We start from the raw sequence: 142,799 nt of genomic DNA, 5'->3' as shown, positions 1-142,799 counted from the left end.
GGTTTGCTCGGGCCCTGTCGGGCTCCGTCGAGCCATGTCGGGTTTCCTCGGGCCCTGTCGGGTTCCATCGAGCCCTGTCAGGCTCCGTCGGGCCTTTTTGGGTTTGCTCAGGCCCTGTCGGGCTCCGTCGGGCCCTGTCAGGCTTTGTCAGGTCCTGTCAGGTTTGTTCTGGCCCTGTCGGGCCTAGTCGGGCCCTGTCGGGTTTGCTCGGGCTCTGTCGGGCTCCGTTGGGCCCTGTCGGGTTTGCTCGGGCACTGTCGGGTTTGCTCAGGCCCTGTCAGGCTCCGTCGACCCCTGTCAGGTTTGCTCGGGCCCTGTCGGGCTCCTTTGAGCCATGTCGGGTTTGCTCGGGCCCTGTCGGGCTCCATCAAACCCTGTCAGGCTTTGTCGGGTCCTGTCGGGTTTGCTCAGGCCCTGTCAGGCTCCGTCGACCCCTGTCAGGTATGCTCGGGCCCTGTCGGGTTTGCTCAGGCCCTGTCAGGCTCCGTCGAGCCCTGTCGGGTTTGCTCAGGCCCTGTCAGGCTCCGTCGGGCCCTATCAGGTTTGCTCGGGCCCTGTCGGGTTTGCTCAGGCCCTGTCAGGCTCCGTCGAGCCCTGTCGGGTTTGCTCAGGCCCTGTCAGGCTCCGTCAGGCCCTGTCGGGTTTGCTCGGGCCCTGTCGGGTTTGCTGGGGCCCTGTCGGGCTCCGTCGGGCCCTGTCGGGTTTGCTCGGGCCCTGTCGGGCTCCGTCTAGCCCTGTCGGGTTTCCTCGGGCCCTGTCGGGCTCCATCGAGCCCTGTCAGGCTCTGTGAGGCTTTGTCAGGTTTGCTCGGGCCCTGTCGGGCTCCGTCGGGCCCTGTCAGGCTTTGTCGGGCCCTGTCGGTTTTGCTCGGGCCCTGTCGGGCCTTGTCGGGCCCTGTCGGGATTGCTCGGGCCCTGTCGGGCTCCGTCGAGCTTTGTCGGGTTTGTTCGGGCCCTTTCGGTTTTACTCAGGCCCTGTCAGGCTCCGACAAGCCCTGTCGGGTTTGCTCGCGCCCTGTCGGGTTTGCTCGGGCCCTCTCGGGCTCCGTCGGGCTCTGTCGGGTTTCCTCGGGCCCTGTCAGGCTCCGTCAGGCCCTGTCGGGTTTGCTCGGGCCCTATTGGGCTCCGTGGGGCCCTGTCGGGTTTCCTCGGGCCCTGTCGGGCTCCATCGAGCCCTGTCAGGCTCCGTCGGGCCCTTTCGGGTTTGCTCGGGCCCTGTCGGGCTCCGTCAGGCCCTGTCGGACTTGCTCAGGTCCTGTCGGGTTTCCTCGAGCCCTGTCGGGCTCCATTGGGCCCTGTCGGGTTTGCTCGGGCCCTATCGGGCTCCGTCGGGCCCTGTCGGGTTTCCTCGGGCCCTGTCATGCTCCATCGAGCCCTGTCAGGCTTCGTCGGGCCCTTTCGGGTTTGCTCGGGCCCTGTCAGGCTCCGTCAGGCCCTGTCGGGTTTGCTCGGGCCCTATCGGGCTCCGTCGGGCCCTGTCGGGTTTCCTCGGGCTCTGTCGGTCTCCATCGAGCCCTGTCAGGCTCCGTCAGGCCCTGACGGGTTTGCTCGGGCCCTATCGAGCTCCGTCGGGCCCTGTCGGGTTTCCTCGGGCTCTGTCGGTCTCCATCGAGCCCTGTCAGGCTCCGTCGGGCCCTGTCGGGTTTGCTCGGGCCCTGTCGGGTTTGCTCAGGCACTGTCGGGTTTGCTCAGGCCCTGTCGGGTTTGCTTGGGCCCTGTCGGGCTCCGTCGGGCCCTGTCGGGTTTCCTTGGGCCCTGTCGGGCTCCATCGAGCCCTGTCAGGCTCCGTCGGGCCCTTTCGGGTTTGCTCGGGCCCTGTCGGGCTCCGTCGAGCCATGTCGGGTTTCCTCGGGCCCTGTCGGGTTCCATCGAGCCCTGTCAGGCTCCGTCGGGCCTTTTTGGGTTTGCTCGGGCCCTGTCGGGCTCCGTCGGGCCCTGTCAGGCTTTGTCAGGTCCTGTCAGGTTTGTTCTGGCCCTGTCGGGCCTTGTCGGGCCCTGTCGGGTTTGCTCGGGCTCTGTCGGGCTCCGTTGGGCCCTGTCGGGTTTGCTCGGGCACTGTCGGGTTTGCTCAGGCCCTGTCAGGCTCCGTCGACCCCTGTCAGGTTTGCTCGGGCCCTGTCGGGCTCCGTTGAGCCATGTCGGGTTTGCTCGGGCCCTGTCGGGCTCCATCGAACCCTGTCAGGCTTTGTCGGGTCCTGTCGGGTTTGCTCGGGCCCTGTCAGGCTCCGTCGACCCCTGTCAGGTATGCTCGGGCCCTGTCGGGTTTGCTCAGGCCCTGTCAGGCTCCGTCGACCCCTGTCAGGTTTGCTCAGACCCTGTCAGGCTCCGTCAGGCCCTGTCGGGTTTGCTCGGGCTCTGTCGGGTTTGCTGGGGCCCTGTCGGGCTCCGTGGGGCCCTGTCGGGTTTCCTCGGGCCCTGTCGGGCTCCATCGAGCCCTGTCAGGCTCCGTCGGGCCCTTTCGGGTTTGCTCGGGCCCTGTCAGGCTCCGTCAGGCCCTGTCGGACTTGCTCAGGTCCTGTCGGGTTTGCTCGAGCCCTGTCGGGCTCCATCGGGCCCTGTCGGGTTTGCTCGGGCCCTATCGGCCTCCGTCGGGCCCTGTCGGGTTTCCTCGGGCCCTGTCATGCTCCATCGAGCCCTGTCAGGCTTCGTCGGGCCCTTTCGGGTTTGCTCGGGCCCTGTCAGGCTCCGTCAGGCCCTGTCGGGTTTGCTCGGGCCCTATCGGGCTCCGTCGGGCCCTGTCGGGTTTCCTCGGGCTCTGTCGGTCTCCATCGAGCCCTGTCAGGCTCCGTCAGGCCCTGACGGGTTTGCTCGGGCCCTATCGAGCTCCGTCGGGCCCTGTCGGGTTTCCTCGGGCTCTGTCGGTCTCCATCGAGCCCTGTCAGGCTCCGTCGGGCCCTGTCGGGTTTGCTCGGGCCCTGTCGGGTTTGCTCAGGCACTGTCGGGTTTGCTCAGGCCCTGTCGGGTTTGCTTGGGCCCTGTCGGGCTCCGTCGGGCCCTGTCGGGTTTCCTTGGGCCCTGTCGGGCTCCATTGAGCCCTGTCAGGCTCCGTCGGGCCCTTTCGGGTTTGCTCGGGCCCTGTCGGGCTCCGTCGAGCCATGTCGGGTTTCCTCGGGCCCTGTCGGGTTCCATCGAGCCCTGTCAGGCTCCGTCGGGCCTTTTTGGGTTTGCTCGGGCCCTGTCGGGCTCCGTCGGGCCCTGTCAGGCTTTGTCAGGTCCTGTCAGGTTTGTTCTGGCCCTGTCGGGCCTTGTCGGGCCCTGTCGGGTTTGCTCGGGCTCTGTCGGGCTCCGTTGGGCCCTGTCGGGTTTGCTCGGGCACTGTCGGGTTTGCTCAGGCCCTGTCAGGCTCCGTCGACCCCTGTCAGGTTTGCTCGGGCCCTGTCGGGCTCCGTTGAGCCATGTCGGGTTTGCTCGGGCCCTGTCGGGCTCCATCGAACCCTGTCAGGCTTTGTCGGGTCCTGTCGGGTTTGCTCAGGCCCTGTCAGGCTCCGTCGACCCCTGTCAGGTATGCTCGGGCCCTGTCGGGTTTGCTCAGGCCCTGTCAGGCTCCGTCGACCCCTGTCAGGTTTGCTCGGGCCCTGTCGGGCTCCGTCGGGCCCTATCAGGTTTGCTCGGGCCCTGTCGGGTTTGCTCAGACCCTGTCAGGCTCCGTCAGGCCCTGTCGGGTTTGCTCGGGCTCTGTCGGGTTTGCTGGGGCCCTGTCGGGCTCCGTCGGGCCCTGTCGGACTTGCTCAGGCCCTGTCGGGTTTGCTCGAGCCCTGTCGGGCTCCATCGGGCCCTGTCGGGTTTGCTCGGGCCCTATCGGGCTCCGTCGGGCCCTGTCGGGTTTCCTCGGGCCCTGTCAGGCTCCATCGAGCCCTGTCAGGCTTCGTCGGGCCCTTTCGGGTTTGCTCGGGCCCTGTCGGGCTCCGTCAGGCCCTGTCGGGTTTGCTCGGGCCCTATCGGGCTCCGTCGGGCCCTGTCGGGTTTCCTCGGGCTCTGTCGGTCTCCATCGAGCCCTGTCAGGCTCCGTCAGGCCCTGTCGGGTTTGCTCGGGCCCTATCGAGCTCTGTCGGGCCCTGTCGGGTTTCCTCGGGCTCTGTCGGTCTCCATCGAGCCCTGTCAGGCTCTGTCGGGCCCTGTCGGGTTTGCTCGGGCCCTGTCGGGTTTGCTCAGGCACTGTCGGGTTTGCTCAGGCCCTGTCGGGTTTGCTTGGGCCCTGTCGGGTTTGCTCGGGCCCTTTCGGGCTTCCTCGGGCCCTGTCGGGCTCCATCGAGCCCTGTCAGGCTCCGTCGGACCCTATCAGGCTTTGCTCGGGCCCTGTCGGGCTCCGTCAGGCCCTGTCGGGTTTGCTCGGGCCCTATCGGGCTCCGTCGGGCCCTGTCGGGTTTCCTCGGGCTCTGTCGGTCTCCATCGAGCCCTGTCAGGCTCCGTCGGGCCCTGTCGGGTTTGCTCGGGCCCTGTCGGGTTTGCTCAGGCACTGTCGGGTTTGCTCAGGCCCTGTCGGGTTTGCTTGGGCCCTGTCGGGCTCCGTCGGGCCCTGTCGGGTTTCCTCGGGCCCTGTCGGGCTCCATCGAGCCCTGACAGGCTCCGTCGGGCCCTTTCGGGTTTGCTCGGGCCCTGTCGGGCTCCGTCGAGCCATGTCGGGTTTCCTCGGGCCCTGTCGGGTTCCATCGAGCCCTGTCAGGCTCCGTCGGGCCTTTTTGGGTTTGCTCGGGCCCTGTCGGGCTCCGTCGGGCCCTGTCAGGCTTTGTCAGGTCCTGTCAGGTTTGTTCTGGCCCTGTCGGGCCTTGTCGGGCCCTGTCGGGTTTGCTCGGGCTCTGTCGGGCTCCGTTGGGCCCTGTCGGGTTTGCTCGGGCACTGTCGGGTTTGCTCAGGCCCTGTCAGGCTCCGTCGACCCCTGTCAGGTTTGCTCGGGCCCTGTCGGGCTCCGTTGAGCCATGTCGGGTTTGCTCGGGCCCTGTCGGGCTCCATCGAACCCTGTCAGGCTTTGTCGGGTCCTGTCGGGTTTGCTCAGGCCCTGTCAGGCTCCGTCGACCCCTGTCAGGTATGCTCGGGCCCTGTCGGGTTTGCTCAGGCCCTGTCAGGCTCCGTCGACCCCTGTCAGGTTTGCTCGGGCCCTGTCGGGCTCCGTCGGGCCCTATCAGGTTTGCTCGGGCCCTGTCGGGTTTGCTCAGGCCCTGTCAGGCTCCGTCGAGCCCTGTCGGGTTTGCTCAGGCCCTGTCAGGCTCCGTCAGGCCCTGTCGGGTTTGCTCAGGCTCTGTCGGGTTTGCTGGGGCCCTGTCGGGCTCCGTCGGGCCCTGTCGGACTTGCTCAGGCCCTGTCGGGTTTGCTCGAGCCCTGTCGGGCTCCATCGGGCCCTGTCGGGTTTGCTCGGGCCCTATCGGGCTCCGTCGGGCCCTGTCGGGTTTCCTCGGGCCCTGTCAGGCTCCGTCGCGCCCTGTCGGGTTTCCTCGGGCCCTGTCGGGCTCCATCGAGCCCTGTCAGGTTTGCTCGGGCCCTGTCCGGTTTGCTCGGGCCCTGTCAGGCTCCATCGGACCCTGTCAGGCTTTGTTGGGTTCTGTCAGGTTTGCTCGGGCCCTGTCGGGTTTGCCCGCGTCCTGTCGGGCTTTGTCAAGTCCAGTCAGGTTCGCTCGGGCCCTGTCGGGTTTGCTTGGGCCCTGTCAGGCTCCGTCAGGCCCTGTCGGGTATGCTCGTGCCCTGTCGGGCTCCGTCGCGCCCTGTCGGGTTTGCTCGGGCTCTGTCGGGCTCCAGCGTGCCCTGTCGGGTTTGCCCGGGCCCTGTCGGGCTCCATCGAGCCCTGTCAGGCTTCGTCGGGCCCTTGCGGGTTTGCTCGGGCCCTGTCGGGCTCCGTCGGGCCCTGTCGGGCTCCGTCAGGCCCTGTCGGGTTTGCTCGGGCCCTATCGGGCTCCGTCGGGCCCTGTCGGGTTTCCTCGGGCCCTGTCGGGCTCCATCGAGCCCTGTCAGGCCCCTTCTGGCCCTTTCAGGTTTGCTTGGGCCCTGTCGGGCTCCGTCGGGCCCTGTCGGGTTTGCTCGGGCCCTGTCGGGTTTGCTCGGGCCCTGTCAGGCTTTGTCAAGCCCTGTCGGGTTTGCTAGGGCCCTGTCGGGCTCCGTCGGGCCCTGTCTGGTTTCCTCAGGCCCTGTCGGACTCCGTCGATCCCTGTCGGGTTTGCTCGGGCCTTGTCAGGCTCCGTCGCGCCCTGTCGGGTTTCCTCAGGCCCTGTCGGGCTCCATCGAGCCCTGTCGGGTTTGCTCGGGCCCTGTCGGGCTCCATCGGACCCTGTCAGGCTTTGTCGGGTCCTGTCGGGTTTGCTCAGGCCCTGTCGGGCCTTGTCAGGCCCTGTCGGGTTTGCTCAGGCCCTGTCGGGCTCCGTCGGGCCCTGTCAGATTCGCTCGGGCCCTGTCAGGTTTGCTCGGGCCCTGTCAGGCTCTGTCAGGCCCTGTCGGGTTTGCTCGGGCCCTGTCAGGCTCCGTCGGGCCCTGTCAGGTTTGCTCAGGCCCTGTCGGGATCCGTTGGGCCCTGTCGGGTTTGCTCGGGCCCTGTCGGGTTTGCTCGGGCCCTGTCGGACTCCTTCGTGCCCTGTCAGGTTTGCTCGGGCCCTGTCGGGTTTGCTCGGGCCCTGTCAGGCTCCGTCGAGCCCTGTCAGGTTTGCTCGGGCCCTGTCGGGTTTGCTCGGGCCCTGTCAGGCTCCGTCGGGCCCTGTCGGGTTTCCTCGGGCCCTGTCGGGCTCTATCGAGCCCTGTCAGGCTTTGTCGAACCCTGTCGGGTTTGCTCGGGCCCTGTTGGGTTTGCTCGGGTCCTGTCGGGCTCTGTCGGGCCCTGTCGAGTTTGCTCGGGCCCTGTCAGGCTCCGTCGGGCCCTGTCGGATTTCCTCGGGCCCTCTCGGGTTCCGTCGGGCCCTGTCGGGTTTCCTCGGGCCCTGTCGGACTCTATCGAGCCCTGTCAGGCTCCGTCGGTCTCTTTCGGGTTTGCTCAGGCCCTGTCGGGCTCCGTCGGGCCCTGTCAGGCTTTGTCAGGTCCTGTCAGGTTTGCTCGGGCCCTGTCGGGCCTTGTCGGGCCCTGTCGGGTTTGCTCGGGCTCTGTCGGGCTCCAGCGTGCCCTTTCGGGTTTGCCCGGGCCCTGTCGGGCTCCATCGAGCCCTGTCAGGCTTCGTCGGGCCCTTGCGGGTTTGCTCGGGCCCTGTCGGGCTTCGTCAGGCCCTGTCGGGTTCGCTCGGGCCCTATCGGGCTCCGTCGGGCCCTATCGGGCTCCGTCGGGCCCTGTCGGGTTTGCTCGGGCCCTGTCGGGTTTACTCGGGCCCTGTCAGGCTTTGTCAAGCCCTGTCGGGTTTGCTAGGGCCCTGTCGGGCTCCGTCGGGCCCTGTCTGGTTTCCTCAGGCCCTGTCGGGCTCCGTCGGGCCCTGTCGGGTTTGCTCAGGCCCTGTCGGGTTTGCTAGGGCCCTGTCGGGCTCCGTCGGGCCCTGTCTGGTTTCCTCAGGCCCTGTCGGGCTCCGTCGAGCCCTGTCGGGTTTGCTCGGGCCCTGTCAGGCTCCGTCGCGCCCTGTCGGGTTTCCTCGGGCCCTGTCGGGCTCCATCGAGCCCTGTCGGGTTTGCTCGGGCCCTGTCGGGCTCCATCGGACCCTGTCAGGCTTTGTCGGGTCCTGTCAGGTTTGCTCAGGCCCTGTCGGGCCTTGTCAGGCCCTGTCGGGTTTGCTCAGGCCCTGTCGGGCTCCGTCGGGCCCTGTCGGGTTCGCTCGGGCCCTGTCGGGTTTGCTCGGGCCCTGTCAGGCTCCGTCAGGCCCTGTCGGGTTTGCTCGGGCCCTGTCAGGCTCCCCTTGTCCTCAGGGCTCATTCTCACATCCTGGGCACCCCCCATTGTCCCCAGAGTGCAACTTGTGGGGGTCAGGATTTGGGGTACAGGGTTTGGGGGTGCAGGGTTTAGTGGTGTAGGGTTTGGGGGTGCAGGTCTTGGGGAGGCAGAATTGGGGGTTCAGGTTTTTAGAGTTCAGGGATTTGGGGGTGCAGATTTTGGGTGTTCAGGACCTGGGGGTGCAGGATTTGGGGATGTAGGTTTGGGGTGCAGGGCTTAGGGTTTCAGTACCTTGGGTTGAAGAGGTTTGGGGGGAAGGGTTGTGTACGGCAGGATTTGGGGGTGCAGGGCTTTGGGCTGAATGTTTGGGGGTGCAGGGTTCGCATGTTTAGGAACTGGGGGTGCAGAATTTGGGTTTGCAGGTTTGGGGAATTTTGCGGTAAAGGATTTGGGGTGCAGGGTTGGGGGACGCAGGATCTGAGGGTGCAGCGTTTGGGGTGCAGAGTTAGGGGCTGCAGGATGTGGGGTGCAGGGTTTGGGGGGCACTGTTTTGGGGGGAAGGATTTGCGAGATGCAGGGTTTAAGGGTTTAGAATTGGAGGTGTCGAATTTTGGGGTGCAGGAGGTGTGGGGTTTGGGGTTGCAGGATTTCGGGGAGAATGGTTTGGGGGTGCAAGACTTGAGGGTGCAGGGTTTGGGGGTTTGGGACATGGGGCTGGAGGATTTGGGGATGCAGGATTTGGGGTGCAGTGTGTGGGGGTGCAAGATCTTGGGGTGTACGAGCTTTGTGTGTGGGATTTGAAGGACAATGATTTGGGGGTGCAGGGATTGGGGGTGTAGGGTTTTGGGGTTGCTGCGTTTGGAGATTCGGGATGTGGAGGTCAAGGATTTAGGGGTACAAGGGCTGGTTGCAGGATTTGGGGTGCAGGGTTTGGTTGCAGGATTTGGGGTGCAGGGTTTGAAGTGCAGGGCTAAAGGGGGCAGGATTTGGAGGTGCAAGATTTGGTGGTCTGGGGTACTGGGCTGCAGGGTTTTGGGGTGCGGGATTTGGGGGTGCAGGTTCCATGTCTTTAGGAACTGGGCGGGGAGGGTTTCTTGGTGCGGACTTTTGAGTGCGAGTTTGAGGGGCCTTGATTTTGGGGTGCATGGTTTGGGGGGCAGGATTCCGGGTGTAAGGTTTTGAGGTGCAAGACTTGGGGGTGCAATTTCACGCGTTAAGGAACTGGGGCTGCAGAGGTTGGGGGTGCAGCGTTGTGGGCTGCAGGGTTGAAGGGTGCAGGATTTAGGGGTACAGGTTTTGGGGGTGCAGGAGCTGGGGGTGCAGGCTGTAGGGATCAGAATATGGGGGTGCAGGGTTCTGGGGTGCAGGATCTGGGTGAGCAGGCTGTTAGGGTACAGAACCTTGTAGTTCAGCGTTTAGAGGCAGGATTTGGGGGTGCAGGGCTTTGGGGTGAGGGGTCTGGGGTGAGGGGTTCAGGTGTTCAGCACCTGGGGGTGCAGGACCTGAGGGTTGGAGGATTTGGGGGTGCAGGGATTTGGGGGTGCAGGGATATGGGGTGCAACTTGTGGGGTGCAGGGTTTTGGGTATAGGGTTTTGGGGTGCAGAGTTTTGGGGGGGGTATTGGGGGAGCAGGGTTTCAGGGTGCAAGGTTCAGTGGTGCAGGGTTCTGGGGGTGCAGGGTTTAGCGCCAGAATTGGGGGTGCAGGGTTTGGGATTGCAGGGTGTTGGGGGAAGGATCTGGGGGTACAAGATGTAGGGTAGCAGGGTTTTGGGGTGCAACTTGTCGGGGCAGGATTTGGGGTCCAGGAGGTTGGGGGTGCAGGGTTTGGGGTGTAGGATTTAGTGGAGCAGGGACTGGGGGTGAAGGTCTTGGGGAGGCAGAATTGGGGGTGCAGGTCTTGGGGAGGCAGAATTGGGGGTGCAGATTTTGGCTGTTCAGGACCTGGGGGTGCAGGATTTGGGGATGTAGGTTTTGGGGGGTAGATTTTGGGGTGCTGGGTTCGGCACATGGGTCTGGAGGATTTGGGGGTGCAGGGTTAAGGGGTTTAGGATTTTGGGGTGCACAGTTTAGGGTGCACGTTCTGGGCATGTATGATTTGAGAGTGCAGGGCTTTGGGGTACAGGATTTGGGGTGCAGGGTTTTGGGGTCAGGATCTGGGGGTGCAGGGTGTTGGGGAGAAGGATTTGGGGGTGCAGCATTTTGAAGTGCAGGGTTTGGAGGAGGGAGGTTTTGGGGGTGAAAGATTTGGTGGTTCAGGTTTTGGGGGTGCAGTGTTAAAAGGGTGGAGGATTAGGGGTGCAGGATTTGGGGGTGCACTGTTTGGGGGTGCAGGGTTTAGAAGTCAGGTCTAAGAGTGCAGCGTTTGGGGTGCAGGGGCTTGGGGGGAAATTTAAGGTTGCAGAGTGTGGGGTGCATAGGACTGGGGCACAGGATTTGGGGGTGCAGGGTTTCAGGGTTCAAGATTTGGAGGTGTGGAGTTTTGGGGTGCAGGGACTGGGGGTGAAGGATTTGAGGCTGCAGGGTGGTGGGGGGAGGATTTGGGGGTGAGAGATTTGGGGTGCAGGATGTGGGGGTGCAGAGTTTTGGGAGGCAAGGATCTGGGGCTGCAGGATTTGGGGGTTCAGTGTTTAGGGCAGCACAACCTCGGGGTGCAGGGGTTTGCAGTGAAAGGTTTGGTAGGCAGGATTTGGGGTGCAGGATTCTGGGGTGCTGGGTTTGGGGTACAGGATTTGGTGTTGCAGGGATGGGGTTGAAGGGCTTGGGTTTCCAGGCCTTTGAGGTGCAAGGTTTGGGAGGGAATTCTTTGGGGTGCAGGGTTTGGGGTTCCAGGAGGTGGGGGAAGGACCTTGGGGTGTAGGGTTTGGGGGGGCAGGGTTTTGGGGGAAGGATTTAGGGGTGCAGGGTTTTGAAGTGCAGCGTTTCAGGGGGGCATGGTTTTGGGGGTGCACATGTGGGGGTCCAGGTTTGGGGGATGCAGAGTTTGTGAATGGAGGATTTTGGGGTGCTGGGTTTGGGGCTGCCTAATTTGGGGGTGCAGTGTTTGGGTGTTCAGGACCTGGGGTTGCTGCGTTTGGGAATGCAGGCTTTGGGGGTGCAGGGCTCAGGATTTGGGAGGGCAGGATCAGGGGGTGTAAGATTTCAGGGTTTAGGGGTGCAAAGTATGGTAGGGCTGAATTATAGGGGTGCAAAGTATGGTAGGGCTGAATTTAGGGGTGCAGGATTTGGTATTACAGGTTTTGGGGAATCATGGCTTGGGAGGAAGGATTTAGGGGTGCAGGGTTTCAAGATGCAGGATTTGGGGTGCAGTATTTGGGGTTGCAGGTTTGGGGGTGCAAGTTGTGGGGCAGCAGGATATCGGGTACAGGGTTCTGGGCTGCAGGGTTTGGGGGTGCAGGATTTCAACGTGCAGGGTTCTGGGGTGCAGTATCTGGGGGTCCAGGGTTTGGCAGTGCATTGGCTTTGGGGGTTGAAGGATTTGGGGGTGCAGGGTTTAGGGATGCAGGATTTGGGGGTGCAGGATTTGGAAGTGCAGAGTTAGGGGGCAGGATTTTCAGTGCAGGGTTTCAGGGTACAGAACTTGGTGGTGCAGGATCTGGGGGTGCAGGTTTTCGGTGGGGAATTTGGGGGTGCAGGGTGTTGAGGAAGGATCTGAGGGTACAATATTTGGGCTTTAAGGGTTTAGGGGGGCAGGATCTGGCAGTGCAGAGTTTGGGGACAGGACCTGGGGGTGCAGCGTTTGGGGTTACAGGTTCTGGGGGTGCAGGGTCGAGGGAATTATTTGAGGTGCAGGGTTATGAGAGTGCAGGATTTCTGGGTGCAGAGTTTGGGGTGCGGGGTATGGGGCAGCAGCATCTGGGGGTGTAGGTTTTGGGGGTTCATTCATTTGGGGGGAGGATCTGGGGGTGCAGGGTTTAAGGGTTCAGGATTTGGAGGTGTAGGGTTTTGGGGTAAAGGGTTCTGGGTTGAGGTTTTGGGGTGAAAGATTTGGGGATGCAGTGTTAAGGGGTGGAGGCTTAGAGGTGCAAGATTTGGGGGTGCAGAGTTTTCGTGTGTCTGATTTGGGGGTGCAGGGTCTGGGGGTGCAAGATCCTGGAATTCAGGATCTGGGGGTTCAGGATTTGGGGGTGCACAGTATGGGAGGGAAGGATCTGGGGCTTCAGGATTTGGGGGTGCACTGTTTGGGGGTGCGGGGTTTAGAAGTCAGGTCTAAGAGTGCAGCGTTTGGGGTGCAGGGGCTTGGGGGGAAATTTAAGGTTGCAGAGTGTGGGGTGCACAGGACTGGGGCACAGGATTTGGGGGTGCGGGGTTTCAGGGTTCAGGATTTGGAGGTGTGGAGTTTTGGGGTGCAGGGGTTGGGAGTGCAGGGTGGTGGGGGTGAGAGATTTGGGGTGCAGGATTTGGGGGTGCAGAGTTTTGGGAGGCAAGGATCTGGGTCTGCAGGATTTGGGGGTTCAGTGTTTAGGGCAGCACAATCTTGGGGTGCAGGGGTTTGCAGTGAAAGGTTTGGCAGGCAGGATTTGGGGTGCAGGATTCTGGGGTGCTGGGTTTGGGGTACAGGATTTGGTGTTGCAGGGATGGGGTTGAAGGGCTTGGGTTGCCAGGCCTTTGAGGTGCAGGATTTGGAGGTGCAAGGTTTGGGAGGGAATTCTTTGGGGTGCAGGGTTTGGGGGCAGGGTTTAGGGGTGGAGGGTATAGGACGGAAAGATTTGGGAATGCAGGGTTTGGGGTGCAGGTTTCGGGGTTCAGGAAGGTAGGGAGGGCAGGATTAGGGGGTGCAAGGTTTCAGTTGTAGGGTTTAGGGGTGCAGAGTTTGGTAGGGCCGAATTTGGGGGTGCAGGGTTTGGGGTGCAGGGTTTGGGAAGACAGGATCGGGGTGGAGGATTTGGGGGTGCAGGATTGAGGGGCAGGGTTTTGGTGCAGGGCTTGGGGTCAGGATCTGGGGTGCAGGTTTGGGAAGAGTATTTTGGGGTGCAGGATTTTGGGTGCCGTGTCTGCGGGGCAGGTTTGGGGTGATCACTGCTGATCCGCACACACTCGCTCTCTCTGGTATTCACCTCCACTCCTGCTCCTCCACCTCCCCACTGTTCTCTCCACCTCCTCTCTTCTCATTCCCACCACACTCTGCACACAGACGCAAGCACTGAGAATGTTCCAGAACACGCTGATCCAAACCCCGCTGGGACCTCCAGGCTCCATGGCAATGTGAAAATGGAGTGTGCCACAGAATCCCTTTGGGTGTCAAACACCTTGAAGGTGCTGGAGTCCAAGCACAACCCCCCGGCGCTGCCCACGGCCCTCAGGAGCTCCTGTGGAAACCCCTCCAGGGATGGCGGCTCCAGCCCTGCCCTGGGCAGCCCGTTCAGTGCCCGACAGCCCTCGCTGGGAGGAACAGCTCCCAGGCTCCAGCCAGAAGCTCACCCGGTACCGCTGGGGCCATCTCCTCTCCTCCTGCCGCTCGTTCCCGGGCAGAGTCCCCGAAGCTCGCTCTCCGGGCGCTCTGCGGGCGGCTCCTGGCCCAGCCGCCCCCCGCACTCCCGCTCTGGCTCCGCCCCAAGGCTCAGGCGGGAACGGCCGCTGCGGCCCGGCCGGTCAATCGCAGCTCGCCGCCTCAGCCCCGCCCCCTCAAACCAGCCCTTGGCCCCGCCCCCTCCCCCCAGCCCCTCAGGAGGAGCCGCACCCGCTGGTGCTGAGTGCGGAGCTCAGCGCACAAAGAGCTGCACAGGGTGAGAGGGGCAGGGGGATTCGAGCTGGGATGGGCGCTGTTTGCAGACGGAACCAAGTGAGGCACGGGCTCTGCACCTGGAGAAAGGAAAAGGTGCAGTGATCACCCCAAACCTGCCCCGCAGACACGGCACCCAAAATCCTGCACCCCAAAATACTCTTCCCAAACCCTGCACCCCAGATCCTGACCCCAAGCCCTGCACCAAAACCCTGCCCCTCAATCCTGCACCCCCAAATCCTCCACCCCGATCCTGTCTTCCCAAACCCTGCACCCCAAACCCTGCACCCCCAAATTCGGCCCTACCAAACTTTGCACCCCTAAACCCTACAACTGAAACCTTGCACCCCCTAATCCTGCCCTCCCTACCTTCCTGAACCCCGAAACCTGCACCCCAAACCCTGCATTCCCAAATCCTTCCGTCCTATACCCTCCACCCCTAAACCTGCCCCCAAACCCTGCACCCCAAAGAATTCCCTCCCAAACCTTGCACCTCCAAATCCTGCACCTCAAAGGCCTGGAAACCCAAGCCCTTCAACCCCATCCCTGCAACACCAAATCCTGTACCCCAAACCCAGCACCCCAGAATCCTGCACCCCAAATCCTGCCTGCCAAACCTTTCACTGCAAACCCCTGCACCCCAAGATTGTGCTGCCCTAAACACTGAACCCCCAAATCCTGCAGACCCGGATCCTTGCCTCCCAAAACTCTGCACCCCCAAATCCTGCACCCCAAATCTCTCACCCCCACCACCCTGCACTCCCAACCCCTGCACCCCAAAACTCCACACCTCCAAATCCTGAACCCTGAAACCTCGCACCCCCAAATCCTGAGCCCCAGTCCTGTGCACCCCACACTCTGCAACCTTAAATTTCCCCCCAAGCCCCTGCACCCCAAACGCTGCACTCTGAGACCTGACTTCTAAACCCTGCACCCCCAGACAGTGCACCCCCAAATCCTGAAGCCCCAGATCCTTCCCTCCCATACTGTGCACCCCCAAATCCTGAACCCTCAGATCCTGAATTCCAGGATCTTGCACCCCCAGACCCTGCACCCCCAAATCAGACACACGAAAACTCTCCACCCCCAAATCTTGCACCTCTAAGCCTCCACCCCTTAACACTGCACCCCCAAATCTTTCACCCCAAAACCTCAACCCAGAACCCTTTACCCCAAAACCCTACACCTCCAAATCCTGAACCCTTAAACCCTGCACCCCCAGATCCTCCCCCCAAATGAATGAACCCCCAAAACCTACACCCCCAGATCCTGCTGCCCCATACCCAGCACCCCAAACTCTGCACCCAGAAATCCTGCACTCTCATAACCCTGCACCTCAAACAATTCCCTCGACCCTGCACCCCCAGAACCTGTAACCCCAATCGCTGCACCCCCAGGTCCTGTCCCCAAACTCTGCACTGCCAGATCCTGCCCCCCTAAACCCTTAAAGCCCAAATATTGTACCCTCAGATCCTTCCTCAACACCCTGCACCCCCAAATTCCCCACCGAAAACCTGCACCCCCAGATCCTGCACCACCAAGTTCTGTGCCCTGAAACCCTGCACTGAAAATCCTGCCCCCTAACTCTGCACCCCCGAATCCTGCACCCCCAAATCCTGCATCCCTAAACCCTACACCCCCAAATCCTTCAACCCCCAAAGCCAATGCACTGCCAAACCCTGGACCCCCAGATACTGCACCCCAGAACCCTGCACGTTGAAATCCTGCACCCCCAAACCCTGCAGCCCAGAACCCTGTACCCGATATCCTGCCGCCCCACAACTTGCACCCCCCAAACCTGCAACCCCAAATACTGCACCCCAAATCCTGCATCTTGAAACCCTGCACCCCTAAATCCTTCCTCCCAAGCCATGATTCCCCAAAACCTGTAATACCAAATCCTGCACCCCTAAATTCAGCCCTACCATACTTTGCACCCCTGTAATTCAGCCCTACCATACTTTGCACCCCTAAACCCTGAAAACTTACACCCCCTGATCCTGCCCTCCCAAATCCTGAGCCCTGCACCCCCAAAGCCTGCATTCCCAAACGCAGCAACCCCAGGTCCTGAACACCCAAACACTGCACCCCCAAATTAGGCAGCCCCAAACCCAGCACCCCAAAATCCTCCATTCACAAACTCTGCATCCCCCAAACCTGGACCCCCACATGTGCACCCCCAAAACCATGCCCCCCTGAAACGCTGCACTTCAAAACCCTGCACCCCTAAATCCTTCCCCCAAAACCCTGCCCCCCCAAACCCTACACCCCAAGGTCCTTCCCCCACCTCCTGGAACCCCAAACCCTGCACCCCAAAGAATTCCCTCCCAAACCTTGCACCTCAAAGGCCTGGAAACCCAAGCCCTTCAACCCCATCCCTGCAACACCAAATCCTGTACCCCAAACCCAGCACCCCAGAATCCTGCACCCCAAATCCTGCCCTACCAAACCTTTCACTGCAAACCCCTGCACCCCGAGGTTGTGCTGCCCTAAACACTGAACCCCCAAATCCTGCAGCCCCAGATCCTTGCCTCCCAAAACTCTGCACCCCCACATCCTGCACCCCAAATCTCTCACCCCCAAATCCTCCCCCCACCACCCTGCAGCCTCAAATCCTTCACCCCCAGTCCCTGCACCCCAAAACTCCACACCTCCAAATCTTGAACCCTGAAACCCCGCACCCCCAAATCCTGTGCCCCAGTCCTGTGCACCCCACACTCTGCAACCTTAAATTTCCCCCCAAGCCCCTGCACCCCAAACGCTGCACTCTTAGACCTGACTTCTAAACCCTGCACCCCCAAACAGTGCACCCCCAAATCCTGCACCCCTAATCCTCCACCCTTTTAACACTGCACCCCCAAAACCTGAACCACCAAATCTTTCACCCCCAAAACCTCCCTCCTCCAAACCCTGCACTTCAAAATGCTGCACCCCCAAATCCTTCTCCCCAACACCCTGCACCCCCAGATCCTGACCCCAAAACCCTGCACCCCAAATCCTGTACCCCAAAGCCCTGCACTCTCAAATCATACATGCCCAGAACGTGCACCCTAAACTGTGCACCCCAAAATCCTAAACCCCTTAACCCTGCACCCCCAAATCCTCCAGACCCATGTGCCGAACCCCGCACCCCAAAATCTGCCCCCCAAAACCTACATCCCCAAATCCTGCACCCCCAGGTCCTGAACAGCCAAAATCTGCACCCCCAATTCTGCCTCCCCAAGACCTGCACCCCCAATTCTGCCTCCACAAGACCTTCACCCCCAGTCCCTGCTCCACTAAATCCTACACCCCAAACCCTGCACCCCCAACCTCCTGTACCCCAAATCCTGCCCACACAAGTTGCACCCCAAAACCCTGCTACCCCAAATCTTGTACCCCCAGATCCTTCCCCCAACACCCTGCAATCCCAAACCCTGCACCCCCAATTCTGGCGCTAAACCCTGCACCCCCAGAACGCTGCACCACTGAACCTTGCACCCCAAAACCCTGCTCCCCCAATCCTCCCCCCCAAAACTCTGCACCCCAAAACCCTATACCCAAAACCCTGCACCCCACAAGTTGCACCCCATATCCCTGCACCCCCAAATCCCTGCACCCCCAAATCCTCCAACCCCCAAGTCCTGCACCCCTAGGTGCTGAACACCTGAACCCCTCACCCCAGACCCCTCACCCCAAAGCCCTGCACCCCCAAATCCTGCCTCTAAACGCTGAACTACAAGGTTCTGTACCCTAACAGCCTGCTCACCCAGATCCTGCACCCCAGAACCCTGCACCCCCATATTCTGATCCCTACAGCCTGCACCCCCAGCTCCTGCACCCCCAAAACCTGTACCCCTAAATCCTGCACCCTTCAACCCTGCAGCCCACAACGCTGCACCCCCAACCTCTGCAGCCCCATTTCCTTAACGTGTGAAACCTGCACCCCCAAGTCCTGCACCCCAAAACCTTACACCCGGAATCCTGCCCCCCAAACCATGCACCCCAAAATCAAGGCCCCTCAAACTTGCACTCAAAAGTCCGCACCACAAAATCCTGCCCCTCCAGTTCCTAAAGACATGGAACCTGCACCCCCAAGGCCTCACCCTAAAGCCCTGCACCCCAAATCTGGCCCTACCAAACCCTTCAGCCCCGCACCCCACGATCCTCCTACCCTAAACCCCAAAAGCCTGCACCCATAAATCCTGGAGCCCCAGATCCTGCACCCGACACCCTGCACCCCAGAACTCTGCACCTCCAGATCTAAACCCTTCAACCCTGCACCCCAAATCCTCCCCAAAACACTCCACCCGCAACGCCTACAGCCCTGAATCCTGCCCCACAAACCCTGCACCCCCAGATCTGTCCCCGAAACTCTGTGCCCCAACAGCATGCACGCTCAAATCCTCCACCCCACATCCTGTCCCCCAAATCCCTCACCCCAAAACCCTGCACCCCAATACCCCAGACCACCAAATCTTGCACCTCCAAATCCTGCCCCCTTTAGACCTGCACTTCAAACCCTGCACCCCCAAATCCTGCAACCAAACATTGTACCCCCAAATCCTTGACCTCCACATCCCGAATCTCCAAACGCAGCAACCCCAATACCCTACACCCCCAATCCCTGCACCCCCAAATCATTGTCCTTCAAATCCCACACCCAACGCTCGTACACCCCCAGATCTTGCACCCCCACACACTGCACCCCAAATCCTGCACCCCCAAATCCTCCAGCCCCACGTCCCAAACCCCCAAACCCTGCACCCCCAGTTCCTGAACATGCGAACCCTGCACCCCCAAACCCGAAGCACGAAGTCCTGCACCCCCAAATCCTGTCCTACCCAACCCTTCACCCCAAACCACTTCACCCCAAGATCCTGCTGCCCTAAACCCTGCACCCCAAAATCATCCCTCCCAACCCTGCCCCCCAAACCCTGTCCCCGTAAAGCCTGACCCCAAAACCCTGCTCCCCAAAACCCTGCTACCCCCAATCTTGCACCCCCCAACTCTGCACCCCCAGATCCTGCTGCTCCAAACCCTGCACCCCAAATCCTCCAGCCCCACGTACCAATCTCCCAAACCCTGCACCCCAGAACCCTGCACCCAACAACCCCTTCACCCCCAAATCCTGCACCCCCAGCCCTACCCCCTAAACTTTCCACCCGCAAATCCTGCCCTACCAAGCCCTCCACCCCAAACCCCTGCACCCCAAGATCCTGCACCCTAAACCCTGCACCTCCATATCCTCCTTCCCCAAATCCTGCACCCCAAAACACTGCACTCCAAACCACTGCACCCCTAAACCCTGAACCCCCAAATCCTGGCCCCCAAACCCGGCACCCCAAACTCCTGCACCCAAAGATCCTACTGCCCTAAACCCTGAACCCCCAAATCCTGCACCCCTGGAACCTGCAACCCCAGACCCTGTAGCCCCAAATCAGGCCCCGCAAAATCCTGCTCCCCCAGCCTTGCACCCCCAAATCCTGCACCACCTAATCCTCCAACCCCCTAACACAACCCCCTAACCCCTTGTCCCCAGGGTCCATTGTGACACCCTGGGGATCCCCCTTGTCCCCAGGGCCCATTGTGACACCATGGCGGACCCCCTTCTCACTGAGGACCCATTGTGACACCATGGGGTCCTCCCCTTGTCCTCAGGGCCCATTGTGACATCCTGGGGACTCCCCTTTGTCCCCAGGGCCCATTGTGGCACCATGGGGACCCCCTTTGTCCCCAGGGCCCATTGTGACAGGGTGGAGATCCCCCTTGTCCCCAGGCCTGTTGTGATGTCCCAGGACCCCCCATTGTCCCCAGGGCCCATTGTGACACCTTGGGGACCCCCCTTGTCACTGGGGACCCATTGTGACACCATGGGGACCACCCGTTGTCCTAAGGGCCCATTGTGACATCCTGGGGACTCCCTTGTCCCCAGGGCCCATAGTGAAGTCCCAGGACCCCCTTTGTCCCCAGGGCCCATTGTGACATCCTGGGGACCCCCTTGTCCCCAGGACCCATTGTGACATCTTGGGACCCCCCCCTTGTCCCCAGGGCCCATAGTGAAGTCCCAGGACCCCCTTTGTCCCCAGGGCCCATTGTGACATCCTGGGGACCCCCCTTGTCACTGGGGACCCATTGTAAGACTATGGGGACCTCTTCTTGTCCCCAGAGCCCATTGTGACATCCTGGGGACCCCCTTTTTCCCCAGGACCCATTGTGGCACCATTGGGACCCCCTTTGTCACTGGGGCCCATTGTGACGTCCTGTGGACCCCCTTTGTCCCCAGGGCCCATTGTGACGTCCCCGGATCCCCCATTGTCCCCAGAGCCCATTGTGACATCCTGGGGACCCCCATTGTCCACAGGGCCCATTGTGACATTCAGGGGACAGCCTTTGTCCCTAGGGCCCATTGTGACACCGTCGGGACCCCCGTTGTCCCCAGGGGGCCCATTGTGACATCCCAGGACCCCGCATTGTCCCCAGGGCCCATTGTGACATACTGGGGACTCCCCTTTGTCCCCAGAGCCCATTGTGACACCGTGGGGACCCCCTTTGTCCCCAGGGCCCATTGTGGCATCTAAGGACCCCCCAATTGTGCCCAGGGTTCATTGTAACATATCAGGACGCCCCATTGTCCCCAGGGCCCATTGTGACGCCCCAGGACCCCCCTTGTCCCCAGGGCCCATTGTGTCATCCTGGGGACCTCCTTTGTCCCCAGAGCCCATTGTGACATCCTGGGGAACCCTTTGTCCCCAGGGTCCATTGTGAAATCCTGGGGACCCCTCTTTGTCCCCACGGCCCACTGTGAGATCCTGGGGACCCCCTTGTCCCCAGGGCCCATTTTGAAACCGTGGGTATCCCCCTAGTCCCCAGGGCCCACTGTGACATCCTGAGGACCCCCTTTGTCCCCAGGGCCTATTGTGACACCGTGGGGACCCCCTTTGTCCCCAGGGCCCATTGTGACAACCTGGGGACCCCCTTTGTCCCCAGGACCCATTGTGACATCCCAGGACCCCCTTTGTCCCCAGCCCCATTGTGACATCCAAGGGACCCCCCTTTGTCCCTAGGGCTCATTGTGACATTCCAGGACCCCCCATTGTCCCCAGAGCCCATTGTAACATCCAGGGCACCATCCTTGATCCGCAGGGCCCATTGTGACGTCCCAGGACCCCCCTTTGTCCCCAGGGCCCATTGTGACATCCCAGGACTCCACTTTATACTGAAGGCCCATTGTGACATCCTGGGGACCCCCTTTGCCCCAGGGCCCATTGTGACGTCCCCGGACCCCCCATTGTCCCCAGGGCCCATTGTGACATTCAGGGGAGAGCCTTTGTCCCAAGGGCCCATTGTGACACCGTCGGGACCCCTGTTGTCCCCAGAGCCCATTGTGACATCCTGGGTACTCCTTTTATCCCCGGGGCCCATTGTGACATCCTGGGGACTCCCCTTGTCACTGGTGACCCATTGTGACACCATGGGGACCACCCCTTTCTCCCCAGTGCCCATTGTGACATCCTGGGGACCTCTTTGTCCCCAGAGCCCATTGTGACATTCTGGTGAGCCCCCTTTGTCCCCAGGGCCCATTGTGACATCCCAGGACCCCCTTTGTCACCAGGGCCCATTGTGACGTCCCAGGACCCCTCTTTGTCCCCAGGGCCCATTGTGACATCCCCGGACCCCCCATTGTCCCCAGAGCCCATTGTGACATCCTTGGGACCCCCATTGTCCCCAGGGCCCATTGTGACATTCAGGGGACAGCCTTTTTCCCAAGGGCCCATTGTGACACCATTGGGACCCCCGTTGTCCCCAGGGCCAATTGTGACACCATGGGGACCCTCCTCGTCACTGCGGACCCATTGTGACACCATGGGGACCTGCCCTTGTCCTCAGGGCCCATTGTGACATCCTGGGGACCCTCTTGTCCCCAGGGCCCATAGTTGCACCCTGGGGACCCCCTCTTTATTCCCAGTGCCCATTGTGACATCCCAGGACCCCCCTATGTCCCCAGGGCCCATTGTGACACCATGGGGACACCCCTTTGACTCCAGGGCCCATTGTCACATCCCAGGACCCCCCAATTGTCCCTAGGGCCCATTGTGACATCCTGGGGACCCGCCCTTGTCCGCAGGGCCCATTGTGAAGTCCCAGGACCCCCTTTGTCCCCAGGGCCCATTGTGACATCCTGGGGACCCCCCTTGTCACTGGGGACCCATTGTATACACCATGGGGACCCCTCTTTGTCCCCAGGGCCCATTGTGACATCCTGGGGACCCCCGTTTGTCCCCAGGGCTCATTGTGACATCCCAGGACCTCCCATTGTCCCCAGGGCCCATTGTGACATCATGGGGACCGCCTTGTCCCTCTGGCCCGTTGTGGCACCGTGGGGACCTCCTTTGTCCCCAGGGCCCGTTGTGACACCATGGGGACCCCTTTTGTCACTGTGGCCCAATGTGACATCCCAGGACCCCACTTTGTACCCAAGGCCCATTGTGACACCGTGGGGACCCCCCTTGTCCCCAGAGCCCATTGTGACATCCTGGGGACCCCCCTTGTCTCCAGGGCCCACCGTGGCACCGTGGGGACCACCCTTGTCACTGGGCCCCATTGTAACACTATGGGGATCCCCCCTTGTCCCCAGAGCCCATTGTGACATCCTGGGGACCCCCTTGTTCCCCAGGGCCCACTGTGATGTCCCAGGACCCCCCCTTGTCCCCAGAGCCCATTGTGACATCCTGGGGACGCCCTTTTTCCCCAGGACCCATTGTGGCACCATTGGGACCCCCTTTGTCACTGGGGCCCATTGTGACTTCCCAGGACCTCACTTTGTCCCCAGGGCCCATTGTGACTTCCGGGGGACCCCCTTTGTCACCAGGGCCCATTGTGACGTCCCAGGACCCCCCTTTGTCCCCAGGGCCCATTTTGACGTCCCCGGACCTCCCATTGTCCCCAGAGCCCATTGTGACATCCTGGGGACCCCCTTTGTCCCCAGGGCCCATTGTGACATTCAGGGGACAGGCTTTGTCCCAAGGGCCCATTGTGACACCGTTGGAATCCCCGTTGTCCCCAGAGCCCATTGTGACATCCTGGAGACGCCCTTTGTCCCCAGAGCCCGTTGTGACATCTAAGGACCCCCCAATTGTGCCCAGGGCTCATTGTGACATCCCAGGACCCCCCATTGTCCCCAGGGCCAATTGTGACGTCCCAGGCCCCCCCTTTGTCCCCAGGGTCCATTTTGAGATCCTGGGGACCCCCTTGTCTCCAGGGCCCATTGTGACATCCTGGGGACCCCGTTTGTCACTAGGGTCCATTGTGGCACCATGGGGATGCCCTTTGTCCCCAGGACCCATTGTGACATCCTGGGCACCCCCTTTGTCCCCAGGGCCTATTGTGACAGGGTGGGGACTCCCTTTGTCCCTAGGGCCCATTGTGACATCCTGGGGACCTCGTTTGTCCCCAGGGTCCATTGTGGCACCATGGGGACCCCCTTTGTCCCCAGGGCCCATTGTGACATCACAGGACCCCCTTTGTCCCCAGGACCCATTGTGACATCCTGGGCACCCCCTGTGTCCCCAGGGCCTATTGTGACAGTGTGGGGACTCCCTTTGTCCCCAAGGCCCATTGTGAAATCCTGGGGACCCCCTTTGTCCCCAGGGCCCATTGTGACATCTCAGGACCCCCCAATTGTTTCCAGGGTTATTGTGACATCCTGGGGACCCCCCTTTGTCCCCAGGGCCCATTGTGACATTCAGGGGACCCTTCTTTGTCCCCAGGGCCTATTGTGACATCCTGGGGACCCCACTTTGTTCCCAGGACCCATTGTGATGTCCACAATGGCCCCGTTGTCCCAAGGGGTCATTGTGACATCCTGGGGACCTCCTTTGTCCCCAGGGCCCATTGTGACGTCCCAGGACCCTCCATTTTTCCAAGAGCCCATTGTGACATCCTGGCGACCCCGCTTTTTCCTCAGGGCCCATTGTGGCACCATGGGGAGCCCCTCTGTCTCCAGGGCCCATTGTGACATTTAGGGGACTCATCTTTGTCCCCAGGGCCCATTGTGACATCCCAGGATCCCCCAATTGTCCCCAGGGCCCATTGTGACATCCTCGGGACCCCCCTTTGTCCCCAGGGCCCATTGTGACACCGTGGGTACCCTGCTTGTCCCCAGGGCTCATTGTGGCATCCTGGGGACCCCCCGTTGTCCCAGGTCCCATTGTGATATCCCAGGACCCCCCTTTGTTCCCAGGGCCCATTGTGACATTCAGGGGACCCCCTTTGTCCCCAGGGCCCATTTTGGCACCATAGGGACGCCCTTTGTCACTGGGGCCCATTGTGACATCCCAGGACACCCCTTGTCTCCAGGGCCCATTGTGATATTCAGGGAACTGCTATTTGTCCCCAGGGTCCATTGTGACATCCCAGGACACCCCCTTGTCCCCAGGGCCCTTTGTGACATTCAGGGGACCCCTCTTTGTCCCTAGGGCCCGTTGTTGCATCCTGGGGTCCCCCCTTGTCCCCAGGGCCCATTTTGACATTCAGGAGAGCCCTCTTTGTCCCCAGGGCCTGTTGTGACATCCTGGGGACCCCCTTTGTCACTGGGGCCCATTGTGGCATCCCAGGACCCCCCTTTGTCTGCTGGTCCCAATGTGACATTCAGGGGAGCCCACTTTGTCCCCAGGGCCCACTGTGACGTCCTAGGACCTCCCTTTGTCCCCAGGGCCCATTGTGACACCATGGGGACCCCCTGTTTTCCCCAGGGCCCATTGTGACATCTGGTGGACCCCCTTGTCCCCAGGGCCCATCGTGGAACCGTGGGGACCCTCTTTGTCACTAGGGCCCATTGTGACACCATGGGGACCACCCCTTTCTCCCCAGTGCCCATTGTGACATCCTGGGGACCCCACTTGTCCCCAGAGCCCATTATCACATCCTTGGGACCCCTGTGTCCCCAGGGCCCATTGTGACGTCCCAGGACCCCCCATTGTCCCCAGGGTGCATTGTGACACCGTGGGGACCCCCTTTGTCCCCAGAGCCCATTGTGACATCCTGGGGAGCCCCCTTTGTCCTCAGGGCCCATTGTGACATTTCTGGACCCCCCACTGTCTCCAGGGCCCATTGTGAACATCCTGGGGACCCCTCTTTGTCCCCAGGGCCCATTGTGACATCCTGGGCTGCCCCGTATGTCACCAGGGCCCATTTTGACACCGTGGGGACCCCCTGTTGTCCTCAGGGCCCATTGTGACATCCCAGGACCCCCAATTGTCCCCAGGGCCCATTGTGACACCATGGGGAACCCTCTTGTCACTGGGGACGCATTGTGACACAATGGGGACCCCACCTTTGTCTCAAGTGCCCATTGTGACATCCTGGGGACCCCCTTTATCCCCAGGACCCATTGTGACGTCCCAGGACCCCGTTTGTCCCCAGGGCCCATTGTGACATCCCAGGGCCCCACTTTGTCCCCAGGGCCCATTGTTACAGGGTGGGACCCCCCTTGTCCCCAGGGCCCATTGTGACATCCTGGTGACTCCCTTTGTCCCCAGGGCCCATTGTGGCACCATGGGGACCCTCTTTGTCACTGGGGCCCATTGTGACATCCCAGGACCCCACTTTGTCTTAGAAGGTCACTGATCGGACTACTGGTACATCCTGACTCTGCTTTCTCAATAAACATTGAAGAACACCTGGGGTTTGTTTGCTCCAAGGGAAAACTTCCCTGCCACGGTTCCTGGTTCCCGGTCCTGTTTCCCGGTCCGGTTTGGCTTCGCTATCAGAACAGCTGCTGCCTCCACAGCCGCGCTCAAAGTCCCCGTTGTGACACCGGGATGGCGGGAGAAGGGGGGTGGCGGGGGCGGCAGCGGCGGCGATTGGGGGGGGGCAGTCGGGGCTGGGCGGACAAGCGGCGGCTGCTGCGGCTCCTCAGGCAGCGACAGCAGCAGCGATCGGGGGGACGTGGGGGGCGGACAAGCGGCGGCTGCTGCGGCTCCTCAGGCAGCGACAGCAGCAGCGATCGGGGGGACGTGGGGGGCGGACAAGCGGCGGCTGCTGCGGCTCCTCAGGCAGCGACAGCAGCAGCGATCGGGGGGACGTGGGGGGCGGACAAGCGGCGGCTGCTGCGGCTCCTCAGGCAGCGACAGCAGCAGCGATCGGGGGGACGTGGGAGGGCGGACAAGCGGCGGCTGCTGCGGCTCCTCAGGCAGCGACAGCAGCAGCGATCGGGGGGACGTGGGGGGCGGACAAGCGGCGGCTGCTGCGGCTCCTCAGGCAGCGACAGCAGCAGCGATCGGGGGGACGTGGGGGGCGGACAAGCGGCGGCTGCTGCGGCTCCTCAGGCAGCGACAGCAGCAGCGATCGGGGGGACGTGGGGGGCGGACAAGCGGCGGCTCCTCCGGCCGCGGCCAGGACGTGGCTTCGCCAGCACCGGGGCCCGAGACCGCGCGCTGTGGGGCTGCGGGGCGGCTGTGGGGCCGGGGGTCTCCGGGGGTCCCGCAGCGGCCGCTGTGGGGCGGGATGGGTCGGCTGTGGAATTACCTGTGGGGCACTCATGGGGCTGCTGTAGGGGTCTTAAGAGGCATGTCTGGAGCACTTACGGGGCGACTATGGGGCAGGTGCTGGGCTGCTACAGCGGGACCTGTGGGGCACCCAGGTATGTGCACCCAGCACCGCGTGCACGCACACGCAGCTACACACTGATGTGTAAGCAAACACGTGGCCACACACACGCACACTTCCACAAGCGTGCCCAGTCCCATCTATTGACAGAAAGACGTACGTGAAATGTACTGACATGCTTGAGGGTAAACACGTGCGTGGATGTTTGGCACACTGCACACACGCACACGTCTGAACGATGATGCTCCAGCTTTAGCATAAATGGAGCTGACATCAAGGCACTCGCATGTGGACAGACCAACGTTTATAGGCACTAAGGCTTTCGCGCACAGGTTCGTCCAAGAACAGGCACATACCTGCAGGCACCCTCCGAATGTGTGTTCTGTGCATTCTCTTAAGGGACGCTAGATGGCAGCAAAGACCATGAAATTATTAACCTCAGTCTAACCCTAGGTTTATGACATTTTTTCTTACTATAGATGCGTTTGATGCTAAAAATTCCCCCAAATTGTAATGAATATGCGATAATTGTGTGAATACAAGCATCGCAAGAGCATCCAGTTTTTGGAGCACTTATGGAACATGATAAAGCCAGGCAGAGCCTGACAAAGCGCGACAGAGCCCAACAGGGCTTGACAGAGCCTGATAGAACTCAACAGGGGCCGACAAATCCCGACAGCGCCTGACAGCGAACAGTGGAGTCTGGCAGGGCCTGACAGAGGCTGTCAAAGCACGACAGAGCCAGAGGAGCCTGACAGAGCCCAGCAAACCCGACAGGAATAGACAAGGCCTGGGTGCACAGACCTGGGTGCGTGTGGAAAGGTTTCTGCCTGTTTTCCAGTGAGGAATGGTGTGTGTGCACGTGGACAAACAGAAGGCGAAGCAACTCGGTTCCAACACTGAAGAAGGCTGTACAGTCACGTAGACACGGGGGCTGCTCCGCTCCTGCTCTCCTGCTCTCTTGCAGGACACAGAGGCCTCAGAGCCCTGTTCAGTTCAGTTCAGTTCCATACAATGTTCACTGACTGCAAGAAAATCCCTCAAATCCCCCACAATGTGGGGCTCAAAAGGGAGTCCCCCTGAAAAGAGGGGGTCACAGTCCAAAAATGCCTGAAAATTCCTGGGGGAGGATAAAACTTATTAAACCCTGTAAATATGAGCGTGAGAATTTCAAACAGAGAGAAGTCTGTCGTTTGTATTTATATATTGCAGAATGGTATTCATGTAGATATAAAATGATTTTAAAATAAAACCCCTTTTCTACTCTGTTATATAAAGGATTTTAGAATGTAAAAAATTTCTGTTGATGGTTTTAAGAATACAAACATCTTATCTATTTGTAGATTAAAAAGTGAAGGACTTGAAAAAGAAAAAAAAATCTAGATAGGAACTTAAAATAGAAAAAAGTGTGAGTAGGCAGAGCTCTGTATAATTACTACGTGTTACATAGTCTAAATAGGTAATAAATATCATCTATATATATCCACTCACACCCGTATACATACCTTTAATTTATTAATAAATGTAAATCGATATCCCAGTCTAAATATATATAATTGTAAATATGTCAAAATCTGTAAATTTGAAAAGATACCTGAGTGTTAAAATGGAAGTTTAAATGTATTTAAGTGTAAATAGACACTGGATCAGAGCGCAGCGCGGGAGAAACGGGGACGGGTGATGATAGGCGGAGAGAATGGAAATTGACGTGCTTAGCTGGCCAATCAGATTGCGGAGAGGGAAGAGAAGGGGCGGGCCGCGGGGGAAGGGTTGTCTCGAGGGCTTCCCAATGCGCATGCGCAGAAATGGGCGCTGCGAGGTGCACGGGGCGCTCTCGGCGGCCACGTGCGCGCACCGTTGGAGCCCGGAGCGGACTCGCTGCGCCGCTGTTTCTGCGAGGCCCCGGGGAGTGCCCGGCCCGGCCCCGCCCGGCCCGCTCCGCTCCGTCTCAGAGCCGCCTGGAGAGCCGGGTCGGGCAGCCCCTTCTCGGCTCCACCTCTTCCCGAGCTAAGCCACGCCCCCTTGGGGCCGTGCCATGTTGACCGCACCCTCTCCCTACCCCAAGAGGCTCCTCCCATGGGGGCGTGCCCCAGAGAATGCCCGCCCCCAGACCACCTCCCATGGGGCGTGACACAGAGGCTCCGCCCCCCCGAGGGGCTCCCCGTGGGCGTGCCCTCTCAGTACCCGCCCCTCGGCACTGACCCCACCCCATGTAGGCGGGGCCACACCCAGGTGCCCCCTTCCATCTGTGACCCATAACCAACCCCATAGCAGCCCTATGGCTGCCCCACAGGTCCCGCTGTAGCAGCCCAGCACCTGCCCCATAGTCGCCCCATAAGTGCTCCAGACATGCCTCTTAAGAGCCCCTACAGCAGCCCCATGAGTGCCCCACAGGTAATTCCACAGCCGCCCCATCCCGCCCCACAGCGGCCGCTGCGGGACCCCCGGAGACCCCCGGCCCCACAGCCGCCCCGCAGCCCCACAGCGCGCGGTCTCGGGCCCCGGTGCCGGCGAAGCCACGTCCTGGCCGCGGCCGGAGGAGCCGCCGCTTGTCCGCCCCCCACGTCCCCCCGATCGCTGCTGCTGTCGCTGCCTGAGGAGCCGCAGCAGCCGCCGCTTGTCCGCCCCCCACGTCCCCCCGATCGCTGCTGCTGTCGCTGCCTGAGGAGCCGCAGCAGCCGCCGCTTGTCCGCCCAGCCCCGACTGCCCCCCCCCAATCGCCGCCGCTGCCGCCCCCGCCACCCCCCTTCTCCCGCCATCCCGGTGTCACAACGGGGACTTTGAGCGCGGCTGTGGAGGCAGCAGCTGTTCTGATAGCGAAGCCAAACCGGACCGGGAAACAGGACCGGGAACCAGGAACCGTGGCAGGGAAGTTTTCCCTTGGAGCAAACCAACCCCAGGTGTTCTTCAATGTTTATTGAGAAAGCAGAGTCAGGATGTACCAGTAGTCCGATCAGTGACCTTCTAAGACAAAGTGGGGTCCTGGGATGTCACAATGGGCCCCAGTGACAAAGAGGGTCCCCATGGTGCCACAATGGGCCCTGGGGACAAAGGGAGTCACCAGGATGTCACAATGGGCCCTGGGGACAAGGGGGGTCCCACCCTGTAACAATGGGCCCTGGGGACAAAGTGGGGCCCTGGGATGTCACAATGGGCCCTGGGGACAAATGGGGTCCTGGGACGTCACAATGGGTCCTGGGGATAAAGGGGGTCCCCAGGATGTCACAATGGGCACTTGAGACAAAGGTGGGGTCCCCATTGTGTCACAATGCGTCCCCAGTGACAAGAGGGTTCCCCATGGTGTCACAATGGGCCCTGGGGACAATTGGGGGTCCTGGGATGTCACAATGGGCCCTGAGGACAACAGGGGGTCCCCACGGTGTCAAAATGGGCCCTGGTGACATACGGGGCAGCCCAGGATGTCACAATGGGCCCTGGGGACAAAGAGGGGTCCCCAGGATGTTCACAATGGGCCCTGGAGACAGTGGGGGGTCCAGAAATGTCACAATGGGCCCTGGGGACAAAGGGGGCTCCCCAGGATGTCACAATGGGCTCTGGGGACACAGGGGGTCCCCACGGTGTCACAATGCACCCTGGGGACAATGGGGGGTCCTGGGACGTCACAATGGGCCCTGGGGACAAAGTGAGGTCCTGGGAAGTCACAATGGGCTCTGGTGACAAAGGGGGTCCCAATGGTGCCACAATGGGTCCTGGGGAAAAAGGGCGTCCCCAGGATGTCACAATGGGCCCTGGGGACAAGGGGGGGTCCTGGGACATCACAGTGGGCCCTGGGGAACAAGGGGGTCCCCAGGATGTCACAATGGGCTCTGGGGACAAGGGGGGATCCCCATAGTGTTACAATGGGTCCCAGTGACAACGGTGGTCCCCACGGTGCCACGGTGGGCCCTGGAGACAAGGGGGGTCCCCACGGTGTCACAATGGGCCTTGGGTACAAAGTGGGGTCCTGGGATGTCACATTGGACCACAGTGACAAAAGGGGTCCCCATGGTGTCACAATGGGCCCTGGGGACAAAGGAGGTCCCCACGGTGCCACAACGGGCCAGAGGGACAAGGCGGTCCCCATGATGTCACAATGGGCCCTGGGGACAATGGGAGGTCCTGGGATGTCACAATGAGCACTGGGGACAAACGGGGGTCCCTATGGTGTCACAATGAGTCCCCAGTGACAAGTGGGGTCCTGAGATGTCACAATGGGTCCTTGGGACAATGGGGGGTCCTGGGATGTCACAATGAGCCCTGGGGACAAACGGGGGTCCCCATGGTGTCACAATGGGTCACCAGTGACAAGGAGGGGTCCCCAGGATGTCACAATGGGCCCTGGGGACAATGGGGGTCCCCATGGTGTATACAATGGGTCCCCAGTGACAAGGGGGATCCCCAGGATGTCACAATGGGCCCTGGGGACAAAGGGGGTCCTGGGACTTCACAATGGGCCCTGCGGACAAGGGCGGGTCCCCAGGATGTCACAATGGGCCCTGGGGACAATTGGGAGGTCCTGGGATGTGACAATGGGCCCTGGAGTCAAAGGGGTGTCCCCATGGTGTCACAATGGGCCCTGGGGACATAGGGGGGTCCTGGGATGTCACAATGGGCACTGGGAATAAAGAGTAGGTCCCCAGGGTGCAACTATGGGCCCTGGGGACAAGAGGGTCCCCAGGATGTCACAATGGGCCCTGGGGACAAGGGCAGGTCCCCAGGATGTCACAATTGGCCCTGAGGACAAGGGCAGGTCCCCATGGTGTCACAATGGGTCCGCAGTGACGAGGAGGGTCCCCATGGTGTCACAATTGGCCCTGGGGACAACGGGGGTCCCGATGGTGTCACAATGGGCCCTTGGGAAAAAGGCTGTCCCCTGAATGTCACAATGGGCCCTGGGGACAATGGGGGTCCCAAGGATGTCACAATGGGCTCTGGGGACAATGGGGGGTCCTGGGACGTCACAATGGGCCCTGGTGACAAAGGGGGGTCCTGGGATGTCACAATGGGCCCTGGGGACAAAGGGGGCTCACCAGGATGTCACAATGGGCTCTGGGGACAAAGGGGTCCCCAGGATGTCACAATGGGCACTGGGGAGAAAGGGGTGGTCCCCATGGTGTCACAATGGGTCCCCAGTGACAAGGGGAGTCCCCAGGATGTCACAATGGGCCCCGGGGATAAAAGGGGTACCCAGGATGCCACAATGGGCCCTGGGGACAACTGGGCGGTCCCCAGGATGTCACAATGGGCCCTGGAAACAATTGGGGTGTCCTGAGATGTCGCAATGGGCCCTGGGGACAAAGGGGGATCCTGGGACATCACAATGGCCCCTGGGGACAAAGGGAGTCCCCACCCTGTCACAATGGGCCCTGGGGACAAAGAGGGTCCCCACCCTGTCACAATGGGCCCTGGGGACAAAGGGGGGTCCTGGGACGTCACAATGGGCCCTGGGGACAAAGGAGGTCCCCAGGATTTCACAATGGGCCATGGGGACAAGGGGTGTCCTGGAATGTCACAATGGGCACTGGGGACAAGGGGGTCCCCAGGATGTCACAATGGGCCCTGGGGATGACGGGGGGTCCTGGGACGTCACAATGGGCCCTGGGGACAATGGGGGGTCTTGGGATGTCACAATGAGCCCTGGGCACAACTGGGAGGTCCCTAAATGTCACAATGGGCCCTGGGGACAAAGGGGGTCCCCACGGTGTCACAATGGGCCCAGGGGACAGAGGGGAGTCCCCAGGATGTCACAACGGGCTCTGGGGACCAGGGGCGTCCCGAGGATGTCACAATGGGCCCTGGGGACAAAGTGGGGTCCTGGGAGGTCACAATGTGCCCTGGGCACAAAGGGGGTTTCCAGGATGTCACAATGGGCTCTGGGGACAACAGGGGTCCCGACGGTGTCACAATGGGCCCTTGGGACAAAGGCTGTCCCCTGAATGTCACAATGGGCCCTGGGGACAATGGGGGTCCCCAGGATGTCACAATGGACCCTGGGGACAATGGGGGGTCCGGGGACGTCACAATGGGCCCTGGGGACAAAGGGGGTCCCCAGGATGTCACAATGGGCCTTCAGTATAAAGTGGGGTCCTGGGATGTCACAATGGGCCCTGGGGACAAAGGGGGGTCCTGGGACGTCACAATGGGCCCTGCGGATCAAGGATGGTGCCCTGGATATCACAATGGGCTCTGGGGACAATTGGGGGTCCTGGAATGTCACAATGGTCCCTAGGGACAAAGGGGGGTCCCTTGGATGTCACAATGGGGCTGGGGACAAAGGGGGTCCTCAGGATGTCACAATGGGCCCTGGGGACAAAGGGGGTCCCCAGGTTGTCACAATGGGCCCTGGGGACAAAGGGGGTCCCCACGGTGTCACAATGGGCCCTGAGGACAAAGGGGGTCCCCAGGTTGTCACAATGGGCCCTGGGGACAAGGGGGTCCTCAGGATGTCACATTGGGCCGTGGGGACAAAGAGGGGTCCCCAGGATTTCACAATGGACCCTGGGGACAAAGGGGGGTCCTGGGACGTCACAATGGGCCCTGGGGACAAAGGGTTCCCCAGGATGTCACAATGGGCTCTGGGGACAAAGGAGGTCCCCAGGATGACACAATGGGCCCTGGGGATGACGGGGGGTCCTGGGACGTCACAATGGGCCCTGGGGACAATGGGACGTCCTGATATGTTACAATGAACCCTGGGCACAATTGGGGGGTCCTTAGATACCACAATGGGCCCTGTGGACAAAGGGGGTCCCCACGGTGTCACAATGGGCTCTGGGGACAAAGGGGAGTCCCCAGTATGTCACAATGGGCCCTGGAGACAATGAGGGGTCCTGGGATGTCACAATGGGCCCTGGGGACAACGGGGGTCCCGACGGTGTCACAATGGGCCCTAGGGACAAAGGCTGTCCCCTGAATGTCACAATGGGCCCTGTGGACAATGGGGGTCCCCAGGATGTCACAATGGGCTCTGGGGACAATGGGGGATCCGGGGACGTCACAATGGGCCCTGGGGACAAAGGGGGTCCCCAGGACGTCACAATGGGCCCCAGTGACAAAGGGGGTCCCAATGGTGCCACAATGGGTCCTGGGGAAAAAGGGGGTCCCCAGGATGTCACAATGGGCTCTGGGGACAAGGGGGGGTCCCCAGGATGTCACAATGGGCTCTGGGGACAAGGGGGGGTCCCCATAGTGTTACAATGGGTCCCCAGTGACAAGGGTGGTCCCCAGGATGTCACAATGGGCCCTGGGGACAAAGGGGGTCCTGGGACTTCACTATGGGCCCTGGGGACAAGGGGGTCCCCAGGATGTCACAATGGGCCCTTAGGACAAGGGGGGTCCCCAAGGTGTCACAATGGGCCCTGGGGACAATGGGGAGTCCTGGGACATCACAACAGGCCTGGGGACAAGGGGGATCTCCACCCTGTCACAATGGGCCCTGGGGACAAAGGGGGGTCCTGGGATGTCACAATTGGCCCTGGGGACAAAGGGGGTCCCCATGGTGCCACAATGGGCCCTGGGGACAAAGGGGAGTCCCCAGGATGTCACAATGGGCCCTGAGGACAAGGGGAGGTCCCCATGGTGTCACAATGGGTCCTCAGTGAGAAGGGGGTCCGCCATGGTGTCACAATGGACCCTGGGGAGAAGGGTTTAGGGGGTTGTGTTAGGGGGTTGGAGGATTAGGTGGTGCAGGATTTGGGGGTGCAAGGATTTTGCGGGGCCTGATTTGTGGCTGCAGAGTCTGGGGTTGCAGGTTCCAGGGGTGCAGGATTTGGGGGTTCAGGGTTTAGGGCAGTAGGATCTTTGGGTGCAGGAGTTTGGGGTGCCGGGTTTGGGGGCCAGGATTTGGGGTTGCAGGATTTAGGGGTGCAGTGGTTTGGAGTGCAGTGTTTTGGGGTGCAGGGTTTGGGGAAGGAGGATATGGGGGTGCAGGGTATAGGAGAGCAGGATCTTGGGGTGCAGGGGTTTGGGGTGGGGGGCTTGGTAGGGCAGGGTTTGGGGGTGGAAATTTTATTGGGTAGGGCTGGGGGTGCAGGATTTGGGGGTGAAGGGGTTGTGGGGTGCAGGGTTTGGGAGATCGGTACGTGGGGCTGGAGGATTTGGGGGTGCAGGGTTTGGAGCAGCAGAATCTGGGGGTGCAGAGTTGGGGGGTGCAAGATTGGGGGTAGCAGGGTTTTGGGGAGCAGGGTTTCGGGGTCAGGCTTTAGGGGGACAGGGTTTGGGGGGCAGGGTTGGGAGGGATGATTTTGGGGTGCAGGGTTTAGGGCAGCAGGATCTTGGGGTGAAGGGGTTTGGGGTGAAGGGTTTGGTAGGACAGGATTTGGGGTGCAGGTTTTTAGGGTGCAACTTGTGGGGGTCAGGATTTGGGGTACAGGGTTTGGGGGTGCAGGGTTTAGTGGTGCAGGGTTTGGGGGTGCAGGGTTTAGTGGTGCAGGGTTTGGGGGTGCAGGTCTTGGGGAGGCAGAATTAGGGTGCAAGACTTGAGGGTGCAGGGTTTGGGGGTTTGGGACATGGGGCTGGAGGATTTGGGGGTGCAGGATTTGGGGTGCAGTGTGTGGGGGTGTGTCCTGGTTTTGTTAAAAACAAGTTTCTCTTTTAGTGAATTTGCCTGTCAGCCAAAGCCCTCATGTCAGCTGCATTTTCCTGGAGAACCCAACACATGTTTTGGTTAAACCCAGCAAGGGAATGCAAACTTATTGATAAGCACGGATGGACATCTCGCGAGAGGGGCAACGAGAAAACTGATGACTGAGAGACTGACCAACGGTGAATAACATTCCATTCACGTGAATACTTCATATAAAAGCGGGAGATCGCGAGGATCTCGGCCCTTTTCTCCTCATGGCCGACATCAGGAGAGGACCTTGCTGGTCGTCCCTGCGAACGGAGGCCAGTGAGAGACTGAATCCAGCTCCGGTTGGCTGCAGAGTCTGATCCAGGACTTTGGGTGCTGGCTCTGCAGTTGCTCAGACTTACAAGATGGGTTTTGTATATTTGTATTATTTTCTCTGTTCTTATCAGTAGCATCAGTAAAACATCTTGAACTTTTCCAGCTCTCTCCCCTCTGTGCTTCTTCCCCTCCCGATCGCCTGTGCTGAGTGGGAAGGGGGGAGAGGGAGGGGCAAAAGGGGGAAGTGGGGGGGAGAGGAGGTTGACAACACATCTGCCAGGGTTTGATTGTCACCCCGCAATCCTAACCCTCGACAGATAATTGGCGCCCAACGTGGGGCCAGAGAACGGGGTAAATTTGGAGATTTTTGGCTTTTCTACTGCTCTGACGTACCTTTCAATTTTCTTGGCACGGTGCTAGCTCATAGAGTTGTGATACTCGCGCGTCTGTTTGATTCGGATATTATTTAGTCGTGATGATGATCCTGTGTGGTTTGGCACTGGTTTATTTCATTATACTGCAGCCGCTAATGTATTTTTACTCGTTTTTGCTTTACCTTGAAAAACCTCCAGGAGAGATTAAAGAGCAGAATGGCTCTATATTTGCTAATTGGTCAAGCGAATCTTTAGAAAGGCTGACTAACAATACTTTTGTGATTTCGCTGGGACAGTTTGCAAATGTGTTAGAGAACTTTGAATATCCTTGGAGCTTTGATAGAACTGTGATGGTGTTATCTGGTTTGCTGAATGTGTGTCAGTTTGTGTTACTGTTAAGAGAAATGAGGTTCAATAGGAGGTTTGCGTCTCTTTTTAGTCCTGAGATTTGCGGTGCGCCTTCGGAAGCTTTAGCAAAAAGCACTCCTGGCCGCTCGAGAAAAGGCAAAACAGCCAAAGCTGCTGCTGCAGCCACTGCCCCCCAACCGCGGCTTCGCAGGCTGAAGCTCCAGCTCCTCCGCATTGCTCCTCTGCCAAGGGCGCTGCAGATAACGTTACTTCTCCAGCCTCAAAGGCTGACAAGGCAACCCCCCCGCCTTCACACACTGGGCACTGTTGCTGCTGTAACCACAGCAATCACTGTGACAGTCATTCAGACTCTGGAAATGAATCAGATGATGGTGAACCCATATCAGCATCAGTTGCTGGTTGTAAGAAAGTCACCAGAAAGACCACCCGTGCAGCAGGTGATGGCACAGGGCCAACATCAACCCAAGGGGCATCATCAGGATAGGGAGGAGATGAAGTGACCACCACTCGGTCCTTTTCTCCAGGTGAGCTGAGAGACCTGCGAAAAGACTTCAGTCGTCGTGAAGGCGAGAATATTTTAACCTGGCTGCTGCGATGCTGGGACAACGGGGCAGAAACAACTGAATTAGAAGGTGGTGAAGCCAGGCAGCTGGGATCTCTGTCAAAAGATTCCACCATTGATAGGGCAATTTCAAGAGAGTCTAATGCCGCTACTCTCTGGACCCGACTCCTGCAGCTATGAAAGTCAGATTTCCCTACAAGGAAGATTGTATATCCAAGTTGGGGAAATGGAATACTATGGAGAGAGGTATCCAGTTCCTGAGAGAATGAGCTGTGCGAGAGATCATCTATCTAGGACCAAACAGCCAAGAGGGGACAGACCCAGACAGAATCAATTGTACACGATCTATGTGGCGCAGATTTGTACAAAGTGCACCACCTGCATACGCTAAGTCATTGGCAGGAATGGTCTGGTCGGCTAGAGGTGCACAAGAAATTAATGAAGTGATTGAGCAGCTCCGGTACTTTGAGGACAGCCTTGCTGGTTCTCTACGGGCTTGTGTCTCCGCTGTGGAGAAACTGTGTGAAAAATCTGATGACCGGTTTGAAAAGCTGTTGCAAGAAATCCAAGAGCTCAGAGCAGACTCGTACCGTTCACGACCTGCACAAACCTATGTTTCAGCTGTTAGGAGAAGGCGTTTCCAATCTCGAGAGAGAGGGCAGAGGCAGCCCACAAAAAGAGGTTCACTGTGGTTCTTCCTACATGAGCAGGGAGAAAACATGAATAAGTGGCATGGAAGGCCGACCTCAGAACTTCAGGAACGAGTACGTGAGATAAAAGGAAAAACTCCTAGGAAGGTGGCTGCTCCAGTTTACAAAAGGAGCAGAAGAGATTGTGATGCTCTTGAAGGAACCTCTAATTCACACCCAGAGACTGTGCAAAACAGGAATTAGAGGTGCCCTGCCTCCAACCAGGTGGAGGAAAGGGATAACAGAGTTTATTGGACTGTACAAATACAATGGCCTGGTACAACACACCCCCAGGAGTACAAAGCTTTAGTGGACACTGGTGCTCAGTGCACAATAATTCCTTCTGATTATAAAGGAACGCAATCCATCAATATTGTTGGAGTGACTGGGGGATCCCAGGAGCTGACTGTTGTAGAGGCTGAAATGAGCCTAACTGGAAAGAACTGGCAAAAGCATCCCATTGTGACTGGTCCAGATGCTCCGTGCATCCTTGGCACAGACCACCTCAGGAGAGGGTATTTTAAGGACCCAAAAGGGTATAGGTGGGCATTTGGTATAGCAGCTGTGGACACTGAGAAAATTGAACAGCTGTCTGATTTGCCTGGTCTTTCAGATGACCCCTCTGTTGTAGGACTGCTGAGGGTTGACGATCAGCAGGTGCCAATTGCTACCACGACGGTGCATCGCCGGCAATATCGCACCAATCGAGACTCTTTGATTCCTATCCAGAAGCTGATCCGTCAATTGGAAAGCCAGGGTGTGATCAGTAAGACCCGCTCACCTTTTAACAGCCCAATCTGGCCAGTGCGTTAGTCTGGTGATGAGTGGAGACCAACTGTAGGCTATCGTGGCCTGAATGAAGTTACAGCACACTGAGTGCTGCTGTGCCTGACGTGCTAGAACTGCAATTTGAACTGGAGTCAAAGGCAGTGAAGTGCGATGCTACAATTGACATTGCTCATGCATTTTCTCTATTCCTGCAGCAGCAGAGTGCAGGCCGCAGTTTGCTTTCACCTGGAGGGGCATCCAGTATACATGGAATCGCTTGCCCCAGGGGTGGAAACACAGTGCTACCATCTGCCATGGGCTGATCCAGACCACGCTGGAGCAAGGTGAAGCTCCAGAACACTTGCAATATATTGATGACATCATCGTATGGGGCGACACAGCGAAAGAAGTCTTCGAGAAAGGTGAGAGAATAATTCATATTCTTTTGGATGCTGGTTTTGCCATAAAACGAAGCAAGGTCAAGGGACCTGCACGAGAGATCCAGTTTTTAGGAATAAAATGGCAAGATGGCCGTCGTCAGATCCCAATGGATGTGATTAACAAAATTGCAGCAATGTCTCCACCTACTAATAAAAAGGAGACACAGACTTTCTTGGTCATTGTAGGTTTTTGGAGAATGCACATTCCTGACTACAGGCACATTGTGAGCCTCTCTATCGAGTGACTCGTAAAAAGAACCAATTTGAGTGGGGCCCTGAACGCCAAGCCTTTGAACAAATGAAGCGTGAGATAACTCATGCGGTGGCCCTTGGACCAGTCCGAACTGGACCAGATGTTAAAAATGTGCTCTACACCGCAGCCGGAGATAATGGACTTACCTGGAGCCTCTGGCACAAAGCACCAGGAGAAACCCGAGGTTGACCCTTAGGTTTTTGGAGTCGAGGATACAAAGGATCTGAGGCCAACTGTACTCCAACTGAAAAGGAGATACTGGCAGCATATGAAGGAGTTGGAGCTGCTTCAGAAGTGATCGGCACTGAAGCACAGCTCCTCCTGCACCTCGACTGCCGGTGCTGAGCTGGGTGTTCAAAGGGACGGTTCCCTCTCCACATCATGGCACCGAAGTTACATGGAGTAAATGGATTGCACTGATCACGCAATGAGCTCGGATTGGAAGTCCCAACCGTCCAGGGATCTTGGAAGTGATTACAGACTGGCCAGAAAGCAAAGACTTTGGGATGTCTCCAGATGAGGAGGAAGTAAAACGTGCCGAAGAAGCACCACCATATAATCCGCTTTCAGAGACTGATAAGCAGTGTGCACTGTTCACAGATGGATCCTGTCGTCTGTAGGAAAACATCGAAGGTGAAAGCTGCTGTGTGGAGTCCCACACGACAAGTTACAGAAGCCACTGAAGGACAAGGTGAATCCAGTCAGTTTGCAGCAGTGAAAGCCATCCAGCTGGCTTTGGACATTGCCGAACGAGAGAAGTGGCCAATACTTTGTCTCTATACTGACTCATGGATGGGAGCAAATGCCTTGTGGGGGTGGCTACGGCAATGGAAGAAAAGCAACTGGCAGCGCAGAGGTGAAACCATTGGGAACCACGCTGTGGCAAGACATTGCTGCTTGGCTGGAGAGCCTGCCTGGGGAAGTTGGTCATGTAGATGCTCATGTGCCTAAAAGTCGAGCCACCGAGGAACATCGAAACAACCAACAAGCAGATCAAGCTGCTAAGATTAAAGTAGCTGAGGTGGACTTGGACTGGCAACATAAAGGTGAACTTTTCCTAGCTCGGTGGGCCCATGGTGCTTCAGGGCATCAAGGTAGAGATGCAACATACAAATGGGCTCGTGATCGAGGGGTGCATTTAACTATGGACACTGTTTCACAGGTTATTCATGAATGTGAAACTTGCGCCGAAATCAAACAAGCAAAACGGTTAAAACCTGTATGGTATGGGGGGCGATGGTTAAAGTATAAGTATGGAGAAGCTTGGCAGATTGATTATATTACACTTCCACAAACACGCCAAGGTAAGCGTTATGTACTTACAATGGTGGAAGCAACCACTGGATGGTTGGAAACATCTGCCGTACCTCATGCTACAGCCCGAAATACTGTCTTGGGCCTTGAGAAGCAAGTCCTTTGGAGGCACGGTACGCCAGAAAGAATTGAATCAGACAATGGTACTCATTTCAAAAACAGTATTACAGACAATTGGGCCAAAGAACATGGTATTGAGTGGGTGTATCATATTCCATATCATGCACCAGCCTCTGGGAAAACTGAAAGGTACAATGGTTTGTTAAAAACTACACTAAAGGCACTTGGTGGTGGAACCTTTAAAAACTGGGATTCACATTTAGCAAAAGCCACTTGGTTGGTCAACACCAGGGGATCAACCAATCGAGCCGGGCCTGCCCAATCAGAAATTCTACGGACTGTAGAAGGAGATAAAGTCCCTGTAGTACACATGGAAAATATCTTAGGAAAGGCAGTCTGGGTTCCTCCTGCCTCAGGCACAGGCAAACCTATTCGTGGGATTGTTTTTGCCCAGGGACCTGGCAGCACCTGGTGGGTGATGCTTAAGGATGGAGAAGTTCGGTGTGCACCTCAAGGGGATTGGATTTTAGGTGAAAATATGCAATGCTGAACTGTACGATGTGAATTGCCGCACTAACAATGTTTAATAAGTGTCTTTCAGATCAAGACAATGGTGATGAAACCAGCGCTGGCTTCTTCGAGTGGCGCCCGACACCTTCTTGGAAGTTGGTGTCCTTAACCCACCAACAGGGGTCATGAGATGCACTTGGACCATTTTCCCTGCCCTGGGAGACTGTGGTGACAAAATGAACTTAATGAACTTTTCAAAGGATGGTCCACTGATTAATTACTCCTGTGTATATATGTACATATATATAGTAGTAGTGATTAATTAGATTGTATTGATAGATTGTATTGATAAGGTTTAAGTATTCAGTGAATGTCATATGATAAGGGGTGGAATGTCCTGGTTTTGTTAAAAACAAGTTTCTCTTTTAGTGAATTTGCCTGTCAGCTAAAGCCTTCATGTCAGCTGCATTTTCCTGGAGAACCAGACACATGTTTTGGTTAAACCCAGCAAGGGAATGCAAACTTATTGACAAGCACAGATGGACATCTCGCGAGAGGGGCAACGAGAAACTGGTGATCGAGAGACTGACCAACGGTGAATAACATTCCATTCACGTGAATACTTCATATAAAAGTGGGAGATCACGAGGATCTCGCCCCTTTTCCCCTTTTTTCCTCATGGCCGACATTAGGAGAGGACCTTGCTGGTCGTCCCTGCGAACGGAGGCCAGTGAGAGACTGAATCCAGCTCCGGTTGGCTACAGAGTCTGATCCAGGACTTTGGGTGCTGGCTCTGCAGTTGCTGAGACTTAGAAGATTGGTTTTGTATATTTTGTATTATTTTCTCTGTTCTTATCAGTAGCATTAGTAAAACATCTTTAACTTTTCCAACTCCCTTCTCTCTGTCCTTCTTTCCCTCCTGATCGCCTGTGCTGAGTGGGAAGGGGGGAGAGGGAGGGGCAAAAGGGGGAAGTGGGGGGGAGAAGAGGTTAACAATACATCTGCCAGGGTTTGATTGTCACCCCGCAATCCTAACCCTCGACACTCTGTCTACAACTACCTAATAGGGAGTTATAGAGAAGACTGAGCCAATTTTTTTTGGAGGTGTATAGCAAAAGGACAAGAGGTAACAAACTGCAGGAAGGGAAATTCCAACTGAAATAAAAATACATCAGCTTCACCGTGGAGTGGGTTTAGTGGTGTGACAAGGGTCGGAGAGGTTATGGGAACTCCAGTCATGGAAACATTCAAAACTTGGCTGATCAGCCTGACCTGACTTTGAAGCCAGCACTGCACAAGAAGGGTTTGGACAAGAGAGTGTGAGCTAAATTATGAGTTTATGAAGATTGAATGAAAGTAACACATGGAAATGCATTCCCGGAGTCCAGAGCTTCTTTCACACTCAATTTCAGGAAGAAAATTGTGTTCCCGTAGGGACAAACAGGATATCAGGAGATCTCAAAAACTCAAGAATATTTAATGTGAAGGAATAATCAAGAATGAATCCAAAAGGTAAGGAAGGATTTCAAGAAAAATTGGACCACTATTTAAATAAACATTATGAAGCCCAGGAGCCAGACTCCCCCACTCCTGAAGCCACGTGATAAACAAAACAACACCTGAGCTCGGTCGCTGCTCCTGCCCCAGCATCCAGACCTGGCAGGACATTTCCTAATATCCCACAACCTGAGCACCTTTCAAGCAGGTTACAGTTAAAATTAAAGCTTCCCATGGAAATGCTGCTTTTCTCTCTCTGCCTTTCAAAGCACAGATTAACTAGAAGCCAGGAGTTAACACGACCCACATCTAACATCAAAAGCTGCTGATGTTTAGCTGAGCATAAGTGACAGGTCTGATTCTTTCTTGGCACAAAAGAGTTATTAACTTTTTCAAGGCCCTGTTTTTGCATTTCCCACTACGTCATTACTTCAGTTCTTGTGTGATGGACCAGACCACAAGGCACCAAACTTTCAGTACGTACTTAGGAGAACAGGTGTTAAGAAGGACAGCAACAAGTTACAAACCGGGGTTCTACAAGAGTTTATGGTGTTCCAAACCTCTCGATTCGGCTGCTGAGAACCTTCTCAAATTTTACTAATCAGCCTTAAACTCTGAAAGGCTCTTTGAGCAGTAATATCTACTGCTTCAAAGTATGAGATTTCAGGGAAAAAAAAGTCTCTCCGTTGTTGGAAGAAAATATTTCTAAATCTGAACAACTTCCCCTTGGTACAGAACTGGCTCTGGTGGAAATTCAGTTTTAGCAATTAAGTCAAAGCTGGGTTTGATTCAATTATCACCTTTTTAAATGCCACCCTTCATGCACATACTGAGCATCTGACCATCAAGAAGCTAAGAGGACATGCCAGTACAGGCCAACAAGCTAAGCTGGATCTAACTTCAGGGCCAGTAACCCACTAACTATCCACCACCTGCTTCAGTACAATAAAATAATTTGCCTGTGTGGTGGAACAGTGCCATTAATCCCCACATTTACACGTGTGGAACTGAGGCTCCCAAAGATGAGCGCAGCTCCATCGCACTCACCATCAGTCATTTAAGTGCTGAAGTCGGAAGCCCAAAGCTCCCTTCAGCTGGTCCCTTCTACAGCCAGAGGGCGTTTCAACCCACCCCAAACCTGCACATCCATCTGGAACTACTCATCCCTCCCCGCTGACCACAAGAGGCTGGAAAGCAACTAAGCTTCTCAAAGCCATGGGCAATGGTTCTGGAATCCATCCAAAACTAACAAGGAATTAAGGAATGGCCTAAGGTCACCCACTTTACTCAGGGCACACATGTGCTGTGTCATTTTTAGGTAGGAGACTGCATTCTGCCCACCAGAGCTAGAGGAACACAGCTCCGCAGCCTCTTGTAGCATCGGGACAAGCTTCAAGTCCCACAGGACAGCAACTGCACTTACTTGGAAGATATTGGAGAAGTCTCTCAAGTTGAAAATGTAGTGGAACTTGATGGCTGTTGGAAGGAATGTAGCGGCTACTTTCTGGTGCAGTCCCAGGGCAAGGGCAATCAGCTGCTGAGCTGATTTTTGCACAGCCCCCGAGAAATTTCCACTTGTCAGGTGCTGCGTTAAAATGGTGCTATAGATCCTGGACAAGGCATCCTGCCCAGGGATGGACAGCGCGAAGACACAGAAGTGACGCTGAGGGAGAGAAAGGAAGGCATGGAAAGGTCAGAGAGGTAGAAAAACACCTTTCAAGCAAAATGCCCTTGGGGATTTGCTGTGATAATCTCATCTAGGCTCCCTTTCCCATGAAATGCTGGACCAGATGATCTTTTGAGGTCCCTTCCAACCTGGGTTGTTCTAGGATTCTCTGATTTGCAGTCCACCTGAACAAGGTTATTTCCCTCTCCCAGTTTGCCAGCAGAGCTCAGGTGGGAAGTGACATCACTCTGCTCACTAAACCAGGGATTTTCAACTGCATCTCACCAATGCTACACTGGAAGTGCAGTCCATTGAAGAGCCAAAGGGCTCTGAAGGTCCCACCGACCTCTGACAAAGCCCAGTCACTGTCTCTATTAAGAGCAGCCCCTGGAAGGTGCCATCTCCCAGAGGACCTCTTTACTAATTTGGAACTTGCAAAGTTGCCCATGGGACACTTCATTTTAACTCCACACCTTGCTGAAGAGGAGCCAGGGTCCAAGCTGACTCTGGTCATTACGTTTCTCCATGATGAAATGAATTTTGCTCACTGCTACCCAGTCCCTCCATCGGTTGGCAGCTCCCAAAAATCAAAGTCTAATGTTTAAGATCTCTTCCCAAATCTTCTGTTATCAGCAGCGCTTGAACTGCTTTTTGTTTGGCTTGGGGTTTTTTTGTTCGGTTAGGTTTTTGGGGGGATTTGGTTGGTTGGTTGGTTTTGGTGTTGTTTTGTTGGTTTTGTTTGGTTGCTTGGTTTGGGGTTTGTTGGGGTTTTTGTTGTTGTTGTGTTTTGGTGTGGCTTGGGTTTTTTTTTAGTTTTGTCTGTTTTCTTCGTTTGGGTTTCTCCCCCACACCTCTTTTTACTGACAGCTGCATCAGACAGTTCTGGAAAGCAGGCGGCGTTAATGCACCATGCTTCAGAGCTAAATACGAGCTAAATGAAGGCAAAATCTGCCTGTATGGACCAGAAGGTTGTCCTGAAAGTAGGTGTTAAGCTGGCTGGCAACTTTTGACTTCCTCCTCTGACGGAGCTGCAGAATGCGAGGAAAAACAAACAAGGGAATAAGGGACCCAGTTCGGTGCTTCACTATTAGGAATCACAGTCACTCGACAGATTCGTGCCATTTGTACTGATAAAACAACAGCAGGATCTGCCAGTGGTTGTCCTCTAACCTCACGTTTAAATGATCCACCCCAAAATAAACCCAGCGATGCACCTGCCGTTGTGCAGGGCTTTACCTGCAGCCGAGGGTTGATGGTGAAGCTCCCCGCCGTCGGGTTCACGCACGACACATACTGCACGTTCGTGATCTCCTTCAGCGACAGCTTGGTCCGGTCGTACCTTCGGGCAAAACACAAGCAGCAGCACAGTGACCACGGCCACTGCCTCTCTCAGTACGTGTCCCTGGGCTGCCAGAGGCCGCTTGTCTTCAGGGGGTCAAATTCTGCGTCTTGCCAAGATGAGGCCCAGGCCCAGGTTGCCGGCCTATCTGTACACGGCCTGGCACACGCGAGTCCTGCTCCTGGTGGAAATCCTTCAGCTTCAACAACCTGTAGCTAATATTTCTATCAGTAATAAGCACTGAGCAAAGCCCCTGGGCCATACTCTTCACTTGCATGGAAATGGCAGAAAACAGCAGGAGTGTCTCTGGTTTGATCCCAACCCGGGACAGGGTGTGAGAGACTACAAGGGTGACTCTCAAACACTGTGGCAAACCCAGCCCTGCAACACCCAGTCATGGGAGACGGGCCATCGTGAGCAGGTGAATGGTGATTTACATGTCAAGGCCGAGGTGACAGCCACAGACAAAGGCTGGGTGACACAGGCAGTGCTGTGTTGAAGGACACGCAGCCTGTGCGCTGACAGGCCCGACACGGTGTCAAGGCCCAGGCTGAGAGACCCTCCGGGCCTCCCCCATCTTCCACAATCACCCCAGTGACGCCTGCACAAAAGCCCAGGTGATCCCGAGGGCTATAAACCCTATAAAACCTGTGCCAGCACGGGCAGGGTGCCACCCTGGGGACCCTTCCACCCACCGGGCTGACCACGGGAACCGAACCACACACCACAGGGTGCTGAACCCTGACTACAGACCCAAGCATTCCTGCATAGGAACTGGACCTGAGACTACAAACCCCTCAAACACACCACGGAGCCCTAAGGGTGGTGAGACCTTTCCTTTCCCTTTCCTTTTCCTTCCCTTCCCATTTCCTTCCCCCTTCCTTTCCCCTTCTTTTCTTCCTCTCTCTTTCCTTCCTATATTCCTATTTCTTTGCCTTCCTTTTTGTGAGTAATACAGTAACATAAGGTTTAGAGCCCCACTTGTGCCACAAAACTCTTTCATGCGAATCTTTTCGCTGCTAAACTGTTTATCGATTGAGCTTAAGTAACATAAATCCTTCTGCCACTGAGTCATTTGCCAATTGGACCAAGCTACAAAAAATAAAGGTCTTTTGTTTGTGGACCTTCAGGATTGTATGTACTTTTTTCCAACCCAGGGGACTGACAAATCTCAGTCACACTTCCCCCAACCATAGCGCCAGGTGGGACATGACAAGGGTCAGCAGGCTGCTGCTGCCGGGGGAGGACAGGGAGTCCTGGGCTCCCTGGTTTAAGAAGGACAAGGAATTACTGGAGAGAGTCCAGCGGTGGCTACAAAGATGCTAAGGGATCTGGAGCACCTTTCTTGTGACAAGAAACTGAGAGAGCTGGGGCTGTTGAGCTGGAGAAGAGAAGCTGAGAGGGATCTGATCAATGGGATCAATATCTCAGGGTGGGTGTCAGAGGATGGACCAGACTCTGTTCAGTGGTGCCCAACGCCAGGGTGAGGGGCAGCGGGCACAGACTGAAACACAGGAGGCTCCATCTGAACATGAGCAGAAACTTGTTTGCTGGGAGGTGCCAGAGCCTGGCCCAGGCTGCCCAGAGCGGGTGTGGAGGAATTGAAAACCATTCCAGTGGTTAAAATTCAGACAGTCAAGAAAACACACCTTCAATGAAAATAAAGAAATAATGGGAAGGGTTATTAGAATGGAGTCGTGAGACAGGTAAACTGAGCCTTGGCAGCTAGGAAGTGTCAGGTGGTCTGTAAACCCTGCCGTACCCAACCAACGGGGAACTGGGGAGGGAATTTGCAGTTGGGATTAGGGGTGGATATAAGCAGTGGCTTTTTGCCCTGTTTTGTGTGCCTACCTTTAGGTGGAACACCCGACCTTGCAAAATCGTTAATAAAATATGCTTTGCTGAGAGATCCTACCTGAGCCTATTATATTGGTGAGATGATAACTTCCTGCATGCAATACAGTGCCCAGTGGGCACTGCTGAGCACATGGGCAGAAGGCCTCGATGTGTCTGGGAGGGGACCCATGGCATGCTGCATCCGCCCGCACCTCGCTGCATCCCCTGTACGTTGCTGCATCCCCCCGCACCTCGCTGCATCCCCTGTACGTTGCTGCATCCCCCCGCACCTCGCTGCATCCCCTGTACGTTGCTGCATCCGCCCGCACCTCGCTGCATCCCCTGTACGTTGCTGCATCCGCCCGCACCTCGCTGCATCCCCTGTACGTTGCTGCATCCGCCCGCACCTCGCTGCATCCCCTGTACGTTGCTGCATCCGCCCGCACCTCGCTGCATCCCCTGTACGTTGCTGCATCCGCCCGCACCTCGCTGCATCCCCTGTACGTTGCTGCATCCGCCCGCACCTCGCTGCATCCCCTGTACGTTGCTGCATCCGCCCGCACCTCGCTGCATCCCCTGTACGTTGCTGCATCCCCCCGCACCTCGCTGCATCCCCTGTACGTTGCTGCATCCCCCCGCACCTCGCTGCATCCCCTGTACGTTGCTGCATCCCCCCGCACCTCGCTGCATCCCCTGTACGTTGCTGCATCCCCCCGCACCTCGCTGCATCCCCTGTACGTTGCTGCATCCCCCCGCACCTCGCTGCATCCCCTGTACGTTGCTGCATCCCACCGCACCTCGCTGCATCCCCTGTACGTTGCTGCATCCCCCCACACCTCGCTGCATCCCCTGTACGTTGCTGCATCCGCCCGCACCTCGCTGCATCCCCTGTACGTTGCTGCATCCCCCCGCACCTCGCTGCATCCCCTGTACGTTGCTGCATCCGCCCGCACCTCGCTGCATCCCCTGTACGTTGCTGCATCCCCCCGCACCTCGCTGCATCCCCTGTACGTTGCTGCATCCGCCCGCACCTCGCTGCATCCCCTGTACGTTGCTGCATCCGCCCGCACCTCGCTGCATCCCCTGTACGTTGCTGCATCCCCCCGCACCTCGCTGCATCCCCTGTACGTTGCTGCATCCGCCCGCACCTCGCTGCATCCCCTGTACGTTGCTGCATCCCCCCGCACCTCGCTGCATCCCCTGTACGTTGCTGCATCCCACCACACCTCGCTGCATCCCCTGTACGTTGCTGCATCCGCCCGCACCTCGCTGCATCCCCTGTACGTTGCTGCATCCCACCGCACCTCGCTGCATCCCCTGTACGTTGCTGCATCCCCCCGCACCTCGCTGCATCCCCTGTACGTTGCTGCATCCCCCCGCACCTCGCTGCATCCCCTGTACGTTGCTGCATCCCACCGCACCTCGCTGCATCCCCCTATGCCTCACTCCATACCCCACACCTCGTTGCATCCCTCTGCGCCTCACTGCGTCCCCCTACTCCTCGCTGCAGCCCCTTGTGCCTCCAACGCTCCCTCGCAGCTCCCTCACCCTCTATCTGCCTGACTTCCCTGACTCCCACAGCCCAAGATTTCTGCCTCCGCTCCACTGTCTCTGTTCCTCGGAAGCTTTTGGCAGAGCTCAGGCATGCACACAGCTGAGGAGAGTGGAAATTGCAATGCGTCCCTGCCCTGTATTCCCTGTGGAGAGATGCAAATATTCATGTCCCACACAGAGCTGCTGGCTAAAGTGTAAAACACACCAATCTCCTTCCAAAACAGTCACTGCTTTTCCTTCAAATCACCTCTGCCTAGATAATGGTTGTTTGCTGCTGCCTGACAGAAGACAATGTTAGGTGCTCACAGCAGGGGGGTTCACCCCAGCTGAGGCCAAATCCACAGCCGCCTCTGCTCTCAGCGTCGCGGGGCAGCAAGGCCGAGCATCGCGCTCCCCTCGCAGGCTTTGCACTGGGACCACAGTCACAAGCCACAGCAAGAGCAGAGCAAAGCTCCTCTCAACCCAGCTGTGAGTAAGCAATCAAGCGGTATTAAAGAAGCGATGGACAACGTCCTCGGACACACGGTGTGAACTGTGGGGTTGTCCTGTGCAGGGACAGGAGCTGGACTCGATGATCCTTGCGGGTCCCTTCCAGCTCAGGACGTTTTGTGATTCTAAGTGAATTTGTTTGCTGGGGACAGGGGAAGCCCTGAGGGTGCTCAACTCTCAGTTCACCCAGAGCCTCCCAACCAGCTCTAGCCCAGCAGTATGCAATGGGAAGAGGGACCCACGCTTTGAGATTCTCTCAAACCCACTCCCCAGCACTGGAGCTGAACAAAAAGGTCTCCGACAACCAAGCCCAAGCAGGCTCCTACCAGTGGCCGTAGTCCAGGTGCTGCCGGATCAGCGTATGGGGCTGCACTGACCCGTAAGCGTCCACCTCGGGCATGTTGAGATCATCAATGAAGTACACGAGCTTCTTGGTACCTGGAGGGCCATAATTCCTACCAGCCTTTTTCTCCAGAGGTTTCTCAAGCATACCTGTAGGGAGGCAGAGGTGCAAAGCTCATCTACTGGGAGAGCAACTGCTGCAAAATAAAAATGACTTCTCAGCCCAGCTCAATGCTGTGCTGTGTGTAGCTACAGCGGCCCCTCAAGGAGCTGAGATGTCCCCCAGCTGCAGCTGTATGAGGAGCAGCTGAGGGGCCTGGGGGTTCAGCTGGAGAACAGGAGCTGAGGGGAGACCTTCTGATCTCTGAACTGCCTGAAAGGAGCTTGGAGCCAGGGGGGTCGGGCTCTGCTCCCCAGGAACAAGCGCCAGGAGCAGAGGAAATGGTCTCAAGTTGCGCCAGGGGAGGCTGAGGCTGGATCTGGGGAACAATTTCTTCCCCAAAGGGCTGTGGGGCATTGGAACAGGCTGCCCAGGGCAGTGCTGGAGTCACCAGCCCTGGAGGGTTGGACAGACGTGGAGATGAGGTTCTCAGGGACTAGAGTGCTAGAGCTGGGTTACGGTTGGACTCGATGATCCTGAAGGTCTCTTCCAACCAAACTGATTCTATGATTCTACAGTGCAGCTGGGAGCCCTGCAGGGACCCTTGGTCAGCACTTTGGTTTGACTTAAATCAGAAAGCTCTCAACTCTTCCTTCCAAACAAAAATACAACAAACTTCGTCTGCTACAAAACATGTCTACCTCAGAGCAAACAAGAGCTTTTCATGCAAGATAAAGCCTTTTGAATCTCTTCTGCATAATTTTTTAAACGGAATCTTGCTTGCAGAGGTGGCTGTGCCAGAGCAGTGAGCGTCCCCTGCTGCCTGCCCCGGCGATGCGGCAACTGCAGCGTGGCCAGGGCAGCAGGCACTGGGCGCTGCGATGGAGAAAGGGAGATGGATGCTGTGGGCGCAGAAGCCCACGAGCAAAGCTGCTGGTTTTGTGAATATATGCATCTTTTACCCTGTTAGACAAAAATAGGCGATCTCAGGGCCAAATTCCTGGACATCTTCAGAACAACCAACATGACACTTTTATTTAAATGCATCAAATAATCATAAGTTCCCTGATCTTCTCACCAGCGTTACCCAACCCTCCAGATAATGTGACAAGACTTAATTCCAACACGAGCTGTCAAATTACCACCTAGTTTCAAGTAGGGTCACGCACACGCAAAGGAAAGCACGGAGAGAACAGTTTCGCATTTCAAAGCCTTGGAAGACTTTAATTTGTTTTAGCAGAAGGCTGGGGTCATATGTTGCTCTAGCTCATAAAACGTGGGGAATATTTATAATCCTGGGCTGATATTTAATAAAAATCACCCCACGTCGCTGCACATCATGTTCTATAGGTTATTGATTCCTCTGATTGCAGCCCAGGCAACCTTTACTGTCTCAGTAAGTGGAAAAGCAAACGGAAGCAACGCTCCTCTGCCCAGACCCCGGGTGGGTTTTCTGCCCTGTGCTTACTCGAAGAATTTGTTTCATTAGCAGTTTTGGGTTGGCAACAGACCTATAAGGTGCTATAAAGCAGCACACGGTAAGTAGCAATTCTTTGTAATTAGGGAAGACTGGCAAATGTAAACGGGACTGGGAGTTTTTTTAAGCCATTTATTATCACGTGCAAAAGTTGTTAAGGAAGATTTCTATTCCGTTGGTTTGTTTCAGATCACAGACCTTTCAAAACGCTGGGTTTTCCTGCTTGGGTGCACTGCAGACAGCTCGCCTTGCTCACCACTCAAAACGCAGCTGATTTCTTGTCACAGACAGTTGCTGCACAAAGGAATGGATTGTGCTACGAAAAATGATGAATCTTTCCTCAGCGGAGCCTCTCTCCCCGTTCAATAAAACCACAATATTTGAAATTTCTGGTAGCAAGTTAAATTAAGTGTTTCAAATAAGCATTTAATTTAAATTTAATTAGTCCCTAATTAACATATAAAATCAGCCCTTTTTGAGGTTAAACAAGTATGCAAGAGATTCATCACACTGAAATGCAATTACTGGGGATCAAGTGACATGTTCGTGGAAGTGGTATTTTAATTCAAAGCCGTATCTCACAATAATAATAAGGGGCGGTGTGTCTGTGTGAGATCCTGACACATACTCAAACCAGCACCTCAAAGAAACAGTCTGGACACCTCGTACCTTCTGGTTGGTGAGCAAGGGAGAGGGAAAAAAAGAACCCAAACAAAAAAAACCACAAGATTTATTGCAATTTCTCTGAATGACAGAAGTCAGGGCTACATCTGATGGAGGGGCAGAGGCCCAAGAGGGCACGAAGCAGAGCGAGGCCCAGGGCAAATGCCACAGAATGTGGTATTTAGTCACAATAAACTACAGAAAATCCCCAAACTGGCCCCAGGTTCAGGCAGAGAGAGTGTTGGGCTCCTTTTAACCCCTGTGCACATGGCGCTTCTGGAAGCCACAGGATGCAGGGATGGGTTGAACAACAACTCTGCTTCCCCTAAGGGCTGCATCTTATACATCTCTGCAGCAACAGGCACCTTGTCTAAGGAACTACTGGAACTCAGGTTAGGATCTTTTTTAAGTAAGAAAAAATCCAAAATTACTTTGTGCCCATGTTTTACAAATTTAAAGATGTGCCTGCTGGGGAAAAGAATAAAGCAGCCAAGTGACAAACTACACAAAAAGGGACAAATTAACTCTAAAAAATGAGCAGCAGGGATCCAGGCCAAGCAGTATAAATCATGCTTCTCAATGCAAATCTCACCACCACATCTTCATCCACACACAAGACAACTTGCTCCTCTGTGCAGGGGAAGAAAATCACTGACTCAGCCCACAGCTCATGACCAGGGACACGGTGCCAGGTCTGCCTGTACAAATAACACCTGCACACACTCGCCCATCCAGCTGGAGACAAACGGCTGCACATTCACAGAATCACAGGATCCCAGGCTGGTTGGGCTGAAGGGACCTCTGCAGATCCCCCAGTCCAAGCCCTGCTCACGCAGGGTCACAGAGCAGATCACACAGGTGGGTCCAGGCGGGTTTCAATGTCTCAGAGAAGGAGACTCCACACCCGCTCTGGGCAGCCTGGGCCAGGCTCTGGCACCTCCCAGCAAACAAGTTTCTGCTCATGTTCAGATGGAGCCTCCTGTGTTTCAGTCTGTGCCCGCTGCCCCTCACCCTGGCGTTGGGCACCACTGAACAGACTCTGGTCCATCCTCTGACACCCACCCTGAGATATTGATCCCATTGATCAGATCCCTCTCAGCTTCTCTTCTCCAGCTCAACAGCCCCAGAGCTCTCAGTCTCTCCCCATAAGAAAGAATCTCTAGGTCCCTCAGCATCTTTGTCCCCCACCCAGGCAGCTGGACAGAGAGACAGACAGACAGACAGACAGACAGACAGACAGACAGCTCAGCCCATTTAGCAGCTCAAGGGCATTTTGCAGAGACCCCAACACAGGGAAAAAAGCAAAGGGGCACCTGGGAGGGAGGAGGGAGACTGCAGCCATCACACACTAGCAAGACCCAAAACCCTTCAGACCTGCCCCAGAAAGCTGCCGTGACTCCACGACACAGCCCCAGGTGACACAGCGTGGGCTGAGCCTGTGCTGTCACCTCTGCGAGTGGATCAGTCCCACAGGGCAACTTTAAACTCTGACACCTTCCTTAAAACATCTGCAGTGTCGGGAGCCCAGCAGAGCACAGACAGGGGCTGTGATGCTCATGGCCGTGAGCGTGTTCGCCCCAGGGCCACCTGGCCAGGAAAAACCCACATGGTGAAGGTTAAAACCTTGGTCTCACTGGTGCTGGTCCTGTAGAGGGAGTAAAGGGATTTCAGGACACTTGGGTCAGACCAAACTCCATAAAGGAAGTTATTTTGGTTTACAGTGACCCACAGCTGTTGTTCAACTCAAAACAAGCAAGGTTGTTTCATTCCTGATTAATAAATACATGTAGAAAATTATCCTCTCTCTTTAGGTCAACTGAAAGTGAAAATACCATTCCAAAATGAGTCACTTTTCAACAATTCCCTCTTTCTCTTCATCTGTGAAAAGACTACACAGCAGAACTGACCTTATCCTGGTCTCAAACTTCATCTTTCACTGATGTGCCAAAATCCTCATCAAAGATATTCTCATGGGCTTCCCCAGGTCAGAGCCTCCCAGGGTCAGCAGCCGTGTCCCCTGGGGCGGTGGGATGTGGCACCCGCTCCGTGGGAGCACACGGGGCTGCATCAGGATGCGGGGGACAGCCCAGGAACCAGCAGCACCTGCACATCCCCATTAGCACTGTCCTCACTGACAACTGGGATGCAATTCCCATCATTGCACTCTGAGGACAGCTTAGATCCCAGCCAAGCAACCCATTCTATTCAGCACGGGCTTAAATTCAAGCGTATTAAAGACACACCTCAAGTCAAGTACGAGCTGTGTGCTGTAGAGAACAGCAGCAGATTTAAGTGTGTGCTTTGCACAGCCCTGAACCAGAGTCGTGGTGTTCAGAATTCAATCCCTCATGTTGGGAAATGCCATTTTCCATAAAACCAGGAGTCTGCGGACCAGTGAGTTTCACAGTGGGATTTAAGAGTCAGTGGGTGCCAGTGCAGTGCCCACAGTGCACACCCAGCTCCAAACCCCGACGGACACCCCAGGAATTTGGTGACCTGCCAGGCAGAAGCCCCACATCTCAGCCATTGTCTTACCTTGCAGCATGGCAGAGGTGGTGTAGTAGTTAAACGGGACCTTCTTCACCACATAGGCGTCTGTATCCAGTGAGCAGAGCTTGTCCCCCACCAGCACAGACTTCCCCGTGCCGGCGTTGCCCACCAGCATCACGGGGCGCCGGCGCTCCAGGAGCCTGTCCATGAAGTACCGCACACGGACCGTCTCGGTGGTGGGCACCAGGCAAGCCTGAGAGGGGCAAAACGAGCAGGTAAGTGTACCCATCTGTGGCACCACCCCACTGCCATGTTCTGAGGAGACATCAAACTGGGAGAGCCAGGAATGAGTGCGGTGACCTGAGTTTCTAGATGGCGCTAGGAAGGGAACAATACACTGCTACCAACCATTCAAGTCAAACTATCTGTACAGACGAAACAATGACAGCGGGATGCTGAGAGCAACATCTGGATCTCCCCGCAAACACACATTTTGCTAAAATGGTAACAATTTTTACAAGTCATCTGCTCACTGTGGCACCTCTAAAAGGAAAGAAAGGCATAGCTGGCAAACGCAATTCACTACCTGCAGCAACTCTCATTTTTCGTCCAAATCATATAAACAACCCTATTTTCAGCCACGCAGAATGACGAGATGGTGTCTCAGGGACTTTGTCACTACGTTGTCCCACATCCTGCTTCTCTCTGCAGGCCAAACGCACCTCCATCCCGCACCCTGGGCACACCAGCCCTGGCTCATAGGTGTCTCTGAGCCTGCGCCTCATGTACATCACTCAGCTCTGGAAGATGGATGGAGGATGAGTCTTCACAGTCAAAGTACAGTAAAGAAAGATGGGTAATTGAGTTGTACTTCATAAAGAATGTGTCAAGGGTTTTGATTGTGGGGTGACAATACAACCATGGCAGATGTGGTGTTAGCCCCCTCTCCCCCACCTTCAGCCCCTCTCTCTCCCCCATTCCCACTCAGGACAGGTGATTGGGAGGGAAAGAAGGATAGATAGAAGAGAATTGGAAAAATTAAAGATGTTTTACTAATGCTACTAATAAGAATAGAGAAAATAATACAAAATATACAAAACCAATCTTGAAAGCCCCAGCAACTGCAGAGCTGGCACCTGAAGTCCTGGACTGGACTGTGCAGCCAACCGGAGCTGGATTCAGTCTGTCATGAGGCCTCAGTTCGCAGGGACGACCAGCAAGGTCCTCTCCTAATCTCGGCCATAAGCAAAATGGACGAGATCCTCGTGATCTCCCACTTTTATATGAAGCATTCACGTGAATGGGATGTTATACTCTGTTTGTCAGTTTCTTGGTCACCTGTTTCTCATTGCCCCTCTCGCGAGATGCGAATCTGTCCTTATCAATAACCTCACATTCCATTGCTATGTTTACCAAAACATGGATCTGGTTCTCCAGGAAAACGCAGCTGATATGAAGGTTTTACCTGACAGGCAAATTCACTAAAAGAGAAACTTGTTTTTAACAAAACCAGGACGGAACGCCATTCTTATTATGAAGTGCTTGACCTCGAATGAGACTTCAATTGAAATGCCTGCATACAGTCACTAAAATGCATGTGCTCTGACCAGACAAAACACGTGCAAGGTTCACATACCTGTAAGGGCATTTCTGGATCAAATTCAAACTGAGGAATAAGTTTAGACCAAGGTTCAAACTTCTTCGTTTCTGGATCAGTGTAGAAGTCAAAGACTGTGCCCTGAGAGGGAAACTTGATAGTCTTGAATTCTGCCACCCACCACTTGCTGAACTCCACTCTGTAGTCCACAAGCTATAAGACAAAAAGTGGAGAAAATACACTAATCTGGATCAATTCATTAGTAATGGAGAATGTTATCTATCCCAGTCCACCAGAGCGGGATTAGTCCTTAAAATATATTCCACAGCATAAAGTTCTTATCATTTTTCCTGCTATTAAGCCTAATTTTTCATTTTCTTCATTTCTGCTCATCAGTCCTATTTATTCATCTAAATAATTCATCCTCTGTGTTGATCACTCTTGGTATGTCTGAGACTAGATAGATGGATCAATTTGAAAAAGAGAAATACGTGCCTATGACTAAACAGACCGCTTGATTGATTCTTGGTGCCTACTTCTTCCAACAGACAAGGACACAACATCCGTCTACATCTGTGCTCATGGTCAGTCACAGCATGCATACCAAAGCCTTTCCTCATCAATCACACCACTCTATTCAGAGTGAGTTGTTGTCTTCTGGCTTCTTTTCAAGCCACAACGTTTCAGCCAAGCAGGACTGCAGACCCCAGCGTACCAAAGCAGCAGCGAGGGTCTGCCCCTTTGACCCCGCCGTGATTCTGCGCTGCCACATTCCCCTCAAAGCACCCGTTTCCTTGCTTTTCCCCATTGTATCTTTCTACACATGGAGATTTTGGAGCATCTGAATTTTTTCAACTGGGGTGACAGTTTTGCTTTAGATGCTGGGTCAGGACTCACCAAATGTGCTTAGTCCCCTCCTCTGCCCTAGGTCTCCTGTATGACATTGGGCCAGCCATTCTGCCCAAACACCTTCCCATGTGGACAATGGGAACTGGAGAGAGGTGGAGGGGAGGAGGAGAGGAAAATTGCTGTGAGAAAGATGTTTGTGAAATACCGGACGCATCATTTAGCCCGTTTTAACAGCACAGTTTGTTCCTGGGGTGTCTGCGGGTCTCTCCTCCCCATAGCCATACAATGTGGGGTCACCAACACATTGTCCATAGGCTGCTCGGCCTCCATAAGGAAACCTGGGTTTGTTGCTGAACTGAACCAAGTGTCCTCCATAAAGCCTCCTGAGCCACAGTCCCTCAAAAGACCAGTGGATTTGAAAAACACATTAATAGTATCCACGATTTTGCAGACTCATGCTATTCAGAGAGGCAGAATCCCTGTAATTCTCCGTTCTCCTGTTGTTCTAACTCCTCAGCAGCGGCAGCAGAGTAGCCCGCAGTGGAGCGGGACGTGCGTGGCTGCTAAAAGCTTTCCCACAAGGGTGCCCTTACCCCGCACAGCCAAACCGCCTGCAAGCGCGCTGTGCCGCGCTGCCCGCCCTCCCTGACCCCGCGGTTAAATGGAGCCACTCCAGCCCCAGCTCTATTGCCAGAACGGTGTGGAATTCAAACCACTTCCTTAATAAAAACCCCATATGGATTACCGCTAATTTCAGAGCCAGGAAATGGCAAATCTATCATCTGTTTTTATACAGGGGCCCCGCTACCCACCAACAAGCACCGAGTAGTGGGAAGCCTCCCAGACTGTTTCTCCTGACATTTCGGCCGCGAAAGGTCAGCGCGAAGGGCACCTTCGGTGGAAAGCAATAAACAGATTTTATATTGGATCATTTTTCATCAGGCTCCCCATTGCTCGGACTGCTGTATCCTCGCACTCTCAGCTCTGACATTTACAGAGCATCGCGGGCAGTAACGCACAGCCAGGCTCCCGGCGGAGCCTCCCGGAGGGTCGCTGTGCCTGCAGCTGCTCCTGCAGCCCACCCAGAGCCACTACCGCAGGCAGGAGCCCGGCCTGATGCACCCGAGACTGACTGTGCGGCATGGGGAACACAGCGGCCAGCTGCCACAGCACCGCACACCAGCATACTTGCGCTTGTACTGCTGAAGCAAAGACAAGTAGTGCTTCCCAGGCTTTACTGTGTTTTGGTTTGTTTCTTTAAGTCATCCTAGACTGGCAACACTAAGGCTGAGTATTTCCCAGCTGGCACATGGGAAATGGAGGCTCCACAAGGACCAAGGAAGCTGGTCTCGCACAGGTCATTCAATGGTCACAAGGTGTGATGGCACCAAGTGAGCACCCAGCTGAGCTTGAGCTGTGTTGTTCAGCACTTCCTGAAGCATCTGATCCTTGGCATGGAGCAAATCTGAAGAGACCAGCAGACACTCTAGGTCTGGCGTTAAGGTACATGAAAACACACAAAGAGACCCCTGGGAGCACTTGAGCAGCCATCAAGAACGGCAGTGCCTCCACCCGAGCTGGGGAGGGGTGTCTGGTGTTACATTCATGGAGAGACCTCCCGCATAGTCCAGACAACACAGAGTTTGACACAAGCCCAGCGGAGATCAGACGTGGATCTCCAAGCCCTTGACAGCAGTGCAGTGTGGGCAGACCCAGACATCAGGACTACACACTTTAGATCTGAGGATAAGGCGTCCTCTGACTAGGGGATGCAACCACCCAAGAGTAGGTGTGCCCCTGTGGCCACGAAAGTCAATGGCACCTGGGGTGCCTTAGGAAAAGTATGACCAGCAGGTCAAGGGAGGTTGTTCCTCCGGCTCTGCTCTGCCCTGGTGACAAAACACCGGCTGGTTTGTGTTATGTAGCACGGCTACCTGTGCAGTCAGAAGGCTGAAAGACTGCTCCACTGATACATCCATCTGATAAATCAGTCTTAATTTGATCACATTATGCACATCCACAGGCTTCTATAAGTTAACCTTATGTTTCTCCCCAGTGAAATGCATCTGCATAAGCAAACATCCCTCCACCTCTACCACTGACCCCTCAGCTGTTCTCCGGTGGTGTTACACCCTGGATAACGAGGCCTTTCGTAAAAGGAATTGTTGTGTTTCTAGTTTATTATCACCTATATGAGAGCCCCAGGAAAACAGCATTACTGGCATAGCACTATGTTTCAGAAAGCATGAAGAAATCAAAACAACACAAAACCACACAAACAAACTGTGTGAAAGATGCTGAAGAGGCATCTTCCGTCTTACCTGATCTCGAAACATTGATCCACCAAAGGCCCAGACGGCAGCAAAGACAAAGTAAAGTTCATAAAGCTCCTTGGGACAGTCAGGAGGTGTGTTCTCCTCTGCCAGGAGACATTCAAGGAGGTAGCACAACATCTGAACCACACTCTGTTCAGGAATGGGAATAATCTTCTTAAATCTAAGGGATGGAAATTAGAAAGCAATACGTCCATCACAACCCAGGAAGACTAGAAATGCTCTTTCAGAACACTGGCATTCTGCTTGTCAGCGGTACGTGTCCTATTCCCAGGTACAATAAAGAGAACACCCATTCTCACACTCAGACCCGCTGGCACCGGCACATATACAAGTAATAACAATAATCAGAAGTTTCAAGCATTTTAAAACTTTGATCTTCTTGAAAGAAGCAGAATGGAAGACTTGCTAAAGGCAATGATTTCCTGCGAGCACGATGAGTTCAAAAGCGGTCAAATAGAGGAGTAATAAAATAAACCCTTTCATCTTGCCATTTTACATTCATTTAAGCTACACTTACAGAATTCCAAACTAATATTGTAGCTGCACTGAAGTCCTCCATAAAGTAATTATAGCTATTTGAAAGGTTGGTTCTACGATTTCTGAATTGAGCAAGCTACCAAAACACTCAGCTCAGGGTTGCCTGCAGCTAATCCCGTGGATTTCACGCTCTGAGACAATGTTCAGCAAACAGAATGGGAAACGTCCGATTGACTTTGCTACCAACAGTCAAAACCAACTTGGTCCCACAGAGAGAAGTTCCCTAGCACAATGTTTAAGTCCTGATTCCAGACCCTTCTGACACATCCCCCTTTTGGCTGACATCTCCCATGCTCACTGATTTTTCTTCTGTTTTTGAAGGAAAGTGCAACTATAGGAAGCAAGTAGAGGATGGGAGATGCTCCCTTAAGTTTTCTGGGACTCTCCTTTGGCCAGTCCTCACCACAGTATGAGAAAGAGAATGGTTTCACATGATGATAAGCAAGAACCACATGACTTCCCTGTGGACACTGCTTTAAAGCCAAATCAAGCCAAGAAGCACTAGGACCCTTCCAAATACCCAAGTTCTTAATGAAAAATAACTTGTGGAGTGGGCTCAGGTCTAGCCTGACACATCAGGAGGCTGAAAAGCTTTCTCTTTGGGATCTGCCGGAATTATTTTCCAAGAGATAGAGAGTTGATACAGGAAATACAATAAAAATCAAATCAAAATCAGATGAAAACCAGATCTGACCAACACGATACAGGCAGGAGCGTCACTCTGCCCACCTCGCCCTGCTGGTTCTCTGAGCTTAAGCCAATGATGCTCAGGGCTTCCAGGGGCAAGAAGGATCATGTGCAGCACAACCCAGCGCAGCACAGCTGGGCTGGACAGTGGCAGGTGTCCCCATGCCCTCACCACGGGTGACACAATCACTCATCAGATGGTACCTTGTTCTGAGGGTGTCCAGGCAAATGGGCAGGTACTTATCAAACAAAACGGCCAGGTTGGCTCTTTCGGACTGGATCTCTCGCCTGTCGATCCAGCTGCTCACTGGAGGATTCCAGCCCAGATCCGACGGGTTGATGTACAGGATCCCTTTAGGCCCAGGGTAGGAGAGAACATATAGTAAAGACATAGCAGAAACTGTTCCTTTCTTCCAGCAGAGTTTACCAGGTACTTCCACACAACTAAAACCCTATCAAATATGACGGGACGTCCCATTACCTGCCCCCTTTTCCTGCCCCACTGCAGAGTAGAAACATGAACAGTGAAGAAACTTCACCCTTGAAACCACGGCGCTTTTCATGACCTTGCCCTAAATTCAGAACATTGTCTTGTCTGAGCAGTTTCATTGCTCTGGGCCCCATTTCCCCATGTGTAAAACTAGGGGACACCTCCATTCCCTTCTCCCATACTTCATGCACTTCTTCAGAAGATCAAGAACTCTTTGAGACAGATACTGTCCTTCTCCTCATAAAGTCCATCCAAAGGGCTTTGCACAACAGGAGCACTCAGCAACGCTGAAGCCATGATCACCCACCAACAGTCAGAGTGCTCTGGGTAAATCTCCAGGATGATGACAGCTCCACATGTGCATTTGGGGTCAGGATCCTCAGTTTGTCTGTCAGAAACCTGCCCTGTCCACCCACGGCCGCTGTGATCTCAGGTTGGGTACTTGCAACAGGAGTCAAGTTGGCCAACAGAAGACTGGTTAATGGCACGAGATCCTCCTGGGTTCACGGCAAATCCCAGTGCGGAGCTCAGGCCAGGACTCACCCGCTCGGGACACGGTTGCTGGGGTGGCTGTGCGCAGGTGGCTGATCTCAAACACCAACCGCATCGTTGGGTTCAGAGGGATTCTCTCATTGCTCGCCAGGGTCAGCACCTGCATTGGGCAGACAGACAGACAGACAGAATGACATCTTCCCCAGGAACAGGAATGAAAAGCATTCAGCACTTTGCACTAAAAAGCTTGGTTGCTGCCAGCACAGTTCCTTGAGGGAATGCAGCTGATTTCCAGCAGGTAGTAGAACTGTCTTCCATGACTCAAAGGAACAGCACTCCCTTCGAGCGGCGGAAAAAGGTGTGGAATTATGACCCCACCCTATTTTTGAAGGGCCTGGAGTTACAATCAGGACATCTGTGATTATCCACGAGCCCAGTTCCAGGAAGGGAAATTACAATGAAACCATGATTTGAGCTATTTCCCCTCATGCACCATTTTCTATATGTGATATTGTTTGGTGTATCTGAAGAAACACAACCGCATTATTCTAGGAGGTGTTATTTCAGCATCTGCATTTTTAGGCTGAACCATGCCATGCAGTCAAAGAATATCTCCTTCTTTAACTTATATTCATTACCTTATTATCATCCATCACAGTATTAAGAGACTCAATCCACATTGGATCAATATCTCCATCTAGTGCCATCCACTTGGGACCGTCATGCGTGATGTTGGCCAGCTCTCGCATGACTGATGAAAACAGGCCTGGGAGGGTGACAGGAAGATGGTGATGAACACTGAACTTGACACCTGCTCTAACGGTTTTCTCCAGCAACACAGTAAAAATTACTCTAATTAATGCTTTCCTCTCAAACATGCAAAACTCTATGTGCCTATACGTAAATATTACTATATCACAATACGGTTCTAGTTTGCTTTAAAGTGAAAAAAGGGTTATCAGTTATCACTACTGAAAATGATTGCAGACCTACGCACGAGCTTCATTCCCACCGAGAATCATAAGGGATAAGAAAAATGTAGAGTAGCTACTCAAAGGCAAAAGGCGGCATGAGTTATACAATGCAGAGAAAACCACCTGAATATGCCTAGGAAATCCTTATAAATATTTTTTTGTGGCTCAAAGTATATCAGGGCAATCAAGATGCATTCAACGCTGGGTCATGGCTTTAGTGAGACTGAGGGGAGAACAAGCACAGAATGACATTGAATGACAGAACAAAATGTTGGTAAAATCAAGGAGAGAGAGGATACAGAGTCTCAAGGGGAGTAAATAATGAATGTTAAGAAGACCACGAAGGCTGGGAATAGAGCAGCAGCACTGCAGAGCAAATGAAAACTCCACAAAACTATTGCTCTCCTCTACATGTGAAAATACCTCGGGAGATGCTGGTCTTCATGAAAAAACATCAGGCAAACATTAAAAAAAAGCCTCTCTTCCAGTGAATTGTGACAAGGACTCTTTTTTTTTTCTTTTTTTCTCCAGGACAAGCTATTTCTTTGTGATCCAGATCAGGAACAGCTAGTGGCACCATCTGACTGAAGACAAAGCTTGTGCTCAGCAAATGCAGAACGGCTCACCTGGAACAGGTGTGTGATCCCGAGACTGGGTCAACAAAAATAACGCTTCAGCGCCTCTGCCTCCAGCCAGTTCCTTACGTGTTGGACACGCGCCTTGGGAACCACTCCGACATTATTAGCATCAGAAACAGTTGCTGTCTCAGGGCATCAGGGCTTCCCTCGGATACACCGCGGCAGCGGGGAGAGGAAAGCGCCTCTGTCCTGACCCTGTGCATCCACAGCACACGGCTCTCTTGGGGTTTAAAAGAAGAGTTTTGTTCTGCAAAGAACACTTTTGGGATTCCCATATGGGACCTTTTACCACCTAACATGTAGGACCTTCTCAACTTCTGATAATGTGACAGGATAAAACTGGGGAGCGGAAAAGCAGGGGCTGATCTGTAAGGGAACAGGTCACCTCTTGCTAGGCTGTGGTGAAGATTGCCTTGCTGGTCTTTGACAACATGAAACAACATTTTCAGGAATGGTTACTGCAGAAAATATCTGCCTTGAAAGCTCAGGGAGGAGTGCCACTATTTCATTTAAACCATCGCAGGCCAGAAACCACCGGACAGTCACCTGTAAAATGTCCCTCCTGCTGTTCGGTGTCACCGCTGCCCTCGATCTGCAGCCACTGCTGCAGCCAGTCTGCACAGTTCAGGCTGTACCCTGCACGTCCCTCTGCCACTTTGATTTAGGCTCCCTAATTACAATTAGAAAGAAATTAACCTGGCATTGGAGCAAAGCAGGGGGTCGGGAAGGGTCCATGGCGGGGCCAGGGGAGGTGGGTGGCAGCTCATCTGCTGCTGTGGATGATTCATGGTAATGTCTTCCCTCACCTCCCCCACACCTCCCCAACCCGCCGCACACGTAAATCGAAGCTGCCTTTATGTATCAGTCACAACCCAACATTTCCACTCCAGATTTTCTGTAATCTTCCAGCAAGTTTGAAATGTTCCTCAGGAGTAAGCAGGATCAACAGCTTGGCAAACGCTGGTGTGCTACAGAGATCGGGCAGCCATACTGAGTGGAAAAACTGACGTTAAGGCTGCTGTGCGTGCTATCAGCAATGAAAACCTGGGGATGGGACATTTTTTGGGGTCCCAGTGCACACCACAGTGCAGGAGGGACATCTCTTCCATCACTGGTCCAGCCAACTCCCAAAAACTGCCTGCCCCACTTAGGAACTGGTAAGCGTTGGTATTAATGGGCATTAAAATTATTCTTAGGGCAATATGATCAAGTAGGCTTATGCTATATTTCCCATTTGAAGATCAAAGAGCTAAAACATCCTGTGTATCCTTTCAACAACAAACTGTCATGTGGCTGTAGGCAGCAGACAAGCACCTGGGCTCTCAGACCTGCACATGAAGAACCAGTCACCCTGCTGCTGCTCGGGAAATTCATTAAAAATACCCGTCTTTATCTACATATTTCAGACATGAAATGACATTTACCGTCTTTCCATTCTCTTGTTGCTGGGTTAATGATGCCAAAGAGCTCATCATTGGTGACTGCCTTGGGGTTGAGGTCTGTCCAGACAGGACGTCGCTTCATTATCTGGTAAGTCCTGTTCAGGGATCTCATCACCTGAGACTTGCCCGTGCCCGCGTTACCCACCACGCAGACAGAGTGCCGGACCGTCAGCAACTCCTCCAGCTGCACCACCTGAGAAAAACACTCCCAAATTTTAGACAAAGATGCCAAACTGAAGTTCAGGTCTATAAAATAGGTCCCACTGGGCCACCTCTTTAGAAAGACGTGACCCTGAGACACAAGCAGATTTGACAATTGAGTTTGGTCCAGCCACTCTAATCACAATGGGTGAAATCCTCAGCCTGCAGATAAACTTTCAGCGCTGTTTATACTTGACAACCACCACCTGATGAGGCCCTGCTCTCCAGGGGCTACACTTTCATGAGCCTACAAAAGTTGGCCCCTTTGGAAGCCCAGAGACTGATCCAGTGCTGACTTCAGGAGCAGGTGCAACTGCCTCAGACCCAGCACAGCTGACTGCCCTCCAGCGAGATCTGCCTGCAAGGACAATGCTGTGCAGAGCTCTCTTTGTAGAAGCAAAGCTGTTTGAGAAAACCCAAATGATTTGATAGCGATGTGGGTGTAGCAGAAGATCTCTTGGTCTTACTTTGAGCACAAAGTTGTCCTCAGCCTGCAGCCGGAGGTCCAGCACAGCCTGCCTCACAAACGACTCAAAATTCAGGTCACGCTTCCGAGGCACATCCAGTGCAGGGAATAGATCCCCAATCAGCCCCATAACCACCGGCACATCATCCGTCACAATCTTGGGGATGTTGAAGTCACGAAGAGAGCGCATCAGAACCTGGTCTTCGGGTCGCTCTGGGTCATCTCGCTTGAGGGAGCCAGCAACAACTAGCACTGACTTAATGGCACGCAAGCCCCAGTCGTAGTGATCCTACACCAGAGGAAGAAAAAAAAAGAGGCATGAGTTTATGCTTAGACAGTACCATGTAGGGTGAAGAACCACCATTCCCAAACTGCCAGACTAGTAAGCAATGAAAATACATCTAAATCTGTTATTTGCATTGTGGCCAGAGACCTTCTCCAGCCTGAGTGACCTGGTTTCCATCTCAGTAGGTGAGATTCCCGTCAGGGACAGTATTAAAGAGTCAAATAATTCAGCTGTTCAGACCATCACATGGGCTCACAGTTGGCAGTAAGACAGCAGCAGGATTTGCACTCCAGAGACCAAAGCAATTTGTTTCACCTAAATCATAAAGCACCTATAGCAAGGCCAGCCAGCCCCCTGCATCTGCAGGAGCCACCAAGGTGAAAGGCTTGTGAGTCCATTATGAGGCCCCAAAGACCCAAGTTTCTCCACCCTGCCCATCACAAGATGACAAGCCTGTTTGGTCTCAGAGGAGGTCCAGGAATAAGGGGTCAGTAAAGACATTGCTGAAAAAGTACCACAAAACGGCATGAGAAGAACTCTCAAGCCAACAAACAACTGTTCATATTTCTGTCCTGTTAACACCCTCCAGAGCACAGCTCGACAGCTGACTGCTCTGTGTGGGAGGCCATGGCTTCCACCAGGCCCCTCAAGGCACAGCACCAAGTTTCTGCGACAGAGCATATCCCACCCAGCCTCATGCTGGCACAGCCAAGATCAGGTTTGTATCATCAGGAATCCTGATTCAGGTCTCCTCTGGACCCAGCTTCGATCTACACAAATAATGACAAGGAAAAATCTGATTTGCTTTGCACTGACAGTAACTCTAACAAGACCTGGAACCAGCCTAAGGCTGAACTCAGAGAGGGACACCATAAACCCTTTGCAGGCAGGAGAATCAATAGGAAGAGACTGGAAAGCAAAAGGTCACTGAATACTACCCCAAACATGGTGTCATTTAAACTCACTGAAAGGTCTCCCATTAATGCAGCTGGTCAAATGCTTTTGTCCCTGCAGATGCTCCAGTAAAGCAGTCTGAAAATTTTATTGCTCCGATGATCACCAACCCTCTCCTCCCCCAGCAGCCAGTGCAAATGCAGTCATTAAATAAAAGCTGTGAAACGTTAGCCATGGAGCTGAGCAGCACAGTGCCATGTTTCTGCTGATTTTGGAGATTCATCATACCACTCAGCCACAGAATCAGGCTCACCTGCTTGGACAGGAGCTCTTTGCAGAGTTGGTAGAGAGTAATGAACTTCCTGGCTAACACCCGGGCCTCGATGAATCCCTCAGCCACCAACATCATTTCACAGATCAGCTCAAAGTCTGGCACAACCATCGCACACGGCCTAAAATGACAGGTGAGGAGGCATTGCAGAACAAGTATTTCTTGACCACAGGTCTTACAGGCAGCGCATTTGCAGCTTCATCTTCTAGGCCTTCTTTTACGAGCCAGGTCACCCTCTGCCTTCCCCACGACAAGGGACAGAGCTCCTTTGCCCTGCCTGTGCGTGCCCAGACCCAGGCCTGTTGTGCAAGGCTTAAACTACCTGCGAATGCCCTGTGCAAGTGAATTCCCCAAGGACATGAGGTCGAGCCTGGATGTTCCAAAAGACAGTTTCTGCCAGGTCACAAACCCTGACCTGGACTCACCTGAAGAGAGCTTTTAAATTCTCAGGTATCTCTGTTCGCCCTGCGTAACCAGGGTTCATGGTGATGAAAATGCCTACTGATGGTACTAAGTTGATGTCTTCTCCAAGAAAATGGAAGGATTTCTTCTTCTCCCGTATTGCATCCTGCACGCTCTTCACCTAGAAATCAAGACAGTACTATAGTATCAGCGTTCACTTATGAAAAACACATCAGACAACGGTGCTTCCTTCGTTACTCTTGGCCTCGTGACAAATGGGGCTAATCACTGTTTTATTTTTTACCGGCAGCATAAAGCTTTATACACTGTTTGGAGTACATCAGCATGGCAATATCAATTTCCCATCTCAGTCAAACTCTGGCAAAGCAGAAAAAAGAGCTGAAGAGAGTGGAAAGTCAAAATGCAAAGGAGTTGCAAGACTTCACACCTTTGCTCCATGAGACAATGATGAACGTGGGTCAGGAAGAGCAACTCAGGAGCGGGAAATGTCCCCAGCACTGCCTGCATTCACCTTGGCTTTTGACATCACCTGTGGGACACTGCTCAGCACATCTCACAGCAAAAACACCACCAAAGGCTCCACCATCTCTGAACCAGCCAGCCCAGCAGAGGTCTGATGTGTGAGAGAGACACAGGGCAGTACAGGTATCCACAACACAGCCAACACCCAAACGCACTCCCCAAAGTCTATCACAATATGGGCCCATTATTCCCTTTACCCATCTCACCTCTCCCCACACAGCGTTGCTCTTCAGGACATCCCAAAACCCTCCTGTGCCTGCTCCGTTCCCTGACCAGGCCCAGAGAAGGGGTAGCACCTCCCAATAAGCTTGGCCTCAGCTCAGTTGTAAACTGACCACTTGATATCACTTTTAAAGATTTTGGGACATCAGATGTTTGATTTAAAACCAAAACCAGAAGGCAGAAGCTGTAAAACCTCTCCTAACACCTTCACTCACTAATATTATATTGTTTTTTATATTTGCCTGATTGCAGCTTTGTTCTGCTCATTCCTCTCCTTCCGAAGAGTTCACCTCTCTGCAAACAGCACCTCAGCGAGGGGCAAATCTCTCTCTATTCACCGCTCTAACCTCACTACTGTTTGCCATCTCAAAGTAAAGCAATTAATCGAATTTTTCCCTGTAAGGAACCATATCGACATCAGCTGCATGAGTAAGACAGCCAATTAAACATCGCCATGGTAACACTCCTAACAGCAGCCAGGAGACACCATGACGGAATGACGGCCGTGCCGCTTTCTTCAGCTGCCACGCTCCAGCCAGGAGCGAGGGAACCATCAGCAGTTGAGTCATTCCTGGGCTTCTTTTGTTCAGCTTCCCTTTTTATTTCAAGATCCTCAAAGACTTTTTTTCAATGACAACTTTAAACTAGGACCTGACGGAAGAGAAATTGAGAGGGAATGATACATAAACTCTTGTACCTGCCTGGGGCTTCTCTGGGATGCCACATAAGGTACCAATTATGAGTGAAACAGATGAGAAGAATGAGGAGTTCATGGAGGGGTTAAGAACAATGTCTTTGACCGAAACATTTACAGAAGTGTAGAAACTTCTGAGCTTTATATCTTTCTATAACACTGAGCCCAAAAGGGAGTCCAGGAACAATTCAGCACCTCAATCAGATATTAGGATCCTAAAACACGCACTCAGCTGACAGTTGGATCCTGAAGAACTTGGGCACTTTGGCACCTCAGTTTTCTGCACTGAAGCCCCCCAAGGCTTCCCCTGTATAAAATAATGCCAGGTTTCCTCATGGGCTGGTAAGAGGAGGGGAAGGAGGACGCGAAGTGACAGATTATATATATAAGCACGAGAGCACAGGACTTTCTGGCACGATGGGGAGGCCAGTCTCCCTTCCAGCCCTTCTCCAGGGATGCTGCTGCGCTTCACACGAGACTCACCAACACAATGCACTGAGCAGCTGAACTACAGAGGAGATGAGAAACCATTCGCCAGGGGAAACACCCATGCCCAGCTGGGCACCGCTCCAATAGCTCTGTCCCAGGTTTAATCCCACGGTGTCAGGGTACCCTGGGCAAGCGCGTCAGCAAGGGCCGCAGATCTGCCCCAGATTCCAGCTCCCGAGTGTCACCAGCTGACACTGGCTTTTGGGAGCACCACGGGGCTGCACACATTCCTCCAAGGAATGGTGCCAGTTGGCCAGGAATACCTTCCAAAGCCACTTGGCAGAGCTGTCGTTACAGACACCAGAACTAAATCCACAGCCATACAGTTTTGGAGACAGGTTAAGAAAATTAATCCTGAATGTATTCCCATTTCCTGAGTATGACACACAACCTGTGCCTGACCAGGGGTGATAAGGAACCCCCAGAAGTCCAGCGGATCTGCCCCAAACACCCCTCTTCCCCTCTGTGAAAATTATTCCCTACATTGCAGACTGAGCAGCCGCAAGTCAAGGCAGCTTCTCTGTCTTGAAACGATGTGCTGCAATTATCTCACAGCAGATTAATGACACGAGTGCTTTCCTGAGGAGGAACAGGTACAGAGCCATGGTGCGTAGTGGTCTGGGAAAAGATGCTACAAAGAATTGTCTTGGCACAAATGCTGTAACTGGGGCAAGAAAAGTGACAAATATCTTTGCAGCACGTAACTGCGACATCTTGGCAGTGCTGTGATATTCATGTGATTAATCTTGAGATCTAATCCCACACCTGCCTATACACAGAACTGAAACCGGCAATATGCAATTGCCATTTTTACCCTTGCTCCAAAGACTGCAGAATGGCTCTGCTCTGTTTGTATTTATTTATGAGGGTTTCTCCACTCACCTGTACAGCAACCACAGAAAGGACCTCAACTGAGATCCTGTTAAATTCATCAAAACAGCCCCAGGCTCCCGTCTGGGAAAGGCCTTTGTAAATATTCCCACAAGACTGGAAAAACAGAACAAAAACAAAGATTACAGGAGTGAAATCATAAATGGAATCAACTCCAGCAAAAAATTGATTTTATTTCCCAGCCTGTTTATTTATAGCAATTTACAGTCTATTGTGGGTATTTAGAAAAGTGCATGGAAACAGCAGGCACAACTCAATTATAATATTTATAGCTCTGCGCAGCTTGCCACTTTATCTGCTAATTGCACTTTCTCGATATATCTGTGCACCAGTTTCATTTAAAGGTCACTTGTGCTGAATTACTGATGGTCCCGTTTCCTGGGAGAGCCCATAAGCTAAATGAAATATGATCCGAGGCTACCAAAATCACTGTACCGTGCCAGACTGGCAGAGAGCAAGACTCAGCCTAATGATTCAGTGCTCTGTAGCGGCTGAAGGTTCACTATGTTTTGGGTTTATTCTGGGAGAGGATCCTGAGAAAACCAGGACAGGTCCCTCCCCGTGCCAGGGGCTGCCAGGTCGCGAGCACGCCGAGAAGAAACGACCAGGGTCCAACTATCAGCACAGCCTTGGTCTCAACTGAACAGACCAACATTTTTGAAGAATTACACATGAAATCTAACTCCAGAAAGGAAGGGAAATGCATAATGAGGCAGAGAAGATAGTTCGGGTCTCTGCCTCCTGAAGAACCTTGTGCAAATCTTAGAGAAGGAACGGGAGGAGAAGGAAAAGGCATTCAGCTTAAAGGAGTGTAGCAGGGATTTGGAGAGAGGTGATCACAGAATCCCAGCCTGGTGGGGCTGAAGGGACCTCTGCAGATCCCCCAGTCCAAGCCCTGCTCACGCAGGGTCACAGAGCAGATCACACAGGTGGGTCCAGGCGGGTTTCAATGTCTCAGAGAAGGAGACTCCACACCCGCTCTGGGCAGCCTGGGCCAGGCTCTGGCACCTCCCAGCAAACAAGTTTCTGCTCATGTTCAGATGGAGCCTCCTGTGTTTCAGTCTGTGCCCGTTGCCCCTCACCCTGGCGTTGGGCACCACTGAACAGAGTCTGGTCCATCCTCTGACACCCACCCTGAGATATTGATCCATTGATCAGATCCCTCTCAGCTTCTCTTCTCCAGCTCAACAGCCCCAGAGCTCTCAGTCTCTCCTCACAAGAAAGAAGCTCCAGACCCCTCAGCATCTTTGTAGCCCACTGCTGGACTCTGTGCAGTTATTCCTTCTTAAACTGGGGAGCCCAGAACTGGACACAACTCCAGATGTGGCATCACCAGGGCAGAGCAGAGCGGAAGGAACAACCTCCCTTGACCTGCTGGTCATACCTCTCCTAATGCACCCCAGGTACCATTGGATTACTCTCATCCTTCAGGTTTGCTCGGGCCCTGAGCATCCCCAGCCCCATGTGACCGCACTGCAGCCGAGGTGGGAGCCGTACCTTGTAGTCCATCTGCTCGGAGCAGTTAAACACGTACACCATGATGCCCAGGGCTCGCCCCAAATCTTTCGTAGTCTCCGTCTTGCCAGTGCCCGCAGGGCCTGCAGGTGCTCCGCTCATGGTCAGGTGCAGTGACTGGGTCAGGGTGATGTAACATCTTTCACAGTGAATGATGAATGAAAAAAGGAAATATGTCCAATAGGTCAACTGTGGGCTGCAGGGCAATAGCACTAGAGCATTGCACTCAGCAGAGCCTCTCCTCTGAAAAGCTGTACGTGAGCAGGGGTCATGTCTGAGCTGAAAGCCTTCTTGGCATTAATTACCACCTCTGCTCAGCTCTGTTTTCTCCAAGAGATACTCATCTTCCACCAAGGTCTGCCCAAACCTCTTCATGTCCAGCTTGTGTTCTCTCTGGATCCTCATACAACTCATGGATATTGGGCACATCTCAGGCAGTATGAGAAAAGGACAGCTTTTCTGGAAGACCTGTCACTGACAGAAACCTGCTCAGGTGGCCTATGAGTGAACCCAACTCAAAGCTGCAGCAAGTCCCAAAGTTTCTCCATCATGTTGATGATGGACACTGGGGTGGTGTCCACATGTGAGTATCTATACTACCTGTATAAGCCACAGAGGTGTAGTCAATATAGCCAACAAAACCTGATGATACCTGGGGGCTTGACGCAGCTGACTAACACAGGTGACTAGAGCCACCTGAGATGCTCTTGGTTGCTGAAATGTCACATAGGGTGGAGAGATATGACAAGGGGTCCATAGGAGACTTTTACACTTCTGGATTGGCAGCTGGAAGCCAGGTGGGACAACACAGAGTATCTCAAGTAACCCTAGGTGTCCCCACTGAGGCAACCAGGTAGATGTCTGCTTCAAGATGGGATGAAAGCTCTCTAGACTCACCAGCTTTATGGACTGTGGACATCTTGTGCACAGGAAGACACCCACAAGTGTTTTAATGTGTGAGCTGAATCCCACCCAGGGATCTGATGTACAAATTCCCCAGAGGGTACCACCAAAAACCAGATAAGAGTTAGAGCTCGACCACTGGAGTGCTGGGACATGGAGACAGAACAAGAGGGATACAGGTGTCTGAACTAAATCCATCTTTGGTTGGCATCTCTCTCTCTACCTGTGTGGCAAAGCCCAGCTATGACATTGTGTCCCAGGGACTTACCTGTCGGTCAGCGGAGTGATCACAAGCCGAGGGGTATTGCCAAGGTATTCATAGGAGTACAGGAACTGGGCGTCACAGATGTTGGCAAAGCAGTGCCGTTCCTCATCTGACCATCTGTGCCGGAGCTGTGACAGCCAAATGAAGGCCTGGGCATTGCCCACCTGCAACACACCCACAAACACCATCACAGGAAGGCCGGGGATGCCAGACACATGCAGCTCGGGGGCCAAAATAGCGACTGCTATAAAATTTTCATGGGGGACGACTGGTCCTCACTGCAAGGCAGGTGTGGTGAGGAAGGCCGCCTCCTTGCAATGCGGTGAGAAATGTCACCTCCCCATCTCCCATCAGTAAAGGGGAGGAACCAAATTAGTGACCACATTGGTGGGAGAGGAAAAAATTAATGGCCAAGAGAAAGAGCCTTACAAAAAGACTCCTGAATAGATTTAAGAAGCAGCAAGTCATGAAGAAGGTCTCATAACGCAACCAGAGTGAGAGAAGGAGCAGAGGCCATCTAGACAAGGAAGAGGTTGCAGACAGCACCAAGGAAACAGACTGGGGACAGGTGGACAAAGACAGGCATGGCCAGCGCTCTCTGCACAACCAGCAGGCAGGTCCAGATGCATCACTTCACCCCAGGCTGGACCGAGGCACCACTGAGCCCAGCTGAGCCTTGAAGACAGAAACCCTGTGAGCAGCCTGGCTGCCTCTGAGATGACACAGATGAGGGAAGAGCCACAACCCAATACATTCAGGGCATCTTCCCACCCACCTGCAAGGCTAAACACTTGGCATGGTGTCAGGGACAGGGGAGTAGTGTGGGAGAGGTGTTGCAGGAGAAGGGAGTCCCACATAAGTCCCTGTGGCCCCACACCAGACAAAGGACGCTACAAAGAACAAAGCTTGAATGCTTTTTCTTACTTTCTAAAGTCAAAACTGAGACTGAGTCCAGCAGCCTCCCAACACACCACCATCATCCACCAGCACATGTCTTGGCACCAGGACGCAGGGCCGCGCTCTCACTCCTGGTGTGAATCTGCAGCAACTACAAGTTGGTGTTGCAGGGCCATGACACAGCACAGCTCTGCAGGCTTACAGGGGCTTTCTGCACACTTACTACAAACATTGTAGAAATAAATTTAGTCATACGTCTCCCACTGAGACCGGCAGTGATCTGAATGGCCAGTGGTTGGGCCCCCTGAAGCCCCCTCTCCAGCACCCACAGAACTGTGCTGAACTGCCAACACCAACCTTCTGTGCTATCATCTTTGCCACCACGTCCCGAGCATGCACGTCGATGGTGCAAATGGTCATGATTTTCTGTCTGTCGCCCTTGGAGAGCTGCCCGATCAGCATGGTAACGAGGGTGTTCAGCTGGGTCACTTGCTTCTTGTGCTATTCCTTCATCGCATTCTCGTAGCCTTCCTCCACCCTGGCAAAGGCAATCCCAACCTCGGTTGTCCACCAGATCTGGGTGCAGCAAAGCGCCACCTAGGGAAATAGGCTGGTTCAGTATCAGGGAAAATACCAAAGCTTCCTTATGTTCAAGAGTGTCGGATCCACAGGGAGATCAAGGATGAAACATCCGTGACATGAAATTAAGTATTTTTTCATACAGCAGTCACAGCAGACAGTACAACAAGGATCTGCTCCATGACATTCATTTAAAACACCATATCAGTGATAGACACATTTAGCAGCTAGTTATAAGTAAATCAGCACCTTTCACATGCCTGACACAGCAGAGGAGGAAGAGTTGGAGACCACGAGGTTGTCAGAGGTGCATCTGAGGGGCTCTTCACTCTTATCAGGCCTCACCACTTTGCCTTCCTGCTGCACCTCTCACTGCTCTGGCTGTACAGACTGCACTGCCCAAGCCCCTGGGCTCTGTCACCCAACCAAGAGCCCCAACCAGAGCATGGAGCTCAGCCTGAAAACTCCATCAGGAGACCGCCAGGATAAAGGACAACTCATCCTCCCTCTCTCCTGGACAGCAAGGTGGAGGCCAGAAACATGCCTGTCCACAGCTGCTGAAAGAAGGGAAGGGCAGGACTGATGGGGAACCCAAGAGCTACCTTTCCACGAGCCAGCCTGAGTGGTGATAAGAAGCAGTGGCAGATACCTGGGCAGGATAGTCAAAGAGCCATTGTTCCCTTGGTTTTTCCTCATAAGCCATGACGGCTTCTGTCATCTCATCTCTCACAGTAGCCCTCATGCTGTCTAGTACATGACTGAGCCAGACTTCAACCTGGAAAAGAGATTAAATCCCAGTAACACATTTGCTCTTCTTAAGTGCCTTTGGTAATTAGTGAAGATAGGAAATGAGGCAAGCATCTCAGTTCTCTTTAGACTGGACATGAGGGAAAGGTTCTTCACCCAGAGGTGCTGGACACTGAGCAGGCTCCCAGGGAGGTGTCACAGCCCCAACCTGACAGTGTTCAAGGAGTGACTGGGCAACGTCCTCAGACACACGGGGTGACCTGTGGGGTTGTCACTGCAGGGACAGGACTTGGACTCCATGATCCTGGTGGGTCCCTTCCAGCTCAGGACATTCTATGAGTTAACCAAACCTCACAGCCTCCTTCAGACTGGGTAGATTTGGCTAATTCTGGTACTGTAGGATTAGCATCTACTTCCGGACACCAAGAACAGAAGACAGATTTTTTCCTTGAACTCTAGCTACAGGAGGAACCAAAATGAACTCCGTCAATGAATAATTTGGTCAGGTGTGTTCCACCTCCAGGCCATGACAGAATCCCTGGTGGGATGTGGGCAGTCTGCCAGCAGCAGAAGAAAGATGCTGCCAAACTTGGGAACACAATTCCTGCTGAATTTCATATTTCACAGGCAAAGCCCTCAACAAGAAGACAGACTGAACGCAGCAAGCTCCATTGCTGGGGAGCTCAGTAGCCGGTATTACGTACTTTAGCTTCCTGTAATAGACCGTGCAGAAAGGAGAGACTACCAGGATAGATAAGCTGAGCAGTAGCTTGATTCTTACATTTCATACTTTCACTCGTGGTATGAAATAATGAAGACTTGAGAAACAGGTAAAAGGCCTTCTCCTGCCAAACACACCCGTGCAGAGGTACTATGGAATAGCTTAGTCTCTTTTCAGTCTGCATCCCCTCCCTCACCGAGGATATTTGTAGCAAGCTTTAAGACCAACCTTCAAAAGGTCTTAGAAAAAATCAAATTAAAAACCTAGTCAGAAAAACGGCACAGCTCTTTCTCTCACAGTGGACTGCGACATCCACGTCCCCCCTTAGTGAGGACCTATCCAGAGTGACACGAAAGGTTGTGGTGTAAGGAGGTACTAAATCACCACCTCTTCCAGCTTTTCTCATGCACCAGGGGAGAGCAGTGAAGCTCTGTGACGTCTTGGCAAGGGATCTCACACGAGGGGCAGGGGAGCAGACTCCACCGGACAGTTTTGATAGACAAGGACTTCCCTCTCACCTGCCCACTGCAGTCACAGGGCTCGCTGAAGCTGACGTACTCCTCCTCTCTACTGTACATTCCCAGGCCAACCCTGGTTGGCTTTTGCTCAGAGTCCAGCTGGAATTTCATCCTGGCCAAGCTGTCAAAGAGTTTGGAAAGATGACGTTGCACCTGCAAAACGGGTTGTGTAAATAAAGCAACCGAGATAGGACGAGCGGAATGAAGATCACTATACATGTCACAAGCAAAATCATGTTAACAAAATATCTTGGATATTTAGGTAGCACCGCATCTTCTCAAATGTGGCCAACATACTGCCAACAAAAGCCTCTTGCTGTCTCTTGTAATACTTCCACCTATTTCTACGTAATTTAGAAAACAGACATGCCTTAATAAATCATGTTTCTCCATTGGGAAATCTTCCATACAGAGCAAAAGCATAGAAAACATTGAAACACCTCATGACTCCTACCCCAAATTTCCCTACATGTAGTGATGAGAAGTCTGTAGCCATTTCTCCACCTCATCCTATTCTCAGCACAACGTGGAGTTTTCTTCACTATGAACTTTCCTGTTTTTCCACTACTAGAAACTGATTTTGTGCTAGTGAAATATCCTAAATTCTCTTTCATGGAGAAGAAAGATCTTTATTTCTGCCTAAGACCTATGATAAACAGCCCAGACCTCCTATAGAACAACCATGTTCACCAAAAGCACTCTTCCAGAAGGAAAAGAATAATTCAGTTCTTTCCTGTTCACCTCCATCTGAGTCTGCAAAGCCAACAGGGAGATGCTGTGGGCTCTCAACATCAGCATCTGCCTGCTGGGAGCTGAGCAGGTCACCAGCACTTCTTCCAGACCACTGCGTAACACACAACTGCATCACTGCGCGCCCCACGCCAATGAAGGTGAGATTCTCCTAGGAGTGACGTCCCCACAGAAAGGGGAAGCTCCCAAAGCAGTCCCAGACAGGAGCTGCCTCTCTCAATTACAGCAGAGAGGTAGAAAAACTCCCATAGGGGAGATGAGAAATGAGGGAAAGGGACCTGGGGGTCCTGGGGACAGCAGGGTGACCACGAGCCAGCACTGGGCCCTTGTGGCCAGGAAGGCCAATGGTACCTGGGGTGGGTTAGAAGGGGGTGGTCAGTAGGTCAGAGAGGTTCTCCTGCCCCTCTGCTCTGCCCTGGGGAGACCACACCTGGAATATTGTGTCCAGTTGTGGCCCCTCAGCTCCAGAAGGACAGGGAACTGCTGGAGAGAGTCCAGCGCAGCCACCAAGATGCTGAAGGGAGTGGAGCATCTCCCGTGTGAGGAAAGGCTGAGGGAGCTGGGGCTCTGGAGCTGGACAAGAGGAGACTGAGGGGGGACTCATTCATGTTTACAGATATCTAAAGGGGGAGTGTCAGGAGAATGGAGCCAGGCTCTCCTCGGTGACAACCAGTGATAGGACAAGGGGGAATGGGTTCAAACTGGAACACAGGAGGTTTCACTTAAATTTGAGAAGAAACTTGTTCCTGGTGAGGGTGTCAGAGCCTGGCCCAGGCTGCCCATGGGGGTTGTGGAGTCTCCTTCTGTGCAGACATTCAAACCCGCCTGGACACCTTCCTGTGGAACCTCAGCTGGGTGTTCCTGCTCCATGGGGGATTGCACTGGATGAGCTTTCCAGGTCCCTTCCAACCCTGACATTCTGGGATTCTGCGTGAGATGCCCAATGCTCTGATGCTTTCAGAGAAGGAAGGGTGGAGGTGGATTTGTCCATCTAATTCTGACTCACTGACTCACAAAGAACTACAACCCTCCCTCTCATGAGCTGTGCTGCAAGTGGACGCAGCTTCTCACACACATACAAGCAGGGCCAAACCCTGGGAGGTGCTAAGTGACTCTGAGAAGCACAGGGCACTCAGCATCCCCCCAGATCACAGAATCATTTTGGGTGGAAGAAACCCTCAGGATCAAGTCCAGCCATACCCTAGCTCTGGCACTAATCCATGTCCCTAAGAACCTCGTCTAAATGTCTTTTAAACCCCTCCAGGGATGGTGACTCCAGCACTGCCCTGGGCAGCCTGTTCCCATGCCCCACAGCCCTTTCTGGGAAGAATTTTTTTACAATATCCAATCTGAACCTCCCCTGGCACAACTTGAGGCCATTAAGCGTATCTTGAGGCCATAAGCTTATCTCTTTTCAAACCGTAAGTAAACCGTAGAAACTTTTTCTTACATGTAGAAGCTTCTGGTCACAAATCCCCAGCTGCCCCTTCCCAGACCCTGTCCAGTCTGGAGGGTTCGGACACAACCCCAGCACTCGCTGCGATCCTGCTGCCAGAGCCCGAACGCACCTGAATCTGCACGAGTTCAGCACCCAGTTCACGAGGATAATGTCATTGTGTATTTAATCCTCCTTTAGGAATCATCAGACTTTGAAACTACATTGGGAAGGCTGAGAGTGTATCTATGTATGATACTGCTTGACATTTACTTTGATTTTACTGCAAATACTTTTGAATAACAGAAAACACCAGGAATTTCTTCTTACTCAACAGAGCATTTCAACACAGTATCTTTGCTTCCTGTGTTTTTTTTTTCCTCTTCATTTTAAATATCAATCAACTATGTATTTATGATACTCTGTGGGCTGAAATCACCCAGCAGCAGACACAGATAGAAGCAGCGTTAAAGGTTAGAGGTAAACAACAGCATTTCCAAATACACATGCAAACCTGCTCCATTCCTGTGCTCACACCAATACTGAAAATGGTGGAAAGCCTGAAGAAAGTGAAAATACTCGCTACCAAAAGACAGAATTAGGACTTTGTTCATCATCCAACACTCGCCTTTTGCTGTGAACGTTTTGACTGGTTTTATGCACCAACCTCTGAATAAAAGATGCGTCCCAAACAAGGCCAAGCAGAGCTGTGCAGGGGTGGGTGGCAACCCAAGGAAGTCCTGCCTTGGCCACAGCCACTGTCTGACCACCAGCTGTCTTACCTCTTCCAGGCTGTGTTCTGCTCTTCCCCTGTAAACAGGCCATCCCAAAGACCTTTGCATGGGGGAAGGAAGAAGTGGCTGACTAGCAGATGTCTCCTCTGCCTAAAAACAGAGACGTCTCCAAGCCCTCAGTTGTCAACACTGTCACATTTGAATGATCGGTCTGTGGCTCTTTCAACAACAGATGCTGTTTGCTGGCATCCCAGCTTGGGGAACCAAGCTCAGCAACAAGTTTTGGCTGAGATCCTCAAGAAATGGTTTCCCCCAACCTCACTGTATCCCAGCAGAAACAAACCCACTGTTTTTATGGTATCAAGAACATAGCTCTGCTCTGTGCAGTGCTTTCAGAACCATCTGCAAGCATCACCAGGGACAGATGGGACAACATACAGTGTGCGCATTGCCTTTCAGAGACGACAGATGAAGGCCAGCAGTGAAAGAGTTATTGTTAATCCAAGTGAGGGTGGGAGAAAAGGCACTCAAGAAAGGATAAGCTACAGCTGAGTCCCTAGACAGCATCTTCCACCCTGACATTACTGACAGCTGGAAAATGTGAAGGTGACATAGTGCAAGGCTTACCAGCTGTGGGTTGGTGCCATTGGAAAGAATATCCAATAAATCTGCTGAAGAAACAAAGTAAAATCTGGGAAAGGCCAATCTTTTCATGTCCAAATATTCAGCCAAAGCCTTCTCACACAGGGACAACCTGGGGAGAAGAGCAGAAAAATAGAGCCCAGGACAGGCGGGTGAATATCCTTTAATGTGTCGTGCTACAGTTTGGGTCATCGAGCAGATTCTCCCCTCCCATGGGGAAATGCCAGACATGAGCTGAGCCTGCAGGCTGGTCCTTTACAGCATTTTCCAAATAGATAACAAAGCACATAGTAACTCATAGATCTCTCTCCACTCCCAAGGGTCAAACAGACAAAGAGTCAGAGAATCCTCACCAAAAAGCAGAAACACAGGTGGAAGAAGAGGCTAGAAAGGCTTTGCAGTCTGACTTACTGTTTTAGACAAGCTCTCAACTGCCACAGGTGATTTCACACTAGGATGAAAGTTTCCAAAACTGCTTTTATTCTAATGAGCACATTTTAAAGTCTGATTCAAACCTACTCAGCTTTTTGTGCTTGTGAAGCCTGAAAAGAAACTTGTTTGCTCCGTTCTAAAATGAATCTCTCAGTGTTTACATGTTAAACTGCTGCTGAGCTTTCAAAGTTCATAAATAACATGCAGTTAGTCCTCTGTGGGGAACACGGGCCTTATCTGTTTAGGAAGTAAAATTAGATCTCTATTTTAAATGGATAGTTATTACTGACACAACAGCTCTCACGTTAACTTGTTAGGTGTGTTCCAGGTAGAGTAGCTCATATGTTAGGTGAGAACTGTATCCATCTCTGGACATTAAGGTCTTTCTCAGGGAGTTTAGTTATACCATCTGTGAAGGGTACACACACAAAGATAATTTTGTTAATTAAAGCACATGGGATCAGCTCTGCTGCAGATATCCCTGCTTGGACTGCTAAATAGATATTTAAGACACCAAATTTGGGGTGGCAGTGAGGCCACATGTTATTAAAACCAACTGAGTGCCTAGCTTTGTATGTGTGCAAATCAATATTCAAGATAAGAGTTTGCACATACGCAAAGCCAGAATCCACCTTGGGGGCTTCAGGGTGATGGATCATGAATAAAAAGACTCAATGTGTGAATGCAAAGAACGCACAGTCCAGAAGGAAAGCCTTGGAGCACAGGTTAAACCAACTTATTAGAGCTGATCCCAGTCTCTGACAAAATCCTGGGACTGAAGTTGTACCTACCTACTCTGAATGTCCTCCAGCTGTTGGGACAGACCTGGTTTATTGGTGGCCTCAACCACATTTGGGGTTTTCTGAGTTTCATAGGCCAGTTCTTTAAAGTCCACATCAATCCCTTCAAAGCGTTTGGAGTCCTAAAAAGCAACACAAACATGCTCATGGTAAAACATGGATTTTGTGCTAAAGGTCTCCATCCTCTGGGTGCTGTCTTTGGGTTGAGGGGAAAACCTTCTGTCCAGTGCAGACAGGGACCCCTCCACCATTCCAGAATGGCTCTTCCACTGACTTGCCTGAAACTGGTCTGCAAACAGGCACTTGCCTTCTTGTCACTGTATCCCAAAGGGGTTGTGGATAAAGTGCTCCATGCAGGAGGCAATGTCTAGGACCAACCATTTTCATGGGATTTAATTCCCCTTGGAAAACCTCATAAATCTCTCTCTCCCATGTCCAGGTGAAGTACCAAGTTTCCCTGGCTGCAGCAGCAGGAGATGCTCCCACACCGTGGAAAGGCTCCCAGCCTCATGTGAGTGCACTCCTCCCCTCCTGCTACAGCACAGGAATCCCAACACCCATCCACAAAACGGGTATGATGACTCTTGTAGAGGAGAGCCCTTCCTTGCCTTCAATGAGGGTATGGAAACCCCACGTCAGCACCGGAGGCCCACATCAACAATTATGCTCCATATCTAACAGGGACTCTGAATTTCTGGAGCTAAACACTGAAGAATAAAGCAAGCTATGTTCAAAACATCTCTGCTCCTCCCTTCTTCCCAGGTCAGGCCTCCTAAGTGAGGCGGGACACTGAACAAGTGTTCCAAGCAGTCCAGGTAACACTTCCACGCTACCCTGTGTTCAGCCCCAGGAGCAAGGCTCCATCTGGAAGGTTGAGCCCTCCCTACACTCACGCCACAGATCCAGCTCCAGGTGAGCATCCCACAGCCTGTCAGCACATCCCCCCAGCCCTGGATGCATCCTGAGGGTGCTCAGCTACAGAGACTTTGAGCTTCAGTCTTTCTTTTACGGAAGAGAAGCTGCTGACTGAGCCACCTGTGTCCCTGGAGCCAAGAGGGCCCCGTGTCCTGGTGCATCCAGCACAGCACGGCCAGCCGGGCAGGGAGGGGATTGTCCCGCTCTGCTCTGTGCTGGGGCGGCCTCACCTGGAGCATTCACTGTGTGCAGGGCTGGGGACACAGGAGAAAAGGAGATAAAGCTACTGGAGGGTGTCCAGAGGAGGGACATGAACTTGGTGAAGGGTTCGGAGGGGAAACTGTATGAGGAGCGGCTGAAGTCCCTGGGTTTGCTCAGCTGGAGCAGAGGAGACTGAGGGCAGAGCTCATGGGGCTGCAGGTTCCTCAGCAGGAGCAGGAGGGGCAGGGCTGAGCTCTTCTCTGTGACAGTGACAGAGCCCAGGGAATGGCAGCAGATGTGCCAGGGAGGGCAGTGGGACATGAGGAAAAGGTTCTTCACCCAGGGGTGCTGGACACTGAACAGGCTCCCAGGGAGGGGTCACAGCCCCAACCTGACAGTGTTCAAGGAGAGACTGGGCAACGTCCTCAGACACATGGGGTGAATTGTGGGGTGTCCTGTGCAGGGACAGGAGTTGGACTTGACAATCCTGATGGGTCCTTCCAAGTCAGGACATCCTATGGTTCTATGGTTCATACCACTGCCAGACAGCTACTGAGATGCAGACAGCTGCCCAGCAGGATGCAAATGTAAATCATGATGCAATTTCATACATGACATTAGATAGCTCCTGGATATTAAGAGCTTGCTGGCACATGGTACAGCCTCAGGGCACTGGTTATCAGCACCTGTATATATTGCCCAGTGAGCGAGGTGTGCCCAGAATCATAGAATCATTTAGCTGGAGGAGACCATTGAGATCACTGAGTCCAACCATAACCTAAATCTAGTACTAAACCATGTTCCTCATCTATACATCTTCCAGGGATGGTGACTCCAGCACTGCCCTGGGCAGCCTGTTCCAATGCCCCACAGCCCTTTGGGGAAGAAATTGTTCCCCAGATCCAGCCTCAGCCTCCCCTGGCGCAACTTGAGGCCGTTTCCTCTGCTCCTGGCGCTTGTTCCTGGGGAGCAGAGCCCGACCCCCCCAGGCTCCAAGCTCCCTTCAGGCAGTTCAGAGATCAGAAGGTCTCCCCTCAGCTCCTGTTCTCCAGCTGAATCCCCCAGGTCCCTCAGCCGCTCCCATCACACTTGTGCTCCAGCCCCTCACCAGCTCCATTCCCTTCTCTCAACTTGCTCCAGCACCACAAGGGCTTTCTTGGTGTGAGGGGCCAAAAACTGCCCCCAGGACACTCAGCACAGCGTGCTCTCTGAAGCAGATGGAGGAACAGTCCAAGCAGAGCAGAGTGCAGGGTTGGAGACAGAACAGTGTGTTGTCCAGGGGTCAATGGGCTGCGCACATCCCCTCGTGGGTGTTCGTCCCACAGTGGTGCTGTCAGCGATGCTGCTCGTGAACAGGGACGGGGGTCACACAGCCAACTGTGGGTCACTCGTGAGTGAAAGGCAGGTTCCTCCACAGGGCTGCGAGTGGTCCAGCGGGGCCAGGAACAAGCTTGGAAGATTTTCTAAATAATCTAGAGAATAGGGAATAAGACTGGAAGCTGGACTCAAAGACAGCCCTGAGGAGGTCACAACCCTGAGGAGGGCATCAGTGACAACTCTGCTCAATTTTCTGAAGCTGAAGTGGGAGAAGAGCTGCTCTCCTGCTGCACCAGCACTGGAGGCAGGGAAGCGGATACTGCAAAGCTGCCTGGTCCAGCTCTGATTTGACAATTTGCACCATCTGAGTAATTATCTCCGTCTTCTCCCCTCCAAGGAAAGAGGGAACATGCCTGTATCACTGAAGGAAGCCAGCAGCCTCCTGCTCAGCCTCCAGGAACTCTGCATCTGCTGTGCAATGGTGGAGGGGAGGAAAAACAGTTTCTCAGCAGGGTTCAGACACAACCAACAGTACAAAAACAGCCTGGGGCAACACTGGGGAAACTGCTGTAGCATTAAGGGAGCCTCCAAGAAAGCAATGCAGCAAGAGAACAGTCCTGCTTGGGGGAACACGGCAATATAGACAACCTTCTTCTGTGTAATGGAGGCTCTTCTTCAACGCTTTCCACACAGGAAAAATAGGATTTGGGATTTCATACCTTAGGAAGCTGTGCCCGTATATCTTCTGAGCCTATGAATATGCTCTCCAAGTGAGACCGCGTACGCTGCACTTCGAACCAGAGAGAAATGACGGAATCTGTTGTGGACAGCTTCCTCTGCCATATGGACACTTCCTCCAAGAAGAAAGCAATACATTTGGATGTCATTAAATTCTGCAGCTGCACCTGGTTGTCTTCTAAAGTTTCTATGAGTTCCTCGTCTGACTTCAGCAACGGGATGTTCGTCCGGGGGTGAGGCTCATACTGAAACTCCATGGTGCTCCAAGTCATTTTTAGCTCCTTCAGGACTTTCTCCATACTCATTTCTCGTACCGCTTTGTCCACAATGCCACGAACCTCATCCTCAAAGTTATGGAGGTTGAGCTTCAGGAGGTCAGCCAGCGTGGTGTCCGAGTCCATCACAAACCTCACACCCGTCACCTGCAGCAGCTGATTCCAGTGCCTTTCCCTAATGGCGGGATTTTGAAGTTCTGCCACAGCTTTCAGGGCCGTCAGCATGTTCTTCACCTGGCTGTCCAGCCCAGTGAAAGCATCCCACGCCCTCACCTCCTTATCCAAATTCCGAATCTCTCTTGCAAACTTTTTACACTCCAGATCCATGTTTTCCACGTTAATATCCGCCCGTTTGGTGGTCTGCCAGTCATCAAGGCAAGTGCCCACAAGGGAGATCATAGCCCAGAGCTCTTTGAGAAGACACAGCTCCTTTCGGCACTGCTTCAGTTGTTTATAGTCTGGCACTATGACTTCAAACAGACCAGCTGATTCATAAATCGAGGTCATGGCTGACTCCATTTGTTTAATCTCAATGTGCTTTGTATCCAGCAGTTGATAAGGCTTTTTGGTGTCAAACCTAGAAAGAAATGTTTATTCTTCATAAGTGATATTGTAACAACTTCTAAAGAAAACATAAAACAAATGGTGCCTCTGAGACACAAAGCAGACATGATACATCTATAGTACCCATTGATGGTGCAGCCACATGGCACTGCTGACAACCCCTTTAAGCAATATTGTGCACTCAGCATCCAGATTGAATCTCTTGCTAACACCTTACAGTGTTTGCAGGGACAAAACACCCAGGGCATAACAGATACAACACCGTGAGCAGGTAGGAAATGTATGCAAGGGTTCGAGAACACATCCTCAGGACACTCCGAGATGATCCCATGAAGCTTTTCTTCCTCAGGGCTTCTCTGATGTTATAATTTCACTGTACCTGAATGGTGCTTCTTTCCGAAATCGCTCTCTGAATCTGTGTTGCTCAACATCAAACGCCGCACAGCTCTTGCGCACAACTGTCATTTCGTTCGCCTGCAGAGGAGCCACATGCTGCTTCACAGCTATCGCCAGCTTCTTTATATTGTTCCATTTTTCTGGCAGCTCCTGCAAGCAAAATTTAAATGACGGTAGGCAGTATTTGCTATTTGATATAAGATGTGACTGATCTGTTTATGGACAATCACAGAACAGGAAAAGCAACAGATTCCATGCCTAAAACTGCAAGGAAGTTTTGTTGTGATGCAAAAGCTAAACACAATTTGGGATAAAACTTATCAGTTATCCACAATTTTGAAGACGAATGAAGACTGAGACTTTAAAACTGACTGCTCTGATTGCAAAAACATGTTAAATAACTTCAGAAGAAGGGTCCCAGACCAGATCCTGGGCTCCCAGGACGGCTCGGTGGTTGAGAGAGCACAGTTCTCCTGACACCGAGCCCAGCGGGACCCAGAGCTGGCTGGAGGCAGGAGGGTGGGCTGAGGATGCAAGTTCATCAGATCGTCCGGCTTCCCAGAGCTAATTCAGAAACAGAGCCTGGGAAATTTCCAGCCAGCTCTTAGAGCAGAAGATATTATGCCAGAAGGACTTCTACAGAGCTTTCTGGGGCAAATCCCTCCAGCCTGCCTGTATAATATTAGTACTAAATCAGACAGTTTCTTTCTCAGGACTGCATCCAAGCTGCTGGTGCACAGCACTGCTAACAATCCACCCTTTGCACCTGGGATTTTATTTAGAAAGAGATTTGATTTCTTCTCTTCTCACCAGACTTCTCGAGCCAAATCCTCACCCCAGACAGTGACACCAGCCAGGGCTCTGCTGTCCTCAAGTCCCACAGCTTTGCTCTCCCACTTCCCCAGGTACTGTGCCAGCCTACAGGAAAGACTTTGGGCTTCTTTTCATCCCAGTGCACATAGTTGAGAAGACTAATGGAGATGCACCAACACTATGCAAAGAAGCGAAATAACCTGGAGGCAGCAGAGGCGGCCAGAGCAGGGCCAGTCCCTCCTGAGGGGTCTCTTTCTGGCACTTCATGTTCCAGTCTCTGTAGAAATCACTATCCATGACCATAGCAGGGCACACATGGAGCTGCTTCCTTGTCCTTCTCATACAAACTATCAGCTCCAGCCCATCCATCTTCATGGCCATGGAGGGAGCGGTACCTGGAGGAACTTACTTTGGTTTTCCTACTGTGTACAGCAGTGAATGAATTATTCAACTATGTGTTGCTGTCACTTGCCAGAAAGAACGAAACTGTTTTGTTATCTCCTCCATCTGAATGGCTGCCCTGCATACCTCATTTCTTCTGTCAGAAAAATAGATCAGTTGTTCAAATCTACACGCACAAACAGGCACCAAGCAAGCAGCTCTTGGGCAGAGGAATCAGCAGAGCTGGGTTCCCCATAGCACCATTTTTTATGCTGAACTGAAGCTGCTGTAGCAGCCAAAACATTCATTTAATGCAGCTCTTCTGTTTTTCAGGGTGTCTGTAGGAATCCAGTTATCTTTAGGACCCTTACCCGTGTCAGATTTGGTGATACAACCATCTGTGGATCACGGCTGCACCAGCAGAAAACTGGGGGATTGCTAAACCCCGCTCAGGTCCCATCCAAGCCTGCAGCAGAGGGAGGAACTTCTCCCCAAAAAGCTCTGCCTTAAACCTGGTGTCCTACACAGAGCCCTCTGCACACAACGCCCCGTGACTAAGGGGTATCCATCAGTATGTAGCCACACGCTCCTCCACCGTAACATGGTGACTGCTGCCAGTTCCCCAAGGCTGGCTGGGCATCCCACAGGCTTTTCCAACCTTCACCTCATGGTCCCCTGTCCAGAAATGAGAAGAATTCCCCAAAGAAAAATTGATTCATCAGGGCCAGATGTGGAAAGGTGCTGAAATACTTTCATAACGTGCTCCCAGTGATGTCCTTTGGGTCAAGCAGATTGGGTGTTACAGACCTAGTGGAGGACTGAAGTCCTATGAGAAGGCGACTCCTCTGCCAACATTATCCTTCCCATCTCCACAGTTGCCAAGAACTGGCTTATTTAAAAATAATTATAATTCAAACTAATTAACAGATGTATTTGAAAATGCATTAATTTTTTTCAAGAGTAATCGCTGAGAGTTGGAGCAGGCAATTCTATGTTTTTCATACATAACAAAAGGCTTAATCTCTGCTTTAAAAGAAAAACCTCAATATAACTCCAAAATTTAGAGCTATTAAGGCACATCCCACAATAGTAAAATACTATCCACTGAGGCCCTCTAATGACAGGGAGTGGGGCTTTAAATATTCCTGCAATGCTCTTAAGCTCATACTCTTTGACGCTGGCTACTTGGCAAACCGCCGTGTCCACCGCAGCTTTTCACCCACCTCCAGTTGCTTATAGACTTCCTCCGGCAGCTCTTGCTCGTACGTCTTCAGCAGTTCGACGGTTTGCTTCAGGGGCTCGAACATGGCATCGGTGACACTGTGCCTTTCCTTAACGGCCAGGAGATGCCCCATGATCTCCACCAAACCATCATAATCGCCTTTTTCAACCTTTTTGCTCAAACCTTTGTCAGCAGTTTTTATGAACTCGTCCAGGTCAGACAAGCTGTAGAACACAAAACAGGAAAGCACCAAATGAGAGCAGTTCCTACCGGAATCATCCAGGCAGCTGGACTGGCACGGAGAGGGAAAGGCCTGGCTAACTCTGCCCATCACATGGCAACATGCTGAGGGCATCAGAACCACAGTTCATGCTCACAGGGATCCATAGATGTGGTACAGCTTCCTGTGAGGAACGGATAAATGGGTTGGGACTTCACAGGTTGGAGAAAAGGCATTTGAGGAGCACAAGTCTTACGAGGAGCAGCTGAGGGAGCTGGGGCTGTTCAGCCTGGAGAACAGGAGATGAGGGGAGACCTGATCTCTGCAACTGTCTGAAAGGAGGTTGGAGCATGGAGGGGGTTGGTCTCTTCTCTCAGGTAGCAAGTGATAAGATAAAATGGCCTCAAATTTCTCCAGGGGAGGTTCAGATTGGGTATTAGGAAAAAAATTATTCACAGAAATGGCTGTCGGGCCTTGGAACAGGCTGCCCTGGGCAGTGGTGGAGTCACCATCCCTGGAGGGGTTGGATAGACATATAGATGAGGTTCTCAGGGACATGGGGTAGTGCCAGAGTTAGGTTATGGTTGGACTCTGTGATCTTGATGGTCTCTTCCAACCAAACAGATTCTATGACTCTATCCTATGATTCTATAAGGGAGACCTGTGAGCTCGGGTCTGTGGTCTGAAGAGAGTGAATGTGAAAGGACAGTTTTCATGTCATCTCTTCCAATACAAGAATTCAACAAATGAACCTGGTAGGTTGTAAAGCTACAACAAACAGGGATTCTTCTTCGCACGCTGCCTTATTTCAGAGGGTAAGTCTCTGCTGCAGAAGGATGCAGATGTTAAAAATTCACAGCGGTTCAGAAAAGCAACCGAACATTTGTGGGAGAAAAAAAAATCCATCCAGGTCTTTAGATACAAAGGTACAACCCATGACTCTCAAAGTCCTCAGGTGTGAATGGTTAGAGACAAGGAGACTATTTGGGGGAAGTTTCCCTACCTGCTTCTTGATCTCACCAGCTGCTGGACACTGTTAGCAGAGCTTGATGGGCTCCTGGATCTTTGGTCCTTTCCATTCCTCCCTTCTCAAAACGCTTACTTTTGAAGTGCCCGCTTAAATTCTGCGGATGCTGCTGGACCAAAACATAGCCCTAAACACTTCACCTATTAAAGACTAAACTGCTGAGTCAGGAGCTCTTAAGAAGAACTCCTAAATGCCTGTTCTAACCTATGCAAAAACCTCTTTGCACAGGAATTATCGTGCTGAAAAGAACACAAGAGATCACAGCAGCCACCACACGCAGCAGCCTTCACTAGTACATATGGCTGTAAATATTTCTTCGTAAGCATCCAAGCCCTGTGGCATCCTTCAGCTGCTACTACTCAAATAAATCACCTAACACATCATCCTGCAGAGACCAGGCGGCTGAGCAGCTATTCAGAGCAGGGAACACATGTTAATGCAAAACTTACATCCAAAGCTCCTCCTTTTTGTAACCTTGAAACTGCCTCCCCATGACTGCTCATGCCAGGCAACCCCAATTACTTTTTTTACAAAGAGTGCACTCAAAAGAGCACTGCATTTAGAAACGGAGCAAGTATCTCATGGCATTAATGCAGCTTTACTGATGGCAAATTCAACAAAATAAGCATAGAGCCCTAGAAGAGATTAGATTAGTGGGACCAGGATGAACAGACAAACAGACATCCTGTCCAACACCACACAGTAGGTCGTAGGAGCATCAGCTCGCAGGATGTCGATGGTACCGAGTTCGTGGAACTGTTTGCACTTTACACACTCAGCTGGACCAGCTGCTCCCAGCAGAGACGAGGGGATGAAAGTTAGCAGAGATGCGATGGAGCTGGCAGGGGGTGTGTGCCCCCTCCTCTTGCTCCTGTATTAGCCTTTTGCTTATCAGTGTGAAATGATAAAGCCCAGCCAACACAAGAGAAACCCACTTTGGTTCTGGGAAGAAGAGGTAGAACGGTTCCTACCTGTGCATGACGTGGTCCATGAGATGCTGCTTGAACACCAAGCTCCACCGTTTAATCACGTTCAGCAGAGACGCTTTGAAAGGCCGAGCATCAACTTTCATCCAACTCTGGAAAATGCTGATGGGCTCGATGCGATTCACCTCCTCATAGATCTTCTCGTAGGAGTCAATCTGCTCTCGGAACTGCTGCAGCGTGGGAGGTGACTCAGGGACCCCGTTCTCTGCATGGGCCTCGGTTTCTGCCGCAGTGAGAATGCGCCCGTAGAGGAGGAACTGGCGGAAGAACTCCTTTCTGTCCTCCCCGTACAGGTAGGAGTAGTGGTCGAAGGCACTGCGGTAATCACAGCAGGCCGCCATCACGGCCTGCACACGCCCCATCAGCTCATGGCGCATGTCGGCCAGGTCAGCCATGTCCTCCGTGTCAGCCTGGAGAGAAGAGGAGAGGAGCTCGCAGTGATGCGGGGGCAGCGTGGCACCTCCTCACTGCCACACAGCGTGAGGGAGCTCCACAGCCACGGACCTGGTAGTGGAGGAAGCCGCTGTGCTCAGCCAGCCTGGGCACCAGCGATGAGATCCGGTAGATGTCGTTGAGAAGACCTTCCACCACGTCGTAGAAGCCGTCGTTTGTGCCAGGGTCCAAGGAGGGTTGAAATATCAAATCTGGGATCACCAAATCCAGCTGCACCTCAAACAGGGGAGGAAGCCCTGCCTTGGGATCTGGTAGGGAAGAACAGAGGTGCCAGGTTATTTTTGAAGGGGAGAAAAGTGATCTAGAGCCACCACTAACATCCCACCACAAGACACACACATGCCCCACAGGGACACCAGGCAGGTGGGACACCCACTCGCTGGGTCCAGTGACATTGTGTCTGCATACAACGCAGAGGGGAGGCTGCCAAACCAGCTGGTGTTCTGGTACCCACAGGAGATACTGGAGAACAGATGAGACACAAGTGATTTAAGGACCGGAAAAATGCTGTGGAGGGAAGCCTTAAAGAGACCAGGCTCTTCAGCTAATCAAAAGGGAGTCTGAGAGCTGAACAATTACAGCGCATAAGTACTTAAAGAGGAGAAAAACAACAGGAACCAAGAGGCTCTTTAATTTAGTGGAGAAAGGCATGAAAAAATAAAACACCAACTGGTTTCACAAATGTGAAATTCTGTGCTTGTTTTTAACAAGATGGTGAGGAACTGGATGCAATTCTCCAGCTCAGTGTGCCTCCACATCCAGGAGGGAAGTGTTCTGAAGATGTGCTTTAGCTGGACACAGCTGCTCTCAGCAGAGTGACCCTCCGTGGCAGCCTTAGGCAGGAGCTCTGCTTTGGTGACCCCTCTCCTCACTCCTCAGTGATGGAGGTTTTTCTTTCATGTCTTTCATCCACAGAACCAACTCTTGAGACTCTCCACAAACGAAAGGTTGTGTCACCTTGATGCTTTGTGCATGGGAGGTCAGGAGATGGCTGATGCCCAAGAACAGACTTGGAATGATGCCTCAATTTTGTCTGTTCACAAATCCCAGCAAATGGTGCACAGTCATCTCTGTCCCTTCCCTTGAGCAAGGCTTTGCTCCAGTGACCAGGGGACAGAGTTACCCTCTGAGTCTGGAGGCTCCTCCAGCACTTGCTGTAGACAATGCAAGAGGCAGAGTAGAAAGACCACCACAAGTCAAAGCACAAAACAGAAACTTCCTTTTGGTGAGACTGAAGATGGTATCACGGCCAGAGCTGAGGAACCAGCAGTTACCTGTGCTTTCGAGGAGGTACTTGAGTGAGCACTCAATGGCAGCGAAGAATCCATCCAGAACTATCTCATCCACGTAATCCACATAGGCCTTCCAGATGTCAGATGCTGGGTCTGCAAGTAAGAGGCTCTGGTTTTCCTGGAAGAAAAAGACGACACTTTGAAATACAGCGGGGCTGAGTCTGTCCTACAAGAGCTGCCCACAGCTGAGGACTCATGGCAATGAGCACACAGGTACCAGCCCTGCGGGGGGAGAGAAACCAGACAGACGGATGTTGCTGCTGGTAGCATGGCCACAATTTTCTCCTTCTGTCAAGGGCTGCTTTGTCATCTGAAGCAACTCAAAATAATCACAAGGTAAAAATGGAGTGCGTGAGAGACTTAGCAGCCCTGCAACCTTCTCCTCCCTCTTCTCTGAGGCCAAAGGCCTCAAGGGTGCTTTGCAGACCTGGGCCAAAGGCTCATCCCAATGCATGAAGCCTCAGTCCTTGTGGCCTGTATAATGTTACCTTGGGTGGATGAGTCCTTCCAAGTGGACTGCTTACACCTCTGCCCTACAAATGGTCATCTCAAAACAAGAGAACTTTAAAATTCAGAAAAGGGTTTTTAAATAAACCAAGTGAAAATAGTTAAAGATTGGGATCAGAAGACAAAGGGTTGGCTTACAGCCTCCCTTCTCAGCTTATTGCGTCCCTTACCTCCAGGCAAGTTCACAGTCAGGAAATTCACGGTTTTCTAGGCCACAGAATGGCCCCATCCTTCTTGCGTCTCCTCTTCCACACCCACAAGACCAGCCTGGGTATCCATCCCCTGCACCTCCCAGGCTCTGCCGTGATCCTGTTCCGGCCTTGCTATGCCCTCTGAGGGCTCTTTCTCCTAAGCCTGCCAGGGGCTCTCAACACAGGCACGGGCTCAAAAAAAACGTAAGGTCCAGCTTGCAGTCTGCTGCCAGGGGTTCAAAGCTGGCTGTATTTCATCTCTGGGGACACAGGAGAGGGTGCCATTCCCAGTGGCATGGCAGCTTGGCACACATGAGATCATAGAATCATTCTGGTTGGAAGAGACCCTCAAGATCATCGAATCCAACCATAACCTAACTCCACCACTAACCCATGTCCCTAAGAACCCCATCTGTACATTTGTTAACACCTCCAGGGATGTGACTCCACCACTGCTCTGGGCAGCCTATTCCAAAGCTTCACAATCCTCTCTGTGAATTATTTTTTCCTAATATCCAATCTGAACTTTCCTTGGTGCAACTTGAGGCCACTTCCTCTCATCCTATCTCTTACTACTTGGGAGAAGAGACCAACCCCCTCCATGCTCCAGCCTCCTTTCAGACAGTTGCAGAGAGCAAGAAGGTCTGGCCTCAGCCTCCTCAAGATAGAGTGGCATTGCCAATTGGGCTTGAGTCAACCCAGAGTTGCTGCTCCCCAACTTTACACATCAACGCTGAGTGATTAAACTGTTAACAGAGCAAGCCAGGGCTCTGGTGCCTTGCAGACTCACCTCCACATTTTGCTGACACAAGAGAAAGGGGAACTTCACAGGACTGAACACTATGGGAATGCCCATTTGAAAGCACCACCCCCTCTTCACCGTCCCATGCCCTTGTATTTGACAATGCCCCCTTGTCACTGGTGTTCTACTGAACCTTTACTCCAGAGGCCTCATCCTGGTGCAAAAGGGCAATGCAAGCCAGCATCTCACTGTCCTGCCTGTGCTTGTGGGTGCACGTACCCAAACTCTCTGTGCTCTTCTCTCAGCAGCCTCAAGACTCACCTGCTCAAAAGAAGACCTGAACACCCAAGGGAAACACAGCAGACCAGCTCTTGGCCCCTTTGCTGCTGTTCCTCCAGGTTTGACCAGCACAGCAGGACAGAGGCATGGGGACATCCTATTTTGGGCCACGGTGCCTTTCCCTCCCCAGGACCTTCATGCTGCTTTGCAGTTGGTCCTGCCCTGTGAGCCACCAGAGCAGCGGTGCCAGCCCTTCTGCCTTGGCCACAGCCCCATGTTCTCTCCGGTCAATTTAGGAAGTGTTCCCATCTTTTGGGTGTAGCTGGAGGTGGTTGAGCCTGTCACAGCTGTAGCAGCAGGACAACGTGGGCATAGTAAAATCCTCGCCGTGGGGTCAGAGGGTACAGAAGTGGGTCAGAAGCCCAAGGCTGAGTGCAGACAGTGAAGTAAGGTGAGCAACAAGGGCTCAGTGTCCCAGAGAGGGTCAGCCCAGTCTCTCCAGAGTCCAAGGCCAGATGGTGACCCTCAGGAGTGGGCTGGACCTAAAATCCATCTGCCTTCCAGCCAAGGTGCTGTCCCTGACACGCTAAAACCTCTGGGCAGGTGAGGCGCAGAGATTTGGGCTTTCTCCTGCTCTGCAAAGAGGACTCTCAGCTCTGGCAAAGCCACTGGAAAAAACCCAGGGTTCAGACAGCAGCTTTTTTCTTGTTACTCAGCTTCTCCCTGGACTGACAGCGTCACCTCCTGCTCCCACAGAGGAACAACAAGCCTAAAGCAGAAAGGTCAGCCACAGCCAGCTGCCTCTCCATTTTAAGGTGAATATTTCGGAGGAGTTTTTCCTCTGAGCAGGATCCCAAAGCCTGATGCACGACTCCCCTCTAGTGGCTTCACAAGAACCAGGACTGGGAGCCAGACTGGGCTGCATCGGCTCCCACTCCTGCTCCAAACTCGGTGCCTGGTCAGCAGCCCCGCACACTCAGCTGTACCAGCTCACCCATCAAAGTATTCCTTAATCAACAACAGGTAAGTTTTTCAAACGAGTTAAGGGAGTTAATTTTAAGGTGAAGCAGCTCTGGACATTTTCACCAGAGCGGAGAGACACCCAGAGCCTATGAAGAGTCAACAAACCCCTGGAGAAGGTCCCCCCTCACCTTCACCAGCAGATGAATCCTCTGCCCTGACTCTCGGACAAGGCTGTAACGCCGTTCCAGGCGGTCCTGACAGTCCTCCAGGCTCAGCAGCGATTCTCTTTTACAATCTCTTCTCACAAATACGGGCGACGCCCACGATCCCACGATGGTCTGGATCTCCTCAACATTGTTTTTGGCTTTCTGTATCCTCTGCTCGAGGTCATGGACATCATCCATCACCATGGAGATGTGATCCCAGACACCTGGTAAAAAATGAGATGATTGACTACTTTTTTTCAGAGCTGCATGGCCAAGCTCTTGTGCACTCTCCATAAGACTTTTCCCCCACGGTTTCATGTATTTCTCACCCATCATTAACACAAGAGACTTACCACCTCAACCAAAAGAGTCACTTCTAGCTCCCTCCTACCCCAACAATCCATGGTACAGCTGCAGCCTCTGTTTTCTGCCAGGAGCACCAGCACCGTGGGGACGTCTGACACTTCCCCCTTTCCCGTACCCAGATTTAATCTGCTACCAGAGAGAGAACAAGGACAACAGGCTGAGTGTTCCTGCCACTGTCACTAGAGCAGGGACCCACAGCCCCACAAACACAGGCTGTGACAGCCCAAGGTACCAGCGAGGGCTGCATTTAGATTCAGGGAACTTCATCTGCAGGAAAGTCCCTTCATCTTTGTTGTGCAATGGAGAAAGAGTTTTTCAGCATGAGGAATTCTGCTTTGCAAGTTCCCAAGGGAGGACACTTGTTCCTGTTCATACCACAAGCCTGATGACAGAAATATATATTCCAACAGCGAGCAGTTTGCTTTCACCAAGAGGAAACAAATTGTCTTCCTCCATTCTGCTTTGCAGTTAAAACTGATCAAGCAAGAACACTGGTTAAATCATCCCAAAGTCACGGTGCACAAACCTCACCACTAACCACAGTATTTCATCTGGCTGGAAAGGATAACGAGGTGGCCCTGGCCCCCACCGGGAGAAGTCTGTCCCAAGCCAGATGGCTGGGCCAAGGGGTCCCAGTCCCTGCACAACTCAGGGAGAAAGCAGTGCCTTGGGGACACAGGGACATGACCACACAGTGGGTCACTTGGGCTGGCACGGGCAGGGAGCAGACTCTTCAACCCCAGCCTTGCCAGCTCTCACAAACCCCAATCTTGCCGTTTCCTCAGCATCACTGCTTACAGGGCAGCCTCTCTTCCCCAAAAGCCCAGAGGGAAGCTGAAGGGATCAGGATCCTGTCCCCAGCCCAAGCAGATCAAGGTAAGATGGGAAGGAGCAGGCAGGCTGGGGGCTGCCCTTTGTCTCCCCAGTGCTGGCTCTGCTGGAGAGTCCCCTGCCCTGCTGTGAACTGTCACTGGGAACCAGGTGATGGAGGCTGGGGACATGGGAGGAATCTGATGAGACCCAAGTGAGCAGGTTAACCATGAGCAATGTGCCCTGTGGCCAAGAAGGTTGATGGTACCTGGGCTGCGTGAGTAGGAGTGTGGCCAGCAGGTCGAGGGAGGTGAATCCTCCCCCTCTGCTCTGCACTCGTGAGGCCCCATCTGAGTGGTGTGTCCAGTTCTGGGCACCCCAGTTTAAGAAGGACAAGGAATTACTGGGGAGAGCCCAGCGGTGGCTACCAAGATGCTGAGGGGTCTAGAGCATTTTTCTTCTGAGGAAAGGCTGAGAGAGCTGGGGCTGTTGAGCTGGAGAAGAGAAGCTGAGAGGGATCTGATCAATGGGATCAATATCTCAGGGTGGCTGTCAGAGGATGGACCAGACTCTGTTCAGTGGTGCCCAACGCCAGGGTGAGGGGCAACGGGTACAGACTGAAACACAGGAGGCTCCATCTGAACATGAGCAGAAACTTGTTTGCTGGGAGGTGCCAGAGCCTGGCCCAGGCTGCCCAGAGCGGGTGTGGAGTCTCCTTCTCTGAGACATTGAAACCCGCCTGGACCCACCTGTGTGATCTGCTCTGTGACCCTGCGTGAGCAGGGGGGTTGGACTGGGAGATCTCCAGAGGTCTCTTCAGCCCTCACCAGTCTGGGATTCTGTGAAATCCTGTACGGCCTCTTTTGCCCTAACACAGAGCTAGCTCACCCTCCATCTTCCAGTTGAGTGTTTCTTCTGCCTTCTTCAGCTTCAAGTTAATATCCCACAGCTGCTCCTGTATGAGAGGGTATTCGACCTCCAGGACTGTCTTCAGGACCTTGTTGTATCTGTTCACCATCAGCTCCAAGTTGGCCGCCAGCTGCCGGTATGACTCCTTGGAGGAATAGATTTCTGCTGCCGTGGGTGGGATGGCTCCCAGCCGGCTGCCAGACAGGTAGCTCAGCTCCCTCAGCACCGACACCAGCTGCAGAAACAAGGCAGAGAGCTGAATGTGAGGCAATCCTCCCCATTCACCTGGCAGACACCCTCCCGTCAATTCTGGGGATCTTAGGGGGTTCCTGCTGTTTTATTCACAAAGCAGTACGCTCTGAGAAGGGCCTGGACACCTCCTAGTCCAGACCATCTCCCTCCCATTGATCTTTGCCTCTGATTTGCTTCCCAATCAAAGACATATAGCTCTGTTAACTACCCAGCCAGCAAACCCTGTGCAGCCTCTAAAAGCCATGATGATCTCTGGTCTTCTCAGCTATCCTCATCAATACAGTCTTTCAGCAATACTGTGCCTGCAGGAGGAGGCACAACCAAAAGCATCTTTGAGTTGTGACGGAACGGGATTGAGTGGGTTATTAAACTATAAACCCAAGTAGAAGTGAGTCCCTGCAACAAACGGAGCAGCAAGGTCTTCCAACGCAATATATCACTTCTAAGACAAAAAAAAAAAATCTTTGCTCAGTTTAGTGGCTTGTGAGAGGGAAAATGCTCCTGAAACGGCACATTTTGGCTGGGTGACAGAAATTCAGTATATTGTATGGGCAATGGCAGGGGTGAGGAGTATCTACAATACTAAAGTGACTATGTCCACAATGACAAGAAGAGGAAAGAAAGACGGAGCGCAGAAGGGTGAAGGGAGCAGTTTGAGGAGGTGGATGGAAGAGGATGGGATGGGAGGAAGGGAAAAGCAGGGGATTGAGGGAGCAGGAGGCCAAGTGAGATAGAACCAAACTCCCCTCCCTTTTATGCACTGGAATGTCTGAGACATCCCCACCATGGTGTCAAGGATGTCTTACCCTCTTTCCCTCTCCTCCATGGAAGGTGAGCTCTGGAAGATTCTTTAATGTTGAAGGGTTGCAAATACATCCTCCCTTTAGGCAAAATGAGGTGCTCCTATCTGCTCTGAAGGGCATGAAGGGGCTGCTAAGCAGGCACCTGAGGACATGAGGCAGTCCTCAGTACGGAAAGCTGAGAGCAGCGCAGAAGCACTCAGAGACTGGAGCTGAGAACATGCTCAGCACGTCACAGGCTCCAAACCCTGGCACCAGGGTGAAGGGTGGAAAACATCCCCTGGGGCCATTTGCTTCCCACCTTAGCAAGGAGATTCCAAGCAGCTGGACAAATCCTTTGTCTGAGAGCCAAGCTGGAATGAGCTCTGGAACCTCAACACTTTTCTCTAACAGCAGCAAGTCCCAGGGAAAGGGGGAAGTGTGTGATGTTTTCCCAGGCCCCTGAGATTCAGCACCTCCGCAGCAAATGGCATTTCACATTTGAGAGGCCCCAGCTCTCATCAGGCCCCAGAACCTTTGAATCCACCTCTGCACTCTGCTGGCTTGGGCCCTGCCTCTGCTTTGGGCAGGGGGATGGTCAGGCCTCCCTGTGCTGGAGAGGGCAGCCCTAGGGAACAGAGACCTACTGGAAGCCTCCTGCACCACAATTAAGGAAATCCAACAGCCACAACACTGAAGTAACAAAACAAACCTTTCCTGGGATTTTTATACCCTTTCAGGAAGCTCAGATTTCAGGTAAACATAACACGAACCCACGTCTGTAGGATGATGCTCCTACGCTCCCCACACCAGCGTCAAACCAACCTGCTCTGGAGATGTTGACACCAGTTAACATCTGGCTACTCACAGACTTTCTGGCTTTAATTACAATCTGCGCTGCTTAAACTGTAATCCTGATATTTTACCAGGAGACAGAGCCCACAAAGGGGATGGTTAATTCATGTCACCCATAACAGATGCTCCAGGGACCTCAGCAGAACAGATCTAGTAGCGATCCCACCAGACTTGCCATGCACGGTGGGGCACAGCTTGGAGACGTGCCCTCCAGCAGACAGGAAAGCTAGTTCTTACCTGGGGATCAAAAGTAACTGTGATCAGTTTGGTTTCTGGATCTCGCCGGATAAGCGGTTGAGTAAGGTTGTACTGTGATTTTTCAGAGACTGTCTGGGACCAGTCTGCATAGAGCTTCTCCTGATACCTGCCGAAAAACAAACAAACAAATTAAAACATCCACCACGTAGCTGCCAAGCCCGCACACCAAGACACAGAACCAAATAAAAGCCAAGTCCACTTCTGAGGGCTGAAGAACATCAAGGAATATTTAAAACCCACCCACACCACCTCCATAAAGATCTTGGCTTCAAAGACAAACACCTGAAAACCAGTGACAGCATCAAGTCAGGAAAACAAAGATCCCCCAAGTACCATTCTTAGCAGAGGATTCAAATTTGGGGACAAACATTCAAAAGCTCAGAGCAATCAGTTCAGTTTTAGCATCAAACATTAAGATATTAAGTGAGGTGCAACGAATCCCACTCCCACTTGTGGAACACACACATTACAGCCACGGTAAGTACACTGTGAATGGGCACAAGTGGATTGAGACTTCTGGTCAGCTCAGGTTTTCTACCACAGCACCTCCTACATCCAAAAGAATCTCGTTCCAACATTTCTGCTGGGCTGCACAGCCCCTGTCCCTCCCATGCAAACTCCTCATTTCAAGATATCACAGAAAGACTGTGGTGTGTAGCAAAGGATTCCTCCTCCTCTCTCATCACAAAATTCCTTCTGGCTTAGAAAGAGACATTCTCAGGCCCTGGGCTTGCAAATGTGCTGAAAGGTGGTTTAGAGAAGGAGAAGGAAATGGCCTCAAGTTGCACCAGGGGAGGTTCAGACTGGATATTAGGAAACATTTCTTCCCCAAAGGGCTGTCGGGCATTGGAACAGGCTGCGAGGGCAGTGGTGGAGTCATCATCCCTGGAGGGGTGGACAGACGTGGAGACGAGGTTCTCAGGGACACGGGGCAGTGCCAGGGTTGTGTTAATGGATGGACATGAGGGTCTCTTCCAACCAAAACAATTCTATGATTCTATAAGGTTTGGCTTTTTTTCATACAGTTACAGTCATGCCTGAGCCACCACTTACCTGTCGAGCAGCTGGATCATTTCTTCATACTTCTCTATCACCCTTCTTCCTTCAGCAGAGTCCAAGCAGCTGGTGGCACAACAGACAAGCTCAGCGTTACATTTAGCCCTGTGAGGCTGCAGTCTCTATTTACCCCTTCCCAAAACCACCCACCACCTTGCAGGCAGAGCCTGGCTGGGGATCTTACATTCCAACCCCACCATATCGCCCAAAACCATTTCACTGCACAAAAGCTCTCCAAGCCCCAGTGCGCCCTTTTGCGGGTGTTTGCATGGCAACTGGCAAATGAGAACCACGTCCTGGGGGAAGAACAAGGGCCCAGAGCTGCTGGAGGAACACTGGTCTCCGTAACATACTCAATGCTCCGGTGTTTGCACAGAGCAGGGCAACCTCTGCTCACCAGCCACCACTTTCTGAGGTCAAAGAGGCACAGAAAGAAGCAGAGTGTGGCTCCCGGCAGATGAAGCTCTTGGCGGTGCCCAATTCATGCCCCTCAAACCGAAGAGCAAAGGTGTCCCAGAGTGCGGGAGGCAGAGCCCTGGCCACGCTGCCAGGGCTGTACAGCCCAGGGAACAGCAGGCCAGAGGAATTCTTATCATGCTGTCTTTTCCCCACTGTTTCATCTACAATATCCAAGTTTTCCTCAAGATGGTTGTTGATTTTGGAGGACATATTGACAAAACTTGAATTAACTTAACCAAAAGCTGGAAAAAAGGAGCGCCTGAGCAGTCACCGCTGGGCAAGTGCTGAGAAACCTGCTGCAAGTAAACAAGTCCTCTGAGCAAATCCAAGTAAATCCCAGCAAAACCACTTTTGTTTCTCCTTTTTAATCCTTTTTCCCTTTCAACAGCATCATGTCACCACCGTTGCAGAGCATGTTATTAACTACTCTAAACAGAGGACAGAAAATCAGTGTGAAATGCAGATCTGGGTCCTTCATGGTGGACAAAAATTTGCCATTTAGGTTCAAATCAGACATGATAACTTGGGCTCTGTGCTGGGAACAGCCCAAGAGTTTGTTTCATTGCACCAATGTCTTTGCTGCTGCAGAATAACTGTGCACTTAAAGACACTTAATGGCAAGATACAGTGAGAGAAGGTTACAAACATGGTACAGTGACGGTCAAGTTATTTTGGTCAAGTACATTAAAAAAGTGGATCCATTTACACAGAATCCTGACCAGCACACGTGAAGCCATTCCTGTGAGCTACCAGGTGCAGTCCCTAGAACATCCGCAGTTGTCATAAGTCCAACACTGCCTTGCTTACAGAGCTCTTAAATGTTGTCTCATGTGGTGCCAGCTGTGAGCATGAGGCCATACTTCCCTGACACCATCCGTTATAACAAGCATTTGGGTGATAAATATACCAGCATTGGTTTCTTTCCTTGATCTTGGGAGATGGCTCCTTTGTTTAACGCTGAGAAAGTTTTCTTCTGCCCAACAAAATGCTCGTCTGCTCCCCAACATGCAAACCCAGCTCCATCGACCCATCTCAGCTGAGTCCAGCCCAGCACTTCTCTGCTATTCACAGTCTGGATGATGCCAGAACCAGGACTTGCAGCTGAGGAGGTCCTGGAGAACATGCTGAGTGGGATTGCAGCAGGAAAGGTTCTGATACCTCTTTCAATTGCAACCCGGGAACTATGTCTGAAAGCTGAATAGCCCACTGTGCCTCTTAATCGCTTCAAAACAAATCCAGTTAATGAGTTTCTTAAAAAAAATAATGATCACAAGGAAGCTGAAAAGCACCAGTGCAACCACTTCACACCTCTTTGACTAAGAATTATTTCAGCTATAACCATGGGATAATGTTCACCACAGAAAGAAAATCAGATTGATTACAGAGAAGATAGCAAGGTGGTCATAAAGCAACTTAGCTGGAACAGACACGCACAGATGTGGGATGTGCCTGAAGTGATCAAACGGCACCTGGATTCGCGCTCGCAGCTCCTGCGCCCAGCGCAGCGCTCCAGCCACCGGCGGCATGTTCTTGTGCACAGGGGGGATCCTGGGGAGGGCACATTGGAACAGCGTTTGACTGAACGCTGCACTTGTAACCCCAAAGATGCAACAACAGAACCTCATTTGCAGAAAACTGCTCTGATTTCCCAGCTTCCTTCCTTAAATCCAACATCTGCCACACTGATGTAGGTCTGTGACCAAGGCGAGTGCCTCTGGATCTTGAATAAGGAGCTGAGATCGAACGAGAAGCCCAGACTATGTCCAAACCTGAGCTGATGTGAGGTGTCCCTTGCCTGGGACACATTCCCCGCCCCTCACAAACACTGACATAGGGATTTCTGACCAGGAGTTACTTCTGTCCGCCTTATCTAACAGCCACAGAACAATAACCACAAATTCACAGCAAATGATTCTCTCCATGATTCTCTCCAGTCCAGGACTTGTCTCGTTCCAGTATGATCTTTCTGAGGCAAGTAAATAGGTTATTGTTCAAAATGACACACTTGAATCCTCATCATCTGATAGAAATCCACCCATTCCCCCCTGTGCCAACAGTCACGGGGAAGAATAAACTTGGAAAAGGCTGATTAAACCCTTGGTTACAAAGTCCCACTCGCATACTTTGCATTTTAAGCATTGTAAGGGAAACAAAATAAATTCATTCTGAGGAGCACATGAGTGGGTTTGCAGGTCCCATGGGGTGTTGGAGGCAGCACACAAATGTGGAGAGAAACCTCCTGTCACAGCCTCGCTGGGAGAAAAGCTCAGCATGTGTCTCCATTCCCAGTCACATATCATGCATACACATTGGAAAAAGGGTATTTTTACTCCTAACCAATTATTTGCTTTAATACTAAGAACAGAGCTTTCCCAGGCATTTCCATTGCCACTAGGAGCTACAGAGGCTGAAAACATCTGCAATTTGTAAAGTTTTGGGTTCCTTAGAAAAATAAATCATTTCCCCCCCAAATTAATCTCAATCAAACTCCCTGTAAAACCCATTTTACTCAGCACGTTCTACCTACCGAGCTTCAGCTCTGCCTGGATGTGCCGGGAGTAGATCAGCCTGGCGTGGTCCAGGGCCCTGCTGAACACGCTGATGAGGACGGAGTATTTGCCAGCAGCATCTGCAGCGACTGCCGGTCGCTCCAAAAGGCTCCCGAACATGTCCAGCAGCTGTTGGGGTGAACACGCAGGAAAAGAAGAGGGGAAAAATTTACAACCCCGACTCCTGCAGAGAGATCAGCTGGGACCTTCCTCCCCAGCCCAGAGGCTTCAATACTGTCCGCACCGATGGGCACTTTGGAAAAAGGAAATTTGCTCCCTTTGTTACGGGGCCTCTCAGACTTTCTCTGGGGTTGGACCACATTCCAACTGTTGTTCTTCAAATGCTTCAAGATTTTCTATTTTTTTCAAAAAACTTACAAAGATAAACACTGTCACTTGCTAAAGTCTTTTCTACAAATGCTTATATTGATTTTTTTAAAAAAATACCATTTATTATTTCTGCAAGATAGATTAATTGATAAATAAACCAGCTTTGTTTCTAGAAAACCTGTTTCCAAAACTGAAACAGATCCATGTATTAATAATATTAACAAATTGATACTAACAATATCAATTCTCACCAGGAAATCCTAGAAAAAGCATGATTTCCCCCAACTTGCAGAGAGAGACACAAATATATCTCCTGGCATCCAAAAGCTTTGTGAGGGACCCACCAGCCTGAGCATCCCAAACCAAGAGCAGCCCAAAAGCTACAAGTCCCACTGTCCCACCAGCAAACACCAGCCCCATGTGCCTGTGGCTCCAGCACTGCCTGGTCTCCTCAGCGTGATTCTCACCGAGCCGGGTGCCCTGATTTCCCTTTTAGGGAAGAGCAAGGGAGCGATAAACAAACCTTGAAGGCGTGGTCCAAGTTGGAGGCGTCATCAAAAGCCTGGATGAAAATGGTGCCCAGCCGACGGTCCATGTCTTCTACTTTCTGCTGGAAACCAAAGGCATCCTGCTCAAAGTCCTGCACAAAGGCAAAACACAAGCTGTGAGGCTGCAAGATGGCACTAGGAAGGTACCTGTAACTCCTCGATCCAGAGATGCCCTCTCTTATTCACCGTGAACTAAGCCACGCCTCTGGCCAATCTTCAGCCATCGCAACGTGGCAAAGTCCTCACGAAGCTTGAGAACATTTCTGTGCTGTCCCATGGCTGAGATGTTGGCCCTTTCTCTGGGAGGGACCCTTTGGTCCTGAGGGCTTTCCACAGCCCACATGGCACTATCTTCAGCCTACAGGCAAGATGGACTATTTCCACACCCTCTCCCCCACCACTTGGCCTGAAGACCACACCATCATCCAGAAAACCCACGGATGCACCTGCTGAGTCCCAAATCCAACCTACTTTCAAGTCAAAACAAGCCTGTGGTTCCATGGTGAGCTGGTTGTGAGTGAGGCAGTTTCAAAACACTCGCACAGGTTGCCCAGAGAGGCTGTGGAGTCTCCACACTTGGACATAGGTAATCTTGGAGATATTTCACCTGACCAGTCACAGTCCTGCTCTAGCTGAGCCTGCTTTGAGCAGGGAAGGTGGACTGGGTGATCTCCAGAGGTCCTTTTCAAACTCAACAGTACTGGGTTTCTGTAATTTCCATCATCTTCTTGCACTGCTTTTCTTGCTTCAATTGTAATAAATCCTTTGAACTTCAAGAGTAACATCTATATTTGTTTTCCTACACGTAAAAGAGTCCAAATCAAAGACTGAACTTGACAGTCCGTGACAGTCCTTCTGTTCTAGCTTGGACAAAACCACTAAAAATGAGGTCATGTGTCTCTTTTCCAAAGGACAAAGTGCAAGGAAATGGCTTTTACTATTGCTACTGCTGAGCTCCAGCAGATCCAGATGCCATGTTTTAGCTAAAAAAAACGGCTCCAGCAGTGGCAGAGGGTGCAAAACTAGAGCACTGAAAGAACAAACATGACTCAGAGTCACACAAACGGCCATGGGGTCACCAAACCCAAGCCACCTCCTGCAGAGCCACTGTCACCTCTCCTCTGTGCCTGCCCTGCTGAAGGAGGGGTGCTATGGAGCAAGCAGCTTTCCAGCAAGAAACACTGGGGACGTGCCACCCCCTGCAGAGATGTACTGGGAGCTGCAGGAAGCAAAGCACGAGCCACCCATCCCCACACCAGGCAGGTCCCAGAGGGCTGGGAATATTCCTTTAATTAAAGCACTACTGATAATAAAATAGAGCATCCTTGAATTCTGAGAGCCCCAGATGCCATGTGTTCATCTAGGCAGGAGCGAACACATCCCAGAGATGATCTGAGTTGGCCCTCATCAGGCAAACTACCTTGTTTTTCCAAAACTAAGACAGAGTCTCATATTAATTTTTGCTGCAAAAGATGCTTACTTTTTTACATGTATAGCTGCCTGGACCCTATTTAAATTGACTTTTTTATGAACTGTAACTAGGGCTAATTTTTTGAATAGGGTTCATATTTCAAGCATCCTGAAAAATCATGCTATAGCTTGTTTTTGGGGTAGGTCTTATTTTTGGGGAAACATGGTAAATACCAAGAGCAGGAAAGCAAAGAGATGTGGGTGTTGGTATAGCTCTTATACCTCAGCAAGCACCATGTACAGCAAAAGCTTGTGCATAACTCATGGAAATCCCAGTTTCCCAGCTGCACTGATCTAAGGTGCTGATCTAGCAAGATATGTTAGATATAGACGTGCAAGAAGTCCCAAATCTCTGCAGGAAAGGCCAGCGGCTCCCTGTTCCCTCCAGTACCAGATCAGATCATAATGAAAGGAGGAAAGAGCTGGGAAGAAGATAGCAGGAAACTGCTGCTTTGGAAACATGCACATGTTCCTGATGTTCCCGCAAACTGGTCCCACCTACCGTGTTGGTCAGGTCAAGACAGTCATAGGTTCGCTCTGAAAACACCTTGTATGCCTCCTGGAATTCCTCATACATGTCCAGGACCTGCTGGCCCAGGGTCTTCCCTTTAATCCCACTGAATTCAATTTTCTCCAGCTTCATCAAGTCCAAGGAAGTTGCCAGGAGATCCTTCAAAGTCAACGGAGGGAGACACAGGTCATGATGTTGACAAAAGAAGATGACAACAGTTGTCACGACAGAGTTGCACTTGCTGAGGGACCTTCCCAAGCACAGCGCTGGTGCTCAGGCTGGGTGGCAGGGATGGGAAGGGGGGAGCCTGATCTGCCTGTCCTGAGCGTCAGTGGCTGCTCATAACACGTCCCTGCCCAGTGAGACCTGCTGCAGCCACTAGAAATACCATGACAACTGTAAAATCGCTTTTAAGTGTATTTAAAGGACAGATCCAAAGCAGGATATGAGACTCTTATATGTCATCCAGCATAGCTAAGAATCCCAATTTTATAGGTATTAACCAAGGACAGATTTCTAATATTTACAGGTACCCAAACTGTCCAAAGCTCCTGCGCAGTCAAACCTCCACGTGTCCAAGTGGCTGTTGCAGCACCTGCCCCGCTGGCCCTCTCTGCTGAGGTGGCACACGGGTCCTTCCCTTCCCTTCCCATCCTCTGCAGCCTGGCAGTGTCACCTCTTGGGAAAACGTCCCGCTCCCCCAGTGGTGGTGGCAGCACTGGGCAGCTCTGCTGCCATCCCACCTCATCTGTCTCCCTAGGTAGGGCCAAGTAAGGGCTGGTTGAACGTCCATTGTCTCAGAGGACCAGGAGAAATGTGCACAGGAATGTACTGGTGGCCACTCTCTGCTTGCACTTGTCCTGGGGCCACCCGAGCAGGGCAGCAGGTTTTACCACAGACACGTAATATGAAACAGTGCAACGAACCAAAGGAAAGGGATCCTTCCCTCTTCACGTGCTCATGGGCTACCCATGCACCAGTGTAACTGCAGCTTTTATGAAAATTCGAAAACAAATGCACGTATGCATTCATATTCACTTCGACACACCAGCACATCCGCTTGAACAAATACCTAGTAAGGCAAAAAAATAATGTGGAAATACCAGTTGTCCCTTGCTTTGTCTTGCAAGGTTGCTTGAAATGAAGTGATGAGGGGAAATTGAGACGGAGAGAGATGCAGCAGTTTTCCTCATTAACAGGCTGGTGTGCACTATGCTTTTAATTATTGTTTTACAGCTCACTCCGCAGGCTCTCCCTCTGACTCCAGATACTGCAGCTTCTACTGTCCCTGGAGTGTGGGACAGCCACGGAAGGAGGAAACAGACACTGGTCAAAACGCACAGTGCCCCAGCTCAAAACCTCCCCACTGGCTTTTGTCTGCAGCCCATATCCACAGTGTGCCCATGGCATCCATGGAATCCCAGCAGTCAGTGCCCCAGAGCCTTTACAGGGTCCCAGTAAACCTGTCACCAACACTGTCCTCATGATAACCTGCAGTTATTCCTGTGTCTATTTATATTCCTCTCTACACTGACCAGCATAATTTGGTTTATTTCACATCAAACCCTACTGGAAACCATCATTATGAATACTTTTAAAATAGGCACCAGTCATGACAGTTTTCAACATAGTTAATTAAGGAACACATAAAAGTATATGGCACATTTAAAGCAGTAAAACTGCAAACACCAGCAACCTGTACACTGGCCATCCAACCCTACACACTGAGAACGCAGCAACAATCAACAAAGAAATTCATTTGGGATGTGTGTGGAGAGCAGATGAATGTGTGTGGTCAGCCACGTGAGAGATAACAGGTACATGCAAGGTCTGTACAAGAGGTACATACAGTATCTGTATAAGAGGTATATACAGTGTCTGTATAACAGGTACATATGGTGTCTGTATGTCTGTGGTCTCCAGACACAGCCATGTGGTAAGGAGAGCATAGGGAGCTCCCACATTCACACTCAGACCTGCTCTCTGCAGAACATCTCCTGTGGCTCAAGGAGCCCTTGGCCACACTGGGAGCTCAGGGATGACACCCCAATGTCCCTGCCTCAGGTGACAGATCTGGCAAACAGGGACACCCCTGAGCCACAGCACCCCAGTTTGATGGACTATGAGGATGCGAAGGGACAACCTGGTGAGGAACGTGTCCCTGCTCCTCCCCAGGCCCACGTGGCACAGCCAAGGGGATCCTGCCATCTGGCCTCTCCAAGACAGGCAGGACCCAGCTCTAGGGTGTCATAGAATCATAGAACCATTTCAGTTGCAAGAGACCCTTAAGATCATTGAGTCCAACCATAACCTAAATCTGTCTCTGATGGCACCAGGAGACCTGGGAGATTACATTGCTTTATTTACAGCTGTGCAAACCACACCTCCAGTAATCCTCCTTTTCTTGCCCCAACAGGAGCAAGGAGTCCAACGGGACTCCTGAGAGCAAAAAACACACCTATCAACCTGACCAGCTTACATATGCACTGAGCAGGACATAGTAAAACACAGTCTTAGACTCGCTGTAACAGGAGACCTAACAGCAAAAGAGTGGCCCCATTCCCTGGTATCAGGTGAAGCTATAGAAAGGAAAGATGCCAGCAAGTGATCTCCTGGCTACAGAGTTCTCCTGACGGTTTGCAATGTTTTTCAAGACCAGAGTCTCACCTCCACCATCTCCAGTCTCTTCAGGAAGGTGTCCAGCCTCGCAAACACCATCGTGGAGCTGAAGTCCCACTCCCTCACTTCTTGGCCTGGTTCATAATACATGTGCAGTTTTTCCCTTCTCTCCTCAAATGCCTCTTTGAACATGTTCAGGATACCGAGCACCATTCGCACCTTGCCCAGGCTCTCCTCCATGTCCCCTTTCAGAAGGTCTTCTGGAGACAGGTACACCAGGGCCTGGAAGAGCAAAATCACACCTGAGAGGTCACTTCTGCCATCATGGAAAACAAGGACTTCTTGTGTTGAACACATTTGAACCTGTTTATTAAGTTAAATGTTGCCTAAAGAATCACTTTTCCAGGGAAGGACAATAGGAAGAAGGGGAGAGGGGACACAGGGGACTGCAAACACAGGCATCACAGCCACAGACCTGCTCAATGAGAAGGTTGCAGATCTCCTGGAGCAGCACCACTATGCGCACGGGCATGTTGTAGTGCTTGGAGGTGACCCAGATCAAACACACCACGTGGAGCAGGGGGAGCAGGAAAGGCTTCACCTCGCTGAACTCAACCCTCTCTACGTCTTCCAAGCGGCGCTTGAGGGGTGTCAGGCGCAGGTGAACGTCCTGAGCTTCAGTCAAAGCTGTGTTGAGAGACGTGAGAAGCGGTAAGAACCACCCAGCTGCGGTGTGCTGGGTTCCCAGCTAGGTGCTGGCCTCACCACATGGAAAAGTGCCTGGGAAAAGAAACTGTCCTGACAAGCACTGAGCACCCTCAGCCACCTGTGTGCTGCAGGTCACTCACTCGTGAACATCACTCACCTGCGGCAGTAACCAGAACAGAAATAAGCTGATGTGATGGCAGGGGACAGGGAGCTGGGACAGGGCTTCGTGGAGAGCCTGAGTCCACAACTGCTAAAAAGTCACACGGAATTTGCCCAACAGCACCAAAAATACAGTGCTGCCATGGCTGTGAGCCATGGCCTTGCTGTACAGCACGACAGGCTGTACAGCCTTGGCCTGAGCCCTTTTTAGCTCAGTTTTGGCTCAAGCAACTCCTTGTCCAGTGGGCAGATGACGACGGCCCCACTAGTCCTGACTGTAATAGAAAACCTGTCAACAGTAAAGCAACTGATGTCTGACTCGTCGAAAGCTTTAGCTTAGCTCTGTACAGCTGTGTGGTTTTACCCTGAAGAATTACCCCAGAGCGCAAGCATTAATAAAACCAGATCGTTGTGCAATTAAACCTGTGGACCAACAAGAAGTGACAGAAGTGCTTGAATGCATGCAAAAATAACCCCTAAGGCCCAAGACCAAGGAAGAAGAGACTCCCACTATCAGCATCACCCTCCCAGCAAATCCACCAACAGCAGCCACACCAGTACAATGCCAGGGAAAGGGGCAGAGACTTAAAAGCAGGTGCACACAAATCTGAACTGCGCTGTAATGGAAATTAACAATTATAGTCCAAATTATCCAATTAGGGTTAGTATCGCTGCAGCCGGATTAAAACCAAATATTTGTTGTATTTTGATTAAACCCTTAAAGTATTAATTAGTTTAACAATGAACCCTTGGCTCCTTATATAAGGGGTGTTTCTCCAGCCCATTTAAACTGCACAATGCAGAGTGTGACACAGATCCTTAAGAGATTCAATGTTTGCACGTGAAGTGGTGAAGAACAGTGTTTTCTGCCAGCACGTGCACAGCTAACACAGTCTGGATGGTTTCATTGTGCCAGAGAGCAGCTGGGTTGGACATGGATGTCCAGCTGTGTTGGTCTGCAGGGACAGACCAGCAGGACTACACTGTTTTTCACTACAGACAGGGATTTGCAATATTTCCTTGGGCTGCGCTCAACTCCCCTAAGCAAAGCAAAGCAAGGAAATTCGGGCTGCAGTGGCCAAAGCCTGAGAAGCAGCGCTCTAACAAAGCAGTCTTAGGTACAAGATCTGTCCTCTTAGTCTGAACTCCCATTCCTGCATAATAACACCAGAGGAGCTGGTGGAAGTTGAGGTGAGTCCTGTTAGAGTAATGCAAACACTTTATTACAGCAGAATAAATTCCCAAACCCATTCACCCTGAACTTTGGCAAGAGTCTGGCTCAACAGACCAGCGATGGAGCTTGTCCCAGCCTGGAAACAAAAGCCTAGACTCAAGCACAAGCAGCCCAGTCTCAATTCACAAACTAGAAAGATTTGGCTTGAAATCAGTCACACCAGGCCATGAAGAAAGGCCAGAAGCCAGCACTGTGGTAAAGTTGCCCCAGCATCTCACCTGCCTCAACATCCATTAGCATGGTTTTGAAGGCTGGGATGTAGCTGCTCTCAACTCTCTCCAGCAGCTCCATCATGTTCCTGACCTTCCTCGTTGTCAGCTGGTTGTAAATGCATTCCAGGTCATCACACCTACAGCAACCGAGACACAGAATCACAGAATCAGTTGGTTGGAAGAGACCCTCAAGATCATCGAGTCCAACCATAACCTAACCCCTGGCACTGCCCCGTGTCCCTGAGAATGTCATCTCTGTGACTGTTCAACCCCTCCAGGGATGGTGACTCCACCACTGCCCTGGGCAGCCTGTTCCAATGCTTCACAACCCCTTCTGGGAAGAAATGTTTCCTAATATCCAACCTCAGCCTCCCCTGGCGCAACTTGAGGCCGTTTCCTCTCATCCTGGCGCTTGTTCCTGGGGAGCAGAGCCCGACCCCCCCTGGCTCCAAGCTCCTTTCAGGCAGTGCAGAGATCAGAAGGTCTCCCCTCACCTCCTGTTCTCCAGCTGAACCCCCCAGGTCCCTCAGCCACTCCCATCACACTTGTGCTCCAGCCCCTCACCAGCTCTATTCCCTTCTCTCAACTCACTCCACTACCTCAAGGTCTTTCTTGGCCTGAGGGGCCCAAAACTGATTTGAGGTTTGGCTTCCCCAGCGCTGAGTACAGTGGGACAGTCATTGCCCTGGGCCTGCTGGCCACACTGTTCTTGATGCACACCAGGATGCTGGTGGCCATGTTACCCACCTACACTGGGCCATCAGCTGTCCCCCAACATCATCTGTTTCCCCTGGGCCTGATTCAGGGCTTCCTCCAGCTACACATGGACTGTGGAAATGGGAGAAAGCTGCATGAGGCACAGACAAACCCTACAGGACAGAAAGTGCTGAGTTCAGCATGACAGCAGCTCTGCTACTGACAGAACATCGCTGAAAAAAAGCCATCGTGTTTCTGCAGGCATTAGCAACAGCTCTCCAGCCAGCAGGGCTTTGCCCCGAGTCAGCCTGAACCAGTACAGCACAAAGGTTTTCAAAGGGCAGGAGGAAATACCACTCCCAGGCTCCTGAGCATCTAAAGCCCCTCTGGCCCTGACAGATGAACAGCAGCCAGCTGAGATGCACCATTTCCAGACAGCCCCCAGCAGGTGTCCATCAGCAATTACTCCTGTGGATGGCTCCTAGTGAACAGTGACGAAAGAGTGCCCAGAGCGGGTGTGGAGTCTCCTTCTCTGAGACATTCGAACCCGCCTGGACCCACCTGTGTGATCTGCTCTGTGACCCTGCGTGAGCAGGGCTTGGACTGGGGGATCTGCAGAGGGCCCTTCAGCCCAACCAGCCTGGGATCCTGTAAAGGGCATTTCTGAAAAAAGTCCCTTGAGGTGTAGCCCCTGTGGTGGGGCTAAGTTAAAACACAGCCAGCTGCCCAGTGACCTCCCAGGCACTTTGCAGATCATGATGATTTTCTGTGCGGGAGCAATTTTCCTTAGTTGAAGCCTACATGAACCCCAAGTGGCCTGTTCTTCTCAACTCATGGAATTAGCAGCTCCACCACCAGCACTCTCCCTCTACACAAAACCAGCACCACAGGGCACCGTGCACTGGCCAGGCTGCTCTGGGTACCTGTTCTTCCAGAACTCCAGCTCCACCTTCGGGTTCGGATTGCTGCCTTGCAGGAGAGGCTCTGAAGACTCTTTCTTCAGTGCCTCCTGGATCTGGTGGCTCCAGTCTATGATGGCCGACTCCATGGCATACACCAGAGATTTATCTATCCGTTCCATGCTGTAGTAAACAGAGTACGTGATTAACTTTGTTGATGTGCATTGCTCAGTTGGATCTACTGCCAATGGCCGTGTGGGCAGCTGGATTTTACAGGGTTTCACATTTCAAAACCACAAAACAATCAAACCCCATAAGATTTTGTCACTGGTTTAATATAGGAATTACACTCTGGAGAAAACGGCTGAATGTCTGCAGCAGTGTGGGCAACAACACTGTTCATAAAGTGAATGGTGGAAATGAAGAGCCAGTCGCCACCTCTCTGCACAGCCAGTCATTGTCACATCAGATCCATTCAGGTTCAGGATCTGACCTGGAGACTCACACATCCAGCAAGATTCTCTCTCCCCATACCATTCTCCCTCAAAATATTCTACATCCCTGCAGTCATTAACTCACTTAATTCAGCAAGAAACACCACCAAGTGGGCTGGGAAGCTGAGGACAGGTCACCCCACTGCCTTGGAAGCAGTAACTTCTCACAAAATCCCACCCGCACCACGTCCTGTCTGAGGAGTGATTCATTCCACTGCACCCACACATCTCCTGGGGTTCCACAGGGGCACGCACGCAGCCCAGACACGATGACAACTTGATGTACAAACGCATCTGCTTCTCTGGACCTTCCAGAACCTGTTATTTTGGGGTGGTACTCACGATTTCTCATTTTCCAGATCAATGTCCTCAATTCCCTCTGAGCCAGCTGGGAGAGGCAGCAAGGTCTTGCCGTCTACTTGGCCAACAACTGTGAAAATGGTACTTTTGAGGTTGTGGACATGACGCACGATGTCTTGTGACACCACTTCTGGCCAGCCCTGATGGTTCTTCTTGTTCGTTAGGATGGGCACGATCACCTACAGCGGGAGTCACGGAAGACCAATGGAGAAAAAAGTGCAGCAGGAGACGGACAGGCCACCAGGCTCTGAGGTCTGTGCTTGGCCAAGCCTGGAGACCCATATTCATTGCTGTCTCAAGCAGTTCCCATGTGAAATAGAGGCAGCTGATGATGAATGGGCATCTCTACAGGCCCACTTTATACAGCAGAACACCCTTTTCCCCAAATCCAAGCAGCCAAGGAGGGTGGAAGCCAGTAGGCAAAGTGAGCAGCCCCATCCCCAGGCTCTCCCAGCCTTTCAAGCCCGCAACTGGAGATGGCCCCATGGGCTGCTGTCCCTTGCCCTCACAACTGTCCCCGGTGCTTGGTCCCCATGTCCCTGCCCATGGGCACAGCCGTCAGGCTGCCCTTTGAGCCTGCCAGGGCTGGGCTGAGCTCAGTGTGCTGCAAGGGAAGGTCTGCTGGTACCCCCTGGGATACACTGGTGGTGAGGGTCCCCCAGGTCCCAGCTGCAGCCCACCAAACAGGAGCTTTGCCTTTATCAGCACTTTTACTGACCCGGCAGCATGGGGTTGTGGGGCTGGTCGGGGTTTGCCCAGATTTGAGCTGCTTTTGGCTTGTTTGAGCTGTGACAGCAACACCGTGTCTGTCACCTATCCTGGCTGGCTCTGCACTGGGACCAGCCTGTGGCAACAGCCTAACAAAGCCAGGTTGTCCCTAGTGACAAACAACAGCCCTTTGTGTTACTGGACTCAGGGTGGGGGTAGGGGAGGGGGGGGAGGTGACTAAAGGCATAAAAATAGCTGCAAATGGACATAAAATTGAAACAGAATAAAGCAGCTCAGCACCTCCATGGTGCTGTCCCAGGATGCTGAAGACTCTTTGGAACTGTGGCTGGCTCTGTAGACCCGAAGAAGACCCGACCAGCCACCTTCGTGCCCAGGGAGCCGTGGGAAGGGGGAGCACAACCCCAGGGAACACACGGGCAGGTGCTGACGAGTTCACCTTCAGCAGTTTTAGCTGCATTATTAGCAAGATGTGTCTCTATTACTTAAAGCATGTGGACTGCTAATGCCAGTGATGTTGTAACCAGGCAAATGATAGCCGTTCATTTTCTTTCTGACTGTTAAAATGATAACTGGACTCAGGATGAAGCCCCAGCCCACAGAGCAGGTGTGTTCCCTTCGGCACCGCAGGAGTGAAGCAACAAGTGGACAAGGTCACCAGCTGTGACCCCTCACTGAATAAAGACAAAGTGTGGGCAGAGGAACACACGACCCCAACCCCAGGAAATTCAAGACCTTTTTCACCTTCACGCAGACCCACCCCATCTGCCTGACCCAGCACCACCGCTGCTTTTGCCTTCAAGTGAAGCTTGAGAGGAAAATAGGATGAAAACCAGGCACAATCTGCTCCCTGCAGAAATACTGCATGTCTGCACAGGGGAGAGCAAAGCCTGCAAACACGCAGCTGGGACGCACAATCCCGGCTCCCAAAGGCATTCAGAAAACAGGATTTAACAGGATCTGCCAAAGTGTTCCTACCCCACCATCTACCCATAGCAGACGGTGCTTGCAATGCTATTGGCCAGCCGTGATGCAAAACCACTGTTTGTGCAGACTTCGCAAGACCACGGGGCTCATCAAAACAAAAGCTCCCCGTATAAATAATGTGTTTTCTCACAAAACCAGGATAACCAGTCTGGCAGCCTGCTCTTGGGAATCCAATCTATCAGTCACCATCTTAATATACCAAACATCATGATCAGAGCTTCTCAAATCCAGCAGCTCCTCTGCTTTCCCATTACAGCCTCATTCCTGAGACTTCTCCAGGTGAGGAGCCATCAGGAATAAACCGAAACAACATTGTCTAGTTCAGGCTAATAACACAGCAAAGCAAAAGCACTCGAACCTCTTGACGATCTCTTTAAGAAAACATCAGCCCACCTGAGATAACCCGACACTGAGCTACAGGAGGCTCCTGAACATCACAAAACACTTTTTCACTATGAGAGTAATCGAGCACTGGCCCAGGTTGCTCAAAGAGGTTGTGAAGTCTCCATCCTTAGAGATAATGAAGAGCTACCTGGACATGGCCCTGGGCAACTGGCTCTGGATGGCCCTGCTTGAGCAGGGGTTTGGAGTAGGTGACCTGCAGATGTCCCCTCCAGCACCTGTGGGTACATCAGTCCCACAAGGACCCCACTGATAGACAGAGCTGATGTGGATCAGCATTCAGGTGGTTTATATGAGTTCTAAAGCCGTCCATGGTACTGCAAAGGGCAGAGTTAAGGGTACAAGTGCATCAGCAGAGAAGGGAGGGAGGCCAAGGAGCCTGTCTGTAGGAGGGGACACCTTCCCCGCTGCCATGTGCGAGGGGCACCCGGTACTCATGGGTGCCAGGGCTCCCTCTGCACCTCCGGGGCTGCCCAGGCCTCACAGGATCCCAGCCTGGTTAGGTTGAAGGGATCTCTGCAGATCCCCCAGTCCAAGCCCTGCTCACGCAGGGTCACAGAGCAGATCACACAGGTGGGTCCAGGCGAGTTTCAATGTCTCAGAGAAGGAGACTCCACACCCGCCCTGGGCAGCCTGGGCCAGGCTCTGCCATCTCCCAGCAAACAAATTTCTCCTCATGTTGAGCCTGCCCCCGTGGCCCCTCATCCTCACCTCCTCCACGAGGGCGGCAAAGTGCCGCAGGGCATCGGCGGGCAGGTCCCCGCAGAGCAGCTCCCCGGGGCCGGCGCCGGGGGCCCGCAGGAAGAACAGCCCCTTGCGGCGGGCGGCGGGGGCGGCCCCAGCTCCAGCTCCCCGGCCGGGCCCCGCCAGAGCAGCAGCGCCGGCCCCGCCGGCCCCGCCAGGAAGCTCCGCAGCAGCGGCCCCGCCGCCTCCCCGCCTGCCCAGCGCTCCCAGCGCTCCGCCGGCACCCCCAGCCCCCGCGCCGCGCACCGGCACAGCCGCTCGGCGCCGGGCACCGGCTCCACCGCCTGCTCCATCCGGCCGGCACCGGCGGGTGTTGGCGGGGAAGAGCCGCGTTGCCCGGGGGAAGGGACACCGCGAGGAGCCGGGGGCGGGCCGGGGCGGGACCCAGCTCGCCTGGGAGACGCAGCTGCCCCGGGCAACCACGGCTATCAACACAAGCTGGGGATGGAGGGCCTGAGAGCAGCCCTGCGAAGGACTTGGGGGTGCTGGGGGATGCTCCCTCTGGGGGGGGTCTGGATACCACTGGATCCACCTGGGCACCCCCAAAGTGGCTTTTTAGCACTTATTTTTCTCCTGAAAAAGCAAACACAGTGGGGCTTTCTCCCACCTGGTTTGGCCTTTAGGAAGGGAAGAGCAGAAGAAGGGGCCTTGGGGACTAGAACCACTACGCAAACATTTGATTAGGGAGACAGGAGCTAGAGATTTGTCTGTCACTGTGGAAGAGGTGACAGCGGTGTGATCTTTGCCTCCAGACTAATCCCAAAAATATGCCCAAGCTAGAAATGGGTCAAATGGGGAAAGGGAATGGGCCTGGACCACAATGGCAAACTGATTGTTCAGAACTCCCAGGAAAAGGGGGGTACCGATATTTGTTGGTATTAACTGATGTTTTTTCAGGTTGGCCAGAAGCGTTCCCTACCAGGACAGCAAAAGCTTAGGAGGTGACTACAACACTGATACACAAAATAATACCAAGGCTTGGAGGCCCAGCTGTTAGATCCTCTGATTGAGGGCCACATTTTACTGACGAGTATGTGAAGTCTTTTGCAGAAAACTTTGAAACCATAATAGGAAGGTCCATTTCAAGACCCCCTGACTGCTACCAATATCAGAGAACAGAATGCCTGGATTCGCCATTCTAGAGTGAAGAAAGCCTGCGAAACACCACGGAGGGTAACCCGGGCGCAACCTGGAAAACTCTGTTTTTCACAGTCACCTTTTGGTCCTTCTGGGGGACCAGCCTGGGTGGTGCTTCCCGCATTGGGAAGAAGAAACCCAAAAGAACAAACACGTAGAATTTTTGGTAGATATGGGGGCAACACTAATGAAAACCTGGACAGAAGAAACTTCAACCCCATGACGGGAGGGGCCTTTTTCTTGTTTTGTTAACTACAGAACCAGCCGCTGCCCCCACCCTGAAGCACGCAGGCTGTTGTCCCACACTGCCAGCACCACCCCCCTTCTTTTAGCAGGATCATTTTATCTGAGCATGGCAGTGGCCCTAAAGGCACTTGCTTTGATAGAGCTGTCCAATAAGGTGTTGAACAAGTCCTCGCAGACACGCAATGATGTAGCACGCTATAGAAATCAGTGCTTCTGTTACTTCGATTAAAGACGTAATTTCTCTCAATATTCCAAACCAAGATTCTAACAATCCCATGAGTGGACTATCTACACCTGAATTCTCAGCCAATTCTTCTGCTGAAGCTGTGGTTAGACATATATCACCTTTTTCTGCCAACATCGTATCTGGGACCATGTTATTTTCCCATGCCATTCTACTAGTAGCATCTAATTGTTTGGTGATTCATTTAACTGCTTGTCTAGTATAACTTATAAATAAATGTTATTTATCCCGTCTACATTCTTGTTTGTAGTTACCTACCAAAACAAAAAGGACTCAGAACCCGCAGCTAACTTGACTTCTTGCTTTGTGTTCCTTGGGGACTCCTCTGGGGACCCCAATCTAATTGAAATAAACCCTGTCATCAGAGGAAAGCCCTCAACTCCTTTTTCTGTTGCCCTGATGGATCACAGGGTTCAAATGCCAGGGTAAAAGGAATTTCCAATTGTACGACGTCACAGGTACCTTCCCAGTGGGGGATAAAATGGAATGAAGTGTCATCTTCCCACAGTACCACCAAAGATCCACTCAAGAAGCATTTGAGGACATATGAGGACCAACTTCCCGTGTCTCTGCACACCTACTCATGTTCCTAGGAACTTGGTATCATTCCTGCCGCGTCGTGAGAGACAGGCAGTATGATTTTCAATTATTCCTGAAAATGCCAGGGGGATTTTGATATTTTTCCCTGCAAAGCTGGAAACAGTAGGGAGAGAGTATGACACGACTTATTTCTCCATGCCGTAGAGTCTTGGCATAAGGCTAAGACGCACTCCATCCCCTGTCAATCTTCGCTCCACCCCAGAGGGAAGGGTACCACTTGGGCCACAGGCCTTCCTGCCGCACAGGCACAGCAATTGCTCGTTTAGGCTTTGCACCATAGATTTGATCCATTCTACCCAGGCATTTGTACCTCCATATATGTTGAACCTTCCCAGGGCATCTTTTCTACTAATGTCTATTTGTGATCCATAAACCCCACTTACTGAATCATCTGCTCTCTGCCTTGCAATTAGCAAAGGGTTGCACTGCAGAGACTCACATCCTGGGAGAGACTGTCCTTTAGATAGGGTCATTTTTCTTTGCAACTCTATAACCGTTCATTGCTCACTGTCCATCCCCTAAACTCTGTGCTCCAAATAACACTGTACCAGGAGGGGCAATGAGAGCACAGGCGGCGGCCTTCCCCGGCCCCAACCACCGCCTGCCCGCCCCAGTCCGCCGCAGCGAGCCCGGCCGCCCATCCCCGCCCAGAGTTCCTCCCCACCCCCCTCCCCGGCCTTTCGCCAGCGAGTTCGCCTCCCCCCCGCGAAGCCGGGGCGTCCCTGCCGGCTCCGTGCCCGGGGTGGACGGCGGAGGGGGGGTGGACGGCGGGGGGGGGTGGACGGCGGGGGGGGGGTGGACGGCGGGGGGGGGGTGGACGGCGCGGGGGGGGGGGGGGTGGACGGCGCGGGGGGGGGGGGGGGTGGACGGCGCGGGGGGGGGGGGGGCACGCGGGCGTCCCGCGGTTTCTCAGCCCCGCTGTCGGAGGCCTAACCCCCTCACCTGCCCGTGCTGCCGCCTCCCGCGCTTCTTCCTCGGTGGCTCGCTCGCTCGGTCCCTCGGCCCGCTGCCCGCCCCGGCCGCGGGCTGAAGAAGAAACCGACCCCGCCAGCGGCTTTGCCTCCCCCCGGGGAGGCATAGAGACACCGCGTCCCCGTCCCCGTCTCCCCGTCCCGGCCCGCCTGCCTCCCTGCCTACCCGCGCGCGGGGTTCCTCGGCCGATCGGCAAGACGCTCCCGCGCTGGCCTCCCCGCGACCGCCCGCCCGACGGGCTTGACTCCGAGCGACTGACCGTTGGGCACCTGGCGGGGGGCAGGGGGCCGGTTGCCGGGCGGCGGGGAGAGCGCGCATGCGCGGCGCGCGCAGTTGCCGACCCCCTCCGGCCCTTCCCGCGGGTGGGCCGGAGGGGGCGGGGGGCAAGGCGAGGGCGGGAGAGACCGCGCTTTGGGGTGCGGGCGGGGGGGGGGTGTTTGTGCTCGCCGTGCAGTCTGAGCCGGAACACGAAGTGAAATTATACGGCGGCGGCGGCGGCAGGTGCGGGTGGGGGGCACGACGACACCACCACGACCCCGCCGCCCCTGCCGAAATAAACCCCCACCAAAAAAAAAAAAAACACCGCCACGAAACCCGCATCCCCACGCCACGCGCGAGCCCCGAAACTCCAGACACGGACTCGCCGAGCGTGTGCACGGATCGCGAGGGTCGAAAAGCTCGACTCGTAGAGTCGCGTACACTGTCCCGCAGCCACCCGCGAGAGGCTCGCTCGGTCGCGTCCAGCTCCTGTCCCTGCGTAGGACCAACCGCCCCGCCGTTCCGGTTCAGTCCTTGCCCGCCGGTCCCACTTACTTAGACTAAGCCTAAAATGCACAGATCTCTCCATAAGGATGGGTTTTATACTCTACTTCCACAATCTGCTGGCAGTACAAAAGAATAAGCGGCAGATCTCCTTAGGCTGAGTCACGGTGCTTTGCTCCTAAGACCATGCATACCATGGGAATATTTCAGCTGCACGTCCCACCCCAACCCCAGAGAGCAAGAGCTCCAGGAACAGGTGGAGAAACAGGGAAGAACACTGCAGTGCTTCTGAGAAATAAAGCAAGGACAGAAAGGCAGACGGGCATGCTGTGGAACCTTCTCCTTACCCGACTGTGCTGCTGCCACTCATGAAATGACACTGTAGAGCAAGTACTTTTAGCACCTTTTTTGTGTACCACGTTCCAGGAACCCTTCCCCTGGAGGTCCAGCTGCTGAGGTGGAGACTCAGGACCTGGACCCCATGGCTTCGGGGCAGAGGCTCTGATGGAGAGGAGAGGAGACCAGGGGTTGCACTGGGAAATGTGTCTGCACTGCAGGGGATGTGAGAGAGGTTCCTAAATCCTGTCCCCAGCATTTCTGGTAGCAGTTAACTCTTCCTGCCCATGCCTGTGCTCCTGCAGCTGTGTCTCTGTCCCTGGGTCTGCTCCCTGTCCGTGTCACAGACCCCGTCCCACCCGCTGTGTGCTCAGCTCTGCCCTGCTCACACCGCCTGGCACTGCCCAGGGGCAGCTCTGTGTGTGCAGGGGCTCAGGAGCAGCTCAGACAAGTCCTAACGAGAACTGGGGTCTCAGTGTCTTCTCCAAAGAGAGAAATAAATCCCCATCTCCCACTGCACACCCAGACAACCAAGAGTGGAAAACTGAAAGCACAGACTCCTTCCCTTGCAGCTGTTCCTGTCTTGATGTCGTTGTTCAGAAGGACCCTCTGCCATGTCTGTGGGGTTGATCTGGAGCTCTGAGCAGCCCTGACCCACACAGCACCCTCCAACCCCACAAGCTCCCTGCCTGCCCTGCCGGGGGTCGCTCCTTCCACCCACAGCTGCTGCCATGGGATCTCCCGGGCAGGCTGAGCGCTGACCCTGGCAGGCGGCAGAGTCCCTGTCCCGGCACAGCCCTGGGGTGCAGGGACCCTGCTCTGCAGGACAGCCCTGGGCACCCCTGGGGGCTCACCCGGCTTCACAGCTGTTCAACATTGAGGTGCAAGATCCCCCACCTTACAGATCCCACCAGCTGTGCCTGTGCCAGGTTTAGGAGATGCCTCCAGGAGCTACAGCTGCATTGCCCTGCACCCAGAGACTTACCATGGCAAGGGCTGCAAAGGTTTCTCCTCCAGTGAGCTCTCAGTCATCCTCCCAATCCTGACCACCTTTAATCTCTCTCTGCCTTGCTCGTCTCCCTGAGATCCCCAGGCAGAGCCCTCAGCCCTGCTGCGTGTGCAGAGGAGCTGCTCCTGGGCAGAGCTGTCTCTCTGCAGCGCTGCCGCTTGCCAGGAGCTCCCTCTGTCCCAGGAGCCCAGCCCAGCTCAGCAGCACAGGAGCAGCCCAAGGCGCTTTAATGACCCCTCTGGTGGGTTTGGTGCTGAGTCCATGAACCTCAGACCCTGAGGGCAAGTTGAAGAAGTCAAACTCAGATCTAAACTTCAAAGTTTCTTGTAATGTTAATGAATCCCACTGAGGGACACAACTGAGAAACCATCCCCAGGGCAGCTGGGACAGAAAACTTGAAGCAGAACAAAGGGTAAGCATGTGAAAGGTGGCTCTGATGCTGAGTAAACCTGAATGTGTTTCATTAACCAAAGGGCCAAACCCTGACTCCCAGCCCTGAGAAGGCAGATCCTGTCCCTCCCACATTGCCCAGGGCCCTTCCTGGACAGTGTGATGTGGGGCTGTGCAAGGCCAAGGGCAGGACTATGGTCCCACAGCTCCCAGGTTCCTGGCTGGGGACAAGGAGGCCATGAGGCCCCTGTGCTGGAAGGACAAGGTGTCTCCTCACAGGCATCAGAGGTGCAGACAACAGCCATAGCCAAGGGGAGAAGGAGCTCATGTCTGTTGGGGCTTTCAGCCTCTTTACATCCCTTGATCATCTCCACCACAGCCTGTCCTGTGCTGTGGCATCCCCTGCACCTCTCTCCCTGCAGGCTGCAGACATCCCCCCTGCTGCCCCACCTTGCTCTTGTCTGAGCATCTTCCTCCCTTTGCTGAGATCTCTGCATCCTCCCCAGCTGCTCCTTGAAGCACAAAGCCTTGGGCTGATGCAGACTCCCTCTGCTGACCTGCTCCACCACAGCACTGCCCTTCCAGTCACATTCCTTTCTGCTCATCTCCAGCCTGGACCTCCCCAGCTGCACTTTGGGCCATTATTTCTTCATCTTGTCAAAATTCAGAGTTATCTGATGGTAAATACCAGATGCGTGAAGTTGTGCCTGGGGACAGACAATGTCAGCTGAAGGCTGAGGAGTCAGCATGAGAGGGCAGAACAACATGGGCAGTGTTGTGGTGACTGGACATCAACTACAGGATCCCTGATCAGGAAGAGGAATTAGATGAGGCCTCGTTCAGACAAATGAAAGAAGCCTCATGTTTCCAGGGCCGTGTCCTTGTGGCAGACCTTAGACATCCCAGTCTCTGCAAGGTACCAGCCATCCATGAGGGGTTGGAGCTCATTGACATCATCTTCCTGACACGGGTGACTGAGGAGTCAGTGAGGTGAGGTGCCCTGTGGGACTTCACACTTACAAACCACAAAGAGTTGGTCAGGATGGAACAGTCAGGGATGGGAAAGTGGAGCTGAGGCTCCTGGGAGATGATCACAAGGCCAAGAGCAGGATTTCAGGAGAGCAAGCTCTGGCCTGCTGAGGGACCTGCTTGGGTCCTATGGGATATGACCTTGGTGTCTGCAGTGCTTTTCTCTCACATTTCCTCCCTCCTCTCTCCCACCTGCTGTTGTGCAGCGTTTTTTACCCTTTCTCAACTACAATATCCCAGAGGTGCTGCCAGCATCACTGAGTGGCTCAAATTTGGGAAGGAGTGGATCCATCTTGGAGCCAGCTGAAATCGGCTCTGTCTGACATCGGTCAAACTCCTGTACTTGCCCTGACATTCACTGGCCTGGCGAAGTGGCAGGTGCCAACAGTCCAAAGGATCTTGGGCCAACTGCTCGACAGAGCTGCCTTGTGGGCCAGCGAGGGTGATCTTCACCTGGATCTGGAACTGGGAAACAAGGAAACCCTGGTGAGGGATGTGAACATCAGTGTCCACCTTGGCTGTTGTGACCATGACACAGTGGGGTCCCAGGCACCAGAGGGGAGGGAGGAAGGCCAGCAGCAGAGCACAGCCTGGTGGGCTCCAGAGGAGAAGACTTTGACGTACTGGGGGCTGGTGGGCGACGTGGTGACATGGAAGTCGGTCTGCAGGGTGAAGGAGCTCAGGAGACATGAGAAGCCTTACAGGACAGCCTGCTCCAAGCTCAAGAATGATCTCTGCAAGTACCCATGAAAAGAAGCATTTATGTCATGAGGCTGCTTGTCTGAACTGATGGAGCTCCAGGGCACAAAGGCAGCACACAGGAGGTGGGAGCAGGGGAAGCTGCAAAGGAGGAATTTAGAAACCTTGTCCATGGATGTGGGGATGATGCCAAAGCTGCCCTGGACTTGATACCCGAAGGGGAAGCACAGTAAGATGTGCTGATACAGCTTCCTTACAGTAAGAGAATAGACAGGGTGATCGTGGGACTGCTGCTGAACTTCCTAAGAGTAGAATCAGACAGGACTGGGGTACTTCATGGCTTCTTTGCCTCCATCTTCACCACCAAGGTCTCCTGGGACTTTGTTCCTGATAGCAGGATTCTGGAGAACACCCAGCAGTGGATGGGGCTCAAGTCAGGGGTGACCTGAGCAAACTCAGACACCATTACAGAACAGGAGATGGGTCACTTGACCAGCTCCCTGAACACAAGTATCACTGTGCTGTGGCACCTGAGATTCCCAGGAACACCCACCTTGTTGGTGCAGAGGAGTGTGATTCCTCCAGAGGTGGCCTGGCCTATCCCCTCCCTCATAAAGTGATTAGGCACCTTCTTTTGTGACATTTTCAGTCTTTATCAGGAGATGCTACACATCAATATGAACCGGAGGCTGCTGCTACCACCTGTTCTGGAAAGGGAGGGAAGGGCAAGCAGAGGAGGATATAGAAGTAATGGGGCTTTACCGCTATTTCCTGTGGAAATGTTCTCTGTTTGGCTGTTCCTGAAATCTCCCTGATCATCCACACCAGACTTGAAGCCTTTAGGAAAATGATGCACAGAGCCTTGGCTTGTAAGAGCATTTTCGGTTCTTTATAGAAGTACTTTTAGAAAGGCCAGCTCTGTCACAGCAGTGCCCATTGCCTGTCCCTGCCTGCGCTCACAGCACTGACACACAGCAGGACGGGGACCAAGCTGCCAGAGCACTCAGGCCTTGCACCAACACAAGGGATGAGAAGGAGAGTGTTGGAGTGGAACCAGAACAGCTCTGGAAGAACAAGCACTGGTGCTCCCTGGCAGGGCTGCCATGCTGGACATTTTTCGCCCTTCTCCCACACACAATAACTCTCCCTGAACCTCCAGAAAAGCCTTGGAGGAAGAATATCAGTGAAAAACATCACTGAAGAGCCTTTTATTTTGTTTAAATACACAGAGAGCATGGCTCCATATTTATACAGCCAGTGGGTTTAAAAGGAAAAGAAGACAGTGAGTTAGAAAGGAGATGACTAAAATATCATGATTTATTAAAAAATAAACACCACCACCACACACACACACAGGTCTGGGCCTCTAATAAGTTCCATTAAAACTGTTATCCATTAAAGAGAAGATGCTGAACACTTTATTATTTTTGAAATGCATCCCTCCATCAGTTTCCACAGGGCATCCTTGAGCTCCTGGTTCCTCATGCTGTAGATGAGGAGATTCAATGTTGGAGGTGCCACCGAGTACAGAACAGAGACCAACAGGTCCAGGATGGGGGAGGAGATGGAGGGGGGCTTCAGGTAGGCAAACATGGCAGTGCTGAGAAACAGGGAGACCACGGCAAGGTGAGGGAGGCAGGTGGAAAAGACTTTGTGCCGTCCCTGCTCAGAGGGGATCCTCAGCACGGCCCTGAAGATCTGCACATAGGACGCCACGATGAACACAAAACACACAAATCCTAACCAGACACTGACCACCAGAAGCCCAAGTTCCCTGAGGTAGGTGCCCGAGCAGGAGAGCTTGAGGATGTGGGGGATTTCACAGAAGAACTGGCCCAGGGCATTGCCCTTGCACAGTGGCAGTGAAAATGTATTGGCCGTGTGCAGCAGAGCAGTGAGAAACCCAGTGGCCCAGGCAGCTGCTGCCATGTGGACACAAGCTCTGCTGCCCAGGAGGGTCCCGTAGTGCAGGGGTTTGCAGATGGCAACGTAGCGGTTGTAGGACATGATGGTGAGAAGAAAAAATTCTGCTGAAATGAAAAAGAAACACAGAAAGAGCTGTGCAGCACATCCTGCATAGGAAATGACCCTGGTATCCCACAGAGAATTGGCCATGGACTTGGGGACGATGGTGGTGCTGCAGCCCAGGTCGAGGAGGGCGAGGTTGAGCAGGAAGAAATACATGGGGGTGTGGAGGTGCTGGTCCCAGGCTATGGTGGTGATGATGAGGCCGTTGCCCAGCAGGGCAGCCAGGTAGATGCCCAGGAAGAACCAGAAGTGCAAGAGCTGCAGCTCCCGCGTGTCTGTGAACGCCAGGAGGAGGAACTGGGTGATAGAGCTGCTGTTGGACATTTGCTGCCTGTAGGCATGAGGACCTGTGCAAGGAGGAAAAGACAGTGACGGTTTTGATGAGACTTCTCTGGGAAAAAGCCAAAGCCATTTCTCACAGACCCTCCCACAAAGAGACCCATTTTTTTCTTTTTCCAGGAGAACGTCCTGGCTGGAGGCCTCGTGTGTGCTTGGTGAGTGTGCAATGAAGAGCAGGGTCTCTGCCCAGGGGCTCTTGAGCAGTCAGCCTGACCCTGTGTGATTGGGTGGGCAGGGGCCAGTCCTGGGGTTCGGCTTTGTCAGCTGGAACCGCTCCTGGTGCAGAAGGGACTGTCAGCATCTGTACCCCCAGGCCTGAGAAACTGAGTTGGAGAGGTCTGGTGTTTCTACATCTGCTTCTGCCCTCCCACCCTGGGGAGTGTTGTTGGGTGTCAGAAGCCCTCAGCATTTCTCCTGCACTCAGGGAGAACAGAGTGAGTCCTGTGAGACCAGAGGATGCCTGTGGGTCAGTGCAGAGTGAGGGCAGCTGCTCTGTCCCTCTGTCCTGCTCCAGCTGCCCTGGGCTGGCACTTTTCTGAGACAGAGGCTGATCACACTCCCATGTTACCCTGAAAAGCCACCAGGCACTGCTGAGAGCAGAGGGATCCACCACAGAGAACAACATGTCCAACCTTTCCCAAGGTCTCAACACCCCACGTTTAGCCCAAGACACACATGGATCAGTCCCCAGACCCACAGACTGCATTGCCCACACCCCACAGGTCAGAGCAAAGCTGGGACACGTGTTCCCATGGACACACCTGCAGGAAAGGACCCACAAGATCAGGCTGTGACTCTGCAGCTGAAACTGCCATCCCCAGAGAGCCTGACAGCAAGAACAAGATCCCAATAGCAGTGACCCAGAGCAGGGGAGCAAGAAGGACAATGCGGTGAGGGTGGGTGTGAGAGAGGCCAGGGCAGAGGCAGCCGGGCACTCAGACAGCGTCACCCTTCCCCAGCTGTGCAGCCACCTCCCAGACACCAACATTGCCGGGCAGCTGCTCTCAGCCCCTGTGCTCTGCAGAGGAACTGGAGCTCTGGCTGCACAGGAGCTGCTCCATGCCTTGGAGCCCCCGGCCCTGAGGGCAGAGGCTTTGCTGGGTGGGACAGGAGGCCAGGGGGCTGCTCACAGGAGGGATCTGCACTGCAGGGGATCACAGGGACTTTTCTCTGTTCTCCCTCCCATAACAATGCCAGGTTTAGTTTCCTCTCATTTCTGATCATTTCCCTGCTGCCTGGAGATTCTCCCCCTGGGAGGTGTTTCCCTGTCCATGTCTCTTCCCTGCCAGTGCTCACAAACCCCATCCCACCCTCTGTGCCCTCCCCCTGGCCCTACAGATCCTGCCTGTTCACAGGGCACTGCCTGGGGGCATCTTCCTGTTTGTAGGCTGGAAAACAGGACAGGTCAGACTAGGCTGAGGGGTCCAGCAAAGGCGATGCAGGTGCTGTGCACAGGCAGAGGGGTGGTGAAGGGATGTTATGAGCCTTCTGGCAGATGTGCTGATCACTCAGAGCTGCAGTTCAGGAGTCTCAGTGACTTGTTTAAGCATTAGAGCTCATTTTCATTTTATCTTTTCCTGCACCCCCACCCCTTGGGAGAGGAAACTGAAAAGACAGGCTCAGGAAAGCTCCTTATCTGTGTGGTAATCCTTGCACTGATCTTGTCCTTGAGGCATCCTCTTGGAAAAATGCTGGGGGTGATCTGGAGCTGTGAGCAGTGCTAACCCACACAGCACCCTCTCCACAGCAGAAACACATTTCCTGCCCTATAGGGTTTGCTCCTTCATGCGACAGCTTCTCCTCTCAGTGTTGTTGGGATCACCCCGGGCAGGCTGAGCGCTGACCCTGGCAGGCGGCAGAGTCCCTGCCCCGGCACAGCCCTGGGGTGCAGGGACCCTGCTCTGTAGCACAGCCCTGGGCACCCCTGGGAGCTCCCCCTGCAGTATCCATCAGCAGAAGGTGCCATGATGCCCTTCCCCACTGACAGTGCCGCAGGGAAGCCCTGCTCTAGAGTGTGTTCTTCTCTACAACAGAGATACTGTGAGAGAGACCTGACAGATCCTGCAAACTGAGTCATGTACCAGCTTTAGGAGATCCCTCCAGGAAATGCATGATGCACAGAGACTTACCGTGTTAGGACTGTGAAGATTTGTCTCTCAGTGAGCCCTCAGCAACGAACCACCTACATTGCCTTTCCCCTCTCTCTGCCTGGCTCCTGTGCCCTCGGTGCTGCAGGCAGAGCCCTCAGCCCTGCTGCGTGTGCAGAGGAGCTGCTCCTGGGCAGAGCTGTCTCTCTGCAGCGCTGCCGCTTGCCAGGAGCTCCCTCTGTCCCAGGAGCCCAGCCCAGATCAGCAGCACAGGAGCAGCCCATGATGTCCCTTTCTCTGTCCCCTCTGGGCTCCCTCCACGTACCCCTGGGGCTCAAGAGGCACATCCTTTCAAACAGCCTCAAGTGATCAGTGATTCTCTCTCCTCTGAACAGACACTTCTTGCCAACATTGTGTTCTCTGTATTAAAAAATAAATCAGTATGAGAATCATGTTTTTTTGTCCCATCATTAGGCAGGACACAAGGAATGTTACAGCAAATTATCAAATTTCTGTAAACTGTGGATGGGAATTTCTTCATTTGAATGAGTTTAAGCATTATATTCTGGTTTTATACTCCTAGGTCTAGAGAGACATTCATCAATCTTTGGCCATGTCATGTCTGAGCTCTGAAGCAAAGCCTTTGCACACATGGGCTCTTGGACACTTGGTACCAGGTTTCCTGTGGCAGGTCAGAGCTGGGCTGGTGCCACAGCTGGGGTGGTTCAGCCCAGATGTGAGGCAATGGCCTCAGCCAGGGACCTGACTGGGGAGCTGGAGCTGTCAGTGCTGCAGACAGAGCTGTGACACGGGTGGAATGAACTGCCAGGCAGGGTGGCAGAAGTGAGTTCATCTGGTCTGCAAGGACAGCAGCCTCCAAGCACAGGACAGCCCAGATCAGAACTCAGTCTGGACCTCTAAGGCAATTCAAGGGCCCATAATGAGCTGCTACTACTGCAGGAACAGTTAAAGGAGAAACAAAGACACTGTGTGGCCACTGATGAATATAAGAAGAGTAGGAGGGAAGAATCCCTGTGTCCTCTTGTTCTTCCGCTTCACCAGCAAGGTCTACCAGGCCTCTGTGACTGGAGGCAGAACAACCAGCAGTGGATGGGATCAAGTCACGGGCCACTGGATCTAACTTTCCAGCCTATGGGACAGCAGGGGCAGCATCCCAGGAGCTGAGACAGCAGGACGGTGTCACAGGGAGGCCACTCTCCACCATCTTGGAAAGCTCATGGAGACTGGGGGGACTCCCTGACCACTGGCAGCTCTCACACAGTGTGTGCACTTTTCAAAATGGCCAATGGGTGAGCAGGGGAACTAAGGGCTGTGCCCCAGAACATGTCCACTGGGACCCCATTTCTGGGTGTCTGGAAGAGAAGGTGACGGGGTTTACCCAGGGCAGGTTGTGCCTGTCCATCCTCTTTGTTTTCTGTGAGGAAAGGACAGGGTTTGGATGTGGGCAGAGCAGCTGTTATTATTATTATACTCCCCCAACACCATAGTTTGTATTGCATTCCCTGCTGCACTTGGTACCTGACTCGTGGAGCCCGGACGGTTCGGGCATTCATTTTTCCAGTGTCCTTCCTCCTTACAATAAGCACATTGATTTATACCAAGCTTTACAACAGATCTTAAAGGAGTTCCCTGAACATTCCGAAAACCGCGCCCTCGGCCGCCTCTGGTTCCCCTGCTGCGGGCTTCCATTCCTATTCCCCTGCCTTGCCCTTGGACCAGGGCCAACAAGTCTTGCTGAGAACGCCTCGACTGTTCCTTTTCTCTATTATTATAAACTTTCCAGGCTGTTTCTAACATAACATCCAGATCTCGTAGTTGTGCCCCCTCCAGTTTCTGTAATTTCTTCCGAATGTCATCCTGAGACTGTCCCAAAAAGACTAAAGCCAACTGAACCCTTGCTTGGTCCGTTTCAATATCTAAATCCGTATACTTCTTTGCAGTTTCTTTTAACCTTTCTAAAAAGGTTGAAGGGGATTCATTCTTTTCCTGCCTCACATTATACAATTTTGACCAATTCATTTGTTTCGGCATAGCAGTCTGAACACCGATCAATAACCAGTCCTGATACCTCCGGAGGCGAAGCTGACCACCCCCAGTATTATAATCCCATCGGGGATCCTCTTTTGGGAAATTTTCATCAACATTACCGCCCACTGTTCCATTCCGAATATCCTCCCTTACTCTATCTCTTGCTACCCGTATAACCATATCCTTTTCTGTAGAATACATCGAAGTGTCAAGAATCACTTGCAAATCATCCCAATCAGGATTCTGCGTTTTAATTATCATTTTAATTACCCTTGCAACCTTGTCTGGGTTTTCCCGGTAAGGACCAGCTGATTGTTTCCAGATCACTAAATCTCCTGGCGAAAACGGGACTTTTACATAAACCGGCTCTCCCCCCACTCCTACCGCTTGTCGCAGGGGTGCTATTACATTTGGCAGTCCACCCCCCTTTTGGGCTTCCTTTCCTCTGTTCCTAGTTCTGTGGGATATTGGTGTGGTTGTTACTCCTTTTACACCAGTTGCTGCCCCCACATCCCCACTGGGATCAATATCACTTTCAGTAAGACGCACAGGTGCCAGGGGTTTAAGGGGTTTAGGTGCAGAAGGTTCAGTTTCTGAAGGCGCAACATCGAGACCCGGCAGATCTGAGGCGTTACCGCGGCTGCTTTCTATTGCCAAACACGTCATGCATTTCTGTTCTGCCGTACAGCCCATACATTTATCATTAGTACCGCTCCTCCGCACTAACATTAACCCACATTCCTTCCTCCAGTCCTGTTTTTGTACAAGATAGAAAAAGAGATCCACGTACTGTACCTCATCCCATTTACCTTCCCTTTGACAAAACCTCATGAATTCACTAATAGTTCCAGGCTCTAAAGTACCCTCTGGTGGCCACCGTACGTTATTAGGCAAGTCATACTCAGGCCAGCAGTGAGTACAATATTCAATTAATTTCTTTTTACTCATTGATTGTCCAAATCCACCCTCCTTCCAATGTTTCAACAAACAGTCCAATGGTGACATCTTTGTATCGCTCATATCAACACAAAAGGGTAACACACAGACGATTAACACAGAAAGGTAACACACAGATAACTTTACCAGAACAGCAGTAAAGACGGATCAAACCACCAGTTTCAACAGCAAATACAGATCAAATTGCTAAAACTGTAGACCAGGTCCTGAACAGCACAGATAACCAGATCAGGTGAGCGCAAATAACCAGACCAAACCAGGTGCCGAGCCTGCGGCGTAAATAACCAGAACCAGAACCAGATGCCGAACCTGCAGAGGTTTCCCTCTGTCTAACGGACGGCGGCCTGGGCAATACCCCGGGAGCTCCCTGCCCAACCGAGCATGGCTTTCGCCGCGTCTGACCGGCAGGCTACCAAATGCCTGACCAGCAGGCTACAGGACCAGAACAGAACCAGACCAGATGGGTACCCAATAATCCAGGTAAAACAACAGATAAAGCACCTTCTTACCAATCAGAGGTCCGTCGTGAGCAGCGGAGAGCCGGTCGCGTCCCATGCACTCCCCAAGAATACCTCGGTGCCGGCCAGAGCAGGATCGAGACGCGATCCATCTCAGCAATGCTCACGAGGTCCCATCTGGGTCGCCAAAATGTCAGCAATCAGGACACATAACCACGGACGTAGTTCTATGCGGTGCTTTATTTCAGCGCTGGGAAACCAGGGGTTCGCACCCAAAGCTAGTTTCAAACAGCTGATTCAGACCATACCTTATTATACAAGTTGGTCACATACATATTCATTACACCCCTGACAACCATTAGCAAAGCCACACCTATAATAACACAAACTTTCTATCTAAAAGATGCTATAATTATCAGTTATTTTCTACGGTACCAATTTTAAAAGAATATATCGTAAATCTATGTCCACCTGAAGAATAAGGCTCGGCTACAGTTACCTGCCTTATAAGAATATACCATAAATCTATGTCAGCTTTAAAAACAGAGTTTGGTTACTGATTACAAGAGTTCTATGGCTACAGGGTTGGTTGCCATCCTAATATTAATCCAACTGTAACAGATCCAGCGATATTCAGGGAAGACCCATCCTGTCCTGTTCCATGGAAAAAAAATCATTTTGTAAGGTCGATTACTATCACTGGGGTTCCCGCACCCCGGCTTTTGGGATCCGGCGCTCGGACAAAACCCATCCCCACCCCTGCAGGAAACACCGAGAGCGCGGCTGCAGCACGTTAGCGCCCCAAAACCCCCAGGCTGCCCCATAGACACCCTAGAGATCCCCCCAGGGAACTGGCCATGGGCTTGGGGACAGCGAAGCGGGGACGGAAAGAGCCGAAGTAAGGACGGAAAGAGCCGAAGCCAAAGGCGCAGGGCGGAGAGAGACGAAGCGGGGACGGAAAGAGCCGAAGTAAGGACGGAAAGAGCCGAAGCCGAAGGCGCAGGGCGGAGAGAGATGAAGCGGGGACGGAAAGAGACGAAGGCGGCGAGGCCGGAAAGAGCCGAAGCGGTTACGGAAAGAGCCGAAGGTGCAGGGCGGAGAGAGACGAAGAGGAGGCGGAAAGAGCCGAAGAGGGGACGGAAAGAGCCGAAGGAGCAAGGCGGAGAGAGACGAAGAGGAGACGGAAAGAGCCGAAGGTGCAGGGCGGAGAGAGACGAAGAGGAGACGGAAAGAACCGAAGGTGCAGGGCGGAGAGAGACGAAGCGGGGACGGAAAGAGCCGAAGCAAGGACGGAAAGAGCCGAAGCAAGGACGGAAAGAGCCGAAGGCGCAGGGCGAAGAGAGACGAAGCGCGTACGGAAAGAGCCGAAGGCGGCGGAAAGAGCCGAAGGGCAACGAGCAGGGGCGGCACCACCCGAGCGTTGCCGGGGCGAGCCGAAGAGGAGGCGGGGAGAGCCGAGCGCTTCCGAACGGCGCCGAGGAGCGTGCAAGGACACCCGAGCGGTTCCGAACGGCACCGAAGAGGAGGTGGGGACACCCGAGCGGTTCCGAACGGCGCCAAAGAGGAGGCGGGGACACCCGAGCGCTTCCGAACGGCGCCGAAGAAGAGGCGGGGACACCCGAGCGCTTCCGAACGGCGCCGAAGAGCGTGCGAGGACACCCGAGCGCTTCCGAACGGCGCGGAAGAGGAGGCTGGGACAACGGCGCCATCTTGGCCGTCACGGAGCTGGAGGTCGTTAATGAGCTAATTAGCGCTAATGAGGGGATGGGGCTGATTGAGGAGCTGGATTGAGGTTAATGAGGTCGGAAAGCAATTAATGAACATCTGGAGAAGCAGCTCGTTAAGGAACCCAATTAATGAACACCTAGAGAAAAGCCGCTCGTTAAGGGCTGAATTAATGAGTGGGGGAATCTGCTCATTAATGAACCCCGTGGCTCGTTAAGGGCCAACGCTTAATTAACGTAGTAACCAATAAACTCAATTCCTAAAGAGCGGGAGCCGCTAATTGGTGGGGTGGGGGTAATTAACCCATCGACCCCCCAGAGAGCACCCAGGCGTCCGGGGCGTGGCCTGAGGGCGCCCCGCCCCCCGGCCGCTGATTGGCTGAACGATAAAGAGCGTGACTCCGCCCCCTCCGCGAGGCCCCGCCCCCTCCCGGCTCTTAAAGCGACAGTGACCCCAATAATTGATTGTTTGGGGGGTTGTCCCGGAGTTCGGGAGGGACCCAGGAGTGCCCCAAGGGAGCCAGGAGTTCGGGAGGGACCCAGGAGTTCCCCAAGGGACCCAGGAGTTCAGGAGGGACCCAGGAGTGCCCCAAGGGACCCAGGACTGAGGGAACGACCCAGGAGAACCCCAAAAGATCCAGAGGTTCGGGAGGGACCCAGGAGTTCGGGAGGGACCCAGGAGTTCCGCAAGGGACCCAGGAGTTCGGGAGGGACCCAGGAGTTCCCCAAGGGACCCAGGAGTTCCCCAAGGGACCCAGGACTCAGGGAGGGACCCAGGAGTTCCGCAAGGGACCCAGGAGTTCGGGAGGGACCCAGGAGTTCCCCAAGGGACCCAGGACTCAGGGAGGGACTCAGGAGTGCCCCAAGAGACCCAGGAGCTCGGGGAGGGACCCAGGAGTTTGGGGAGGGACCCAGGAGTTTGGAAGGGACCCAGGAGTGCCCCAAGAGACCCAGGATTTCGGAATGGACCCAGGGGTGCCCCATGGGACTCAGGAGTTCAGGAGGGACTCAGGAGTGCCCCGAGGGACCCAGGAGTTCGGGAGGGACCCAGGAGTGCCGCAAGGGACCCAGGAGTTTGGGAGGGACCCAAGAGTTCCCCAAGGGACCCAGGAGTCCGGGCAGGGACCCAGGAGTTCCCCAAGGGACCCAGGAGTGCCCCAAGGGACCCAGGAGTTCGGGAGGGACCGAGGAGTCGTGCGTGTGGATGAACAGAAGGGTGTTGGGGTTCTCCAGTGGGTTGGGGGAGACATAGAGTGCCCCATAGACCCCCATAAGTGACCCATAGTGCCCCATCAGTGCCCCATAGAGCCCCATCAGTGCCCCATAGAGCCCCATAAGTACCCCAGAGAGCCCCATCAGTGCCCCATAGAGCCCCATAGGTGACCCATAGTGCCCCATAGGTGACCCATAGGGCCCCATCAGTGCCTCACAGAGACCCATAAGTGCCCCATAGCGTCTCCGCACTGCCCCATAGGGCCCCACAAGTGACCCATGGAGCCCCATTACTGCCCCATAGAGCCCCGTAAGTGCCCCACAAATGACTCATGAGCCCCATAAGTGACTCTTAGCGACCCACAAGTGCCCCCTAAGTGCCTGTTAGTGACCCCCAAGTGCCCCATGGAGCCTCATAAGTAACCTATAGTGCCCCATAAGTGCCTTTTAGTGACCCCCCACGTGCCCCATAGCGACCCACAAGTTCCCCATACGTGCCCCATAGAGCCCCATAAGTGACTCACAGAGACCCATAAGTGCCCCATAGCGCCCCACGAGTGACTCATGGAGCCCCATAACTGCCCCATAGAGCCCCATAAGTGACCCATAGTGCCCCATAAATAACTCACAGAGCCCCATAAGTGACCCATATAACCCCAAAAGAGGCCTATACTGACCCACAAGTGACTCATGGAGCCCCATAAGCAACTCATATAGATCCACAAGTGCCCCATAGCGTCTCCCCAGTGCCCCATAGTGCCCCACAAGTGACTCATGGAGCCCCATAAGTGCCCCATAGAGCCACATAAGTGACCTCTAGTGCCCCATAAGTGATGCATAGAGACTGGGTCCATCCCGAACTCCTGGGTCCCTTGGGGCACTCCTGGGTCCCTCCCTGAGTCCTGGGAGATCAGGGAAGGGACCCAAAGAAAGGACCCAGGCGTCCGGGAGGGACCCAAATAGGGGACCCAGGCGTCCAGGGGGGGAATCAAATCCGGGACCCGTACAGGGATCCGGGGGTCCGGAAGGGACCCAGGAGTGCCCCAAGGGACCCAGGAGTGCCTCCCTGAACTCCTGAGTCCCTTGGGGTACTCCTGGGTCCGTCCCGGACGCCTGGGTCCCCTATTTGTGTCCCCCCGGATGCCTGGGTCCCCTCCCATAACCTACAGTGCCCCCTACATGACTCATAGTGCCCCACAAGTGCTCCATGGAGCCCCATAAGTGACTCTTAGCGACCCATAAGTGCCCCATAAGTGCCTGTTAGTGACCCCCAAGTGCCCCATAGCGACCCACAAGTTCCCCATTAGTGCCCGTAGAGACCCATAAGTGACTCATAAGTGGCTCATAAGTGACCTGAGTGCCCCATAAGTGACCATAGAGACAGGGTCCCTCCCGAACTCCTGGGTCCCTGCGGCACTCCTGGGTCCCCCCGGACGCCTGGGTCCGCTCTATGGGTCCCCCCGGACTCCTGGTTGCGGCACTTATGGGGCTCTATGAACCACCAGGTGTTCCATGTCCATAATGACCCCAGGAACGCCCGTACATGTTCATAAAGTGAGTCTCAGGTCACCATTTCCATAGCCCCTCCCTGGCCCTCCCCTGTTCGCCTGCGCAGTGGCACTGGGTGAATTTGAGGAGGGGTCCTTGGGGTCTTTGGATGAAGGCTCCTTCAGCTTCCTCACAGTGGATTTGTACCTTTGGCTCATTATGAGGAACTGGCTGGAACCCAAGCGGCCAAACCGACTGAGACCAGACTGTCACCCACTTTTTGCTGTAAATCCTGGCCATCTCGTCTCCTCAAGGTTGCAGCTGGTGCTGTGGCGATCTCGGCATTTGATGAAGTCCTGCTCTTTTTAGCACAATCGGTTACATACAGCTCTAAACTAGATATTCATTATGTGGCTTAGAATGTTAGCTTGTTAGTAGGCCCTTACTATGTAGTTGCTTAACCCTTAAAACGTTAGTTCCCTCTATCAATATAACTTCCTAAACGAGCTTCATAATATTTTACACAGAACTTAACCACCTTTTTCCTTTTTCCAGGTTCAGAGTCCGTGCCTCATTTGGTTGTATCTGTGCACTCTGAACATCTCAGCACGGATCACAACCGCACTTCCCACAAGGCCCAAGTCTCAAGGCCTCTCCAGACCCCCTCTGCTGGCAGCACAGCCGCTTCCCGCACTAACGGCACCGCACTGCTGAGCGAGGGGAAACAGCTCAGGCGAGCAGGAGAGCTGCGTGTGAGGAAGAGATCTTTCTCTTTCTCTTTCATCTTTCTCTTGCTCCAAGTCTGCCGGGGGCAGCAGAGTCTGCCGGGGCAGCTAGAGCTGGGTTGTGGTTGGGCTCGATGATCTTAAGGGTCGCTTCCAACCAAGAAGATTCTCTGATTCTCTGACAGACGTGGGCTACGCTCGGGGCTCTCGCCAGCTCCGTGCTCGCACCCTGTCCCGTCACCGTCCTGTCGGACAGTGTGGGCTGGGCCCGCAGCGGCGCTGAGCACATGCGGGGCAGTGGGTGTCACCAAGTGACGTCACAAAGGGCCCCACTGTGACCCTGTGCCTGGGCAGGGAGGGTCAGGATGTCCCTTGGGAGGCACAGGCCAGCTCAGCCCTGGGCACCTGGCTGCTGAGTTTCCATCCCAGTTTCTAAAAGCTCCAGCACCCATTGCTCTGAGCAGAGTCTTGAACAGTCTGCTGCACCGCTCCATGTTCCCAGCGGCTGGTGCATGATGGGGGTGTCACAGACACACTCAATGCCACGCTCCTTGCTTCAGGCGCCTATGGGGATGTTGCGGAAAGGATCCCGCTATCTGGCTCTGTTCTCTCTGGGCTGCCAGGGGTGGCAGATGCACTCGATCCCCCAGTCACCCCCAGCCAAACCAGAGCAGTTTGGTCCAGGCTCCAGAGGAGGGAAGGGGCTGAGCCGTAACCAGGCCAAGAACTCCTGCCAGGAGACCCACGGGGAAGCAGAAGAGCAGATGAGCACTGGTGATTTGTGAGCGCATGAGTCTCAGACACACTTTTCTTACTGTGCGCAATGTGACTGCGAGCCTATCACTTCACTCCATAAATACGACAGCCTGGATGAGCCCACTGTGAGCTCTCCCTGCTAAATAAGTGAGCTGTGTGGCAATGGTTTTGCTACTCAGAGATAAGTTTAATATTAATCATTTACCTTAAGTAGATGCACACTAAATATAATCAATTCTTTTGGGACATAAGGTGGTATGATTTTTAATATACTCTTTGCTTTTGTTACTTGGTAAGCTGGATTTGCTAAAATTTTAGGCTGCGAAGTTCTGCTCATATCTACAAAAAGCAACTACAAACTACACTGATCACTTACAAGACAAGGCCCGTATTGCACTTCACCGAGAAGAAAGGAATTTGCGTCCAGGCAAAACAGCACCTGCAAGGCTATGGACAATAAACAATGTCTACAGCTCAACACAGCAAAGCCCACGTGGAATCAGAGAAGTTTGCCACTGGAGCTTTAAACAGGGACTCCAGGGCGAACGGTTATCAGGGAGAGAAGAATCCTGACCGTGTGCTCCGTGAACGGGTACAGGCACCTGCAGAGAAGGTCAGCAGCACTGGGCTTGGCGTATTTCCCCCATTCAGTGAACGATAGAGTGAACCTGCCACGGAATTCACAGTATCACAGTATCACAGTGTGTTTGGGATTGGAAGGGACCTCAAAAGATCATCCAGTCCAATCCCCCTGCTGGAGCAGGAATGCCTAGGAGAGGTCGCACAGGAACATGTCCAGGCGGGCTTTGAATGTCTGCAGGGAAGGAGACTCCACAACCTCCCTGGGCAGCCTGTTCCAGTGCTCTGTTACCCTCACTGAGAAGAAGTTCTTTCTCAAATTTAAGTGGAACCTCTTGTGTTCCAGCTTGATCCCATTGCCCCTTGTCCTATCATTGTTTGCCACTGAGAAGAGCCCGGCTCCATCCTCGTGGCACTCACCCTTTATATATTTATAAACATTAATAAGGTCACCCCTCAGTCTCCTCTTCTCCAAACTAAAGAGCCCCAGCTCCCTCAGCCTTTCTTCATAAGGGAGATGCTCCACTCCCTTCAGCATCTTTGTTGCCCTATGCTGGACCCTCTCCAGCAGTTCCCTGTCCTTCTGGAACTGAGGGGCCACAACTGGACACAATATTCCAGGTGTGGTCTAACCAGGGTGGAGTAGAGAGGATGGAGGACCTCTCTGACCTACTGACCACCCCCCTTGTAATACACCCAAGGATGCCATTGGCCTTCCTGGCCACAAGGGCCCAGTGCTGGCTCATGGTCATCCTGTTGTCCACCAGGACACCCAGGTCCCTTTCCCCTACACTGCTCTCTAATAGGTCATTCCCCAACCTATACTGGAACCTGGGGTTGTTCCTGCCCAGGTGCAGGACTCTACACTTTCCCTTGTTAAATTCCATCAGGTTATCCCCCGCCCAACTCTCCAGCCTGTCCAGGTCTCTGGATGGCGGCACAGCTTCCAGTGTCAGCCACTCCTCCCAGCTTGGTGTCATCAGCAAACTTGCTGATGGTACACTCAATTCCCTCCTCTAAATCGTTAATGGATATATTGAATAATATTGGCCCCAGTACTGACCCCTGAGGCACTCCGCTAGATACTGGCCTCCAACTGGACTCCGCACCATTGACCACCACTCTCTGGCTTCTCTCTTTAAGCCAGTTTGCAACCCACCTCACTACTCTATTGTCCAGACCACACCTCCTCAATTTAGCTGTGAGGATGCTGTGAGGGACTGTGTCAAAGGCTTTACTGAAGTCAAGGTAGACCACATCCACCGCTCTGCCATCATCCATCCACCTTGGTACATTCTCATAAAAGGCTATGAGGTTGGTCAAGCATGACTTCCCCTTGGTAAAGCCATGCTGACTGCCCCTAATGACCCTCTTATCCCTGATGTGCCTTGAGATGGCACCAAGGATGAGCTGTTCCATTACTTTCCCAGGGACAGAGGTGAGGCTGACCGCTCTATAATTACCCGGGTCCTCCTTCTTGCCCTTTTTGAAGCCTGCAGTGACATTTGCTTTCCTCCAATCCTCGGGCACCTCTCCCGTTTCCCAAGACTTGGCAAAAATGATGGATAGCGGTCCAGCAATGACTTCAGCCAGCTCCCTCAGCACCCGCGGGTGCATCCCATCTGGACCCATGGATTTATGGATGTCCAGACTATTTAATTGTTCCCTAACCCAGTCCTCATCGACTAAAGCAAACTCCTCCATTGACCTGGCTTCATCCGGGGTCTCAGGGGTACAGGGTTCCCCAGGACAGCCTCCAGCGGAGTAGACAGAGACAAAGGCGGCATTCAGCAATTCTGCCTTCTCTGTGTCTTCTGCCACCAGGGCACCCACCTCATTCATCAGTGGGCCTACATTGCCTCTGGTATTAGTTTTATCTGCTATGTATTTGAAAAAGTTCTTCTTGCTGTCCTTGACCCCTCTCGCCAGCTGTAATTCTAAGGAGGCCTTGGCTACCCTAGCTGCCCTCCTGCATCCTCTAACAGCAGCCTTATATTCCTCCCAAGTGGCCAGCCCCTGCTTCCATGACCTGTAAACTCGCCTCTTCTGCTTGAGCATACCCAACAGACCCCTATTCAACCACGCAGGCCTCCTGGCTCCCTTCCTCGACTTCCTACGTGTGGGGATGATCTGATCCTGAGCATGGAAGAAGCAATCTCTGAATGCAATCCAGCTCTCTTGGGCCCCTTTTCCTTCAAGCAGTCTTGCCCATGGGATTTCCCCCAGCAATTGCTTGAAAAGGCCGAAATTAGCCCTGCCAAAGTCCAGGGTTGCAATTCTACTTGCTGTTCTGTTCCTGCCACACGAGATGCTGAACTCCACCATCTCGTGGTCACTGCAACCCAGGCAGCCCTCGACCTTTACTGCTTCGACCAGACCCTCTTTGTTAGTGAGGATGCGATCCAGCAGTGCACCTCTCCTGGTCGGCTCCTCCACCATCTGCATGAGGAAGTTATCATCAATGCACTGGAGGAACCTCCTGGACTGTGGCTGGCTGGCTGAATGGTCCTTCCAGCCATTAATAAATACTGGCCATCATTAATAAATACTGATCGCCATTAATAAATACTGACCATCATTAATAAATACTGATCCTTATTAATAAATGCTGATCACCATTAATAAATATTGATCCTTATTCATAATGCTGATCATCATTAATAAATACTGGCCATCATTAATAAATACTGATCATCATTAATAAATACCAATCGTTATTAATAAATACTGACCGTCATTAATAAATACTGATTGTCATTAATAAATACCGATCGTTACTAATAAATACTGACCACCATTAATAAATACTGATCACCATTAATAAATACTGACTATCACTAATAAATACTGATCGTTATTAACAAATACTGATCACCATTAATAAATATTGATCCTTATTAATAATGCTGATCATCATTAATAAATACTGACCATCATTAATAAATGCTGATTGTCCTTAATAAATACTGACCATCATTAATAAATACTGATCGTCATTAATAAATACTGACCATCATTAATAAATACTGATCGTCATTAATAAATACTGACTGTTATTAATAATTACTGATCACCACTAATAAATACTGATCATCATTAGTAAATACTGACCATCATTAGTAAATAGTGATCGTCATTAATAAATACTGACCGTTATTAATAATTACTGATCACCACTAATAAATACTGATCATCATTAATAAATACTGACCATCATTAATAAATACTGATCGTCATTAATAAATACTAGCCGTTATTAATAATTACTGATCACCATTAATAAATACTGATCATCATTAATAAATACTGACCATCATTAGTAAATACTGAGCTCAATGCTCAGGTTGGGCTCCAGGTCAGGCTCCAGGCTCAGGTTGGGCTCCAGGTCAGGTTCCAGGCTCAGGTTGGGCTCCAGGTCGGGCTCCAGGCTCAGGTTGGGCTCCAGGCTCAGGTTGGGCTCCAGGTCAGGTTCAAGGCTCAGGCTGGGCTCCAGGTCAGGCTCCAGGCTCACGTTGGGCTCCAGGTCGGGCTCCAGGCTCAGGTCGGGCTCCAGGCTCAGGTTGGGCTCCAGGCTCAGGTTGGGCTCCAGGTCAGGTTCAAGGCTCAGGTTGGGCTCCAGGTCAGGCTCCAGGCTCACATTGGGCTCCAGGTCGGGCTCCAGGCTCAGGTTGGGCTCCAGGTCGGGCTCCAGGCTCAGGTTGGGCTCCAGGCTCAGACTGGGCTCCAGGCTCAGGTTGGGCTCCAGGCTCAGACTGGGCTCCAGGCTCAGACTGGGCTCCAGGCTCAGGTTGGGCTGCAGGCTCAGGTCGGGCTCCAGGCTCAGACTGGGCTCCAGGCTCAGGTCCAGCGCTTCCCCGCAGAGCAGCCCGGGGCTCTGGGCAAAGCCACGCAGCTCGTCGCCCAAGGGAAACAGGTCCATGGTCACCGGGCTCCAAACACCCCGGAGCAAAAACCAGAGCGGCCCCAGGACACCCGGGCTCCCAAAGAGCCTGAAAAAGGGACACAAAGAGTTAAATTGGGGGGGGAGTGAAGTGGCTGCTGATGCTGAGAAACCCCCGGGGGTTCGGGGCTGGGGGGAAAGGGGGGATCTGTATGAAAACTGCTCTGGGGAAAAGGGGGGAAGGGGTTGGGCTGCACGGGAATGGGAGGAGGGACGGGAAAACGGGAGAGGGAAACGGGGAAGAGGGAAAAGGGGGGAAAGGGGGAAAGAGGGAAAAGGGGGAAAAAGGGAAAAGAGGGAAAAAGGGGGGAAAGAGGGAAAAGGGGGAAAAAGGGAGGAAAGAGGGGAAGAGGGGGAAAGGGGGGAAAGAGGGAAAAAGGGGGGAAAAGGGGAAGAGGGGGGAAAGGGGGAAAGAGGAAAAAGAGGGGGAAAGGGGGGAAAGAGGGGAAGAGGGAAAAGGAGGGAAAGAAGGAAAAAAGGGGGAAAAGGGGGAAGAGGGAAAAAGGGGGGGAAAGGGGGGAAGAGGAAAAAGAGGGAAAAGGGGGGGAAAGGGGGGGGGGAAGAGGAAAAAGAGGGAAAAGGGGGGAAAGAGGGGAAGAGGGAAAAAGGGAGGAAAGAGGGAAAAGGGGGGAAGAGGGGAAGAGGGGGGAAAAGGGGGGAAAGAGGAAAAAGAGGGAAAAGGGGGGAAAGAGGGGAAGAAGGAAAAAAGGGGGAAAGAGGGAAAAAGGGGGAAACAGGGATAAAGGGGGAAAGAGAAAAAATATGGAAAAAGGGGGGAAAGAGGGAAAAGGGGGAAAAGACGGAAAAGGGGGTGAAAGGGGGGAAGGGAAAAAGAGGGGAAAGAGGGATAAAGGGGGGAAAAGAGGGGAAAGAGGGAAAAAGGGAAAGAGGGGAAAGAGGAAAAAGGGGGGAAAAGAGGGGAAAGAGGGAAAAAGAGGGGAAGAGGGATAAAGGGGGAAGAGAGAAAAGGGGGGCAAGAGGGGAAAGAGGAGAAAGGGGGGGAAAGAGGAAAAAGAGGGAAAAAGGGGGTGAAAGGGAAAAAGGGGGGAAAGAGGGATAAAGGGGGAAAAGGGGGCAAAAGAGGGAAGAGGGGGAGGAAAGAGGGAAAAAGTCTGTGGGGGGATTGATGGCGGATCCGCCCCAGCCCCGGGGTCTCTCCTGGAGGGGAGGGACGGGCGGGCTCCAGCGGGGGTGCTGAGGAGATGAGGGGACACGAGGGGACCCGAGGGACACGAGGGGACGATGAAGGGACCCGAGGGACGCGAGGGGACATGAAGGGACACGAGGGACCCGAGGGGACGCGATGGGACATGAAGAGACACGAGGGACCCGAGGGGACGCGATCTCCTAACCCGGTGTTTCCCGCCCCGGCGCTTCCCGCCCGCCGGCGCCGCGGCCACGCCCCCTCGCCGCCGGCCACGCCCCCTCGCCGGCGTCACGTGCCGGGGGTGTGTGGCGGGAAAAGGCGGGAGGGAGGAGAGGGAGGCGCCGCCGTTTTGGTGGAGGTTGTGAGGGGAGCTGGGGGTCGGCGGGAGGGGCATTGGGGGTCGGTGTGGGGGGAGGAATTGGGGTCGGTGTGAGGGGCATTGGGGGGCCGGGGGGGGACATTGGGGGTCGGTGTGAGGGGGGGATTTGGGGCGCAGTGTGGGGGTGGGGATTTGGGGTCGGTGTGAGGGGGGAATTGGGGGGCGGTGTGGGGGAGGAACTGGGGGGCGGTGTGAGCGGGACATTGGGGGTCGGTGTGGGGAGGAATTGGGGATCGGTGGGGGGGGCTTGGGGGGTCGGTGTGAGGGGGAATTGGGG

The 142,799-nt window shown here is 53.4% G+C and overlaps 1 protein-coding gene, 1 long non-coding RNA gene and 1 pseudogene across 2 annotated transcripts; 1 reads left to right on the top strand and 2 right to left on the bottom strand.

Annotated features, from left to right (window-relative positions):
* Positions 1–41,754: 41,754 nt before the first annotated feature.
* On the bottom strand, positions 41,755–45,487 carry LOC139829543 (uncharacterized). The gene is made up of 2 exons (XR_011742063.1): positions 44,698–45,487; positions 41,755–43,458 (listed from the first exon to the last, which is right to left on the bottom strand). It is a non-coding gene; the product is annotated as an uncharacterized lncRNA (long non-coding RNA).
* A 3,475-nt stretch (positions 45,488–48,962) lies between these two features.
* LOC136111015 (dynein axonemal heavy chain 9-like) lies at positions 48,963–118,747 on the bottom strand (annotated as a pseudogene).
* Positions 118,748–131,557: 12,810 nt separating this feature from the next.
* Positions 131,558–136,307, top strand: LOC139829594 (uncharacterized). Its single transcript, XM_071817852.1, has 2 exons — positions 131,558–132,303; positions 135,552–136,307. Exons 1-2 carry the CDS (start codon positions 131,587–131,589, stop codon positions 135,708–135,710), a joined length of 876 nt encoding a protein of 291 aa, XP_071673953.1. The 5' UTR covers positions 131,558–131,586; the 3' UTR covers positions 135,711–136,307.
* Positions 136,308–142,799: the final 6,492 nt, after the last annotated feature.

The sequence above is a fragment of the Patagioenas fasciata genome, chromosome 21 (genome assembly GCF_037038585.1).
Source record: "Patagioenas fasciata isolate bPatFas1 chromosome 21, bPatFas1.hap1, whole genome shotgun sequence".
In the NCBI taxonomy this organism is placed as follows: Eukaryota; Metazoa; Chordata; class Aves; order Columbiformes; family Columbidae; genus Patagioenas; species Patagioenas fasciata.
Note: the sequence above shows the minus strand (reverse complement) of the source record. Positions and strands in the feature narration are given on the sequence as shown.

What these genes read in the sequence shown, in the direction of transcription:
- LOC139829594 (XM_071817852.1), top strand. Translation starts at nt 131,587, where the DNA reads ATGAAGCGGGGACGGAAAGAGACGAAGGCGGCGAGGCCGGAAAGAGCC. An exon ending in TGGCCGTCACGGAGCTGGAG is followed by an intron (nt 132,304 to 135,551) that starts GTCGTTAATGAG and finishes TCCTTTTTCCAG; the next exon opens with GTTCAGAGTCCGTGCCTCAT.